Here is a 143,647-nt window from a genome sequence, read left to right on the forward strand (position 1 = left end):
TGAAAAGCTGGTTCTGCGTTCTTTTTTGGCATACGTTTGCTCCTGCTGGGTCAGCCGAGCGGCGAATTTCTACTTACCCTCCTCCTATCATGAGAGACCTCAGGGCTGCATGTTTTGAGCTCAGTACTGAGCCTAGAAAAGCGTTTCCAACCCCACTTACAAGTAAAATTTGCTAGAATGTGCCTGGCTGCTCTTCACTGAAAAGCTAGTTCTGCGTACATTTTTGAGATATGTTTGCTCCTGCTGGGTCAGCCGAGCGGCGAATTTCTACTTAACCACCTGCTATCTTGAGAGACCTCAGGGCTGCATCTTTTGAGCCCAGTACTGAGCCTGAAAAGCGTTTCCAACCTCACTTACAGGTAAAACTTGCTAGAATGTCCCTGGCTTCTATTCATGAAAAGCTCATTCTGCGTTCATTTTTGGCATACGTTTGCTCCTGCCGGGACAGCCGAGCGGCGAATTTCTACTTACCCACCTCCTATCGTGAGAGACCTCAGGGCTGCATGTTTTGAGTGCTGTACTCAGCCTGAAAAGCATTTCCAACCCCACTTACAAGTAAAACTTGCCAGAATGTGCCAGGCTGCTCTTCACTGAAAAGCTGATTCTGCGTTCATTTTTTGTCATACTTTTGCTCCTGCTGGGTCAGCCGATCGGCGAATTTCAACTTAACCACCTGCTATCATGAGAGACCTCAGGGCTGCATGTTTTGAGCCCAGTACTGAGCCTGAAAAGCAGTTCCAACCCCACTTACAAGTAAAACTTGCTAGAATCTGCCTGGCTGCTCTTCACTGAAAAGCTGGTTCTGCGTACATTTTCGGCATACGTTTGCTCCTGCTGGGTCAGCCGAGCAGCGAATTTCTACTTAACCACCTGCTATCATGAGAGACGTCAGGGTTGCATGTTTTAAGACAAGTACTGAGCCTGAAAAGCCTTTCCAACCCCACTTACAAGTAAAACTTGCTAAAATATGCCTTGCTGCTCTTCATTGAAAAGCTGGTTTTGTGTAAATTTTTGGCATACGTTTGCTCCTGCTGGGTCAGCGGAGCGGCGAAATTCTATTTAACCACCTGCTATCTTGAGAGACCTCAGGGCTGCATCTATTGAGCCCTGTACTGAGCCTGAAAAGTGTTTCCAACCCCACTTACAAGTAAAACTTGCTAGAATGTGCCTGGCTGCTCTTCACTGAAAATCTCATTCTGCGTAATTTTTTTTGCATAGGTTTGCTCCTGCCGGATCCCACCTGCTATCTTGAGAGATCTCAGGGCTGCATCTTTTGAGCCCAGTACTGAGCCTGAAAAGTGTTCCCACTTACAAGTAAAACTTGCTAAAATGTGCCTCGCTGCTCTTCACTGAAAAGCTGTTTCTGCATTCATTTTTGGCATACGTTTGCTCCTGCCGGGTCAGCCAAGCGGCGAATGTCTACTTACCCACCTCCTATAATGAGAGACCTCAGGGCTGCATGTTTTGAGCCCAGTACTGAGCCTGAAAAGTGTTTCTAACCCCACGTACAAGTAAAACTTGCTAAAATGTGCCTGGCTGCTTTTCCCTGAAAAGCTGGTTCTGCGTTCTTTTTTGGCATACGTTTGCTCCTGCTGGGTCAGCCGAGCGGCGAATTTCTACTTACCCTCCTCCTATCATGAGAGACCTCAGGGCTGCATGTTTTGAGCTCAGTACTGAGCCTAGAAAAGCGTTTCCAACCCCACTTACAAGTAAAATTTGCTAGAATGTGCCTGGCTGCTCTTCACTGAAAAGCTAGTTCTGCGTACATTTTTGAGATACGTTTGCTCCTGCTGGGTCAGCCGAGCGGCGAATTTCTACTTAACCACCTGCTATCTTGAGAGACCTCAGGGCTGCATCTTTTGAGCCCAGTACTGAGCCTGAAAAGCGTTTTCAACCTCACTTACAGGTAAAACTTGCTAGAATGTCCCTGGCTTCTATTCATGAAAAGCTCATTCTGCGTTCATTTTTGGCATACGTTTGCTCCTGCCGGGACAGCCGAGCGGCGAATTTCTACTTACCCACCTCTTGTCATGAGAGACCTCAGGGGTGCATGTTTTGAGCCCAGTACTGAGCCTGAAATGCTTTTGCAACCCCACATACAAATAAAACTTGCTAGAATGTGCCTGGCTGCTCTTCACTGAAAAGCTGGTTCTGCGTACATTTTTGTCATACGTTTGCTCCTGCTGGGTCAGCCGAGCGACGAATTTCCACTTAACCACCTTCTATCTTGAGAGACCTCAGGGCTGCATCTTTTGAGCCTAGTACTGAGCCTGAAAAGCGTTTCCATTCCCACTTACAAGTAAAACTTGCTAGAATGTCCCTGGCTGCTATTCATGAAAAGCTCATTCTGCGTACATTTTTGGCATACGTTCGCTCCTGCCGGGTCAGCCAAGCGGCGAATTTCTACTTACCCACCTCCTATCGTGAGAGAATTCAGGACTGCATGTTTTGTGCCCAGTACTGAGCCTGAAAAGCGTTTCCAACCCCACTTACAAGTAAAACTTGCTAGAATGTGCCTGGCTGCTCTTCACTGAAAAGCTGGTTCTGCGTACATTTTTGGCATACGTTTCCTCCTGCTGGGTCAGCCGAGCGTCGAATTTTTACTTACCCACCGGCTATCATGAGAGACCTCAGGGCTGCATGTTTTGAGCCCAGTTCTGAGCCTGAAAAGCGTTTCCAACCCCACTTACAAGTAAAACTTGCTAGAATGTCCCTGGCTGCTATTCATGAAAAGCTCATTCTGCGTACATTTTTGGCACACGTTTGCTCCTGCCGGGTCAGCCAAGCGGCGAATTTCTACTTACCCACCTCCTATCGTGAGAGACCTCAGGGCTGCATGTTTTGAGCGCTGTACTGAGCCTGAAAAGCATTTCCAACCCCACTTACAAGTAAAACTTGCTAGAATGTGCCAGGCTGCTCTTCACTGAAAAGCTGATTCTGCGTTCATTTTTTGTCATACTTTTGCTCCTGCTGGGTCAGCCAATCGGCGAATTTCTACTTAACCACCTGCTATCATGAGAGACCTCAGGGCTGCATGTTTTGAGCCCAGTACTGAGCCTGAAAAGCGTTTCCAACCCCACTTACAAGTAAAACTTGCTAGAATGTGCCTGGCTGCTCTTAACTGAAAAGCTGGCTCCGCGTACAATTTTGGCATACGTTTGCTCTTGCTGGGTCAGCCGAGAGGGGTATTTCTACTTAACTACCTCCTATCAGGAGAGACCTCAGGGCTGCATCTTTTGAGCCCAGTACTGATCCTGAAAAGCGTTTCCAACCCCACTTACAAGTAAAACTTGCTAGTATGTCCCTGACTGCTCTTCATGAAAAGCTGGTTCTGCGTCGATTTTTGGCATACGTTTGCTCCTGCCGTGTCAGCCGAGCGGCGAATTTCTACATACCCACCTGCTATCATGAGAGACCTCAGGGCTGCATCTTTTGAGCCCAGTACTTAGCCTAAAAAGCGTTTCCAACCCCACTTACAAGTAAAACTTTCTAAAATGTGCCTGGCTGCTCTTCACTGAAAAGCTGGTTCTGCGTACATTTTTGGCATACGTTTGCTCCTACTGGGTCAGCCGAGCGGCGAATTTCTACTAAACCACCTGCTATCATGAGAGACCTCAGGGCTACATGTTTTAAGCCCAGTACTGAGCCTGAAAAGCGTTTCCAACCTCACTTACAAGTAGAACTTGCTAAAATATACCTGGCTGCTCTTCACTGAAAAGCTGGTTCTGCGTACATTTTTGGCATACGTTTGCTCCTGCTGGGTCAGTCGAGCGGCGAATTTCTACTTAACCACCGGCTATCTTGAGAGACCTCAGGGCTGCATCTTTTGAGCCCAGTACTAAGCCTGAAAAGTGTTTCCAACCCCATTTACAAGTAAAACTTGCTAGAATGTGCCTGGCTGCTCTTCACTGAAAAGCTGGTTCTGCGTCAATTTTTGGCATACGTTTGCTCCTGCTGGGACCTCCTATTATGAGAGACCTCAGGGCTGCATCTTTTGAGCCCAGTACTGAGCCTGAAAAGCGTTTCCAACCCCACTTACAAGTAAAACTTGCTAAAATATGCCTGGCTGCTCTTCACTGAAAAGCTGGTTCTGTGTACATTTTTGGCATACGTTTGCTCCTGCTGGGTCAGCCGAGCGTCGAATTTCTACTTACCCACCTCCTATCATGAGAGACCTCAGGGCAGCATGTTTTGAGAGCAGTACTGAGCCTGAAAAGCGTTTCCAACCCTACTTACAAGTAAAACTTGCTAAAATGTCCCTGGCTGCTCTTCACTGAAAAGCTGGTTCTGCGTACATTTTTGGCATACGTTTGCTCCTGCCGGGTAAGCCGAACAGCGAATTTCTACTTACCCACCTCCTATCATTAGAGACCTCAGGGCTGCATGTTTTGAGCCCAGTACTGAGCCTGAAAAGCGTTTCCAACCCCACTTACAAGTAAAACTTGCTAGAATCTGCCTGGCTGCTCTTCACTGAAAAGCTGGTTCTGGGTACATTTTTGGCATACGTTTGCTCCTGCTCGGTCAGCCGAGTGGCGAATTTCTTCTTAACCACCTTCTATCATGAGAGACGTCAGGGCTGCATGTTTTAAGCCCAGTACTGAGCCTGAAAAGCGTTTCTAACCCCACTTACAAGTAAAACTTGCTAAAATGTGCCTGGCTGATCTTCACTGAAAAGCTGGTTCTGCCTAGATTTTTGGCATACGTTTACTCCTGCTGGGTCAGCCGAGCGGCAAATTTCTACTTAACCACCTGCTATCTTGAGACCTCAGGGCTGCATCTTTTGAGCCCAGTACTGAGCCTTAAAAGCATTTCCAACCCCACTTACAAGTAAAACTTGCTAGAATGTGCCTGGCTGCTCTTCACTGAAAAGCTCATTCTGCGTACATTTTTGGCATACGTTTGCTCCTGCCGGGTCAGCCGAGCGGCGAATTTCTACTTAACCACCTGCTATCTTGAGAGACCTCAGGGCTGCATCTTCTGAGCCCAGTACTGTGCCTGAAAAGCGTTTCCAACCCCATTTACAAGTAAAACTTGCTAAAATGTGCCTGGCTGCTCTTCACTGAAAAGCTGGTTCTGTGTTCATTTTTGGCATACATTTGCTCCTGCTGGGTCAGCCAAGCATCGAATTTCTACTTACCCACCTCCTATCATCAGAGAATTCAGGACTGCATGTTTTGAGCCCAGTACTGAGCCTGAAAAGCATTTCCAACCCCACTTACAAGTAAAACTTCTTAGAATGTCCCTGGCTGCTATTCATGAAAAGTTCATTCTGCATACATTTTTGGCATACGTTTGCTCCTGCCGGGTCAGCCAAGCGGCGAATGTCTACTTACCCACCTCCTATAATGAGAGACCTCAGGGCTGCATGTTTTGAGCCCAGTACTGAGCCTGAAAAGTGTTTCTAACCCCACTTACAAGTAAAACTTGCTAAAATGTGCCTGGCTGCTTTTCCCTGAAAAGCTGGTTCTGCGTTCTTTTTTGGCATACGTTTGCTCCTGCTGGGTCAGCCGAGCGGCGAATTTCTACTTACCCTCCTCCTATCATGAGAGACCTCAGGGCTGCATGTTTTGAGCTCAGTACTGAGCCTAGAAAAGCGTTTCCAACCCCACTTACAAGTAAAATTTGCTAGAATGTGCCTGGCTGCTCTTCACTGAAAAGCTAGTTCTGCGTACATTTTTGAGATATGTTTGCTCCTGCTGGGTCAGCCGAGCGGCGAATTTCTACTTAACCACCTGCTATCTTGAGAGACCTCAGGGCTGCATCTTTTGAGCCCAGTACTGAGCCTGAAAAGCGTTTCCAACCTCACTTACAGGTAAAACTTGCTAGAATGTCCCTGGCTTCTATTCATGAAAAGTTCATTCTGCGTTCATTTTTGGCATACGTTTGCTCCTGCCGGGACAGCCGAGCGGCGAATTTCTACTTACCCACCTCCTATCGTGAGAGACCTCAGGGCTGCATGTTTTGAGTGCTGTACTCAGCCTGAAAAGCATTTCCAACCCCACTTACAAGTAAAACTTGCCAGAATGTGCCAGGCTGCTCTTCACTGAAAAGCTGATTCTGCGTTCATTTTTTGTCATACTTTTGCTCCTGCTGGGTCAGCCGATCGGCGAATTTCTACTTAACCACCTGCTATCATGAGAGACCTCAGGGCTGCATGTTTTGAGCCCAGTACTGAGCCTGAAAAGCGTTTCCAACCCCACTTACAAGTAAAACTTGCTAGAATGTGCCTGGCTGCTCTTAACTGAAAAGCTGGCTCTGCGTACAATTTTGGCATACGTTTGCTCTTGCTGGGTCAGCCGAGAGGGGTATTTCTACTTAACTACTTCCTATCAGGAGAGACCTCAGGGCTGCATCTTTTGAGCCCAGTACTGATCCTGAAAAGCGTTTCCAACCCCACTTACAAGTAAAACTTGCTAGTATGTCCCTGACTGCTCTTCATGAAAAGCTGGTTCTGCGTCGATTTTTGGCATACGTTTGCTCCTGCCGTGTCAGCCGAGCGGCGAATTTCTACATACCCACCTGCTATCATGAGAGACCTCAGGGCTGCATCTTTTGAGCCCAGTACTCAGCCTAAAAAGCGTTTCCACCCCACTTACAAGTAAAACTTTCTAAAATGTGCCTGGCTGCTCTTCACTGAAAAGCTGGTTCTGCGTACATTTTTGGCATACGTTTGCTCCTGCCGTGTCAGCCGAGCGGCGAATTTCTACATACCCACCTGCTATCATGAGAGACCTCAGGGCTGCATCTTTTGAGCCCAGTACTCAGCCTAAAAAGCGTTTCCAACCCCACTTACAAGTAAAACTTGCTAAAATATACCTGGCTGCTCTTCACTGAAAAGCTGGTTCTGCGTACATTTTTGGCATACGTTTGCTCCTGCTGGGTGAGTCGAGCGGCGAATTTCTACTTAACCACCGGCTATCTTGAGAGACCTCAGGGCTGCATCTTTTGAGCCCAGTAATAAGCCTGAAAAGTGTTTCCAACCCCATTTACAAGTAAAACTTGCTAGAATGTGCCTGGCTGCTCTTCACTGAAAAGCTGGTTCTGCATCAATTTTTGTCATACGTTTGCTCCTGCTGGGTCAGCCGAGAGGGGAATTTCTACCTACCCACCTCCTATCATGAGAGACCTCAGGGCTGCATGTTTTGAGCCGAGTACTGAGCCTGAAAAGCTTTTCCGACCCCAATTACAAGTAAAACTTGCTAGAATGTGCCTGGCTGCTCTTCACTGAAAAGCTAATTCTGCGTACATTTTTGGCATACGTTTGCTCCTGCTGGGTCAGCCGAGCGTCGAATTTCTACTTAACCACCTGCTATCTTGAGAGACCTCAGGGCTGCATCTTTTGAGCCCAGTACTGAGCCTGAAAAGCGTTTCCAACCCCACTTACAAGTAAAACTTGCTAGAATGTCCCTGGCTGCTATTCATGAAAAGCTTATTCTGCGTATATTTTTGGCATACGTTTGCTCCTGCCGGGTCAGCCAAGCGGCGAATTTCTACTTACCCACCTCCTATCGTGAGAGACCTCAGGGCTGCATGTTTTGAGCGCTGTACTGAGCCTAAAAAGCATTTCCAACCCCACTTACAAGTAAAACTTGCTAGAATGTGCCAGGCTGCTCTTCAATGAAAAGCTGATTCTGCGTTCATTTTTGTCATACTTTTGCTCCTGCTGGGTCAGCCGATCGGCGAATTTCTACTTAACCACCTGCTATCATGAGAGACCTCAGGGCTGCATGTTTTGAACCCAGTACTGAGCCTGAAAAGCGTTTCCAACCCCACTTACAAGTAAAACTTGCTGGAATGTGCTTGGCTGCTCTTCACTGAAAAGCTGGTTCTGCGTATATTTTTGGCATACGCTTGCTCCTGCTGGGTCAGCCGAGCGGCAAATTTCTACTTAAACACCTGCTATCTTGAGAGACCTCAGGGCTGCATCTTTTGAGCCCAGTACTGAGCCTGAAAAGCATTTCCAACCCCACTTACAAGTAAAACTTGCTAGAATGTCCCTGGCTGCTATTCATGAAAAGCTTATTCTGCGTACATTTCTGGCATAGGTTTGCTCCTGCCGGGCAGCAGAACAGCGAATTTCTACTTACCCACCTCCTATCATGAGAGACCTTAGGGCTGCATGTTTTGAGCTCAGTACTGAGCCTGAAAAGCAGTTCCAACCCCACTTACAAGTAAAACTTGATAGAATCTGCCTGGCTGCTCTTCACTGAAAAGCTGGTTCTGCGTACATTTTTGGCATACGTTTGCTCCTGCTGGGTCAGCCGAGCAGCGAATTATTACTTAACCACCTGCTATCATGAGAGACGTCAGGGTTGCATGTTTTAAGACAAGTACTGAGCCTGAAAAGCATTTCCAACCCCACTTACAAGTAAAACTTGCTAAAATATGCCTGGCTGCTCTTCACTGAAAAGCTGGTTCTGTGTTCATTTTAGGCATACGTTTGCTCCTGCTGGGTCAGCCGAGCGTCCAATTTCTACTTAACCACCTGCTATCTTGAGAGACCTCAGGGCTGCATCTTTGGAGCCCAGTACTGAGCCTGAAAAGCTTTTCCAACCCCACTTACAAGTAAAACTTGCTAGAATGTCCCTGGCTGCTATTCATGAAAAGCTCATTCTGCGTACATTTTTGTCATACGTTTGCTCCTGCCGGGTCAGCCAAGCGGCGAATTTCTACTTACCCACCTCCTATCGTGAGAGACCTCAGGGCTGCATGTTTTGAGCGCTGTACTGAGCCTGAAAAGCATTTCCAACCCCACTTACAAGTAAAACTTGCTAGAATGTGCCAGGCTGCTCTTCACTGAAAAGCTGGTTCTGCGTATATTTTTGGCATACGTTTGCTCCTGCTGGGTCAGCCGAGCGGCAAATTTCTACTTAACCACCTGCTATCTTGAGAGACCTCAGGGCTGCATCTTTTGAGCCCAGTACTGAGCCTGAAAAGCGTTTCTAAACCCACTTACAAGTAAAACTTGCTAGAATGTCCCTGGCTGCAATTCACTGAAAAGCTCATTCTGCTTACAATTTTGGCATACATTTGATCCTGCCGGTTCAGCCGAGTGGTGAATTTCTACTTACCCACCTCCTATCATGAGAGAATTCAGAGCTGCATCTTTTGAGCCCAGTACTGAGCCTGAAAAGCGTTTCCAACCCCACTTACAAGTAAAACTTGCTAAAATGTCCCTGGCTGCTCTTCACAGAAAAGCTGGTTCTGCGTACATTTTTGGCATACGTTTGCTCCTGCCGGGTCAGCCAAGCAGCGAATTTCTACTTAACCACCTGCTATCTTGAGAGACCTCAGGGCTGGATGTTTTGAGCCCAGTACTGAGCCTGAAAAGCAGTTCCAACCCCACTTACAAGTAAAACTTGATAGAATCTGCCTGGCTGCTCTTCACTGAAAAGCTGGTTCTGCGTACATTTTTGGCATACATTTGCTCCTGCTGGGTCAGCCGAGCAGCAAATTATTACTTAACCACCTGCTATCATGAGAGACGTCGGGGTTGCATGTTTTAAGACAAGTACTGAGCCTGAAAAGCATTTCGAACCCCACTTACAAGTAAAACTTGCTAAAATATGCCTGGCTGCTCTTCACTGAAAAGCTGGTTCTGTGTTTATTTTTGGCATACGTTTGCTCCTGCTGGGTCAGCCGAGCGTCGAATTTCTACTTAACCACCTGCTATCTTGAGAGACCTCAGGGCTGCATCTTTTGAGCCCAGTACTGAGCCTGAAAAGCATTTCCAACCCCACTTACAAGTAAAACTTGCTAGAATGTCCCTGGCTGCTATTCATGAAAAGCTCATTCTGCGTACATTTCTGGCATACGTTTGCTCCTGCCGGGCAGCCGAACAGCGAATTTCTACTTACCCACCTCCTATCATGAGAGACCTCAGGGCTGCATTTTTTTAGCCCAGTACTGAGCCTGAAAAGCAGTTCCAACCCCACTTACAAGTAAAACTTGCTAGAATCTGCCTGGCTGCTCTTCACTGAAAAGCTGGTTCTGCGTACGTTTTTGACATACGTTTGCTCCTGCTGGGTCAGCCGAGCAGCGAATTTCTACTTAACCACCTGCTATCATGAGAGACATCAGGGTTGCATGTTTTAAGACAAGTACTGAGCCTGAAAAGCCTTTCCAACCCCACTTACAAGTAAAACTTGCTAAAATATGCCTTGCTGCTCTTCATTGAAAAGCTGGTTTTGTGTAAATTTTTGGCATACGTTTGCTCCTGCTGGGTCAGCGGAGCGGCGAAATTCTATTTAACCACCTGCTATCTTGAGAGACCTCAGGGCTGCATCTTTTGAGCCCAGTACTGAGCCTGAAAAGCGTTCCCACTTACAAGTAAAACTTGCTAAAATGTGCCTCGCTGCTCTTCACTGAAAAGCTGTTTCTGCATTAATTTTTGGCATACGTTTGCTCCTGCCGGGTCAGCCGAACAGCGAATTTCTACTTACCCACCTCCTATCATGCGAGACCTCAGGGCTGCATGTTTTGAGCCCAGTACTGAGCCTGAAAAGCAGTTCCAACCCCACTTACAAGTAAAACTTGCTAGAATCTGCCTGGCTGCTCTTCACTGAAAAGCTGGTTCTGCGTACATTTTTCGCATACGTTTGCTCCTGCTGGGTCAGCCGAGCAGCGAATTTCTACTTAACCACCTGCTATCATGAGAGACGTCAGGGTTGCATGTTTTAAGACAAGTACTGAGCCTGAAAAGCATTTCCAACCCCACTTACAAGTAAAACTTGCTAAAATATGCCTGGCTGCCCTTCACTGAAAAGCTGGTTCTGTGTAAATTTTTGGCATACGTTTGCTCCTGCTGGGTCAGCCGAGCGGCGAAATTCTACTTAACCACCTGCTATCTTGAGAGACCTCAGGGCTGCATCTTTTGAGCCCAGTACTGAGCCTGAAAAGTGTTTCCAACCCCACTTACAAGTAAAACTTGCTAGAATGTGCCTGGCTGCTCTTCACTGAAAATCTCATTCTGTGTACATTTTTGGCATAGGTTTGCTCCTGCCGGGTCAGCCGAGCTGTGAATTTCTACTTAACCACCTGCTATCTTGAGAGATCTCAGGGCTGCATCTTTTGAGCCCAGTACTGAGCCTGAAAAGCGTTTCCAACCCCACTTACAAGTAAAACTTGCTAAAATGTGCCTGGCGGCTCTTCACTGAAAAGTTGGTTCTGCATTCATTTTTGGCATACGTTTGCTCCTGCTGGGTCAGCCGAGCGTCGAATTTCTACTTACCCACCTCCTATCATGAGAGACCTCAGGGCAGCATGTTTTGAGCGCAGTACTGAGCCTGAAAAGTGTTTCCGACCCCATTTACAAGTAAAACTTGCTAGTATGTTCCTGGCTGCTCTTCACTGAAAAGTTGGTTCTGCGTCGATTTTTGGCATACGTTTGCTCCTGCTGGGTCAGCCGAGCGTAGAATTTCTACCTAACCACCTCCTATCATGAGAGACCTCAGGGCTGCATCTTTTGAGCCCAGTACAGAGCCTGAAAAGCGTTTCCAACCCCACTTACAAGTAAAACTTTCTAAAATGTGCCTGGCTGCTCTTCACTGAAAAGCTGGTTCTGCGTTCATTTTTGGCATAAGTTTGCTCCTGCTGGGTCAGCCGAGCGGCAAATTTCTACTTACCCTCCTCCTATCATGAGAGACCTCAGGGCTGCATGTTTTGAGCCCAGTACTGAGCCTAGAAAAGTTTTTCCAACCCCACTTACAAGTAAAATTTGCTAGAATGTGTCTGGCTGCTCTTCACTGAAAAGGTAGTTCTGCGTACATTTTTTAGATACGTTTGCTCCTGCTGGGTCAGCCGAGCGGCGAATTTCTACTTAACCACCTGCTATCTTGAGAGACCTCAGGGCTGCATCTTTTGAGCCCAGTACTGAGCCTGAAAAGCATTTCCAACCCCACTTACAAGTAAAACTTGCTAGAATGTCCCTGGCTGCTATTCGTGAAAAGCTCATTCTGCGTACATTTCTGGCATACGTTTGCTCCTGCCGGGCAGCAGAACAGCGAATTTCTACTTACCCACCTCCTATCATGAGAGACCTCAGGGCTGCATGTTTTGAGCCCAGTACTGAGCCTGAAAAGCAGTTCCAACCCCACTTACAAGTAAAACTTGATAGAATCTGCCTGGCTGCTCTTCACTGAAAAGCTGGTTCTGCGTACATTTTTGGCATACGTTTGCTCCTGCTGGGTCAGCCGAGCAGCGAATTATTACTTAACCACCTGCTATCATGAGAGACGTCAGGGTTGCATGTTTTAAGACAAGTACTGAGCCTGAAAAGCATTTCCAACCCCACTTACAAGTAAAACTTGCTAAAATATGCCTGGCTGCTCTTCACTGAAAAGCTGGTTCTGTGTTCATTTTAGGCATACGTTTGCTCCTGCTGGGTCAGCCGAGCGTCCAATTTCTACTTAACCACCTGCTATCTTGAGAGACCTCAGGGCTGCATCTTTGGAGCCCAGTACTGAGCCTGAAAAGCGTTTCCAACCCCACTTACAAGTAAAACTTGCTAGAATGTCCCTGGCTGCTATTCATGAAAAGTTCATTCTGCGTACATTTTTGGCATACGTTTGCTCCTGCCGGGTCAGCCAAGCGGCGAATTTCTACTTACCCACCTCCTATCGTGAGAGACCTCAGGGCTGCATGTTTTGAGCGCTGTACTGAGCCTGAAAAGCATTTCCAACCCCACTTACAAGTAAAACTTGCTAGAATGTGCCAGGCTGCTCTTCACTGAAAAGCTGGTTCTGCGTATATTTTTGGCATACGTTTGCTCCTGCTGGGTCAGCCGAGCGGCAAATTTCTACTTAACCACCTGCTATCTTGAGAGACCTCAGGGCTGCATCTTTTGAGCCCAGTACTGAGCCTGAAAAGCGTTTCTAAACCCACTTACAAGTAAAACTTGCTAGAATGTCCCTGGCTGCAATTCACTGAAAAGCTCATTCTGCGTACATTTTTGGCATACATTTGATCCTGCCGGGTCAGCCGAGTGGTGAATTTCTACTTACCCACCTCCTATCATGAGAGAATTCAGAGCTGCATCTTTTGAGCCCAGTACTGAGCCTGAAAAGCGTTTCCAACCCCACTTACAAGTAAAACTTGCTAAAATGTCCCTCGCTGCTCTTCACAGAAAAGCTGGTTCTGCGTACATTTTTGGCATACGTTTGCTCCTGCCGGGTCAGCCAAGCAGCGAATTTCTACTTAACCACCTGCTATCTTGAGAGACCTCAGGGCTGCATGTTTTGAGCCCAGTACTGAGCCTGAAAAGCAGTTCCAACCCCACTTACAAGTAAAACTTGATAGAATCTGCCTGGCTGCTCTTCACTGAAAAGCTGGTTCTGCGTACATTTTTGGCATACATTTGCTCCTGCTGGGTCAGCCGAGCAGCGAATTATTACTTAACCACCTGCTATCATGAGAGACGTCGGGGTTGCATGTTTTAAGACAAGTACTGAGCCTGAAAAGCATTTCGAACCCCACTTACAAGTAAAACTTGCTAAAATATGCCTGGCTGCTCTTCACTGAAAAGCTGGTTCTGTGTTTATTTTTGGCATACGTTTGCTCCTGCTGGGTCAGCCGAGCGTCGAATTTCTACTTAACCACCTGCTATCTTGAGAGACCTCAGGGCTGCATCTTTTGAGCCCAGTACTGAGCCTGAAAAGCATTTCCAACCCCACTTACAAGTAAAACTTGCTAGAATGTCCCTGGCTGCTATTCATGAAAAGCTCATTCTGCGTACATTTCTGGCATACGTTTGCTCCTGCCGGGCAGCCGAACAGCGAATTTCTACTTACCCACCTCCTATCATGAGAGACCTCAGGGCTGCATTTTTTTAGCCCAGTACTGAGCCTGAAAAGCAGTTCCAACCCCACTTACAAGTAAAACTTGCTAGAATCTGCCTGGCTGCTCTTCACTGAAAAGCTCATTCTGCGTACATTTTTGGCATACGTTTGCTCCTGCCGGGTCAGCCGAGTGGCGAAATTCTACTTAACCGCCTGCTATCTTGAGAGACCTCAGGGCTGCATCTTTTGAGCCCAGTACTGAGCCTTAAAAGCATTTCCAACCCCACTTACAAGTAAAACTTGCTAGAATGTGCCTGGCTGCTCTTCACTGAAAAGCTCATTCTGCGTACATTTTTGGCATACGTTTGCTCCTGCCGGGTCAGCCGAGTGGCGAAATTCTACTTAACCGCCTGCTATCTTGAGAGACCTCAGGGCTGCATCTTTTGAGCCCAGTACTGAGCCTGAAAAGTGTTTCCAACCCCACTTACAAGTAAAACTTGTTAGAATGTGCCTGGCTGCTCTTCACTGAAAATCTCATTCTGCGTACATTTTTGGCATAGGTTTGCTCCTGCCGGGTCAGCCGAGCTGTGAATTTCTACTTAACCACCTGCTATCTTGAGAGATCTCAGGGCTGCATCTTTTGAGCCCAGTACTGAGCCTGAAAAGCATTTCCAACCCCACTTACAAGTAAAACTTGCTAAAATATGCCTGGCTGCTCTTCACTGAAAAGCTGGTTCTGTGTAAATTTTTGGCATACGTTTGCTCCTGCTGGGTCAGCCGAGCGGCGAAATTCTACTTAACCACCTGCTATCTTGAGAGACCTCAGGGCTGCATCTTTTGAGCCCAGTACTGAGCCTGAAAAGTGTTTCCAACCCCACTTACAAGTAAAACTTGCTAGAATGTGCCTGGCTGCTCTTCACTGAAAATCTCATTCTGTGTACATTTTTGGCATAGGTTTGCTCCTGCCGGGTCAGCCGAGCTGTGAATTTCTACTTAACCACCTGCTATCTTGAGAGATCTCAGGGCTGCATCTTTTGAGCCCAGTACTGAGCCTGAAAAGCGTTTCCAACCCCACTTACAAGTAAAACTTGCTAAAATGTGCCTGGCTGCTCTTCACTGAAAAGCTGGTTCTGCATTCATTTTTGGCATACGTTTGCTCCTGCTGGGTCAGCCGAGCGTCGAATTTCTACTTACCCACCTCCTATTATGAGAGACCTCAGGGCAGCATGTTTTGAGCGCAGTACTGAGCCTGAAAAGTGTTTCCGACCCCATTTACAAGTAAAACTTGCTAGAATGTTCCTGGCTGCTCTTCACTGAAAAGTTGGTTCTGCGTCGATTTTTGGCATACGTTTGCTCCTGCTGGGTCAGCCGAGCGTAGAATTTCTACCTAACCACCTCCTATCATGAGAGACCTCAGGGCTGCATCTTTTGAGCCCAGTACAGAGCCTGAAAAGCGTTTCCAACCCCACTTACCAGTAAAACTTGCTAAAATGTGCCTGGCTGCTCTTCACTGAAAAGCTGGTTCTGCGTTCATTTTTGGCATAAGTTTGCTCCTGCTGGGTCAGCCGAGCGGCAAATTTCTACTTACCCTCCTCCTATCATGAGAGACCTCAGGGCTGCATGTTTTGAGCCCAGTACTGAGCCTAGAAAAGTGTTTCCAACCCCACTTACAAGTAAAATTTGCTAGAATGTGTCTGGCTGCTCTTCACTGAAAAGCTAGTTCTGCGTACATTTTTTAGATACGTTTGCTCCTGCTGGGTCAGCCGAGCGGCGAATTTCTACTTAACCACCTGCTATCTTGAGAGACCTCAGGGCTGCATGTTTTAAGACAAGTACTGAGCCTGAAAAGCATTTCCAACCCCACTTACAAGTAAAACTTGCTAAAATATGCCTGGCTGCTCTTCACTGAAAAGCTGGTTCTGTGTAAATTTTTGGCATACGTTTGCTCCTGCTGGGTCAGCCGAGTGGCGAAATTCTACTTAACCGCCTGCTATCTTGAGAGACCTCAGGGCTGCATCTTTTGAGCCCAGTACTGAGCCTGAAAAGTGTTTCCAACCCCACTTACAAGTAAAACTTGTTAGAATGTGCCTGGCTGCTCTTCACTGAAAATCTCATTCTGCGTACATTTTTGGCATAGGTTTGCTCCTGCCGGGTCAGCCGAGCTGTGAATTTCTACTTAACCACCTGCTATCTTGAGAGATCTCAGGGCTGCATCTTTTGAGCCCAGTACTGAGCCTGAAAAGCGTTTCCAACCCCACTTACAAGTAAAACTTGCTAAAATGTGCCTGGCTGCTCTTCACTGAAAAGCTGGTTCTGCATTCATTTTTGGCATACGTTTGCTCCTGCTGGGTCAGCCGAGCGTCGAATTTCTACTTAACCACCTCCTATCATGAGAGACCTCAGGGCAGCATGTTTTGAGCGCAGTACTGAGCCTGAAAAGTGTTTCCGACCCCATTTACAAGTAAAACTTGCTAGAATGTTCCTGGCTGCTCTTCACTGAAAAGTTGGTTCTGCGTCGATTTTTGGCATACGTTTGCTCCTGCTGGGTCAGCCGAGCGTAGAATTTCTACCTAACCACCTCCTATCATGAGAGACCTCAGGGCTGCATCTTTTGAGCCCAGTACTGAGCCTGAAAAGCGTTTCCAACCCCACTTACAAGTAAAACTTGCTAAAATGTGCCTGGCTGCTCTTCACTGAAAAGCTGGTTCTGCGTTCATTTTTGGCATACGTTTGCTCCTGCTGGGTCAGCCAAACGGCGAATTTCTACTTACCCTCCTCCTATCATGAGAGACCTCAGGGCTGCATGTTTTGAGCTCAGTACTGAGCCTAGAAAAGTGTTTCCAACCCCACTTACAAGTAAAATTTGCTAGAATGTGTCTGGCTGCTCTTCACTGAAAAGCTAGTTCTGCGTACATTTTTGAGATACGTTTGCTCCTGCTGGGTCAGCCAAGCGGCAAATTTCTACTTAACCACCTGCTATCTTGAGAAACCTCAGGGCTGCATGTTTTAAGACAAGTACTGAGCCTGAAAAGCATTTCCAACCCCACTTACAAGTAAAACTTGCTAAAATATGCCTGGCTGCTCTTCACTGAAAAGCTGGTTCTGTGTAAATTCTTGGCATACGTTTGCTCCTGCTGGGTCAGCCGAGTGGCGAAACATCTACTTAACCACCTGCTATCTTGAGAGACCTCAGGGCTGCATCTTTTGAGCCCAGTACTGAGTCTGAAAAGCGTTTCCAACCCCACTTACAAGTAAAACTTGCTAGAATGTCCCTGGCTGCTATTCATGAAAAGCTCATTCTGCGTACATTTTTGGCATACGTTTGCTCCTGCCGGGTCAGCCAAGCGGCAAATTTCTACTTACCCACCTCCTATCGTGAGAGACCTCAGGGCTGCATGTTTTGAGCCCAGTACTGAGCCTGAAAAGCGTTTCCAACCCCACTTACAAGTAAAACTTTCTGGAATGTGCTTGGCTGCTCTTCACTGAAAAGCTGGCTCTGCGTTCATTTTTGTCATACTTTTGCTCCTGCTGGGTCAGCCGAGCGGCGAATTTCTACTTAACCAGCTGCTATCATGAGAGACCTCAGGGCTGCATGTTTTTAGCCCAGTACTGAGCCTGAAAAGCGTTTCCAACCCCACTTACAAGTAAAACTTTCTGGAATGTGCTTGGCTGCTCTTCACTGAAAAGCTGGTTCTGCATATATTTTTGGCATACGTTTGCTCCTGCTGGGTCAGCCGAGCAGCGAATTTCTACTTAACCACCTGCTATCTTGAGCGACCTCAGGGCTGCATCTTTTGAGCCCAGTACTGAGCCTGAAAAGCGTTTCCAACCCCACTTACAAGTAAAACTTGCTAGAATGTCCCTGGCTGCTATTCACTGAAAAGCTCATTCTGCGTAAATTTTTGGCATACATTTGCTCCTGCCGGGTCAGCCGAGTGGTGAATTTCTACTTACCCACCTCCTATCATGAGAGAATTCAGGGCTGCATCTTTTGAGCCCAGTACTGAGCCTGAAAAGTGTTTCCAACCCCACTTACAAGTAAAACTTGCTAAAATGTCCCTGACTGCTCATCACTGAAAAGCTGGTTCTGCGTACATTTTTGGCATACGTTTGCTCCTGCCGGGTCAGCCAAGCGGCAAATTTCTACTTAACCACCTGCTATCTTGAGAGACCTCAGGGCTGCATCTTTTGAGCCCAGTACTGAGCCTGAAAAGCGTTCCCACTTACAAGTAAAACTTGCTAAAATGTGCCTCGCTGCTCTTCACTGAAAAGCTGTTTCTGCATTCATTTTTGCCATACGTTTGCTCCTGCCGGGTCAGCCGAACAGCGAATTTCTACTTACCCACCTCCTATCATGCGAGACCTCAGGGCTGCATGTTTTGAGCCCAGTACTGAGCCTGAAAAGCAGTTCCAACCCCACTTACAAGTAAAACTTGCTAGAATCTGCCTGGCTGCTCTTCACTGAAAAGCTGGTTCTGCGTACATTTTTCGCATAGTTTGCTCCTGCTGGGTCAGCCGAGCAGCGAATTTCTACTTAACCACCTGCTATCATGAGAGACGTCAGGGTTGCATGTTTTAAGACAAGTACTGAGCCTGAAAAGCATTTCCAACCCCACTTACAAGTAAAACTTGCTAAAATATGCCTGGCTGCTCTTCACTGAAAAGCTGGTTCTGTGTACATTTTTGGCATACATTTGCTCCTGCTGGGTCAGCCGAGCGGCGAAATTCTACTTAACCACCTGCTATCTTGAGAGACCTCAGGGCTGCATCTTTTGAGCCCAGTACTGAGCCTGAAAAGTGTTTCCAACCCCACCTACAAGTAAAACTTGCTAGAATGTGCCTGGCTGCTCTTCACTGAAAATCTCATTCTGTGTACATTTTTGGCATAGGTTTGCTCCTGCCGGGTCAGCCGAGCTGTGAATTTCTACTTAACCACCTGCTATCTTGAGAGATCTCAGGGCTGCATCTTTTGAGCCCAGTACTGAGCCTGAAAAGCGTTTCCAACCCCACTTACAAGCAAAACTTGCTAAAATGTGCCTGGCTGCTCTTCACTGAAAAGCTGGTTCTGCATTCATTTTTGGCATACGTTTGCTCCTGCTCGGTCAGCCGAGCGTCTAATTTCTACTTACCCACCTCCTATCATGAGAGACCTGGGGCAGCATGTTTTGAGCGCAGTACTGAGCTTGAAAAGTGTTTCCGACCCCATTTACAAGTAAAACTTGCTAGAATGTTCCTGGCTGCTCTTCACTGAAAAGTTGGTTCTGCGTTGATTTTTGGCATACGTTTGCTCCTGCTGGGTCAGCCGAGCGTAGAATTTCTACCTAACCACCTCCTATCATGAGAGACCTCAGGGCTGCATCTTTTGAGCCCAGTACAGAGCCTGAAAAGCGTTTCCAACCCCACTTACAAGTAAAACTTGCTAAAATGTGCCTGGCTGCTCTTCACTGAAAAGCTGGTTCTGCGTTCATTTTTGGCATAAGTTTGCTCCTGCTGGGTCAGCCGAGCGGCAAATTTCTACTTACCCTCCTCCTATCATGAGAGACCTCAGGGCTGCATGTTTTGAGCCCAGTACTGAGCCTAGAAAAGTATTTCCAACCCCACTTACAAGTAAAATTTGCTAGAATGTGTCTGGCTGCTCTTCACTGAAAAGCTAGTTCTGCGTACATTTTTTAGATACGTTTGCTCCTGCTGGGTCAGCCGAGCGGCGAATTTCTACTTAACCACCTGCTATCTTGAGAGACCTCAGGGCTGCATGTTTTAAGACAAGTACTGAGCCTGAAAAGCATTTCCAACCCCACTTACAAGTAAAACTTGCTAAAATATGCCTGGCTGCTCTTCACTGAAAAGCTGGTTCTGTGTAAATTTTTGGCATACGTTTGCTCCTGCTGGGTCAGCCGAGTGGCGAAATTCTACTTAACCGCCTGCTATCTTGAGAGACCTCAGGGCTGCATCTTTTGAGCCCAGTACTGAGCCTGAAAAGTGTTTCCAACCCCACTTACAAGTAAAACTTGCTAGAATGTGCCTGGCTGCTCTTCACTGAAAATCTCATTCTGCGTACATTTTTGGCATAGGTTTGCTCCTGCCGGGTCGGCCGAGCTGTGAATTTCTACTTAACCACCTGCTATCTTGAGAGATCTCAGGGCTGCATCTTTTGAGCCCAGTACTGAGCCTGAAAAGCGTTTCCAACCCCACTTACAAGTAAAACTTGCTAAAATGTGCCTGGCTGCTCTTCACTGAAAAGCTGGTTCTGCATTCATTTTTGGCATACGTTTGCTCCTGCTCGGTCAGCCGAGCGTCTAATTTCTACTTACCCACCTCCTATCATGAGAGACCTGGGGCAGCATGTTTTGAGCGCAGTACTGAGCTTGAAAAGTGTTTCCGACCCCATTTACAAGTAAAACTTGCTAGAATGTTCCTGGCTGCTCTTCACTGAAAAGTTGGTTCTGCATCGATTTTTGGCATACGTTTGCTCCTGCTGGGTCAGCCGAGCGTAGAATTTCTACCTAACCACCTCCTATCATGAGAGACCTCAGGGCTGCATCTTTTGAGCCCAGTACAGAGCCTGAAAAGCGTTTCCAACCCCACTTACAAGTAAAACTTGCTAAAATGTGCCTGGCTGCTCTTCACTGAAAAGCTGGTTCTGCGTTCATTTTTGGCATAAGTTTGCTCCTGCTGGGTCAGCCGAGCGGCAAATTTCTACTTACCCTCCTCCTATCATGAGAGACCTCAGGGCTGCATGTTTTGAGCCCAGTACTGAGCCTAGAAAAGTATTTCCAACCCCACTTACAAGTAAAATTTGCTAGAATGTGTCTGGCTGCTCTTCACTGAAAAGCTAGTTCTGCGTACATTTTTTAGATACGTTTGCTCCTGCTGGGTCAGCCGAGCGGCGAATTTCTACTTAACCACCTGCTATCTTGAGAGACCTCAGGGCTGCATGTTTTAAGACAAGTACTGAGCCTGAAAAGCATTTCCAACCCCACTTACAAGTAAAACTTGCTAAAATATGCCTGGCTGCTCTTCACTGAAAAGCTGGTTCTGTGTAAATTTTTGGCATACGTTTGCTCCTGCTGGGTCAGCCGAGTGGCGAAATTCTACTTAACCGCCTGCTATCTTGAGAGACCTCAGGGCTGCATCTTTTGAGCCCAGTACTGAGCCTGAAAAGTGTTTCCAACCCCACTTACAAGTAAAACTTGCTAGAATGTGCCTGGCTGCTCTTCACTGAAAATCTCATTCTGCGTACATTTTTGGCATAGGTTTGCTCCTGCCGGGTCGGCCGAGCTGTGAATTTCTACTTAACCACCTGCTATCTTGAGAGATCTCAGGGCTGCATCTTTTGAGCCCAGTACTGAGCCTGAAAAGCGTTTCCAACCCCACTTACAAGTAAAACTTGCTAAAATGTGCCTGGCTGCTCTTCACTGAAAAGCTGGTTCTGCATTCATTTTTGGCATACGTTTGCTCCTGCTGGGTCAGCCGAGCATCGAATTTCTACTTACCCACCTCCTATCATGAGAGACCTCAGGGCAGCATGTTTTGAGCGCAGTACTGAGCCTGAAAAGTGTTTCCGACCCCATTTACAAGTAAAACTTGCTAGAATGTTCCTGGCTGCTCTTCACTGAAAAGTTGGTTCTGCGTCGATTTTTGGCATACGTTTGCTCCTGCTGGGTCAGCGAGCGTAGAATTTCTACTTAACCACCTGCTATCATGAGAGATGTCAGGGTTGCATGTTTTAAGACAAGTACTGAGCCTGAAAAGCCTTTCCAACCCCACTTACAAGTAAAACTTGCTAAAATATGCCTTGCTGCTCTTCATTGAAAAGCTGGTTTTGTGTAAATTTTTGGCATACGTTTGCTCCTGCTGGGTCAGCGGAGCGGCAAAATTCTATTTAACCACCTGCTATCTTGAGAGACCTCAGGGCTGCATCTATTGAGCCCTGTACTGAGCCTGAAAAGTGTTTCCAACCCCACTTACAAGTAAAACTTGCTAGAATGTGCCTGGCTGCTCTTCACTGAAAATCTCATTCTGCGTACATTTTTGGCATAGGTTTGCTCCTGCCGGGTCCCACCTGCTATCTTGAGAGATCTCAGGGCTGCATCTTTTGAGCCCAGTACTGAGCCTGAAAAGCGTTCCCACTTACAAGTAAAACTTGCTAAAATGTGCCTCGCTGCTCTTCACTGAAAAGCTGTTTCTGCATTCATTTTTGGCATACGTTTGCTCCTGCCGGGTCAGCCGAACAGCGAATTTCTACTTACCCACCTCCTATCATGCGAGACCTCAGGGCTGCATGTTTTGAGCCCAGTACTGAGCCTGAAAAGCAGTTCCAACCCCACTTACAAGTAAAACTTGCTAGAATCTGCCTGGCTGCTCTTCACTGAAAAGCTGGTTCTGCGTACATTTTTCGCATACGTTTGCTCCTGCTGGGTCAGCAGAGCAGCGAATTTCTACTTAACCACCTGCTATCATGAGAGACGTCAGGGTTGCATGTTTTAAGACAAGTACTGAGCCTGAAAAGCATTTCCAACCCCACTTACAAGTAAAACTTGCTAAAATATGCCTGGCTGCTCTTCACTGAAAAGCTGGTTCTGTGTAAATTTTTGGCATACGTTTGCTCCTGCTGGGTCAGCCGAGCGGCGAAATTCTACTTAACCACCTGCTATCTTGAGAGACCTCAGGGCTGCATCTTTTGAGCCCAGTACTGAGCCTGAAAAGTGTTTCCAACCCCACTTACAAGTAAAACTTGCTAGAATGTGCCTGGCTGCTCTTCACTGAAAATCTCATTCTGTGTACATTTTTGGCATAGGTTTGCTCTTGCCGGGTCAGCCGAGCTGTGAATTTCTACTTAACCACCTGCTATCTTGAGAGATCTCAGGGCTGCATCTTTTGAGCCCAGTACTGAGCCTGAAAAGCGTTTCCAACCCCACTTACAAGTAAAACTTGCTAAAATGTGCCTGGCTGCTCTTCACTGAAAAGCTGGTTCTGCATTCATTTTTGGCATACGTTTGCTCCTGCTGGGTCAGCCGAGCGTCGAATTTCTACTTACCCACCTCCTATTATGAGAGACCTCAGGGCAGCATGTTTTGAGCGCAGTACTGAGCCTGAAAAGTGTTTCCGACCCCATTTACAAGTAAAACTTGCTAGAATGTTCCTGGCTGCTCTTCACTGAAAAGTTGGTTCTGCGTCGATTTTTGGCATACGTTTGCTCCTGCTGGGTCAGCCGAGCGTAGAATTTCTACCTAACCACCTCCTATCATGAGAGACCTCAGGGCTGCATCTTTTGAGCCCAGTACAGAGCCTGAAAAGCGTTTCCAACCCCACTTACAAGTAAAACTTGCTAAAATGTGCCTGGCTGCTCTTCACTGAAAAGCTGGTTCTGCGTTCATTTTTGGCATAAGTTTGCTCCTGCTGGGTCAGCCGAGCGGCAAATTTCTACTTACCCTCCTCCTATCATGAGAGACCTCAGGGCTGCATGTTTTGAGCCCAGTACTGAGCCTAGAAAAGTGTTTCCAACCCCACTTACAAGTAAAATTTGCTAGAATGTGTCTGGCTGCTCTTCACTGAAAAGCTAGTTCTGCGTACATTTTTTAGATACGTTTGCTCCTACTGGGTCAGCCGAGCGGCGAATTTCTACTTAACCACCTGCTATCTTGAGAGACCTCAGGGCTGCATGTTTTAAGACAAGTACTGAGCCTGAAAAGCATTTCCAACCCCACTTACAAGTAAAACTTGCTAAAATATGCCTGGCTGCTCTTCACTGAAAAGCTGGTTCTGTGTAAATTTTTGGCATACGTTTGCTCCTGCTGGGTCAGCCGAGTGGCGAAATTCTACTTAACCGCCTGCTATCTTGAGAGACCTCAGGGCTGCATCTTTTGAGCCCAGTACTGAGCCTGAAAAGTGTTTCCAACCCCACTTACAAGTAAAACTTGTTAGAATGTGCCTGGCTGCTCTTCACTGAAAATCTCATTCTGCGTACATTTTTGGCATAGGTTTGCTCCTGCCGGGTCAGCCGAGCTGTGAATTTCTACTTAACCACCTGCTATCTTGAGAGATCTCAGGGCTGCATCTTTTGAGCCCAGTACTGAGCCTGAAAAGAATTTCCAACCCCACTTACAAGTAAAACTTGCTAAAATATGCCTGGCTGCTCTTCACTGAAAAGCTGGTTCTGTGTAAATTTTTGGCATACGTTTGCTCCTGCTGGGTCAGCCGAGCGGCGAAATTCTACTTAACCACCTGCTATCTTGAGAGACCTCAGGGCTGCATCTTTTGAGCCCAGTACTGAGCCTGAAAAGTGTTTCCAACCCCACTTACAAGTAAAACTTGCTAGAATGTGCCTGGCTGCTCTTCACTGAAAATCTCATTCTGTGTACATTTTTGGCATAGGTTTGCTCCTGCCGGGTCAGCCGAGCTGTGAATTTCTACTTAACCACCTGCTATCTTGAGAGATCTCAGGGCTGCATCTTTTGAGCCCAGTACTGAGCCTGAAAAGCGTTTCCAACCCCACTTACAAGTAAAACTTGCTAAAATGTGCCTGGCTGATCTTCACTGAAAAGCTGGTTCTGCATTCATTTTTGGCATACGTTTGCTCCTGCTGGGTCAGCCGAGCGTCGAATTTCTACTTACCCACCTCCTATTATGAGAGACCTCAGGGCAGCATGTTTTGAGCGCAGTACTGAGCCTGAAAAGTGTTTCCGACCCCATTTACAAGTAAAACTTGCTAGAATGTTCCTGGCTGCTCTTCACTGAAAAGTTGGTTCTGCGTCGATTTTTGGCATACGTTTGCTCCTGCTGGGTCAGCCGAGCGTAGAATTTCTACCTAACCACCTCCTATCATGAGAGACCTCAGGGCTGCATCTTTTGAGCCCAGTACAGAGCCTGAAAAGCGTTTCCAACCCCACTTACAAGTAAAACTTGCTAAAATGTGCCTGGCTGCTCTTCACTGAAAAGCTGGTTCTGCGTTCATTTTTGGCATAAGTTTGCTCCTGCTGGGTCAGCCGAGCGGCAAATTTCTACTTACCCTCCTCCTATCATGAGAGACCTCAGGGCTGCATGTTTTGAGCCCAGTACTGAGCCTAGAAAAGTGTTTCCAACCCCACTTACAAGTAAAATTTGCTAGAATGTGTCTGGCTGCTCTTCACTGAAAAGCTAGTTCTGCGTACATTTTTTAGATACGTTTGCTCCTGCTGGGTCAGCCGAGCGGCGAATTTCTACTTAACCACCTGCTATCTTGAGAGACCTCAGGGCTGCATGTTTTAAGACAAGTACTGAGCCTGAAAAGCATTTCCAACCCCACTTACAAGTAAAACTTGCTAAAATATGCCTGGCTGCTCTTCACTGAAAAGCTGGTTCTGTGTAAATTTTTGGCATACGTTTGCTCCTGCTGGGTCAGCCGAGTGGCGAAATTCTACTTAACCGCCTGCTATCTTGAGAGACCTCAGGGCTGCATCTTTTGAGCCCAGTACTGAGCCTGAAAAGTGTTTCCAACCCCACTTACAAGTAAAACTTGTTAGAATGTGCCTGGCTGCTCTTCACTGAAAATCTCATTCTGCGTACATTTTTGGCATAGGTTTGCTCCTGCCGGGTCAGCCGAGCTGTGAATTTCTACTTAACCACCTGCTATCTTGAGAGATCTCAGGGCTGCATCTTTTGAGCCCAGTACTGAGCCTGAAAAGCATTTCCAACCCCACTTACAAGTAAAACTTGCTAAAATATGCCTGGCTGCTCTTCACTGAAAAGCTGGTTCTGTGTAAATTTTTGGCATACGTTTGCTCCTGCTGGGTCAGCCGAGCGGCGAAATTCTACTTAACCACCTGCTATCTTGAGAGACCTCAGGGCTGCATCTTTTGAGCCCAGTACTGAGCCTGAAAAGTGTTTCCAACCCCACTTACAAGTAAAACTTGCTAGAATGTGCCTGGCTGCTCTTCACTGAAAATCTCATTCTGTGTACATTTTTGGCATAGGTTTGCTCCTGCCGGGTCAGCCGAGCTGTGAATTTCTACTTAACCACCTGCTATCTTGAGAGATCTCAGGGCTGCATCTTTTGAGCCCAGTACTGAGCCTGAAAAGCGTTTCCAACCCCACTTACAAGTAAAACTTGCTAAAATGTGCCTGGCTGCTCTTCACTGAAAAGCTGGTTCTGCATTCATTTTTGGCATACGTTTGCTCCTGCTGGGTCAGCCGAGCGTCGAATTTCTACTTACCCACCTCCTATTATGAGAGACCTCAGGGCAGCATGTTTTGAGCGCAGTACTGAGCCTGAAAAGTGTTTCCGACCCCATTTACAAGTAAAACTTGCTAGAATGTTCCTGGCTGCTCTTCACTGAAAAGTTGGTTCTGCGTCGATTTTTGGCATACGTTTGCTCCTGCTGGGTCAGCCGAGCGTAGAATTTCTACCTAACCACCTCCTATCATGAGAGACCTCAGGGCTGCATCTTTTGAGCCCAGTACAGAGCCTGAAAAGCGTTTCCAACCCCACTTACAAGTAAAACTTGCTAAAATGTGCCTGGCTGCTCTTCACTGAAAAGCTGGTTCTGCGTTCATTTTTGGCATAAGTTTGCTCCTGCTGGGTCAGCCGAGCGGCAAATTTCTACTTACCCTCCTCCTATCATGAGAGACCTCAGGGCTGCATGTTTTGAGCCCAGTACTGAGCCTAGAAAAGTGTTTCCAACCCCACTTACAAGTAAAATTTGCTAGAATGTGTCTGGCTGCTCTTCACTGAAAAGCTAGTTCTGCGTACATTTTTTAGATACGTTTGCTCCTGCTGGGTCAGCCGAGCGGCGAATTTCTACTTAACCACCTGCTATCTTGAGAGACCTCAGGGCTGCATGTTTTAAGACAAGTACTGAGCCTGAAAAGCATTTCCAACCCCACTTACAAGTAAAACTTGCTAAAATATGCCTGGCTGCTCTTCACTGAAAAGCTGGTTCTGTGTAAATTTTTGGCATACGTTTGCTCCTGCTGGGTCAGCCGAGTGGCGAAATTCTACTTAACCGCCTGCTATCTTGAGAGACCTCAGGGCTGCATCTTTTGAGCCCAGTACTGAGCCTGAAAAGTGTTTCCAACCCCACTTACAAGTAAAACTTGTTAGAATGTGCCTGGCTGCTCTTCACTGAAAATCTCATTCTGCGTACATTTTTGGCATAGGTTTGCTCCTGCCGGGTCAGCCGAGCTGTGAATTTCTACTTAACCACCTGCTATCTTGAGAGATCTCAGGGCTGCATCTTTTGAGCCCAGTACTGAGCCTGAAAAGCGTTTCCAACCCCACTTACAAGTAAAACTTGCTAAAATGTGCCTGGCTGCTCTTCACTGAAAAGCTGGTTCTGCATTCATTTTTGGCATACGTTTGCTCCTGCTGGGTCAGCCGAGCGTCGAATTTCTACTTAACCACCTCCTATCATGAGAGACCTCAGGGCAGCATGTTTTGAGCGCAGTACTGAGCCTGAAAAGTGTTTCCGACCCCATTTACAAGTAAAACTTGCTAGAATGTTCCTGGCTGCTCTTCACTGAAAAGTTGGTTCTGCGTCGATTTTTGGCATACGTTTGCTCCTGCTGGGTCAGCCGAGCGTAGAATTTCTACCTAACCACCTCCTATCATGAGAGACCTCAGGGCTGCATCTTTTGAGCCCAGTACTGAGCCTGAAAAGCGTTTCCAACCCCACTTACAAGTAAAACTTGCTAAAATGTGCCTGGCTGCTCTTCACTGAAAAGCTGGTTCTGCGTTCATTTTTGGCATACGTTTGCTCCTGCTGGGTCAGCCAAACGGCGAATTTCTACTTACCCTCCTCCTATCATGAGAGACCTCAGGGCTGCATGTTTTGAGCTCAGTACTGAGCCTAGAAAAGTGTTTCCAACCCCACTTACAAGTAAAATTTGCTAGAATGTGTCTGGCTGCTCTTCACTGAAAAGCTAGTTCTGCGTACATTTTTGAGATACGTTTGCTCCTGCTGGGTCAGCCAAGCGGCAAATTTCTACTTAACCACCTGCTATCTTGAGAAACCTCAGGGCTGCATGTTTTAAGACAAGTACTGAGCCTGAAAAGCATTTCCAACCCCACTTACAAGTAAAACTTGCTAAAATATGCCTGGCTGCTCTTCACTGAAAAGCTGGTTCTGTGTAAATTCTTGGCATACGTTTGCTCCTGCTGGGTCAGCCGAGTGGCGAAACATCTACTTAACCACCTGCTATCTTGAGAGACCTCAGGGCTGCATCTTTTGAGCCCAGTACTGAGTCTGAAAAGCGTTTCCAACCCCACTTACAAGTAAAACTTGCTAGAATGTCCCTGGCTGCTATTCATGAAAAGCTCATTCTGCGTACATTTTTGGCATACGTTTGCTCCTGCCGGGTCAGCCAAGCGGCAAATTTCTACTTACCCACCTCCTATCGTGAGAGACCTCAGGGCTGCATGTTTTGAGCCCAGTACTGAGCCTGAAAAGCGTTTCCAACCCCACTTACAAGTAAAACTTTCTGGAATGTGCTTGGCTGCTCTTCACTGAAAAGCTGGCTCTGCGTTCATTTTTGTCATACTTTTGCTCCTGCTGGGTCAGCCGAGCGGCGAATTTCTACTTAACCAGCTGCTATCATGAGAGACCTCAGGGCTGCATGTTTTTAGCCCAGTACTGAGCCTGAAAAGCGTTTCCAACCCCACTTACAAGTAAAACTTTCTGGAATGTGCTTGGCTGCTCTTCACTGAAAAGCTGGTTCTGCATATATTTTTGGCATACGTTTGCTCCTGCTGGGTCAGCCGAGCAGCGAATTTCTACTTAACCACCTGCTATCTTGAGCGACCTCAGGGCTGCATCTTTTGAGCCCAGTACTGAGCCTGAAAAGCGTTTCCAACCCCACTTACAAGTAAAACTTGCTAGAATGTCCCTGGCTGCTATTCACTGAAAAGCTCATTCTGCGTAAATTTTTGGCATACATTTGCTCCTGCCGGGTCAGCCGAGTGGTGAATTTCTACTTACCCACCTCCTATCATGAGAGAATTCAGGGCTGCATCTTTTGAGCCCAGTACTGAGCCTGAAAAGTGTTTCCAACCCCACTTACAAGTAAAACTTGCTAAAATGTCCCTGACTGCTCATCACTGAAAAGCTGGTTCTGCGTACATTTTTGGCATACGTTTGCTCCTGCCGGGTCAGCCAAGCGGCAAATTTCTACTTAACCACCTGCTATCTTGAGAGACCTCAGGGCTGCATCTTTTGAGCCCAGTACTGAGCCTGAAAAGCGTTCCCACTTACAAGTAAAACTTGCTAAAATGTGCCTCGCTGCTCTTCACTGAAAAGCTGTTTCTGCATTCATTTTTGCCATACGTTTGCTCCTGCCGGGTCAGCCGAACAGCGAATTTCTACTTACCCACCTCCTATCATGCGAGACCTCAGGGCTGCATGTTTTGAGCCCAGTACTGAGCCTGAAAAGCAGTTCCAACCCCACTTACAAGTAAAACTTGCTAGAATCTGCCTGGCTGCTCTTCACTGAAAAGCTGGTTCTGCGTACATTTTTCGCATAGTTTGCTCCTGCTGGGTCAGCCGAGCAGCGAATTTCTACTTAACCACCTGCTATCATGAGAGACGTCAGGGTTGCATGTTTTAAGACAAGTACTGAGCCTGAAAAGCATTTCCAACCCCACTTACAAGTAAAACTTGCTAAAATATGCCTGGCTGCTCTTCACTGAAAAGCTGGTTCTGTGTACATTTTTGGCATACATTTGCTCCTGCTGGGTCAGCCGAGCGGCGAAATTCTACTTAACCACCTGCTATCTTGAGAGACCTCAGGGCTGCATCTTTTGAGCCCAGTACTGAGCCTGAAAAGTGTTTCCAACCCCACCTACAAGTAAAACTTGCTAGAATGTGCCTGGCTGCTCTTCACTGAAAATCTCATTCTGTGTACATTTTTGGCATAGGTTTGCTCCTGCCGGGTCAGCCGAGCTGTGAATTTCTACTTAACCACCTGCTATCTTGAGAGATCTCAGGGCTGCATCTTTTGAGCCCAGTACTGAGCCTGAAAAGCGTTTCCAACCCCACTTACAAGTAAAACTTGCTAAAATGTGCCTGGCTGCTCTTCACTGAAAAGCTGGTTCTGCATTCATTTTTGGCATACGTTTGCTCCTGCTCGGTCAGCCGAGCGTCTAATTTCTACTTACCCACCTCCTATCATGAGAGACCTGGGGCAGCATGTTTTGAGCGCAGTACTGAGCTTGAAAAGTGTTTCCGACCCCATTTACAAGTAAAACTTGCTAGAATGTTCCTGGCTGCTCTTCACTGAAAAGTTGGTTCTGCGTCGATTTTTGGCATACGTTTGCTCCTGCTGGGTCAGCCGAGCGTAGAATTTCTACCTAACCACCTCCTATCATGAGAGACCTCAGGGCTGCATCTTTTGAGCCCAGTACAGAGCCTGAAAAGCGTTTCCAACCCCACTTACAAGTAAAACTTGCTAAAATGTGCCTGGCTGCTCTTCACTGAAAAGCTGGTTCTGCGTTCATTTTTGGCATAAGTTTGCTCCTGCTGGGTCAGCCGAGCGGCAAATTTCTACTTACCCTCCTCCTATCATGAGAGACCTCAGGGCTGCATGTTTTGAGCCCAGTACTGAGCCTAGAAAAGTATTTCCAACCCCACTTACAAGTAAAATTTGCTAGAATGTGTCTGGCTGCTCTTCACTGAAAAGCTAGTTCTGCGTACATTTTTTAGATACGTTTGCTCCTGCTGGGTCAGCCGAGCGGCGAATTTCTACTTAACCACCTGCTATCTTGAGAGACCTCAGGGCTGCATGTTTTAAGACAAGTACTGAGCCTGAAAAGCATTTCCAACCCCACTTACAAGTAAAACTTGCTAAAATATGCCTGGCTGCTCTTCACTGAAAAGCTGGTTCTGTGTAAATTTTTGGCATACGTTTGCTCCTGCTGGGTCAGCCGAGTGGCGAAATTCTACTTAACCGCCTGCTATCTTGAGAGACCTCAGGGCTGCATCTTTTGAGCCCAGTACTGAGCCTGAAAAGTGTTTCCAACCCCACTTACAAGTAAAACTTGCTAGAATGTGCCTGGCTGCTCTTCACTGAAAATCTCATTCTGCGTACATTTTTGGCATAGGTTTGCTCCTGCCGGGTCGGCCGAGCTGTGAATTTCTACTTAACCACCTGCTATCTTGAGAGATCTCAGGGCTGCATCTTTTGAGCCCAGTACTGAGCCTGAAAAGCGTTTCCAACCCCACTTACAAGTAAAACTTGCTAAAATGTGCCTGGCTGCTCTTCACTGAAAAGCTGGTTCTGCATTCATTTTTGGCATACGTTTGCTCCTGCTCGGTCAGCCGAGCGTCTAATTTCTACTTACCCACCTCCTATCATGAGAGACCTGGGGCAGCATGTTTTGAGCGCAGTACTGAGCTTGAAAAGTGTTTCCGACCCCATTTACAAGTAAAACTTGCTAGAATGTTCCTGGCTGCTCTTCACTGAAAAGTTGGTTCTGCATCGATTTTTGGCATACGTTTGCTCCTGCTGGGTCAGCCGAGCGTAGAATTTCTACCTAACCACCTCCTATCATGAGAGACCTCAGGGCTGCATCTTTTGAGCCCAGTACAGAGCCTGAAAAGCGTTTCCAACCCCACTTACAAGTAAAACTTGCTAAAATGTGCCTGGCTGCTCTTCACTGAAAAGCTGGTTCTGCGTTCATTTTTGGCATAAGTTTGCTCCTGCTGGGTCAGCCGAGCGGCAAATTTCTACTTACCCTCCTCCTATCATGAGAGACCTCAGGGCTGCATGTTTTGAGCCCAGTACTGAGCCTAGAAAAGTATTTCCAACCCCACTTACAAGTAAAATTTGCTAGAATGTGTCTGGCTGCTCTTCACTGAAAAGCTAGTTCTGCGTACATTTTTTAGATACGTTTGCTCCTGCTGGGTCAGCCGAGCGGCGAATTTCTACTTAACCACCTGCTATCTTGAGAGACCTCAGGGCTGCATGTTTTAAGACAAGTACTGAGCCTGAAAAGCATTTCCAACCCCACTTACAAGTAAAACTTGCTAAAATATGCCTGGCTGCTCTTCACTGAAAAGCTGGTTCTGTGTAAATTTTTGGCATACGTTTGCTCCTGCTGGGTCAGCCGAGTGGCGAAATTCTACTTAACCGCCTGCTATCTTGAGAGACCTCAGGGCTGCATCTTTTGAGCCCAGTACTGAGCCTGAAAAGTGTTTCCAACCCCACTTACAAGTAAAACTTGCTAGAATGTGCCTGGCTGCTCTTCACTGAAAATCTCATTCTGCGTACATTTTTGGCATAGGTTTGCTCCTGCCGGGTCGGCCGAGCTGTGAATTTCTACTTAACCACCTGCTATCTTGAGAGATCTCAGGGCTGCATCTTTTGAGCCCAGTACTGAGCCTGAAAAGCGTTTCCAACCCCACTTACAAGTAAAACTTGCTAAAATGTGCCTGGCTGCTCTTCACTGAAAAGCTGGTTCTGCATTCATTTTTGGCATACGTTTGCTCCTGCTGGGTCAGCCGAGCATCGAATTTCTACTTACCCACCTCCTATCATGAGAGACCTCAGGGCAGCATGTTTTGAGCGCAGTACTGAGCCTGAAAAGTGTTTCCGACCCCATTTACAAGTAAAACTTGCTAGAATGTTCCTGGCTGCTCTTCACTGAAAAGTTGGTTCTGCGTCGATTTTTGGCATACGTTTGCTCCTGCTGGGTCAGCGAGCGTAGAATTTCTACTTAACCACCTGCTATCATGAGAGATGTCAGGGTTGCATGTTTTAAGACAAGTACTGAGCCTGAAAAGCCTTTCCAACCCCACTTACAAGTAAAACTTGCTAAAATATGCCTTGCTGCTCTTCATTGAAAAGCTGGTTTTGTGTAAATTTTTGGCATACGTTTGCTCCTGCTGGGTCAGCGGAGCGGCAAAATTCTATTTAACCACCTGCTATCTTGAGAGACCTCAGGGCTGCATCTATTGAGCCCTGTACTGAGCCTGAAAAGTGTTTCCAACCCCACTTACAAGTAAAACTTGCTAGAATGTGCCTGGCTGCTCTTCACTGAAAATCTCATTCTGCGTACATTTTTGGCATAGGTTTGCTCCTGCCGGGTCCCACCTGCTATCTTGAGAGATCTCAGGGCTGCATCTTTTGAGCCCAGTACTGAGCCTGAAAAGCGTTCCCACTTACAAGTAAAACTTGCTAAAATGTGCCTCGCTGCTCTTCACTGAAAAGCTGTTTCTGCATTCATTTTTGGCATACGTTTGCTCCTTCCGGGTCAGCCGAACAGCGAATTTCTACTTACCCACCTCCTATCATGCGAGACCTCAGGGCTGCATGTTTTGAGCCCAGTACTGAGCCTGAAAAGCAGTTCCAACCCCACTTACAAGTAAAACTTGCTAGAATCTGCCTGGCTGCTCTTCACTGAAAAGCTGGTTCTGCGTACATTTTTCGCATACGTTTGCTCCTGCTGGGTCAGCAGAGCAGCGAATTTCTACTTAACCACCTGCTATCATGAGAGACGTCAGGGTTGCATGTTTTAAGACAAGTACTGAGCCTGAAAAGCATTTCCAACCCCACTTACAAGTAAAACTTGCTAAAATATGCCTGGCTGCTCTTCACTGAAAAGCTGGTTCTGTGTAAATTTTTGGCATACGTTTGCTCCTGCTGGGTCAGCCGAGCGGCGAAATTCTACTTAACCACCTGCTATCTTGAGAGACCTCAGGGCTGCATCTTTTGAGCCCAGTACTGAGCCTGAAAAGTGTTTCCAACCCCACTTACAAGTAAAACTTGCTAGAATGTGCCTGGCTGCTCTTCACTGAAAATCTCATTCTGTGTACATTTTTGGCATAGGTTTGCTCTTGCCGGGTCAGCCGAGCTGTGAATTTCTACTTAACCACCTGCTATCTTGAGAGATCTCAGGGCTGCATCTTTTGAGCCCAGTACTGAGCCTGAAAAGCGTTTCCAACCCCACTTACAAGTAAAACTTGCTAAAATGTGCCTGGCTGCTCTTCACTGAAAAGCTGGTTCTGCATTCATTTTTGGCATACGTTTGCTCCTGCTGGGTCAGCCGAGCGTCGAATTTCTACTTACCCACCTCCTATTATGAGAGACCTCAGGGCAGCATGTTTTGAGCGCAGTACTGAGCCTGAAAAGTGTTTCCGACCCCATTTACAAGTAAAACTTGCTAGAATGTTCCTGGCTGCTCTTCACTGAAAAGTTGGTTCTGCGTCGATTTTTGGCATACGTTTGCTCCTGCTGGGTCAGCCGAGCGTAGAATTTCTACCTAACCACCTCCTATCATGAGAGACCTCAGGGCTGCATCTTTTGAGCCCAGTACAGAGCCTGAAAAGCGTTTCCAACCCCACTTACAAGTAAAACTTGCTAAAATGTGCCTGGCTGCTCTTCACTGAAAAGCTGGTTCTGCGTTCATTTTTGGCATAAGTTTGCTCCTGCTGGGTCAGCCGAGCGGCAAATTTCTACTTACCCTCCTCCTATCATGAGAGACCTCAGGGCTGCATGTTTTGAGCCCAGTACTGAGCCTAGAAAAGTGTTTCCAACCCCACTTACAAGTAAAATTTGCTAGAATGTGTCTGGCTGCTCTTCACTGAAAAGCTAGTTCTGCGTACATTTTTTAGATACGTTTGCTCCTGCTGGGTCAGCCGAGCGGCGAATTTCTACTTAACCACCTGCTATCTTGAGAGACCTCAGGGCTGCATGTTTTAAGACAAGTACTGAGCCTGAAAAGCATTTCCAACCCCACTTACAAGTAAAACTTGCTAAAATATGCCTGGCTGCTCTTCACTGAAAAGCTGGTTCTGTGTAAATTTTTGGCATACGTTTGCTCCTGCTGGGTCAGCCGAGTGGCGAAATTCTACTTAACCGCCTGCTATCTTGAGAGACCTCAGGGCTGCATCTTTTGAGCCCAGTACTGAGCCTGAAAAGTGTTTCCAACCCCACTTACAAGTAAAACTTGTTAGAATGTGCCTGGCTGCTCTTCACTGAAAATCTCATTCTGCGTACATTTTTGGCATAGGTTTGCTCCTGCCGGGTCAGCCGAGCTGTGAATTTCTACTTAACCACCTGCTATCTTGAGAGATCTCAGGGCTGCATCTTTTGAGCCCAGTACTGAGCCTGAAAAGCATTTCCAACCCCACTTACAAGTAAAACTTGCTAAAATATGCCTGGCTGCTCTTCACTGAAAAGCTGGTTCTGTGTAAATTTTTGGCATACGTTTGCTCCTGCTGGGTCAGCCGAGCGGCGAAATTCTACTTAACCACCTGCTATCTTGAGAGACCTCAGGGCTGCATCTTTTGAGCCCAGTACTGAGCCTGAAAAGTGTTTCCAACCCCACTTACAAGTAAAACTTGCTAGAATGTGCCTGGCTGCTCTTCACTGAAAATCTCATTCTGTGTACATTTTTGGCATAGGTTTGCTCCTGCCGGGTCAGCCGAGCTGTGAATTTCTACTTAACCACCTGCTATCTTGAGAGATCTCAGGGCTGCATCTTTTGAGCCCAGTACTGAGCCTGAAAAGCGTTTCCAACCCCACTTACAAGTAAAACTTGCTAAAATGTGCCTGGCTGATCTTCACTGAAAAGCTGGTTCTGCATTCATTTTTGGCATACGTTTGCTCCTGCTGGGTCAGCCGAGCGTCGAATTTCTACTTACCCACCTCCTATTATGAGAGACCTCAGGGCAGCATGTTTTGAGCGCAGTACTGAGCCTGAAAAGTGTTTCCGACCCCATTTACAAGTAAAACTTGCTAGAATGTTCCTGGCTGCTCTTCACTGAAAAGTTGGTTCTGCGTCGATTTTTGGCATACGTTTGCTCCTGCTGGGTCAGCCGAGCATAGAATTTCTACCTAACCACCTCCTATCATGAGAGACCTCAGGGCTGCATCTTTTGAGCCCAGTACAGAGCCTGAAAAGCGTTTCCAACCCCACTTACAAGTAAAACTTGCTAAAATGTGCCTGGCTGCTCTTCACTGAAAAGCTGGTTCTGCGTTCATTTTTGGCATAAGTTTGCTCCTGCTGGGTCAGCCGAGCGGCAAATTTCTACTTACCCTCCTCCTATCATGAGAGACCTCAGGGCTGCATGTTTTGAGCCCAGTACTGAGCCTAGAAAAGTGTTTCCAACCCCACTTACAAGTAAAATTTGCTAGAATGTGTCTGGCTGCTCTTCACTGAAAAGCTAGTTCTGCGTACATTTTTTAGATACGTTTGCTCCTGCTGGGTCAGCCGAGCGGCGAATTTCTACTTAACCACCTGCTATCTTGAGAGACCTCAGGGCTGCATGTTTTAAGACAAGTACTGAGCCTGAAAAGCATTTCCAACCCCACTTACAAGTAAAACTTGCTAAAATATGCCTGGCTGCTCTTCACTGAAAAGCTGGTTCTGTGTAAATTTTTGGCATACGTTTGCTCCTGCTGGGTCAGCCGAGTGGCGAAATTCTACTTAACCGCCTGCTATCTTGAGAGACCTCAGGGCTGCATCTTTTGAGCCCAGTACTGAGCCTGAAAAGTGTTTCCAACCCCACTTACAAGTAAAACTTGTTAGAATGTGCCTGGCTGCTCTTCACTGAAAATCTCATTCTGCGTACATTTTTGGCATAGGTTTGCTCCTGCCGGGTCAGCCGAGCTGTGAATTTCTACTTAACCACCTGCTATCTTGAGAGATCTCAGGGCTGCATCTTTTGAGCCCAGTACTGAGCCTGAAAAGCATTTCCAACCCCACTTACAAGTAAAACTTGCTAAAATATGCCTGGCTGCTCTTCACTGAAAAGCTGGTTCTGTGTAAATTTTTGGCATACGTTTGCTCCTGCTGGGTCAGCCGAGCGGCGAAATTCTACTTAACCACCTGCTATCTTGAGAGACCTCAGGGCTGCATCTTTTGAGCCCAGTACTGAGCCTGAAAAGTGTTTCCAACCCCACTTACAAGTAAAACTTGCTAGAATGTGCCTGGCTGCTCTTCACTGAAAATCTCATTCTGTGTACATTTTTGGCATAGGTTTGCTCCTGCCGGGTCAGCCGAGCTGTGAATTTCTACTTAACCACCTGCTATCTTGAGAGATCTCAGGGCTGCATCTTTTGAGCCCAGTACTGAGCCTGAAAAGCGTTTCCAACCCCACTTACAAGTAAAACTTGCTAAAATGTGCCTGGCTGCTCTTCACTGAAAAGCTGGTTCTGCATTCATTTTTGGCATACGTTTGCTCCTGCTGGGTCAGCCGAGCGTCGAATTTCTACTTACCCACCTCCTATTATGAGAGACCTCAGGGCAGCATGTTTTGAGCGCAGTACTGAGCCTGAAAAGTGTTTCCGACCCCATTTACAAGTAAAACTTGCTAGAATGTTCCTGGCTGCTCTTCACTGAAAAGTTGGTTCTGCGTCGATTTTTGGCATACGTTTGCTCCTGCTGGGTCAGCCGAGCGTAGAATTTCTACCTAACCACCTCCTATCATGAGAGACCTCAGGGCTGCATCTTTTGAGCCCAGTACAGAGCCTGAAAAGCGTTTCCAACCCCACTTACAAGTAAAACTTGCTAAAATGTGCCTGGCTGCTCTTCACTGAAAAGCTGGTTCTGCGTTCATTTTTGGCATAAGTTTGCTCCTGCTGGGTCAGCCGAGCGGCAAATTTCTACTTACCCTCCTCCTATCATGAGAGACCTCAGGGCTGCATGTTTTGAGCCCAGTACTGAGCCTAGAAAAGTGTTTCCAACCCCACTTACAAGTAAAATTTGCTAGAATGTGTCTGGCTGCTCTTCACTGAAAAGCTAGTTCTGCGTACATTTTTTAGATACGTTTGCTCCTGCTGGGTCAGCCGAGCGGCGAATTTCTACTTAACCACCTGCTATCTTGAGAGACCTCAGGGCTGCATGTTTTAAGACAAGTACTGAGCCTGAAAAGCATTTCCAACCCCACTTACAAGTAAAACTTGCTAAAATATGCCTGGCTGCTCTTCACTGAAAAGCTGGTTCTGTGTAAATTTTTGGCATACGTTTGCTCCTGCTGGGTCAGCCGAGTGGCGAAATTCTACTTAACCGCCTGCTATCTTGAGAGACCTCAGGGCTGCATCTTTTGAGCCCAGTACTGAGCCTGAAAAGTGTTTCCAACCCCACTTACAAGTAAAACTTGTTAGAATGTGCCTGGCTGCTCTTCACTGAAAATCTCATTCTGCGTACATTTTTGGCATAGGTTTGCTCCTGCCGGGTCAGCCGAGCTGTGAATTTCTACTTAACCACCTGCTATCTTGAGAGATCTCAGGGCTGCATCTTTTGAGCCCAGTACTGAGCCTGAAAAGCGTTTCCAACCCCACTTACAAGTAAAACTTGCTAAAATGTGCCTGGCTGCTCTTCACTGAAAAGCTGGTTCTGCATTCATTTTTGGCATACGTTTGCTCCTGCTGGGTCAGCCGAGCGTCGAATTTCTACTTAACCACCTCCTATCATGAGAGACCTCAGGGCAGCATGTTTTGAGCGCAGTACTGAGCCTGAAAAGTGTTTCCGACCCCATTTACAAGTAAAACTTGCTAGAATGTTCCTGGCTGCTCTTCACTGAAAAGTTGGTTCTGCGTCGATTTTTGGCATACGTTTGCTCCTGCTGGGTCAGCCGAGCGTAGAATTTCTACCTAACCACCTCCTATCATGAGAGACCTCAGGGCTGCATCTTTTGAGCCCAGTACTGAGCCTGAAAAGCGTTTCCAACCCCACTTACAAGTAAAACTTGCTAAAATGTGCCTGGCTGCTCTTCACTGAAAAGCTGGTTCTGCGTTCATTTTTGGCATACGTTTGCTCCTGCTGGGTCAGCCAAACGGCGAATTTCTACTTACCCTCCTCCTATCATGAGAGACCTCAGGGCTGCATGTTTTGAGCTCAGTACTGAGCCTAGAAAAGTGTTTCCAACCCCACTTACAAGTAAAATTTGCTAGAATGTGTCTGGCTGCTCTTCACTGAAAAGCTAGTTCTGCGTACATTTTTGAGATACGTTTGCTCCTGCTGGGTCAGCCAAGCGGCAAATTTCTACTTAACCACCTGCTATCTTGAGAAACCTCAGGGCTGCATGTTTTAAGACAAGTACTGAGCCTGAAAAGCATTTCCAACCCCACTTACAAGTAAAACTTGCTAAAATATGCCTGGCTGCTCTTCACTGAAAAGCTGGTTCTGTGTAAATTCTTGGCATACGTTTGCTCCTGCTGGGTCAGCCGAGTGGCGAAACATCTACTTAACCACCTGCTATCTTGAGAGACCTCAGGGCTGCATCTTTTGAGCCCAGTACTGAGTCTGAAAAGCGTTTCCAACCCCACTTACAAGTAAAACTTGCTAGAATGTCCCTGGCTGCTATTCATGAAAAGCTCATTCTGCGTACATTTTTGGCATACGTTTGCTCCTGCCGGGTCAGCCAAGCGGCAAATTTCTACTTACCCACCTCCTATCGTGAGAGACCTCAGGGCTGCATGTTTTGAGCCCAGTACTGAGCCTGAAAAGCGTTTCCAACCCCACTTACAAGTAAAACTTTCTGGAATGTGCTTGGCTGCTCTTCACTGAAAAGCTGGCTCTGCGTTCATTTTTGTCATACTTTTGCTCCTGCTGGGTCAGCCGAGCGGCGAATTTCTACTTAACCAGCTGCTATCATGAGAGACCTCAGGGCTGCATGTTTTTAGCCCAGTACTGAGCCTGAAAAGCGTTTCCAACCCCACTTACAAGTAAAACTTTCTGGAATGTGCTTGGCTGCTCTTCACTGAAAAGCTGGTTCTGCATATATTTTTGGCATACGTTTGCTCCTGCTGGGTCAGCCGAGCAGCGAATTTCTACTTAACCACCTGCTATCTTGAGCGACCTCAGGGCTGCATCTTTTGAGCCCAGTACTGAGCCTGAAAAGCGTTTCCAACCCCACTTACAAGTAAAACTTGCTAGAATGTCCCTGGCTGCTATTCACTGAAAAGCTCATTCTGCGTAAATTTTTGGCATACATTTGCTCCTGCCGGGTCAGCCGAGTGGTGAATTTCTACTTACCCACCTCCTATCATGAGAGAATTCAGGGCTGCATCTTTTGAGCCCAGTACTGAGCCTGAAAAGTGTTTCCAACCCCACTTACAAGTAAAACTTGCTAAAATGTCCCTGACTGCTCATCACTGAAAAGCTGGTTCTGCGTACATTTTTGGCAAACGTTTGCTCCTGCCGGGTCAGCCAAGCGGCAAATTTCTACTTAACCACCTGCTATCTTGAGAGACCTCAGGGCTGCATCTTTTGAGCCCAGTACTGAGCCTGAAAAGCGTTTCCAACCCCACTTACAAATAAAACTTGCTAGAATGTCCCTGGTTGCTATTCATGAAAAGCTCATTCTGCGTACATTTTTGGCATACGTTTGCTCCTGCCGGGTCAGCCGAACAGCGAATTTCTACTTACCCACCTCCTATCATGAGAGACCTCAGGGCTGCATGTTTTGAGCCCAGTACTGAGCCTGAAAAGCAGTTCCAACCCCACTTACAAGTAAAACTTGCTAGAATCTGCCTGGCTGCTCTTCACTGAAAAGCTGTTCTGCGTACGTTTTTGAAATACATTTGCTCCTGCTGGGTCAGCCGAGCAGCGAAATTCTACTTAACCACCTGCTATCTTGAGAGACCTCAGGGCTGCATCTTTTGAGCCCAGTACTGAGCCTGAAAAGTGTTTCCAACCCCACTTACAAGTAAAACTTGCTAGAATGTGCCTGGCTGCTCTTCACTGAAAATCTCATTCTGCGTACATTTTTGGCATAGGTTTGCTCCTGCTGGGTCAGCCGACCGTCGAATTTCTACTTACCCACCTCCTATCATGAGAGACCTCAGGGCAGCATGTTTTGAGCGCAGTACTGAGCCTAGAAAAGTGTTTCCAACCCCACTTACAAGTAAAACTTGCTAGAATGTTCCTGGCTGCTCTTCACTGAAAAGTTGGTTCTGTGTCGATTTTTGGCATACGTTTGCTCCTGCTGGGTCAGCCGAGCGTAGAATTTCTACCTAACCACCTCCTATCATGAGAGACCTCAGGGCTGCATCTGTTGAGCCCAGTACTGAGCCTGAAAAGCGTTTCCAACCCCACTTACAAGTAAAACTTGCTAAAATGTGCCTGGCTAGTCTTCACTGAAAAGCTGGTTCTGCGTACATTTTTGGCATACGTTTGCTCCTGCTGGGTCAGCCGAGCGGCGAATTTCTACTTACCCTCCTCCTATCATGAGAGACCTCAGGGCTGCATGTTTTGAGCTCAGTACTGAGCCTAGAAAAGTGTTTCCAACCCCACTTACAAGTAAAATTTGCTAGAATGTGTCTGGCTGCTCTTCACTGAAAAGCTAGTTCTGCGTACATTTTTGAGATACGTTTGCTCCTGCTGGTTCAGCCGAGCGGCGAATTTCTACTTAACCACCTGCTATCTTGAGAGACCTCAGGGCTGCATGTTTTAAGACAAGTACTGAGCCTGAAAAGCATTTCCAAACCCACTTACAAGTAAAACTTGCTAAAATATGCCTGGCTGCTCTTCACTGAAAAGCTGGTTCTGTGTAAATTTTTGGCATACGTTTGCTCCTGCTGGGTCAGCCGAGTGGCGAAATTCTACTTAACCACCTGCTATCTTGAGAGACCTCAGGGCTGCATCTTTTGAGCCCAGTACGGAGCCTGAAAAGCGTTTCCAACCCCACTTACAAGTAAAACTTGCTAGAATGTCCCTGGCTGCTATTCACTGAAAAGCTCATTCTGCGTACATTTTTGGCATACGTTTGCTCCTGCCGGGACAGCCGAGCGGCGAATTTCTACTTACCCACCTCCTGTCATGAGAGACCTCAGGGGTGCATGTTTTGAGCCCAGTACTGAGCCTGAAAAGCTTTTCCAACCCCACTTACAAGTTAAACTTCCTAGAATGTGCCCGGCTGCTCTTCACTGAAAAGCTGGTTCTGCATAACTTTTTCGGCATACGTTTGCTCCTGCTGGGTCAGCCGAGCGTAGAATTTCTACTTACCCACCTCCTGTCATGAGAGACCTCAGGGCTGCATCTTTTGAGCCCAGTACTGAGCCTGAAAAGCGTTTCCAACCCCACTTACAAGTAAAACTTGCTAAAATGTGCCTGGCTGCTCTTCACTGAAAAGCTGGTTCTGCGTTCATTTTTGGCATACGTTTGCTCCTGCTGGGTCAGCCGAGCGGCGAATTTCTACTTACCCTCCTCCTATCATGAGAGACCTCAGGGCTGCATGTTTTGAGCTCAGTACTGAGCCTAGAAAAGTGTTTCCAACCCGACTTATAAGTAAAATTTGCTAGAATGTGCCTGGCTGCTCTTCACTGAAAAGCTAGTTCTGCGTACATTTTTGAGATACGTTTGCTCCTGCTGGGTCAGCCGAGCGGCGAATTTCTACTTAACCTACTGCTATCTTGAGAGACCTCAGGGCTGCATCTTTTGAGCCCAGTACTGAGCCTGAAAAGCGTTTCCAACCCCACTTACAAGTAAAACTTGCTAGAATGTGCATGGCTGCTCTTCACTGAAAAGCTGGTTCGGCGTTCATTTTTGGCATACGTTTGCTCCTGCTGCGTCAGCCGAGCGGCGAATTTCTACTTAACCACCTGCTATCTTGAGAGACCTCAGGGCTGCATCTTTTGAGCCCAGTACTGAGCCTGAAAAGCGTTTCCAACCCCACTTACAAGTAAAACTTGCTAGAATGTGCCTGGCTGCTCTTTACTGAAAAGCTCATTCTGCGTACATTTTTGGCATACGTTTGCTCCTGCCGGGAGAGCCGAGCGGCTAATTTCTACTTACCCACCTCCTATCATGAGAGACCTCAGGGCTGCATGTTTTGTGCCCAGTACTGAGCCTGAAAAGCTTTTCCAACCCCACTTACAAGTAAAACTTGCTAGAATGTGCCTGGCTGCTCTTGACTGAAAAGCTGGTTCTGCGTACATTTTTGGCATACGTTTGCTCCTGCTGGGTCAGCCCAGCGTCGAATTTCTACTTAACCACCTGCTATCTTGAGAGACCTCAGGGCTGCATCTTTTGAGCCAGTACTGAGCCTGAAAAGTGTTTCCAACCCCACTTACAAGTAAAACTTGCTAGAATGTTCCTGGCTGCTATTCATGAAAAGCTCATTGTGCGTACATTTTTGGCATACGTTTGCTCCTGCTGGGTCAGCCGAGCAGCAAATTTCTACTTAACCACCTGCTATCATGAGAGACGTCAGGGTTGCATGTTTTAAGACAAGTACTGAGCCTGAAAAGCGTTTCCAACCCCACTTACAAGTAAAACTTGCTAGAATGTGCCTGGCTGCTCTTCACTGAAAAGCTGGTTCTGCGTTCATTTTTGTCATACGTTTGCTCCTGTTGGGTCAGCCGAGCGGCAAATTTCTACTTAACCACCTGCTATCTTGAGAGACCTCAGGGCTGCACCTTTTGAGCCCAGTACTGAGCCTGAAAAGCGTTTCCAACCCCACTTACAAGTAAAACTTGATAGAATGTGCCTGGCTGCCCTTCACTGAAAAGCTCATTCTGCGTACATTTTTGGCATACGTTTTCTCCTGCCGGGTCAGCCGAGCGGCGAATTTCTACTTAACCACCTGCTATCTTGAGAGACCTCAGGGCTGCATCTTTTGAGCCCAGTACAGAGCCTGAAAAGCGTTTCCAACCCCACTTAACAGTAAAATTTGCGAAAATGTGCCTGGCTGCTCTTCACTGAAAAGCTGGTTCTGCGTTCATTTTTGGCATACGTTTGCTCCTGCTGGGTCAGCCGAGCGTCGAATTTCTACTTACCCACCTCCTATCATGAGAGAATTCAGGACTGCATGTTTTGAGCCCAGTACTGAGCCTGAAAAGCGTTTCCAACCCCACTCACAAGTAAAACTTGCTATAATGTGCCTGGCTGCTCTTCACTGAAAAGGTGGTTCTGCGTACATTTTTGGCATACATTTCCTCCTGCTGGGTCAGCCGAGCGTCGAATTTCTACGTACCCACCGGCTATCATGAGAGACCTCAGGGCTGCATGTTTTGAGCCCAGTACTGAGCCTGAAAAGCGTTTGCAACCCCACTTACAAGTAAAACTTGCTAGAATGTGCCTGGCTGCCCTTCACTGAAAAGCTGGTTCTGCGTACATTTTTGGCATACGTTTGCTCCTGCTGGGTCAGCCAAGCGGCACATTTCTACTTACCCACCTCTTGTCATGAGAGACCTCAGGGGTGCATGTTTTGAGCCCAGTACTGAGCCTAAAAAGCTTTTCCAACCCCACTTACAAATAAAACTTCCTAGAATGTGGCTGGCTGCTCTTCACTGAAAAGCTGGTTCTGTGTACATTTTTGACATAGGTTTGCTCCTGCTGGGTCAGCCGAGCAGTGAATTTCTACTTAACCACCTGCTATCATGAGAGACGTCAGGGTTGCATGTTTTAAGACAAGTACTGAGCCTGAAAAGCATTTCCAACCCCACTTACAAGTAAAACTTGCTAAAATATGCCGGCTGCTCTTCACTGAAAAGCTGGTTCTGTGTACATTTTTGGCATACGTTTGCTCCTGCTGGGTCAGCCGAGTGGCGAAATTCTACTTAACCGCCTGCTATCTTGAGAGACCTCAGGGCTGCATCTTTTGAGCCCAGTACTGAGCCTGAAAAGTGTTTCCAACCCCACTTACAAGTAAAACTTGCTAGAATGTGCCTGGCTGCTCTTCAATGAAAATCTCATTCTGCGTACATTTTTGGCATAGGTTTGCTCCTGCCGGGTCAGCCGAGCTGTGAATTTCTACTTAACCACCTGCTATCTTGAGAGATCTCAGGGCTGCATCTTTTGAGCCCAGTACTGAGCCTGAAAAGCGTTTCCAACCCCACTTACAAGTAAAACTTGCTAAAATGTGCCTCGCTGCTCTTCACTGAAAAGCTGTTTCTGCATTCATTTTTGGCATACGTTTGCTCCTGCCGGGTCAGCCGAACAGCGAATTTCTACTTAACCACCTGCTATCATGAGAGACGTCAGGGTTGCATGTTTTAAGACAAGTACTGAGCCTGAAAAGCATTTCCAACCCCACTTACAAGTAAAACTTGCTAAAATATGCCTGGCTGCTCTTCACTGAAAAGCTGGTTCTGTGTAAATTTTTGGCATACGTTTGCTCCTGCTGGGTCAGCCGAGCGGCGAAATTCTACTTAACCACCTGCTATCTTGAGAGACCTCAGGGCTGCATCTTTTGAGCCCAGTACTGAGCCTGAAAAGTGTTTCCAACCCCACTTACAAGTAAAACTTGCTAGAATGTGCCTGGCTGCTCTTCACTGAAAATCTCATTCTGCGTACATTTTTGGCATAGGTTTGCTCCTGCTGGGTCAGCCGAGCGTCGAATTTCTACTTACCCACCTCCTATCATGAGAGACCTCAGGGCAGCATGTTTTGAGCGCAGTACTGAGCCTAGAAAAGTGTTTCCAACCCCACTTACAAGTAAAACTTGCTAGAATGTTCCTGGCTGCTCTTCACTGAAAAGTTGGTTCTGTGTCGATTTTTGGCATACGTTTGCTCCTGCTGGGTCAGCCGAGCGTAGAATTTCTACCTAACCACCTCCTATCATGAGAGACCTCAGGGCTGCATCTTTTGAGCCCAGTACTGAGCCTGAAAAGCGTTTCCAACCCCACTTACAAGTAAAACTTGCTAAAATGTGCCTGGCTAGTCTTCACTGAAAAGCTGGTTCTGCGTACATTTTTGGCATACGTTTTCTCCTGCAGGGTCAGCCGAGCGGCGTATTTCTACTTACCCTCCTCCTATCATGAGAGACCTCAGGGCTGCATGTTTTGAGCTCAGTACTGAGCCTAGAAAAGTGTTTCCAACCCCACTTACAAGTAAAATTTGCTAGAATGTGTCTGGCTGCTCTTCACTGAAAAGCTAGTTCTGCGTAAATTTTTGAGATACGTTTGCTCCTGCTGGGTCAGCCGAGCGGCGAATTTCTACTTAACCACCTGCTATCTTGAGAGACCTCAGGGCTGCATCTTTTGGGCCCAGTACTGAGCCTGAAAAGCGTTTCCAACCCCACTTACAAGTAAAACTTGCTAGAATGTGCCTGGCTGCTCTTTACTGAAAAGCTCATTCTGCGTACATTTTTGGCATACGTTTGCTCCTGCCGGGAGAGCCGAGCGGCGAATTTCTACTTACCCACCTCCTATCATGAGAGACCTCAGGGCTGCATGTTTTGAGCCCAGTACTGAGCCTGAAAAGCTTTTCCAACCCCACTTACAAGTAAAACTTGCTAGAATGTGCCTGGCTGCTCTTGACTGAAAAGCTGGTTCTGCGTACATTTTTGGCATACGTTTGCTCCTGCTGGGTCAGCCCAGCGTCGAATTTCTACTTAACCACCTGCTATCTTGAGAGACCTCAGGGCTGCATCTTTTGAGCCAGTACTGAGCCTGAAAAGCGTTTCCAACCCCACTTACAAGTAAAACTTGCTAGAATGTACCTGGCTGCTATTCATGAAAAGCTCATTGTGCGTACATTTTTGGCATACGTTTGCTCCTGCTGGGTCAGCCGAGCAGCAAATTTCTACTTAACCACCTGCTATCATGAGAGACGTCAGGGTTGCATGTTTTAAGACAAGTACTGAGCCTGAAAAGTGTTTCCAACCCCACTTACAAGTAAAACTTGCTAGAATGTGCCTGGCTGCTCTTCACTGAAAAGCTGGTTCTGCGTTCATTTTTGTCATACGTTTGCTCCTGCTGGGTCAGCCGAGCGGCAAATTTCTACTTAACCACCTGCTATCTTGAGAGACCTCAGGGCTGCACCTTTTGAGCCCAGTACTGAGCCTGAAAAGCGTTTCCAACCCCACTTACAAGTAAAACTTGATAGAATGTGCCTGGCTGCTCTTCACTGAAAAGCTCATTCTGCGTACATTTTTGGCATACGTTTTCTCCTGCCGGGTCAGCCGAGCGGCGAATTTCTACTTAACCACCTGCTATCTTGAGAGACCTCAGGGCTGCATCTTTTGAGCCCAGTACAGAGCCTGAAAAGCGTTTCCAACCCCACTTAACAGTAAAATTTGCTAAAATGTGCCTGGCTGCTCTTCACTGAAAAGCTGGTTCTGCGTTCATTTTTGGCATACGTTTGCTCCTGCTGGGTCAGCCGAGCGTCGAATTTCTACTTACCCCCCTCCTATCATGAGAGAATTCAGGACTGCATGTTTTGAGCCCAGTACTGAGCCTGAAAAGCGTTTCCAACCCCACTCACAAGTAAAACTTGCTAGAATGTGACTGGCTGCTCTTCACTGAAAAGCTGGTTCTGCGTACATTTTTGGCATACATTTCCTCCTGCTGGGTCAGCCGAGCGTCGAATTTCTACGTACCCACCGGCTATCATGAGAGACCTCAAGGCTGCATGTTTTGAGCCCAGTACTGAGCCTGAAAAGCGTTTCCAACCCCACTTACAAGTAAAACTTGCTAGAATGTGCCTGGCTGCCCTTCACTGAAAAGCTGGTTCTGCGTACATTTTTGGCATACGTTTGCTCCTGCTGGGTCAGCCAAACGGCGAATTTCTACTTACCCTCCTCCTATCATGAGAGACCTCAGGGCTGCATGTTTTGAGCTCAGTACTGAGCCTAGAAAAGTGTTTCCAACCCCACTTACAAGTAAAATTTGCTAGAATGTGTCTGGCTGCTCTTCACTGAAAAGCTAGTTCTGCGTACATTTTTGAGATACGTTTGCTCCTGCTGGGTCAGCCAAGCGGCAAATTTCTACTTAACCACCTGCTATCTTGAGAAACCTCAGGGCTGCATGTTTTAAGACAAGTACTGAGCCTGAAAAGCATTTCCAACCCCACTTACAAGTAAAACTTGCTAAAATATGCCTGGCTGCTCTTCACTGAAAAGCTGGTTCTGTGTAAATTCTTGGCATACGTTTGCTCCTGCTGGGTCAGCCGAGTGGCGAAACATCTACTTAACCACCTGCTATCTTGAGAGACCTCAGGGCTGCATCTTTTGAGCCCAGTACTGAGTCTGAAAAGCGTTTCCAACCCCACTTACAAGTAAAACTTGCTAGAATGTCCCTGGCTGCTATTCATGAAAAGCTCATTCTGCGTACATTTTTGGCATACGTTTGCTCCTGCCGGGTCAGCCAAGCGGCAAATTTCTACTTACCCACCTCCTATCGTGAGAGACCTCAGGGCTGCATGTTTTGAGCCCAGTACTGAGCCTGAAAAGCGTTTCCAACCCCACTTACAAGTAAAACTTTCTGGAATGTGCTTGGCTGCTCTTCACTGAAAAGCTGGCTCTGCGTTCATTTTTGTCATACTTTTGCTCCTGCTGGGTCAGCCGAGCGGCAAATTTCTACTTAACCAGCTGCTATCATGAGAGACCTCAGGGCTGCATGTTTTTAGCCCAGTACTGAGCCTGAAAAGCGTTTCCAACCCCACTTACAAGTAAAACTTTCTGGAATGTGCTTGGCTGCTCTTCACTGAAAAGCTGGTTCTGCATATATTTTTGGCATACGTTTGCTCCTGCTGGGTCAGCCGAGCAGCGAATTTCTACTTAACCACCTGCTATCTTGAGCGACCTCAGGGCTGCATCTTTTGAGCCCAGTACTGAGCCTGAAAAGCGTTTCCAACCCCACTTACAAGTAAAACTTGCTAGAATGTCCCTGGCTGCTATTCACTGAAAAGCTCATTCTGCGTAAATTTTTGGCATACATTTGCTCCTGCCGGGTCAGCCGAGTGGTGAATTTCTACTTACCCACCTCCTATCATGAGAGAATTCAGGGCTGCATCTTTTGAGCCCAGTACTGAGCCTGAAAAGTGTTTCCAACCCCACTTACAAGTAAAACTTGCTAAAATGTCCCTGACTGCTCATCACTGAAAAGCTGGTTCTGCGTACATTTTTGGCATACGTTTGCTCCTGCCGGGTCAGCCAAGCGGCAAATTTCTACTTAACCACCTGCTATCTTGAGAGACCTCAGGGCTGCATCTTTTGAGCCCAGTACTGAGCCTGAAAGGCGTTTCCAACCCCACTTACAAATAAAACTTGCTAGAATGTCCCTGGTTGCTATTCATGAAAAGCTCATTCTGCGTACATTTTTGGCATACGTTTGCTCCTGCCGGGTCAGCCGAACAGCGAATTTCTACTTACCCACCTCCTATCATGAGAGACCTCAGGGCTGCATGTTTTGAGCCCAGTACTGAGCCTGAAAAGCAGTTCCAACCCCACTTACAAGTAAAACTTGCTAGAATCTGCCTGGCTGCTCTTCACTGAAAAGCTGTTCTGCGTACGTTTTTGAAATACATTTGCTCCTGCTGGGTCAGCCGAGCAGCGAAATTCTACTTAACCACCTGCTATCTTGAGAGACCTCAGGGCTGCATCTTTTGAGCCCAGTACTGAGCCTGAAAAGTGTTTCCAACCCCACTTACAAGTAAAACTTGCTAGAATGTGCCTGGCTGCTCTTCACTGAAAATCTCATTCTGCGTACATTTTTGGCATAGGTTTGCTCCTGCTGGGTCAGCCGACCGTCGAATTTCTACTTACCCACCTCCTATCATGAGAGACCTCAGGGCAGCATGTTTTGAGCGCAGTACTGAGCCTAGAAAAGTGTTTCCAACCCCACTTACAAGTAAAACTTGCTAGAATGTTCCTGGCTGCTCTTCACTGAAAAGTTGGTTCTGTGTCGATTTTTGGCATACGTTTGCTCCTGCTGGGTCAGCCGAGCGTAGAATTTCTACCTAACCACCTCCTATCATGAGAGACCTCAGGGCTGCATCTGTTGAGCCCAGTACTGAGCCTGAAAAGCGTTTCCAACCCCACTTACAAGTAAAACTTGCTAAAATGTGCCTGGCTAGTCTTCACTGAAAAGCTGGTTCTGCGTACATTTTTGGCATACGTTTGCTCCTGCTGGGTCAGCCGAGCGGCGAATTTCTACTTACCCTCCTCCTATCATGAGAGACCTCAGGGCTGCATGTTTTGAGCTCAGTACTGAGCCTAGAAAAGTGTTTCCAACCCCACTTACAAGTAAAATTTGCTAGAATGTGTCTGGCTGCTCTTCACTGAAAAGCTAGTTCTGCGTACATTTTTGAGATACGTTTGCTCCTGCTGGTTCAGCCGAGCGGCGAATTTCTACTTAACCACCTGCTATCTTGAGAGACCTCAGGGCTGCATGTTTTAAGACAAGTACTGAGCCTGAAAAGCATTTCCAAACCCACTTACAAGTAAAACTTGCTAAAATATGCCTGGCTGCTCTTCACTGAAAAGCTGGTTCTGTGTAAATTTTTGGCATACGTTTGCTCCTGCTGGGTCAGCCGAGTGGCGAAATTCTACTTAACCACCTGCTATCTTGAGAGACCTCAGGGCTGCATCTTTTGAGCCCAGTACGGAGCCTGAAAAGCGTTTCCAACCCCACTTACAAGTAAAACTTGCTAGAATGTCCCTGGCTGCTATTCACTGAAAAGCTCATTCTGCGTACATTTTTGGCATACGTTTGCTCCTGCCGGGACAGCCGAGCGGCGAATTTCTACTTACCCACCTCCTGTCATGAGAGACCTCAGGGGTGCATGTTTTGAGCCCAGTACTGAGCCTGAAAAGCTTTTCCAACCCCACTTACAAGTAAAACTTCCTAGAATGTGCCTGGCTGCTCTTCACTGAAAAGCTGGTTCTGCATAACTTTTTCGGCATACGTTTGCTCCTGCTGGGTCAGCCGAGCGTAGAATTTCTACTTACCCACCTCCTGTCATGAGAGACCTCAGGGCTGCATCTTTTGAGCCCAGTACTGAGCCTGAAAAGCGTTTCCAACCCCACTTACAAGTAAAACTTGCTAAAATGTGCCTGGCTGCTCTTCACTGAAAAGCTGGTTCTGCGTTCATTTTTGGCATACGTTTGCTCCTGCTGGGTCAGCCGAGCGGCGAATTTCTACTTACCCTCCTCCTATCATGAGAGACCTCAGGGCTGCATGTTTTGAGCTCAGTACTGAGCCTAGAAAAGTGTTTCCAACCCGACTTATAAGTAAAATTTGCTAGAATGTGCCTGGCTGCTCTTCACTGAAAAGCTAGTTCTGCGTACATTTTTGAGATACGTTTGCTCCTGCTGGGTCAGCCGAGCGGCGAATTTCTACTTAACCTACTGCTATCTTGAGAGACCTCAGGGCTGCATCTTTTGAGCCCAGTACTGAGCCTGAAAAGCGTTTCCAACCCCACTTACAAGTAAAACTTGCTAGAATGTGCATGGCTGCTCTTCACTGAAAAGCTGGTTCGGCGTTCATTTTTGGCATACGTTTGCTCCTGCTGCGTCAGCCGAGCGGCGAATTTCTACTTAACCACCTGCTATCTTGAGAGACCTCAGGGCTGCATCTTTTGAGCCCAGTACTGAGCCTGAAAAGCGTTTCCAACCCCACTTACAAGTAAAACTTGCTAGAATGTGCCTGGCTGCTCTTTACTGAAAAGCTCATTCTGCGTACATTTTTGGCATACGTTTGCTCCTGCCGGGAGAGCCGAGCGGCTAATTTCTACTTACCCACCTCCTATCATGAGAGACCTCAGGGCTGCATGTTTTGAGCCCAGTACTGAGCCTGAAAAGCTTTTCCAACCCCACTTACAAGTAAAACTTGCTAGAATGTGCCTGGCTGCTCTTGACTGAAAAGCTGGTTCTGCGTACATTTTTGGCATACGTTTGCTCCTGCTGGGTCAGCCCAGCGTCGAATTTCTACTTAACCACCTGCTATCTTGAGAGACCTCAGGGCTGCATCTTTTGAGCCAGTACTGAGCCTGAAAAGTGTTTCCAACCCCACTTACAAGTAAAACTTGCTAGAATGTTCCTGGCTGCTATTCATGAAAAGCTCATTGTGCGTACATTTTTGGCATACGTTTGCTCCTGCTGGGTCAGCCGAGCAGCAAATTTCTACTTAACCACCTGCTATCATGAGAGACGTCAGGGTTGCATGTTTTAAGACAAGTACTGAGCCTGAAAAGCGTTTCCAACCCCACTTACAAGTAAAACTTGCTAGAATGTGCCTGGCTGCTCTTCACTGAAAAGCTGGTTCTGCGTTCATTTTTGTCATACGTTTGCTCCTGTTGGGTCAGCCGAGCGGCAAATTTCTACTTAACCACCTGCTATCTTGAGAGACCTCAGGGCTGCACCTTTTGAGCCCAGTACTGAGCCTGAAAAGCGTTTCCAACCCCACTTACAAGTAAAACTTGATAGAATGTGCCTGGCTGCCCTTCACTGAAAAGCTCATTCTGCGTACATTTTTGGCATACGTTTTCTCCTGCCGGGTCAGCCGAGCGGCGAATTTCTACTTAACCACCTGCTATCTTGAGAGACCTCAGGGCTGCATCTTTTGAGCCCAGTACAGAGCCTGAAAAGCGTTTCCAACCCCACTTAACAGTAAAATTTGCGAAAATGTGCCTGGCTGCTCTTCACTGAAAAGCTGGTTCTGCGTTCATTTTTGGCATACGTTTGCTCCTGCTGGGTCAGCCGAGCGTCGAATTTCTACTTACCCACCTCCTATCATGAGAGAATTCAGGACTGCATGTTTTGAGCCCAGTACTGAGCCTGAAAAGCGTTTCCAACCCCACTCACAAGTAAAACTTGCTATAATGTGCCTGGCTGCTCTTCACTGAAAAGGTGGTTCTGCGTACATTTTTGGCATACATTTCCTCCTGCTGGGTCAGCCGAGCGTCGAATTTCTACGTACCCACCGGCTATCATGAGAGACCTCAGGGCTGCATGTTTTGAGCCCAGTACTGAGCCTGAAAAGCGTTTGCAACCCCACTTACAAGTAAAACTTGCTAGAATGTGCCTGGCTGCCCTTCACTGAAAAGCTGGTTCTGCGTACATTTTTGGCATACGTTTGCTCCTGCTGGGTCAGCCAAGCGGCACATTTCTACTTACCCACCTCTTGTCATGAGAGACCTCAGGGGTGCATGTTTTGAGCCCAGTACTGAGCCTAAAAAGCTTTTCCAACCCCACTTACAAATAAAACTTCCTAGAATGTGGCTGGCTGCTCTTCACTGAAAAGCTGGTTCTGTGTACATTTTTGACATAGGTTTGCTCCTGCTGGGTCAGCCGAGCAGTGAATTTCTACTTAACCACCTGCTATCATGAGAGACGTCAGGGTTGCATGTTTTAAGACAAGTACTGAGCCTGAAAAGCATTTCCAACCCCACTTACAAGTAAAACTTGCTAAAATATGCCGGCTGCTCTTCACTGAAAAGCTGGTTCTGTGTACATTTTTGGCATACGTTTGCTCCTGCTGGGTCAGCCGAGTGGCGAAATTCTACTTAACCGCCTGCTATCTTGAGAGACCTCAGGGCTGCATCTTTTGAGCCCAGTACTGAGCCTGAAAAGTGTTTCCAACCCCACTTACAAGTAAAACTTGCTAGAATGTGCCTGGCTGCTCTTCAATGAAAATCTCATTCTGCGTACATTTTTGGCATAGGTTTGCTCCTGCCGGGTCAGCCGAGCTGTGAATTTCTACTTAACCACCTGCTATCTTGAGAGATCTCAGGGCTGCATCTTTTGAGCCCAGTACTGAGCCTGAAAAGCGTTTCCAACCCCACTTACAAGTAAATCATTGCTAAAATGTGCCTCGCTGCTCTTCACTGAAAAGCTGTTTCTGCATTCATTTTTGGCATACGTTTGCTCCTGCCGGGTCAGCCGAACAGCGAATTTCTACTTAACCACCTGCTATCATGAGAGACGTCAGGGTTGCATGTTTTAAGACAAGTACTGAGCCTGAAAAGCATTTCCAACCCCACTTACAAGTAAAACTTGCTAAAATATGCCTGGCTGCTCTTCACTGAAAAGCTGGTTCTGTGTAAATTTTTGGCATACGTTTGCTCCTGCTGGGTCAGCCGAGCGGCGAAATTCTACTTAACCACCTGCTATCTTGAGAGACCTCAGGGCTGCATCTTTTGAGCCCAGTACTGAGCCTGAAAAGTGTTTCCAACCCCACTTACAAGTAAAACTTGCTAGAATGTGCCTGGCTGCTCTTCACTGAAAATCTCATTCTGCGTACATTTTTGGCATAGGTTTGCTCCTGCTGGGTCAGCCGAGCGTCGAATTTCTACTTACCCACCTCCTATCATGAGAGACCTCAGGGCAGCATGTTTTGAGCGCAGTACTGAGCCTAGAAAAGTGTTTCCAACCCCACTTACAAGTAAAACTTGCTAGAATGTTCCTGGCTGCTCTTCACTGAAAAGTTGGTTCTGTGTCGATTTTTGGCATACGTTTGCTCCTGCTGGGTCAGCCGAGCGTAGAATTTCTACCTAACCACCTCCTATCATGAGAGACCTCAGGGCTGCATCTTTTGAGCCCAGTACTGAGCCTGAAAAGCGTTTCCAACCCCACTTACAAGTAAAACTTGCTAAAATGTGCCTGGCTAGTCTTCACTGAAAAGCTGGTTCTGCGTACATTTTTGGCATACGTTTTCTCCTGCAGGGTCAGCCGAGCGGCGTATTTCTACTTACCCTCCTCCTATCATGAGAGACCTCAGGGCTGCATGTTTTGAGCTCAGTACTGAGCCTAGAAAAGTGTTTCCAACCCCACTTACAAGTAAAATTTGCTAGAATGTGTCTGGCTGCTCTTCACTGAAAAGCTAGTTCTGCGTAAATTTTTGAGATACGTTTGCTCCTGCTGGGTCAGCCGAGCGGCGAATTTCTACTTAACCACCTGCTATCTTGAGAGACCTCAGGGCTGCATCTTTTGGGCCCAGTACTGAGCCTGAAAAGCGTTTCCAACCCCACTTACAAGTAAAACTTGCTAGAATGTGCCTGGCTGCTCTTTACTGAAAAGCTCATTCTGCGTACATTTTTGGCATACGTTTGCTCCTGCCGGGAGAGCCGAGCGGCGAATTTCTACTTACCCACCTCCTATCATGAGAGACCTCAGGGCTGCATGTTTTGAGCCCAGTACTGAGCCTGAAAAGCTTTTCCAACCCCACTTACAAGTAAAACTTGCTAGAATGTGCCTGGCTGCTCTTGACTGAAAAGCTGGTTCTGCGTACATTTTTGGCATACGTTTGCTCCTGCTGGGTCAGCCCAGCGTCGAATTTCTACTTAACCACCTGCTATCTTGAGAGACCTCAGGGCTGCATCTTTTGAGCCAGTACTGAGCCTGAAAAGCGTTTCCAACCCCACTTACAAGTAAAACTTGCTAGAATGTACCTGGCTGCTATTCATGAAAAGCTCATTGTGCGTACATTTTTGGCATACGTTTGCTCCTGCTGGGTCAGCCGAGCAGCAAATTTCTACTTAACCACCTGCTATCATGAGAGACGTCAGGGTTGCATGTTTTAAGACAAGTACTGAGCCTGAAAAGTGTTTCCAACCCCACTTACAAGTAAAACTTGCTAGAATGTGCCTGGCTGCTCTTCACTGAAAAGCTGGTTCTGCGTTCATTTTTGTCATACGTTTGCTCCTGCTGGGTCAGCCGAGCGGCAAATTTCTACTTAACCACCTGCTATCTTGAGAGACCTCAGGGCTGCACCTTTTGAGCCCAGTACTGAGCCTGAAAAGCGTTTCCAACCCCACTTACAAGTAAAACTTGATAGAATGTGCCTGGCTGCTCTTCACTGAAAAGCTCATTCTGCGTACATTTTTGGCATACGTTTTCTCCTGCCGGGTCAGCCGAGCGGCGAATTTCTACTTAACCACCTGCTATCTTGAGAGACCTCAGGGCTGCATCTTTTGAGCCCAGTACAGAGCCTGAAAAGCGTTTCCAACCCCACTTAACAGTAAAATTTGCTAAAATGTGCCTGGCTGCTCTTCACTGAAAAGCTGGTTCTGCGTTCATTTTTGGCATACGTTTGCTCCTGCTGGGTCAGCCGAGCGTCGAATTTCTACTTACCCCCCTCCTATCATGAGAGAATTCAGGACTGCATGTTTTGAGCCCAGTACTGAGCCTGAAAAGCGTTTCCAACCCCACTCACAAGTAAAACTTGCTAGAATGTGCCTGGCTGCTCTTCACTGAAAAGCTGGTTCTGCGTACATTTTTGGCATACATTTCCTCCTGCTGGGTCAGCCGAGCGTCGAATTTCTACGTACCCACCGGCTATCATGAGAGACCTCAGGGCTGCATGTTTTGAGCCCAGTACTGAGCCTGAAAAGCGTTTCCAACCCCACTTACAAGTAAAACTTGCTAGAATGTGCCTGGCTGCCCTTCACTGAAAAGCTGGTTCTGCGTACATTTTTGGCATACGTTTGCTCCTGCTGGGTCAGCCAAGCGGCACATTTCTACTTACCCACCTCCTGTCATGAGAGACCTCAGGGGGGCATGTTTTGAGCCCAGTACTGAGCCTGAAAAGCTTTTCCAACCCCACTTACAAGTAAAACTTCCTAGAATGTGCATGGCTGCTCTTCACTGAAAAGCTGGTTCTGCGTACATTTTTGACATAGGTTTGCTCCTGCTGGGTCAGCCGAGCAGCGAATTTCTACTTAACCACCTGCTATCATGAGAGACGTCAGGGTTGCATGTTTTAAGACAAGTACTGAGCCTGAAAAGCATTTCCAACCCCACTTACAAGTAAAACTTGCTAAAATATGCCTGGCTGCTCTTCACTGAAAAGCTGGTTCTGTGTACATTTTTGGCATACGTTTGCTCCTGCTGGGTCAGCCGAGTGGCGAAATTCTACTTAACCGCCTGCTATCTTGAGAGACCTCAGGGCTGCATCTTTTGAGCCCAGTACTGAGCCTGAAAAGTGTTTCCAACCCCACTTACAAGTAAAACTTGCTAGAATGTGCCTGGCTGCTCTTCACTGAAAATCTCATTCTGCGTACATTTTTGGCATAGGTTTGCTCCTGCCGGGTCAGCCGAGCTGTGAATTTCTACTTAACCACCTGCTATCTTGAGAGATCCCAGGGCTGCATCTTTTGAGCCCAGTACTGAGCCTGAAAAGCGTTTCCAACCCCACTTACAAGTAAAACTTGCCAAAATGTGCCTCGCTGCTCTTCACTGAAAAGCTGTTTCTGCATTCATTTTTGGCATACGTTTGCTCCTGCCGGGTCAGCCGAACAGCGAATTTCTATTTAACCACCTGCTATCATGAGAGACGTCAGGGTTGCATGTTTTAAGACAAGTACTGAGCCTGAAAAGCATTTCCAACCCCACTTACAAGTAAAACTTGCTAGAATGTTCCTGGCTGCTCTTCACTGAAAAGTTGGTTCTGTGTCGATTTTTGGCATACGTTTGCTCCTGCTGGGTCAGCCGAGCGTAGAATTTCTACCTAACCACCTCCTATCATGAGAGACCTCAGGGCTGCATCTTTTGAGCCCAGTACTGAGCCTGAAAAGCGTTTCCAACCCCACTTACAAGTAAAACTTGCTAAAATGTGCCTGGCTAGTCTTCACTGAAAAGCTGGTTCTGCGTACATTTTTGGCATACGTTTGCTCCTGCTGGGTCAGCCGAGCGGCGAAATTCTACTTAACCACCTGCTATCTTGAGAGACCTCAGGGCTGCATCTTTTGAGCCCAGTACTGAGCCTGAAAAGTGTTTCCAACCCCACTTACAAGTAAAACTTGCTAGAATGTGCCTGGCTGCTCTTCACTGAATATCTCATTCTGCGTACATTTTTGGCATAGGTTTACTCCTGCTGGGTCAGCCGAGCGTCGAATTTCTACTTACCCACCTCCTATCATGAGAGACCTCAGGGCAGCATGTTTTGAGCACAGTACTGAGCCTAGAAAAGTGTTTCCAACCCCACTTACAAGTAAAACTTGCTAGAATGTTCCTGGCTGCTCTTCACTGAAAAGTTGGTTCTGTGTCGATTTTTGGCATACGTTTGCTCCTGCTGGGTCAGCCGAGCGTAGAATTTCTACCTAACCACCTCCTATCATGAGAGACCTCAGGGCTGCATCTTTTGAGCCCAGTACTGAGCCTGAAAAGCGTTTCCAACCCCACTTACAAGTAAAACTTGCTAAAATGTGCCTGGCTAGTCTTCACTGAAAAGCTGGTTCTGCGTACATTTTTGGCATACGTTTTCTCCTGCAGGGTCAGCCGAGCGGCGAATTTCTACTTACCCTCCTCCTATCATGAGAGACCTCAGGGCTGCATGTTTTGAGCTCAGTACTGAGCCTAGAAAAGTGTTTCCAACCCCACTTACAAGTAAAACTTGCTAGAATGTGCCTGGCTGCTCTTCACTGAAAAGCTAGTTCTGCGTACATTTTTGAGATACGTTTGCTCCTGCTGGGTCAGCCGAGCGGCGAATTTCTACTTAACCTACTGCTATCTTGAGAGACCTCAGGGCTGCATCTTTTGAGACCAGTACTGAGCCTGAAAAGCGTTTCCAACCCCACTTACAAGTAAAACTTGCTAGAATGTGCCTGGCTGCTCTTCACTGAAAAGCTGGTTCGGCGTTCATTTTTGGCATACGTTTGCTCCTGCTGCGTCAGCCGAGCGGCGAATTTCTACTTAACCACCTGCTATCTTGAGAGACCTCAGGGCTGCATCTTTTGAGCCCAGTACTGAGCCTGAAAAGCGTTTCCAACCCCACTTACAAGTAAAACTTGCTAGAATGTGCCTGGCTGCTCTTTACTGAAAAGCTCATTCTGCGTACATTTTTGGCATACGTTTGCTCCTGCCGGGAGAGCCGAGCGGCGAAATTCTACTTACCCACCTCCTATCATGAGAGACCTCAGGGCTGCATGTTTTGAGCCCAGTACTGAGCCTGAAAAGCTTTTCCAACCCCACTTAAAAGTAAAACTTGCTAGAATGTGCCTGGCTGCTCTTGACTGAAAAGCTGGTTCTGCATACATTTTTGGCATACGTTTGCTTCTGCTGGGTCAGCCCAGCGTCGAATTTCTACTTAACCACCTGCTATCTTGAGAGACCTCAGGGCTGCATCTTTTGAGCCAGTACTGAGCCTGAAAAGCGTTTCCAACCCCACTTACAAGTAAAACTTGCTAGAATGTCCCTGGCTGGTATTCATGAAAAGCTCATTGTGCGTACATTTTTGGCATACGTTTGCTCCTGCTGTGTCAGCCGAGCAGCAAATTTCTACTTAACCACCTGCTATCATGAGAGACGTCAGGGTTGCATGTCTTAAGACAAGTACTGAGCCTGAAAAGCGTTTCCAACCCCACTTACAAGTAAAACTTGCTAGAATGTGCCTGGCTGCTCTTCACTGAAAAGCTGGTTCTGCGTTCATTTTTGTCATACGTTTGCTCCTGCTGGGTCAGCCGAGCGGCAAATTTCTACTTAACCACCTGCTATCCTGAGAGACCTCAGGGCTGCACCTTTTGAGCCCAGTACTGAGCCTGAAAAGCGTTTCCAACCCCACTTACAAGTAAAACTTGATAGAATGTGCCTGGCTGCTCTTCACTGAAAAGCTCATTCTGCGTACATTTTTGGCATACGTTTTCTCCTGCCGGGTCAGCCGAGCGGCGAATTTCTACTTAATCACCTCCTATCATGAGAGAATTCAGGACTGCATGTTTTGAGCCCAGTACTGAGCCTGAAAAGCGTTTCCAACCCCACTTAACAGTAAAATTTGCTAAAATGTGCCTGGCTGCTCTTCACTGAAAAGCTGGTTCTGCGTTCATTTTTGACATAGGTTTGCTCCTGCTGGGTCAGCCGAGCAGCGAATTTCTACTTAACCACCTGCTATCATGAGAGACGTCAGGGTTGCATGTTTTAAGACAAGTACTGAGCCTGAAAAGCATTTCCAACCCCACTTACAAGTAAAACTTGCTAAAATATGCCTGGCTGCTCTTCACTGAAAAGCTGGTTCTGTGTAAATTTTTGGCATACGTTTGCTCCTGCTGGGTCAGCCGAGCGGCGAAATTCTACTTAACCACCTGCTATCTTGAGAGACCTCAGGGCTGCATCTTTTGAGCCCAGTACTGAGCCTGAAAAGTGTTTCCAACCCCACTTACAAGTAAAACTTGCTAGAATGTGCCTGGCTGCTCTTCACTGAAAATCTCATTCTGCGTACATTTTTGGCATAGGTTTGCTCCTGCCGGGTCCCACCTGCTATCTTGAGAGATCTCAGGGCTGCATCTTTTGAGCCCAGTACTGATCTGAAAAGCGTTTCCAACCCCACTTAGAAGTAAAACTTGCTAGAATGTCCCTGGCTGCTATTCACTGCAAAGCTCATTCTGCGTACATTTTTGGCATACGTTTGCTCCTGCCGGGACAGCCGAGCGGCGAATTTCTACTTACCCACCTCCTGTCATGAGAGACCTCAGGGGTGCATGTTTTGAGCCCAGTACTGAGCCTGAAAAGCTTTTCCAACCCCACTTACAAGTAAAACTTCCTAGAATGTGCCTGGCTGCTCTTCACTGAAAAGCTGGTTCTGCGTACATTTTTGGCATACGTTTGCTCCTGCTGGGTCAGCCGAGCGTAGAATTTCTACTTAACCACCTCCTATCATGAGAGACCTCACGGCTGCATCTTTTGAGCCCAGTACTGAGCCTGAAAAGCGTTTCCAACCCCACTTACAAGTAAAACTTGCTAAAATGTGCTTGGCTGCTCTTCACTGAAAAGCTGGTTCTGCGTTCATTTTTGGCATACGTTTGCTCCTGCTGGGTCAGCCGGGCGGCGAATTTCTACTTACCCTCCTCCTATCATGAGAGACCTCAGGGCTGCATGTTTTGAGCTCAGTACTGAGCCTAGAAAAGTGTTTCCAACCCCACTTACAAGTAAAACTTGCTAGAATGTCCCTGGCTGCTATTCATGAAAAGCTCATTGTGCGTACATTTTTGGCATACGTTTGCTCCTGCTGGGTCAGCCGAGCAGCAAATTTCTACTTAACCACCTGCTATCATGAGAGACGTCAGGGTTGCATGTTTTAAGACAAGTACTGAGCCTGAAAAGCGTTTCCAACCCCACTTACAAGTAAAACTTGCTAGAATGTGCCTGGCTGCTCTTCACTGAAAAGCTGGTTCTGCGTTCATTTTTGTCATATGTTTGCTCCTGCTGGGTCAGCCGAGCGGCAAATTTCTACTTAACCACCTGCTATCTTGAGAGACCTCAGGGCTGCACCTTTTGAGCCCAGTACTGAGCCTGAAAAGCGTTTCCAACCCCACTTACAAGTAAAACTTGATAGAATGTGCCTGGCTGCTCTTCACTGAAAAGCTCATTCTGCGTACATTTTTGGCATACGTTTTCTCCTGCCGGGTCAGCCGAGCGGCGAATTTCTACTTAACCACTTGCTATCTTGAGAGACCTCAGGGCTGCATCTTTTAAGCCCAGTACAGAGCCTGAAAAGCGTTTCCAACCCCACTTAACAGTAAAATTTGCTAAAATGTGCCTGGCTTCTCTTCACTGAAAAGCTGGTTCTGCGTTCATTTTTGGCATACGTTTGCTCCTGCTGGGTCAGCCGAGCGTCGAATTTCTACTTACCCACCTCCTAAAATGAGAGAATTCAGGACTGAATGTTTTGAGCCCAGTACTGAGCCTGAAAAGCGTTTCCAACCCCACTCACAAGTAAAACTTGCTAGAATGTGCCTGGCTGCTCTTCACTGAAAAGCTGGTTCTGCGTACATTTTTGGCATACATTTCCTCCTGCTGGGTCAGCCGAGCGTCGAATTTCTACGTACCCACCGGCTATCATGAGAGACCTCAGGGCTGCATGTTTTGAGCCCAGTACTGAGCCTGAAAAGCGTTTCCAACCCCACTTACAAGTAAAACTTGCTAGAATGTGCCTGGCTGCCCTTCACTGAAAAGCTGGTTCTGCGTACATTTTTGGCATACGTTTGCTCCTGCTGGGTCAGCCAAGCGGCACATTTCTACTTACCCACCTCCTGTCATGAGATACCTCAGGGGTGCATGTTTTGAGCCCAGTACTGAGCCTGAAAAGCTTTTCCAACCCCACTTACAAGTAAAACTTCCTAGAATGTGCCTGGCTGCTCTTCACTGAAAAGCTGGTTCTACGTACATTTTTGACATAGGTTTGCTCCTGCTGGGTCAGCCGAGCAGCGAATTTCTACTTAACCACCTGCTATCATGAGAGACGTCAGGGTTGCATGTTTTAAGACAAGTACTGAGCCTGAAAAGCATTTCCAACCCCACTTACAAGTAAAACTTGCTAAAATATTCCTGGCTGCTCTTCACTGAAAAGCTGGTTCTGTGTAAATTTTTGGCATACATTTGCTCCTGCTGGGTCAGCCGAGCGGCGAAATTCTACTTAACCACCTGCTATCTTGAGAGACCTCAGGGCTGCATCTTTTGAGCCCAGTACTGAGCCTGAAAAGTGTTTCCAACCCCACTTACAAGTAAAACTTGCTAGAATGTGCCTGGCTGCTCTTCACTGAAAATCTCATTCTGCGTACATTTTTGGCATAGGTTTGCTCCTGTCGGGTCCCACCTGCTATCTTGAGAGATCTCAGGGCTGCATCTTTTGAGCCCAGTACTGATCTGAAAAGCGTTTCCAACCCCACTTAGAAGTAAAACTTGCTAGAATGTCCCTGGCTGCTATTCACTGAAAAGCTCATTCTGCGTACATTTTTGGCATACGTTTGCTCCTGCCGGGACAGCCGAGCGGCGAATTTCTACTTACCCACCTCCTGTCATGAGAGACCTCAGGGGTGCATGTTTTGAGCCCAGTACTGAGCCTGAAAAGCTTTTCCAACCCCACTTACAAGTAAAACTTCCTAGAATGTGCCTGGCTGCTCTTCACTGAAAAGCTGGTTCTGCGTACATTTTTGGCATACGTTTGCTCCTGCTGGGTCAGCCGAGCGTAGAATTTCTACTTAACCACCTCCTATCATGAGAGACCTCAGGGCTGCATCTTTTGAGCCCAGTACTGAGCCTGAAAAGCGTTTCAACCCCACTTACAAGTAAAACTTGCTAAAATGTGCCTGGCTGCTCTTCACTGAAAAGCTGGTTCTGCGTTCATTTTTGGCATACGTTTGCTCCTGCTGGGTCAGCCGAGCGGCGAATTTCTACTTACCCTCCTCCTATCATGAGAGACCTCAGGGCTGCATGTTTTGAGCTCAGTACTGAGCCTAGAAAAGTGTTTCCAACCCCACTTACAAGTAAAATGTGCTAGAATGTGCCTGGCTGCTCTTCACTGAAAAGCTAGTTCTGCGTATATTTTTGGCATACGTTTGCTCCTGCCGGGACAGCCGAGCGGCGAATTTCTACTTACCCACCTCCTGTCATGAGAGACCTCAGGGGTGCATGTTTTGAGCCCAGTACTGAGCCTGAAAAGCTTTTCCAACCCCACTTACAAGTAAAACTTGCTAGAAAGTGCCTGGCTGCTCTTCACTGAAAGCTGGTTCTGCGTACATTTTTGGCATACGTTTGCTCCTGCTGGGTCAGCCGAGCATCGAATTTCCACTTAACCACCTTCTATCTTGAGAGACCTCAGGGCTGCATCTTTTGAGCCCAGTACTGAGCCTGAAAATCGTTTCCATTCCCACTTACAAGTAAAACTTTCTAGAATGTCCCTGGCTGCTATTCATGAAAAGCTCATTCTGCGTACATTTTTGGCATACGTTTGCTCCTGCTGGGACAGCCGAGCGGCAAATTTCTACTTACCCACCTCCTGTCATGAGAGACTTTAGGGGTGCATGTTTTGAGCCCAGTACTGAGCCTGAAAAGCTTTTCCAACCCCACTTACAAGTAAAACTTGCTAGAAAGTGCCTGGCTGCTCTTCACTGAAAGCTGGTTCTGCGTACATTTTTGGCATACGTTTGCTCCTGCTGGGACAGCCGAGCATCGAATTTCCACTTAACCACCTTCTATCTTGAGAGACCTCAGGGCTGCATCTTTTGAGCCCAGTACTGAGCCTGAAAATCGTTTCCATTCCCACTTACAAGTAAAACTTTCTAGAATGTCCCTGGCTCCTATTCATGAAAAGCTCATTCTGCGTAAATTTTTGGCATAAGTTTGCTCCTGCCGGGTCAGCCAAGCGGCGAATTTCTACTTACCCACCTCCTATCGTGAGAGATCTCAGGGCTGCATGTTTTGAGCCCAGTACTGAGCCTGAAAAGCGTTTCCAACCCCACTTACAAGTAAAACTTGCTAGAATGTGCCCGGCTGCTCTTCACTGAAAAGCTGGTTCTGCGTTCATTTTTGTCATACGTTTGCTCCTGCTGGGTCAGCCGAGCGGCAAATTTCTCCTTAACCACCTGCTATCTTGAGAGACCTCAGGGCTGCATCTTTCGAGCCCAGTACTGAGCCTGAAAAGCGTTTCCAACCCCACTTACAAGTAAAACTTGATAGAATGTGCCTGGCTACTCTTCACTGAAAAGCTCATTCTGCGTACATTTTTGGCATACGTTTTCTCCTGCCGGGTCAGCCGAGCGGCGAATTTCTACTTAACCACCTGCTATCTTGAGAGACCTCAGGGCTGCATCTTTTGAGCCTAGTACTGAGCCTGAAAAGCGTTTCCAACCCCACTTACAAGTAAAACTGGCTAGAATGTGCCTGGCTGCTCTTCACTGAAAAGCTCATTCTGCGTACATTTTTGGCATACGTTTGCTCCTGCTGGGTCAGCCGAGCGGCGAATTTCACCTAACCACCTGCTATCATGAGAGACCACAGGGCTGCATGTTTTGAGCCCGGTCCTGAGCCTGAAAAGCATTTCCAACCCCACTTACAAGTAAAACTTGCTAGAATGTGCCTGGCTGATCTTCACTAAAAAGCTGGTTCTACATACATTTTTGGCATACGTTTGCTCCTGCTGGGTCAGCCGAGCGGCAAATTTCTACTTACCCACCTCCTATCATGAGAGACCTCAGGGCTGCATGTTTTGAGCCCAGTACTGAGCCTGAGAAGCGTTTCCAACCCCACTTACAAGTAAAACATGCAAGAATGTGCCTGGCTGCTCTTCACTGAAAAGCTGGTTCTGCGTACATTTTTGGCATACATTTGCTCCTGCTGGGTCAGCCGAGTGGCGAATTTCTACTTAACCACCTATTATCTTGAGAGACCTCAGGGCTGAATCTTTTGAGCCCAGTACTGAGCCTGAAAAGCATTTCCAACCCCACTTACAAGTAAAACTTCTTAGAATGTCCCTGGCTGCTATTCATGAAAAGTTCATTCTGCATACATTTTTGGCATATGTTTGCTCCTGCCGGGTCAGCCAAGCAGCGAATTTCTACTTACCCACCTCCTATCATGAGAGACCTCAGGGCTGCATGTTTTGAGCCCAGTACTGAGCCTGAAAAGCGTTTCTAAACCCACTTACAAGTAAAACTTGCTAAAATATGCCTGGCTGCTTTTCCCTGAAAAGCTGGTTCTGCGTTCATTTTTGGCATACGTTTGCTCCTGCTGGGTCAGCCAAGCGGCAAATTTCTACTTACCCACCTCCTATCATGAGAGACCTCAGGGCTGCATGTTTTGAGCCCAGTACTGAGCCTGAAAACCGTTTCCAACCCCACTTACAAGTAAAACTTCCTAGAATGTGCCTGGCTGCTCTTCACTGAAAAGCTGGTTCTGCGTACATTTTTGGCATACGTTTGCTCCTGCTGGGTCTGCCGAGCATCGAATTTCCACTTAACCACCTTCTATCTTGAGAGACCTCAGGGCTGCATCTTTTGAGCCAAGTACTGAGCCTGAAAATCGTTTCCATTCCCACTTACAAGTAAAACTTTCTAGAATGTCCCTGGCTGCCATTCATGAAAAGCTCATTCTGCGTTCATTTTTGTCATACCTTTGCTCCTGCTGGGTCAGCCGAGCGGCAAATTTCTACTTAACCACCTGCTATCTTGAGAGACCTCAGGGCTGCACCTTTTGAGCCCAGTACTGAGCCTGAAAAGCGTTTCCAACCCCACTTACAAGTAAAACTTGATAGAATGTGCCTGGCTGCTCTTCACTGAAAAGCTCATTCTGCGTACATTTTTGGCATACGTTTTCTCCTGCCCGGTCAGCCGAGCGGCGAATTTCTACTTAACCACCTCCTATCTTGAGAGACCTCAGGGCTGCATCTTTTGAGCCCAGTACAGAGCCTGAAAAGCGTTTCCAACCCCACTTAACAGTAAAATTTGCTAAAATGTGCCTGGCTGCTATTCACTGAAAAGCTGGTTCTGCGTTCATTTTTGGCATACGTTTGCTCCTGCTGGGTCAGCCGAGCGTCGAATTTCTACTTACCCACCTCCTATCATGAGAGAATTCAGGACTGCATGTTTTGAGCCCAGTACTGAGCCTGAAAAGCGTTTCCAACCCCACTCACAAGTAAAACTTGCTAGAATGTGCCTGGCTGCTCTTCACTGAAAAGCTGGTTCTGCGTACATTTTTGGCATACGTTTCCTCCTGCTGGGTCAGCCGAGCGTCGAATTTCTACTTACCCACCGGCTATCATGAGAGACCTCAGGGCTGCATGTTTTGAGCCAGTACTGAGCCTGAAAAGCGTTTCCAACCCCACTTACAAGTAAAACTTGCTAGAATGTGCCTGGCTGCCCTTCACTGAAAAGCTGGTTCTGCGTACATTTTTGGCATATGTTTGCTCCTGCTGGGTCAGCCAAGCGGCAAATTTCTACTTACCCACCTCCTGTCATGAGAGACCTCAGGGGTGCATGTTTTGAGCCCAGTACTGAGCCTGAAAAGCTTTTCCAACCCCACTTACAAGTAAAACTTCCTAGAATGTGCCTGGCTGCTCTTCACTGAAAAGCTGGTTCTGCGTACATTTTTGACATAGGTTTGCTCCTGCTGGGTCAGCCGAGCAGCGAATTTCTACTTAACCACCTGCTATCATGAGAGACGTCAGGGTTGCATGTTTTAAGACAAGTACTGAGCCTGAAAAGCATTTCCAACCCCACTTACAAGTAAAACTTGCTAGAATGTGCCTGGCTGCTCTTCACTGAAAATCTCATTCTGCGTATATTTTTGGCATAGGTTTGCTCCTGCCGGGTCCCACCTGCTATCTTGAGAGATCTCAGGGCTGCATCTTTTGAGCCCAGTACTGACCTGAAAAGCGTTTCCAACCCCACTTACAAGTAAAACTTGCTAGAATGTCCCTGGCTGCTATTCACTGAAAAGCTCATTCTGCGTACATTTTTGGCATACGTTTGCTCCTGCCGGGGCAGCCGAGCGGCGAATTTCTACTTACCCACCTCCTGTCATGAGAGACCTCAGGGGTGCATGTTTTGAGCCCAGTACTGATCCTGAAAAGCTTTTCCAACCCCACTTACAAGTAAAACTTCCTAGAATGTGCCTGGCTGCTCTTCACTGAAAGGCTGGTTCTGCGTACATTTTTGGCATACATTTGCTCCTGCTGGGTCAGCCGAGCGTAGAATTTCTACTTAACCACCTCCTATCATGAGAGACCTCAGGGCTGCATCTTTTGAGCCCAGTACTGAGCCTGAAAAGCGTTTCCAATCCCACTTACAAGTAAAACTTGCTAAAATGTGCCTGGCTGCTCTTCACTGAAAAGCTGGTTCTGCGTTCATTTTTGGCATACGTTTGCTCCTGCTGGGTCAGCCGAGCGGCGAATTTCTACTTACCCTCCTCCTATCATGAGAGACCTCACGGCTGCATGTTTTGAGCTCAGTACTGAGCCTAGAAAAGTGTTTCCAACCCCACTTACAAGTAAAATTTGGTAGAATGTGCCTGGCTGCTCTTCACTGAAAAGCTATTTCTGCGTACATTTTTGAGATACGTTTGCTCTTGCTGGGTCAGCCGAGCGGCGAATTTCTACTTAACCACCTGCTATCTTGAGAGACCTCAGGGCTGCATCTTTTGAGCCCAGTACTGAGCCTGAAAAGCGTTTCCAACCTCACTTACAGGTAAAACTTGCGAAAATGTCCCTGGCTGCTATTCATGAAAAACTCATTCTGCGTACATTTTTGGCATACGTTTGCTCCTGCCGGGACAGCCGAGCGGCGAATTTCTACTTACCCACCTCCTGTCATGAGAGACCTCAGGGGTGCATGTTTTGAGCCCAGTACTGAGCCTGAAAAGCTTTTCCAACCCCACTTACAAGTAAAACTTGCTAGAAAGTGCCTGGCTGCTCTTCACTGAAAGCTGGTTCTGCGTACATTTTTGGCATACGTTTGCTCCTGCTGGGTCAGCCGAGCATCGAATTTCCACTTAAACACCTTCTATCTTGAGAGACCTCAGAGCTGCATCTTTTGAGCCCAGTACTGAGCCTGAAAATCGTTTCCATTCCCACTTACAAGTAAAACTTTCTAGAATGTCCCTGGCTGCTGTTCATGAAAAGCTCATTCTGCGTACATTTTTGGCATACGTTTGCTCCTGCCGGGTCAGCCAAGCTCCGAATTTCTACTTACCCACCTCCTATCGTGAGAGACCTCAGGGCTGCATGTTTTGAGCCCAGTACTGAGCCTGAAAAGCGTTTCCAACCCCACTTACAAGTAAAACTTGCTAGAATGTGCCTGGCTGCTCTTCACTGAAAAGCTGGTTCTGCGTTCATTTTTGTCATACGTTTGCTCCTGCTGGGTCAGCCGAGCGGCAAATTTCTCCTTAACCACCTGCTATCTTGAGAGACCTCAGGGCTGCATCTTTCGAGCCCAGTACTGAGCCTGAAAAGCGTTTCCAACCCCACTTACAAGTAAAACTTAATAGAATGTGCCTGGCTGCTCTTCACTGAAAAGCTCATTCTGCGTACATTTTTGGCATACGTTTGCTCCTGCTGGGTCAGCCGAGCATCAAATTTCCACTTAACCACCTTCTATCATGAGAGACCACAGGGCTGCATGTTTTGAGCACGGTACTGAGCCTGAAAAGCATTTCCAACCCCACTTACAAGTAAAACTTGCTAGAATGTGCCTGGCTGATCTTCACTAAAAAGCTGGTTCTGCATACATTTTTGGCATACGTTTGCTCCTGCTGGGTCAGCCGAGCGGCAAATTTCTACTTACCCAACTCCTAAAATGAGAGACCTCAGGGCTGCATGTTTTGAGCCCAGTACTGAGCCTGAGAAGCGTTTCCAACCCCACTTACAAGTAAAACATGCAAGAATGTGCCTGGCTGCTCTTCACTGAAAAGCTGGTTCTGCGTACATTTTTGGCATACGTTTGCTCCTGCTGGGTCAGCCGAGTGGCGAATTTCTACTTAACCACCTATTATCTTGAGAGACCTCAGGGCTGAATCTTTTGAGCCCAGTACTGAGCCTGAAAAGCATTTCCAACCCCACTTACAAGTAAAACTTCTTAGAATGTCCGCTGGCTGCTATTCATGAAAAGTTCATTCTGCATACATTTTTGGCATACGTTTGTTCCTGCCGGGTCAGCCAAGCGGCGAATTTCTACTTACCCACCTCCTATCATGAGAGACCTCAGGGCTGCATGTTTTGAGCCCAGTACTGCGCCTAAAAAGCGTTTCTAACCCCACTTACAAGTAAAACTTGCTAAAATGTGCCTGGCTGCTTTTCCCTGAAAAGCTGGCTCTGCGTTCATTTTTGGCATACGTTTGCTCCTGCTGGGTCAGCCAAGCGGCGAATTTCTACTTACCCACCTCCTATCATGAGAGACCTCAGGGCTGCATGTTTTGAGCCAAGTACTGAGCCTGAAAACCGTTTCCAACCCCACTTACAAGTAAAACTTCCTAGAATGTGCCTGGCTGCTCTTCACTGAAAAGCTGGTTCTGCGTACATTTTTGGCATACGTTTGCTCCTGCTGGGTCAGCCGAGCATCGAATTTCCACTTAACCACCTTCTATCGTGAGAGACCTCAGGGCTGCATCTTTTGAGCCAAGTACTGAGCCTGAAAATCGTTTCCATTCCCACTTACAAGTAAAACTTTCTAGAATGTTCCTGGCTGCTATTCATGAAAAGCTCATTCTGCGTTCATTTTTGTCATACGTTTGCTCCTGCTGGGTCAGCCGAGTGGCAAATTTCTACTTAACCACCTGCTATCTTGAGAGACCTCAGGGCTGCATCTTTTGAGCCCAGTACTGAGCCTGAATAGCGTTTCCAACCCCACTTACAAGTAAAGCTTGATAGAATGTGCCTGGCTGCTCTTCACTGAAAAGCTCATTCTGCGTACATTTTTGGCATACGTTTTCTCCTGCCGGGTCAGCCGAGCGGCGAATTTCTACTTAACCACCTGCTATCTTGAGAGACCTCAGGGCTGCATCTTTTGAGCCCAGTACAGAGCCTGAAAAGCGTTTCCAACCCCACTTAACAGTAACATTTGCTAAAATGTGCCTGGCTGCTCTTCACTGAAAAGCTGGTTCTGCGTTCATTTTTGGCATACGTTTGCTCCTGCTGGGTCAGCCGCGCGTCGAATTTCTACTTACCCACCTCCTATCATGAGAGAATTCAGGACTGCATGTTTTGAGCCCAGTACTGAGACTGAAAAGCATTTCCAACCCCACTCACAAGTAAAACTTGCTAGAATGTGCCTGGCTGCTCTTCACTGAAAAGCTGGTTCTGCGTACATTTTTGGCATACGTTTCCTCCTGCTGGGTCAGCCGAGCGTCGAATTTCTACTTACCCACCGGCTATCATGAGAGACCTCAGGGCTGCATGTTTTGAGCCCAGTACTGAGCCTGAAAAGCGTTTCCAACCCCACTTACAAGTAAAACTTCCTAGAATGTGCCTGGCTGCTCTTCACTGAAAAGCTGCTTCTGCGTACATTTTTGACATAGGTTTGCTCCTGCTGGGTCAGCCGAGCAGCGAATTTCTACTTAACCACCTGCTATCATGAGAGACGTCAGGGTTGCATGTTTTAAGACAAGTACTGAGCCCGAAAAGCATTTCCAACCCCACTTACAAGTAAAACTTGCTAAAATATGCCTGGCTGCTCTTCACTGAAAAGCTGGTTCTGTGTAAATTTTTGGCATATGTTTGCTCCTGCTGGGTCAGCCGAGCGGCGAAATTCTACTTAACCACCTGCTATCTTGAGAGACCTCAGGGCTGCATCTTTTGAGCCCAGTACTGAGCCTGAAAAGTGTTTCCAACCCCACTTACAAGTAAAACTTGCTAGAATGTGCCTGGCTGCTCTTCACTGAAAATCTCATTCTGCGTACATTTTTGGCATAGGTTTGCTTTTGCCGGGTCCCACCTGCTATCTTGAGAGATCTCAGGGCTGCATCTTTTGAGCCCAGTACTGACCTGAAAAGCGTTTCCAACCCCACTTACAAGTAAAACTTGCTAGAATGTCCCTGGCTGCTATTCACTGAAAAACTCATTCTGCGTACATTTTTGGCATACGTTTGCTCTTGCCGGGACAGCCGAGCGGCGAATTTCTACTTACCCACCTCCTATCATGAGAGACCTCAGGGGTGCATGTTTTGAGCCCAGTACTGAGCCTGAAAAGCTTTTCCAACCCCACTTACAAGTAAAACTTCCTAGAATGTGCCTGGCTGCTCTTCACTGAAAAGCTGGTTCTGCGTACATTTTTGGCATACGTTTGCTCCTGCTGGGTCAGCCGAGCGTAGAATTTCTACTTAACCACCTCCTATCATGAGAGACCTCAGGGCTGCATCTTTTGAGCCCAGTACTGAGCCTGAAAAGCATTTCCAACCCCACTTACAAGTAAAACTTGCTAAAATGTGCCTGGCTGCTCTTCACTGAAAAGCTGGTTCTGCGTTCATTTTTGGCATACGTTTGCTCCTGCTGGGTCAGCCGAGCGGCGAATTTCTACTTACCCTCCTCCTATCATGAGAGACCTCAGGGCTGCATGTTTTGAGCTCAGTACTGAGCCTAGAAAAGTGTTTCCAACCCCACTTACAAGTAAAATTTGCTAGAATGTGCCTGGCTGCTCTTCACTGAAAAGCTAGTTCTGCGTAAATTTTTGAGATACGTTTGCTCCTGCTGGGTCAGCCGAGCGGCGAATTTCTACTTAACCACCTGCTATCTTGAGAGACCTCAGGGCTGCATCTTTTGAGCCCAGTACTGAGCCTGAAAAGCATTTCCAACCCCACTTACAAGTAAAACTTCTTAGAATGTCCGCTGGCTGCTATTCATGAAAAGTTCATTCTGCATACATTTTTGGCATACGTTTGTTCCTGCCGGGTCAGCCAAGCGGCGAATTTCTACTTACCCACCTCCTATCATGAGAGACCTCAGGGCTGCATGTTTTGAGCCCAGTACTGCGCCTAAAAAGCGTTTCTAACCCCACTTACAAGTAAAACTTGCTAAAATGTGCCTGGCTGCTTTTCCCTGAAAAGCTGGCTCTGCGTTCATTTTTGGCATACGTTTGCTCCTGCTGGGTCAGCCAAGCGGCGAATTTCTACTTACCCACCTCCTATCATGAGAGACCTCAGGGCTGCATGTTTTGAGCCAAGTACTGAGCCTGAAAACCGTTTCCAACCCCACTTACAAGTAAAACTTCCTAGAATGTGCCTGGCTGCTCTTCACTGAAAAGCTGGTTCTGCGTACATTTTTGGCATACGTTTGCTCCTGCTGGGTCAGCCGAGCATCGAATTTCCACTTAACCACCTTCTATCTTGAGAGACCTCAGGGCTGCATCTTTTGAGCCAAGTACTGAGCCTGAAAATCGTTTCCATTCCCACTTACAAGTAAAACTTTCTAGAATGTCCCTGGCTGCTATTCATGAAAAGCTCATTCTGCGTTCATTTTTGTCATACGTTTGCTCCTGCTGGGTCAGCCGAGTGGCAAATTTCTACTTAACCACCTGCTATCTTGAGAGACCTCAGGGCTGCATCTTTTGAGCCCAGTACTGAGCCTGAAAAGCGTTTCCAACCCCACTTACAAGTAAAACTTGATAGAATGTGCCTGGCTGCTCTTCACTGAAAAGCTCATTCTGCGTACATTTTTGGCATACGTTTTCTCCTGCCGGGTCAGCCGAGCGGCGAATTTCTACTTAACCACCTGCTATCTTGAGAGACCTCAGGGCTGCATCTTTTGAGCCCAGTACAGAGCCTGAAAAGCGTTTCCAACCCCACTTAACAGTAACATTTGCTAAAATGTGCCTGGCTGCACTTCACTGAAAAGCTGGTTCTGCGTTCATTTTTGGCATACGTTTGCTCCTGCTGGGTCAGCCGAGCGTCGAATTTCTACTTACCCACCTCCTATCATGAGAGAATTCAGGACTGCATGTTTTGAGCCCAGTACTGAGACTGAAAAGCATTTCCAACCCCACTCACAAGTAAAACTTGCTAGAATGTGCCTGGCTGCTCTTCACTGAAAAGCTGGTTCTGCGTACATTTTTGGCATACGTTTCCTCCTGCTGGGTCAGCCGAGCGTCGAATTTCTACTTACCCACCGGCTATCATGAGAGACCTCAGGGCTGCATGTTTTGAGCCCAGTACTGAGCCTGAAAAGCGTTTCCAACCCCACTTACAAGTAAAACTTCCTAGAATGTGCCTGGCTGCTCTTCACTGAAAAGCTGGTTCTGCGTACATTTTTGACATAGGTTTGCTCCTGCTGGGTCAGCCGAGCAGCGAATTTCTACTTAACCACCTGCTATCATGAGAGACGTCAGGGTTGCATGTTTTAAGACAAGTACTGAGCCTGAAAAGCATTTCCAACCCCACTTACAAGTAAAACTTGCTAAAATATGCCTGGCTGCTCTTCACTGAAAAGCTGGTTCTGTGTAAATTTTTGGCATATGTTTGCTCCTGCTGGGTCAGCCGAGCGGCGAAATTCTACTTAACCACCTGCTATCTTGAGAGACCTCAGGGCTGCATCTTTTGAGCCCAGTACTGAGCCTGAAAAGTGTTTCCAACCCCACTTACAAGTAAAACTTGCTAGAATGTGCCTGGCTGCTCTTCACTGAAAATCTCATTCTGCGTACATTTTTGGCATAGGTTTGCTTTTGCCGGGTCCCACCTGCTATCTTGAGAGATCTCAGGGCTGCATCTTTTGAGCCCAGTACTGACCTGAAAAGCGTTTCCAACCCCACTTACGAGTAAAACTTGCTAGAATGTCCCTGGCTGCTATTCACTGAAAAGCTCATTCTGCGTACATTTTTGGCATACGTTTGCTCTTGCCGGGACAGCCGAGCGGCGAATTTCTACTTACCCACCTCCTATCATGAGAGACCTCAGGGGTGCATGTTTTGAGCCCAGTACTGAGCCTGAAAAGCTTTTCCAACCCCACTTACAAGTAAAACTTCCTAGAATGTGCCTGGCTGCTCTTCACTGAAAAGCTGGTTCTGCGTACATTTTTGGCATACGTTTGCTCCTGCTGGGTCAGCCGAGCGTAGAATTTCTACTTAACCACCTCCTATCATGAGAGACCTCAGGGCTGCATCTTTTGAGCCCAGTACTGAGCCTGAAAAGCATTTCCAACCCCACTTACAAGTAAAACTTGCTAAAATGTGCCTGGCTGCTCTTCACTGAAAAGCTGGTTCTGCGTTCATTTTTGGCATACGTTTGCTCCTGCTGGGTCAGCTGAGCGGCGAATTTCTACTTACCCTCCTCCTATCATGAGAGACCTCAGGGCTGCATGTTTTGAGCTCAGTACTGAGCCTAGAAAAGTGTTTCCAACCCCACTTACAAGTAAAATTTGCTAGAATGTGCCTGGCTGCTCTTCACTGAAAAGCTAGTTCTGCGTAAATTTTTGAGATACGTTTGCTCCTGCTGGGTCAGCCGAGCGGCGAATTTCTACTTAACCACCTGCTATCTTGAGAGACCTCAGGGCTGCATCTTTTGAGCCCAGTACTGAGCCTGAAAAGCGTTTCCAACCTCACTTACAGGTAAAACTTGCTAGAATGTCCCTGGCTGCTATTCATGAAAAGCTCATTCTGCGTACATTTTTGGCATACGTTTGCTCCTGCCGGGACGGTCGAGCGGCGAATTTCTACTTACCCACCTCCTGTCATGAGAGACCTCAGGGGTGCATGTTTTGAGCCCAGTACTGAGCCTGAAAAACTTTTCCAACCCCACTTACAAGTAAAACTTGCTAGAAAGTGCCTGGCTGCTCTTCACTGAAAGCTGGTTCTGCGTACATTTTTGGCATACGTTTTCTCCTGCTGGGTCAGCCGAGCATCGAATTTCCACTTAACCACCTTCTATCTTGAGAGACCTCAGGGCTGCATCTTTTGAGCCCAGTACTGAGCCTGAAAATCGTTTCCATTCCCACTTACAAGTAAAACTTTCTAGAATGTCCCTGGCTGCTGTTCATGAAAAGCTCATTCTGCGTACATTTTTGGCATACGTTTGCTCCTGCCGGGTCAGCCAAGCGGTGAATTTCTACTTACCCACCTCCTATCGTGAGAGACCTCAGGGCTGCATGTTTTGAGCCCGGTACTGAGCCTGAAAAGCGTTTCCAACCCCACTTACAAGTAAAACTTGCTAGAATGTGCCTGGCTGCTCTTCACTGAAAAGCTGGTTCTGCGTTCATTATTGTCATACGTTTGCTCCTGCTGGGTCAGCCGAGCGGCAAATTTCTCCTTAACCACCTGCTATCTTGAGAGACCTCAGGGCTGCATCTTTCGAGCCCAGTACTGAGCTTGAAAAGCGTTTCCAATCCCACTTACAAGTAAAACTTGATAGAATGTGCCTGGCTGCTCTTCACTGAAAAGCTCATTCTGCGTACATTTTTGGCATACGTTTTCTCCTGACGGGTCAGCCGAGCGGCGAATTTCTACTTAACCACCTGCTATCTTGAGAGACCTCAGGGCTGCATATTTTGAGCCCAGTACAGTGCCTGAAAAGCGTTTCCAACCCCACTTAACAGTAAAATTTGCTAAAATGTGCCTGGCTGCTCTTCACTGAAAAGCTGGTTCTGCGTTCATTTTTGGCATACGTTTGCTCCTGCTGGGTCAGCCGAGCGTCGAATTTCTACTTACCCACCTCCTATCATGAGAGAATTCAGGACTGCATGTTTTGAGCCCAGTACTGAGCCTGAAAAGCGTTTCCAACCCCACTTACAAGTAAAACTTGCTAGAATGTGCCTGGCTGCCCTTCACTGAAAAGCTGGTTCTGCGTACATTTTTGGCATATGTTTGCTCCTGCTGAGTCAGCCAAGCCGCAAATTTCTACTTAACCACCTGCTATCTTGAGAGACCTCAGGGCTGCATCTTTTGAGCCCAGTACTGAGCCTGAAAAGCGTTTCCAACCCCACTTACAAGTAAAACTTGCTAGAATGTGCCTGGCTGATCTTCACTAAAAAGCTGGTTCTACATACATTTTTGGCATACGTTTGCTCCTGCTGGGTCAGCCGAGCGGCAAATTTCTACTTACCCACCTCCTATCATGAGAGACCTCAGGGCTGCATGTTTTGAGCCCAGTACTGAGCCTGAAAAGCGTTTCCAACCCCACTTACAAGTAAAACATGCAAGAATGTGCCTGGCTGCTCTTCACTGAAAAGCTGGTTCTGCGTACATTTTTGGCATACGTTTGCTCCTGCTGGGTCAGCCGAGTGGCGAATTTCTACTTAACCACCTATTATCTTGAGAGACCTCAGGGCTGAATCTTTTGAGCCCAGTACTGAGCCTGAAAAGCATTTCCAACCCCACTTACAAGTAAAACTTCTTAGAATTTCCCTGGCTGCTATTCATGAAAAGTTCATTCTGCATACATTTTTGGCATACGTTTGCTCCTGCTGGGTCAGCCGAGCGGCGAATTTCTACTTAACCACCTCCTATCATGAGAGACCTTAGGGCTGCATGTTTTGAGCCCAGTACTGAGCCTGAAAAGCGTTTCTAACCCCACTTACAAGTAAAACTTGCTAAAATGTGCCTGGCTGCTTTTCCCTGAAAAGCTGGTTCTGCGTTCATTTTTGGCATACGTTTGCTCCTGCTGGGTCAGCCGAGCGGCGAATTTCTACTTACCCTCCTCCTATCATGAGAGACCTCAGGGCTGCATGTTTTGAGCTCAGTACTGAGCCTAGAAATGCGTTTCCAACCCCACTCACAAGTAAAACTTGCTAGAATGTGCCTGGCTGCTCTTCACTGAAAAGCTGGTTCTGCGTACATTTTTGGCATACGTTTCCTCCTGCTGGGTCAGCCGAGCGTTGAATTTCTACTTACCCACCGGCTATCATGAGAGACCTCAAGGCTGCATGTTTTGAGCCCAGTACTGAGCCTGAAAAGCATTTCCAACCCCACTTACAAGTAAAACTTGCTAGAATGTGCCTGGCTGCCCTTCACTGAAAAGCTGGTTCTGCGTACATTTTTGGCATGCGTTTGCTCCTGCTGGGTCAGCCAAGCGGCAAATTTCTACTTACCCACCTCCTGTCATGAGAGACCTCAGGGGTGCATGTTTTGAGCCCAGTACTGAGCCTGAAAAGCTTTTCCAACCCCACTTACAAGTAAAACTTCCTAGAATGTGCCTGGCTGCTCTTCACTGAAAAGCTGGTTCTGCGTACATTTTTGACATAGGTTTGCTCCTGCTGGGTCAGCCGAGCAGCGAATTTCTACTTAACCACCTGCTATCATGAGAGACGTCAGGGTTGCATGTTTTAAGACAAGTACTGAGCCTGAAAAGTGTTTCCAACCCTACTTACAAGTAAAACTTGCTAGAATGTGCCTGGCTGCTCTTCACTGAAAATCTCATTCTGCGTACATTTTTGGCATAGGTTTGCTCCTGCCGGGTCCCACCTGCTATCTTGAGAGATCTCAGGGCTGCATCTTTGGAGCCCAGTACTGACCTGAAAAGCGTTTCCAACAACACTTACAAGTAAAACTTGCTAGAATGTCCCTGGCTGCTATTCACTGAAAAGCTCATTCTGCGTACATTTTTGGCATATGTTTGCTCCTGCCGGGACAGCCGAGCGGCGAATTTCTACTTATCCACCTCCTGCCATGAGAGACCTCAGGGGTGCATGTTTTGAGCCCAGTACTGAGCCTGAAAAGCTTTTCCAACCCCACTTACAAGTAAAACTTCATAGAATGTGCCTGGCTGCTCTTCACTGAAAAGCTGGTTCTGCGTACATTTTTGGCATACGTTTGCTCCTGCTGGGTCAGCCGAGCGGCGAATTTCTACTTAACCACCTGCTATCTTGAGAGACCTCTGGGCTGCATCTTTTGAGCCCAGTACTGAGCCTGAAAAGCGTTTCCAACCTCACTTACAGGTAAAACTTGCTAGAATGTCCCTGGCTGCTATTCATGAAAAGCTCATTCTGCGTACATTTTTGGCATATGTTTGCTCCTGCCGGGACAGCCGAGCGGCGAATTTCTACTTACCCACCTCCTGTCATGAGAGACCTCAGGGGTGCATGTTTTGAGCCCAGTACTGAGCCTGAAAACCTTTTCCAACCCCACTTACAAGTAAAACTTGCTAGAAAGTGACTGGCTGCTCTCCACTGAAAGCTGGTTCTGCGTACATTTTTGGCATACATTTGCTCCTGCTGGGTCAGCCGAGCATCGAATTTCCACTTAACCACCTTCTATCTTGAGAGACCTGAGGGCTGCATCTTTTGAGCCCAGTACTGAGCCTGAAAATCGTTTCCATTCCCACTTACAAGTAAAACTTTCTAGAATGTCCCTGGCTGCTGTTCATGAAAAGCTCATTCTGCGTACATTTTTGGCATACGTTTGCTCCTGCCGGGTCAGCCAAGCGGCGAATTTCTACTTACCCACCTCCTATCGTGAGAGACCTCAGGGCTGCATGTTTTGAGCCCAGTACTGAGCCTGAAAACCGTTTCCAACCCCACTTACAAGTAAAACTTGCTAGAATGTGCCTGGCTGCTCTTCACTGAAAAGCTGGTTCTGCGTTCATTTTTGTCATACGTTTGCTCCTGCTGGGTCAGCCGAGCAGCAAATTTCTCCTTAACCACCTGCTATCTTGAGAGACCTCAGGGCTGCATCTTTCGAGCCCAGTACTGAGCCTGAAAAGCGTTTCCAACCCCACGTACAAGTAAAACTTGATAGAATGTGCCTGGCTGCTCTTCACTGAAAAGCTCATTCTGCGTACATTTTTGGCATACGTTTTCTCCTGCCGGGTCAGCCGAGCGGCGAATTTCTACTTAACCACCTGCTATCTTGAGAGACCTCAGGGCTGCATATTTTGAGCCCAGTACAGTGCCTGAAAAGCGTTTCCAACCCCACTTAACAGTAAAATTTGCTAAAATGTGCCTGGCTGCTCTTCACTGAAAAACTGGTTCTGCGTTCATTTTTGGCATACGTTTGCTCCTGCTGGGTCAGCCGAGCGTCGAATTTCTACTTACCCACCTCCTATCATGAGAGAATTCAGGACTGCATGTTTTGAGCTCTGTACTGAGCCTGAAAAGCGTTTCCAACCCCACTTACAAGTAAAACTTGCTAGAATGTGCCTGGCTGCCCTTCACTGAAAAGCTGGTTCTGCGTACATTTTTGGCATACGTTTGCTCCTGCTGGGTCAGCCAAGCAGCAAATTTCTACTTACCCACCTCCTATCATGAGAGACCTCAGGGCTGCATGTTTTGAGCCCAGTACTGAGCCTGAAAAGCGTTTCCAACCCCACTTACAAGTAAAACATGCAAGAATGTGCCTGGCTGCTCTTCACTGAAAAGCTGGTTCTGCGTACATTTTTGGCATACGTTTGCTCCTGCTGGGTCAGCCGAGTGGCGAATTTCTACTTAACCACCTATTATCTTGAGAGACCTCAGGGCTGAATCTTTTGAGCCCAGTACTGAGCCTGAAAAGCATTTCCAACCCCACTTACAAGTAAAACTTCTTAGAATTTCCCTGGCTGCTATTCATGAAAAGTTCATTCTGCATACATTTTTGGCATACGTTTGCTCCTGCCGGGTCAGCCAAGCGGCGAATTTCTACTTACCCACCTCCTATCATGAGAGACCTCAGGGCTAAATGTTTTGAGCCCAGTACTGAGCCTGAAAAGCGTTTCTAACCCCACTTACAAGTAAAACTTGCTAAAATGTGCCTGACTGCTTTTCCCTGAAAAGCTGGTTCTGCGTTCATTTTTGGCATACATTTGCTCCTGCTGGGTCAGCCGAGCGGCGAATTTCTACTTACCCTCCTCCTATCATGAGAGACCTCAGGGCTGCATGTTTTGAGCTCAGTACTGAGCCTAGAAAAGCGTTTCCAACCCCACTCACAAGTAAAACTTGCTAGAATGTGCCTGGCTGCTCTTCACTGAAAAGCTGATTCTGCGTACATTTTTGACATAGGTTTGCTCCTGCTGGGTCAGCCGAGCAGCGAATTTCTACGTAACCACCTGCTATCATGAGAGACGTCAGGGTTGCATGTTTTAAGACAAGTACTGAGCCTGAAAAGCATTTCCAACCCCACTTACAAGTAAAACTTGCTAAAATATGCCTGGCTGCTCTTCACTGAAAAGCTGGTTCTGTGTAAATTTTTGGCATACGTTTGCTCCTGCTGGGTCAGCCGAGCGGCGAAATTCTACTTAACCACCTGCTATCTTGGGAGACCTCAGGGCTGCATCTTTTGAGCCCAGTACTGAGCCTGAAAAGTGTTTCCAACCCCACTTACAAGTAAAACTTGCTAGAATGTGCCTGGCTGCTCTTCACTGAAAATCTCATTCTGCGTACATTTTTGGCATAGGTTTGCTCCTGCCGGGTTCCACCTGCTATCTTGAGAGATCTCAGGGCTGCATCTTTTGAGCCCAGTACTGACCTGAAAAGCGTTTCCAACCCCCACTTACAAGTAAAACTTGCTAGAATGTCCCTGGCTGCTATTCACTGAAAAGCTCATTCTGCGTACATTTTTGGCATACGTTTGCTCCTGCCGGGACAGCCGAGCGGCGAATTTCTACTTACCCACCTCCTGTCATGAGAGACCTCAGGGGTGCATGTTTTGAGCCCAGTACTGAGCCTGAAAAGCTTTTCCAACCCCACTTACAAGTAAAACTTCCTAGAATGTGCCTGGCTGCTCTTCACTGAAAAGCTGGTTCTGCGTACATTTTTGGCATACGTTTGCTCCTGCTGGGTCAGCCGAGCGTAGAATTTCTACTTAACCACCTCCTATCATGAGAGACCTCAGGGCTGCATCTTTTGAGCCCAGTACTGAGCCTGAAAAGCGTTTCCAACCCCACTTACAAGTAAAACTTGCTAAAATGTGCCTGGCTGCTCTTCACTGAAAAGCTGGTTCTGCGTTCATTTTTGGCATACGTTTGCTCCTGCTGGGTCAGCCGAGCGGCGAATTTCTACTTACCCTCCTCCTATCATGAGAGACCTCAGGGCTGCATGTTTTGAGCTCAGTACTGAGCCTAGAAAAGTGTTTCCAACCCCACTTACAAGTAAAATTTGCTAGAATGTGCCTGGCTGCTCTTCACTGAAAAGCTAGTTCTGCGTACATTTTTGAGATACGTTTGCTCCTGCTGGGTCAGCCGAGCGGCGAATTTCTACTTAACCACCTCCTGTCATGAGAGACCTCAGGGGTGCATGTTTTGAGCCCAGTACTGAGCCTGAAAAGATTTTCCAACCCCACTTACAAGTAAAACTTGCTAGAAAGTGCCTGGCTGCTCTTCACTGAAAGCTGGTTCTGCGTACCTTTTTGGCATACGTTTGCTCCTGCTGGGTCAGCCGAGCATCGAATTTCCACTTAACCACCTTCTATCTTGAGAGACCTCAGGGCTGCATCTTTTGAGCCCAGTACTGAGCCTGAAAATCGTTTCCATTTCCACTTACAAGTAAAACTTTCTAGAATGTCCCTGGCTGCTATTCATGAAAAGCTCATTCTGCGTACATTTTTGGCATACGTTTGCTCCTGCCGGGTCAGCCAAGCGGCGAATTTCTACTTACCCACCTCCTATCGTGAGAGACCTCAGGGCTGCATGTTTTGAGCCCAGTAGTGAGCCTGAAAAGCGTTTCCAACCCCACTTACAAGTAAAACTTGCTAGAATGTGCCTGGCTGCTCTTCACTGAAAAGCTGGTTCTGCGTTCATTTTTGAGATACGTTAGCTCCTGCTGGGTCAGCCGAGCGGCAAATTTCTCCTTAACCACCTGCTATCTTGAGAGACCTCAGGGCTGCATCTTTCGAGCCCAGTACTGAGCCTGAAAAGCGTTTCCAACCCCACTTACAAGTAAAACTTGATAGAATGTGCCTGGCTGCTCTTCACTGAAAAGCTCATTCTGCGTACATTTTTGGCATACGTTTTCTCCTGCCGGGTCAGCCGAGCGGCAAATTTCTACTTAACCACCTGCTATCTTGAGAGACCTCAGGGCTGCATATTTTGAGCCCAGTACAGTGCCTGAAAAGCGTTTCCAACCCCACTTAACAGTAAAATTTGCTAAAATGGCCTGGCTGCTCTTCACTGAAAAGCTGGTTCTGCGTTCATTTTTGGCATACGTTTGCTCCTGCTGGGTCAGCCGAGCGTCGAATTTCTACTTACCCACCTCCTATCATGAGAGAATTCAGGACTGCATGTTTTGAGCCCAGTACTGAGCCTGAAAAGCGTTTCCAACCCCACTTACAAGTAAAACTTGCTAGAATGTGCCTGGCTGCCCTTCACTGAAAAGCTGGTTCTGCGTACATTTTTGGCATACGTTTGCTCCTGCTGGGTCAGCCAAGCGGCAAATTTCTACTTAACCACCTGCTATCTTGAGAGACCTCAGGGCTGCATCTTTTGAGCCCAGTACTGAGCCTAAAAAGCATTTCCAACCCCACTTACAAGTAATACTTGCTAGAATGTGCCCGGCTGATCTTCACTAAAAAGCTGGTTCTACATACATTTTTGGCATACGTTTGCTCCTGCTGGGTCAGCCGAGCGGCAAATTTCTACTTACCCACCTCCTATCATGAGAGACCTCAGGGCTGCATGTTTTGAGCCCAGTACTGAGCCTGAAAAGCGTTTCCAACCCCACTTACAAGTAAAACATGCAAGAATGTGCCTGGCTGCTCTTCACTGAAAAGCTGGTTCTGCGTACATTTTTGGCATACGTTTGCTCCTGCTGGGTCAGCCGAGTGGCGAATTTCTACTTAACCACCTATTATCTTGGGAGACCTCAGGGCTGAATCTTTTGAGCCCAGTACTGAGCCTGAAAAGCATTTCCAACCCCACTTACAAGTAAAACTTCTTAGAATTTCCCTGGCTGCTATTCATGAAAAGTTCATTCTGCGTACATTTTTGGCATACGTTTGCTCCTGCCGGGACAGCCGAGCAGCGAATTTCTACTTACCCACCTCCTGTCATGAGAGACCTCAGGGGTGCATGTTTTGAGCCCAGTACTGAGCCTGAAAAGCTTTTCCAACCCCACTTACAAGTAAAACTTGCTAGAAAGTGCCTGGCTGCTCTTCACTGAAAGCTGGTTCTGCGTACATTTTTGGCATACGTTTGCTCCTGCTGGGTCAGCCGAGCATCGAATTTCCACTTAACCACCTTCTATCTTGAGAGACCTCAGGGCTGCATCTTTTGAGCCCAGTACTGAGCCTGAAAAGCGTTTCCAACCCCACTTACAAGTAAAACTTGCTAGAATGTGCCTGGCTGCTCTTCACTGAAAAGCTCATTCTGCATACATTTTTGGCATACTTTTGCTCCTGCTGGGTCAGCCGAGCGGCGAATTTCACCTAACCACCTGCTATCATGAGAGACCACAGGGCTGCATGTTTTGAGCCCGGTACTGAGCCTGAAAAGCTTTTCCAACCCCACTTACAAGTAAAACTTGCTAGAAAGTGCCTGGCTGCTCTTCACTGAAAAGGTGGTTCTGCGTACATTTTTGGCATACTTTTGCTCCTGCTGGGTCAGCCGAGCGGCGAATTTCACCTAACCACCTGCTATCATGAGAGACCTCAGGGGTGCATGTTTTGAGCCCAGTACTGAGCCTGAAAAGCTTTTCCAACCCCACTTACAAGTAAAACTTGCTAGAAAGTGCCTGGCTGCTCTTCACTGAAAAGGTGGTTCTGCGTACATTTTTGGCATACATTTCCTCCTGCTGGGTCAGCCGAGCGTCGAATTTCTACGTACCCACCGGCTATCATGAGAGACCTCAGGGCTGCATGTTTTGAGCCCAGTACTGAGCCTGAAAAGCGTTTGCAACCCCACTTACAAGTAAAACTTGCTAGAATGTGCCTGGCTGCCCTTCACTGAAAAGCTGGTTCTGCGTACATTTTTGGCATACGTTTGCTCCTGCTGGGTCAGCCAAGCGGCAAATTTCTACTTACCCACCTCCTGTCATGAGAGACCTCAGGGGTGCATGTTTTGAGCCCAGTACTGAGCCTGAAAAGCTTTTCCAACCCCACTTACAAGTAAAACTTGCTAGAAAGTGCCTGGCTGCTCTTCACTGAAAGCTGGTTCTGCGTTCATTTTTGGCATACGTTTGCTCCTGCTGGGTCAGCCGAGCGTCGAATTTCTACTTACCCACCTCCTATCATGAGAGAATTCAGGACTGAATGTTTTGAGCCCAGTACTGAGCCTGAAAAGCGTTTCCAACCCCACTTACAAGTAAAACTTGCTAGAATGTGCCCGGCTGATCTTCACTAAAAATCTGGTTCTACATACATTTTTGGCATACGTTTGCTCCTGCTGGGTCAGCCGAGCGGCAAATTTCTACTTACCCACCTCCTATCATGAGAGACCTCAGGGCTGCATGTTTTGAGCCCAGTACAGTGCCTGAAAAGCGTTTCCAACCCCACTTAACAGTAAAATTTGCTAACTGGCCTGGCTGCTCTTCACTGAAAAGCTGGTTCTGCGTTCATTTTTGGCATACGTTTGCTCCTGCTGGGTCAGCCGAGCGTCGAATTTCTACTTACCCACCTCCTATCATGAGAGAATTCAGGACTGCATGTTTTGGGCCCAGTACTGAGCCTGAAAAACGTTTCCAACCCCACTTACAAGTAAAACTTGCTAGAATGTGCCTGGCTGCCCTTCACTGAAAAGCTGGTTCTGCGTACATTTTTGGCATACGTTTGCTCCTGCTGGGTCAGCCAAGCGGCAAATTTCTACTTAACCACCTGCTATCTTGAGAGACCTCAGGGCTGCATCTTTTGAGCCCAGTACTGAGCCTGAAAAGCGTTTCCAACCACACTTACAAGTAAAACTTGCTAGAATGTGCCTGGCTGCTCTTCACTGAAAAGCTCATTCTGCGTACATTTTTGGCATACTTTTGCTCCTGCTGGGTCAGCCGAGCGGTGAAATTCACCTAACCACCTGCTATCATGAGAGACCACAGGGCTGCATGTTTTGAGCCCGGTACTGAGCCTAAAAAGCATTTCCAACCCCACTTACAAGTAAAACTTGCTAGAATGTGCCCGGCTGATCTTCACTAAAAAGCTGGTTCTACATACATTTTTGGCATACGTTTGCTCCTGCTGGGTCAGCCGAGCGGCAAATTTCTACTTACCCACCTCCTATCATGAGAGACCTCAGGGCTGCATGTTTTGAGCCCAGTACTGAGCCTGAAAAGCATTTCCAACCCCACTTACAAGTAAAACATGCAAGAATGTGCTTGGCTGCTCTTCACTGAAAAGCTGGTTCTGCGTACATTTTTGGCATACGTTTGCTCCTGCTGGGTCAGCCGAGTGGCGAATTTCTACTTAACCACCTATTATCTTGAGAGGCCTCAGGGCTGAATCTTTTGAACCCAGTACTGAGCCTGAAAAGCATTTCCAACCCCACTTACAAGTAAAACTTCTTAGAATTTCCCTGGCTGCTATTCATGAAAAGTTCATTCTGCGTACATTTTTGGCATACGTTTGCTCCTGCCGGGACAGCCGAGCGGCGAATTTCTACTTACCCACCTCCTGTCATTAGAGACCTCAGGGGTGCATGTTTTGAGCCCAGTACTGAGCCTGAAAAGCTTTTCCAACCCCACTTACAAGTAAAACTTGCTAGAAAGTGCCTGGCTGCTCTTCACTGAAAGCTGGTTCTGCGTACATTTTTGGCATACGTTTGCTCCTGCTGGGTCAGCCGAGCATCGAATTTCCACTTAACCACCTTCTATCTTGAGAGACCTCAGGGCTGCATCTTTTGAGCCCAGTACTGAGCCTGAAAATCGTTTCCATTCCCACTTACAAGTAAAACTTTCTAGAATGTCCCTGGCTGCTGTTCATGAAAAGCTCATTCTGCGTACATTTTTGGCATACGTTTGCTCCTGCCGGGTCAGCCAAGCGGTGAATTTCTACTTACCCACCTCCTATCGTGAGAGACCTCAGGGCTGCATGTTTTGAACCCGGTACTGAGCCTGAAAAGCGTTTCCAACCCCACTTACAAGTAAAACTTGCTAAAATGTGCCTGGCTGCTCTTCACTGAAAAGCTGGTTCTGCGTTCATTTTTGTCATACGTTTGCTCCTGCTGGGTCTGCCGAGCGGCAAATTTCTCCTTAACCACCTGCTATCTTGAGAGACCTCAGGGCTGCATCTTTCGAGCCCAGTACTGAGCCTGAAAAGTGTTTCCAATCCCACTTACAAGTAAAACTTGATAGAATGTGCCTGGCTGCTCTTCACTGAAAAGCTCATTCTGCGTACATTTTTGGCATACGTTTTCTCCTGCCGGGTCAGCCGAGCAGCGAATTTCTACTTAACCACCTGCTATCTTGAGAGACCTCAGGGCTGCATATTTTGAGCCCAGTACAGTGCCTGAAAAGCGTTTCCAACCCCACTTAACAGTAAAATTTGCTAAAATGGCCTGGCTGCTCTTCACTGAAAAGCTGGTTCTGCGTTCATTTTTGGCATACGTTTGCTCCTGCTGGGTCAGCCGAGCGTCGAATTTCTACATACCCACCTCCTGTCATGAGAGACCTCAGGGGTGCATGTTTTGAGCCCAGTACTGAGCCTGAAAAGCTTTTCCAACCCCACTTACAAGTAAAACTTGCTAGAAAGTGCCTGGCTGCTCTTCACTGAAAGCTGGTTCTGCGTACATTTTTGGCATACGTTTGCTCCTGCTGGGTCAGCCGAGCATCGAATTTCCACTTAACCACCTTCTATCTTGAGAGACCTCAGGGCTGCATCTTTTGAGCCCAGTACTGAGCCTGAAAAGCGTTTCCAACCCCACTTACAAGTAAAACTTGCTAGAAAGTGCCTGGCTGCTCTTCACTGAAAGCTGGTTCTGCGTACATTTTTGGCATACGTTTGCTCCTGCTGGGTCAGCCGAGCATCGAATTTCCACTTAACCACCTTCTATCTTGAGAGACCTCAGGGCTGCATCTTTTGAGCCCGGTACTGAGCCTGAAAAGCTTTTCCAACCCCACTTACAAGTAAAACTTGCTAGAAAGTGCCTGGCTGCTCTTCACTGAAAAGGTGGTTCTGCGTACATTTTTGGCATACTTTTGCTCCTGCTGGGTCAGCCGAGCGGCGAATTTCACCTAACCACCTGCTATCATGAGAGACCTCAGGGGTGCATGTTTTGAGCCCAGTACTGAGCCTGAAAAGCTTTTCCAACCCCACTTACAAGTAAAACTTGCTAGAAAGTGCCTGGCTGCTCTTCACTGAAAAGGTGGTTCTGCGTACATTTTTGGCATACATTTCCTCCTGCTGGGTCAGCCGAGCGTCGAATTTCTACGTACCCACCGGCTATCATGAGAGACCTCAGGGCTGCATGTTTTGAGCCCAGTACTGAGCCTGAAAAGCGTTTGCAACCCCACTTACAAGTAAAACTTGCTAGAATGTGCCTGGCTGCCCTTCACTGAAAAGCTGGTTCTGCGTACATTTTTGGCATACGTTTGCTCCTGCTGGGTCAGCCAAGCGGCAAATTTCTACTTACCCACCTCCTGTCATGAGAGACCTCAGGGGTGCATGTTTTGAGCCCAGTACTGAGCCTGAAAAGCTTTTCCAACCCCACTTACAAGTAAAACTTGCTAGAAAGTGCCTGGCTGCTCTTCACTGAAAGCTGGTTCTGCGTTCATTTTTGGCATACGTTTGCTCCTGCTGGGTCAGCCGAGCGTCGAATTTCTACTTACCCACCTCCTATCATGAGAGAATTCAGGACTGCATGTTTTGAGCCCAGTACTGAGCCTGAAAAGCGTTTCCAACCCCACTTACAAGTAAAACTTGCTAGAATGTGCCCGGCTGATCTTCACTAAAAATCTGGTTCTACATACATTTTTGGCATACGTTTGCTCCTGCTGGGTCAGCCGAGCGGCAAATTTCTACTTACCCACCTCCTATCATGAGAGACCTCAGGGCTGCATGTTTTGAGCCCAGTACAGTGCCTGAAAAGCGTTTCCAACCCCACTTAACAGTAAAATTTGCTAAAATGGCCTGGCTGCTCTTCACTGAAAAGCTGGTTCTGCGTTCATTTTTGGCATACGTTTGCTCCTGCTGGGTCAGCCGAGCGTCGAATTTCTACTTACCCACCTCCTATCATGAGAGAATTCAGGACTGCATGTTTTGAGCCCAGTACTGAGCCTGAAAAGCGTTTCCAACCCCACTTACAAGTAAAACTTGCTAGAATGTGCCTGGCTGCCCTTCACTGAAAAGCTGGTTCTGCGTACATTTTTGGCATACGTTTGCTCCTGCTGGGTCAGCCAAGCGGCAAATTTCTACTTAACCACCTGCTATCTTGAGAGACCTCAGGGCTGCATCTTTTGAGCCCAGTACTGAGCCTGAAAAGCGTTTCCAACCACACTTACAAGTAAAACTTGCTAGAATGTGCCTGGCTGCTCTTCACTGAAAAGCTCATTCTGCGTACATTTTTGGCATACTTTTGCTCCTGCTGGGTCAGCCGAGCGGTGAAATTCACCTAACCACCTGCTATCATGAGAGACCACAGGGCTGCATGTTTTGAGCCCGGTACTGAGCCTAAAAAGCATTTCCAACCCCACTTACAAGTAAAACTTGCTAGAATGTGCCCGGCTGATCTTCACTAAAAAGCTGGTTCTACATACATTTTTGGCATACGTTTGCTCCTGCTGGGTCAGCCGAGCGGCAAATTTCTACTTACCCACCTCCTATCATGAGAGACCTCAGGGCTGCATGTTTTGAGCCCAGTACTGAGCCTGAAAAGCATTTCCAACCCCACTTACAAGTAAAACATGCAAGAATGTGCTTGGCTGCTCTTCACTGAAAAGCTGGTTCTGCGTACATTTTTGGCATACGTTTGCTCCTGCTGGGTCAGCCGAGTGGCGAATTTCTACTTAACCACCTATTATCTTGAGAGGCCTCAGGGCTGAATCTTTTGAGCCCAGTACTGAGCCTGAAAAGCATTTCCAACCCCACTTACAAGTAAAACTTCTTAGAATTTCCCTGGCTGCTATTCATGAAAAGTTCATTCTGCGTACATTTTTGGCATACGTTTGCTCCTGCCGGGACAGCCGAGCGGCGAATTTCTACTTACCCACCTCCTGTCATGAGAGACCTCAGGGGTGCATGTTTTGAGCCCAGTACTGAGCCTGAAAAGCTTTTCCAACCCCACTTACAAGTAAAACTTGCTAGAAAGTGCCTGGCTGCTCTTCACTGAAAGCTGGTTCTGCGTACATTTTTGGCATACGTTTGCTCCTGCTGGGTCAGCCGAGCATCGAATTTCCACTTAACCACCTTCTATCTTGAGAGACCTCAGGGCTGCATCTTTTGAGCCCAGTACTGAGCCTGAAAATCGTTTCCATTCCCACTTACAAGTAAAACTTTCTAGAATGTCCCTGGCTGCTGTTCATGAAAAGCTCATTCTGCGTACATTTTTGGCATACGTTTGCTCCTGCCGGGTCAGCCAAGCGGTGAATTTCTACTTACCCACCTCTTATCGTGAGAGACCTCAGGGCTGCATGTTTTGAACCCGGTACTGAGCCTGAAAAGCGTTTCCAACCCCACTTACAAGTAAAACTTGCTAAAATGTGCCTGGCTGCTCTTCACTGAAAAGCTGGTTCTGCGTTCATTTTTGTCATACGTTTGCTCCTGCTGGGTCTGCCGAGCGGCAAATTTCTCCTTAACCACCTGCTATCTTGAGAGACCTCAGGGCTGCATCTTTCGAGCCCAGTACTGAGCCTGAAAAGTGTTTCCAATCCCACTTACAAGTAAAACTTGATAGAATGTGCCTGGCTGCTCTTCACTGAAAAGCTCATTCTGCGTACATTTTTGGCATACGTTTTCTCCTGCCGGGTCAGCCGAGCAGCGAATTTCTACTTAACCACCTGCTATCTTGAGAGACCTCAGGGCTGCATATTTTGAGCCCAGTACAGTGCCTGAAAAGCGTTTCCAACCCCACTTAACAGTAAAATTTGCTAAAATGGCCTGGCTGCTCTTCACTGAAAAGCTGGTTCTGCGTTCATTTTTGGCATACGTTTGCTCCTGCTGGGTCAGCCGAGCGTCGAATTTCTACTTACCCACCTCCTATCATGAGAGAATTCAGGACTGCATGTTTTGAGCCCAGTACTGAGCCTGAAAAGCGTTTCCAACCCCACTTACAAGTAAAACTTGCTAGAATGTGCCCGGCTGATCTTCACTAAAAATCTGGTTCTACATACATTTTTGGCATACGTTTGCTCCTGCTGGGTCAGCCGAGCGGCAAATTTCTACTTACCCACCTCCTATCATGAGAGACCTCAGGGCTGCATGTTTTGAGCCCCATACTGAGCCTGAAAAGCGTTTCCAACCCCACTTACAAGTAAAACATGCAAGAATGTGCCTGGCTGCTCTTCACTGAAAAGCTGGTTCTGCGTACATTTTTGGCATACGTTTGCTCCTGCTGGGTCAGCCGAGTGGCGAATTTCTACTTAACCACCTATTATCTTGAGAGACCTCAGGGCTGAATCTTTTGAGCCCAGTACTGAGCCTGAAAAGCATTTCCAACCCCACTTACAAGTAAAACTTCTTAGAATTTCCCTGGCTGCTATTCATGAAAAGTTCATTCTGCGTACATTTTTGGCATACGTTTGCTCCTGCCGGGACAGCCGAGCGGCGAATTTCTACTTACCCACCTCCTGTCATGAGAGACCTCAGGGGTGCATGTTTTGAGCCCAGTACTGAGCCTGAAAAGCTTTTCCAACCCCACTTACAAGTAAAACTTGCTAGAAAGTGCCTGGCTGCTCTTCACTGAAAGCTGGTTCTGCGTACATTTTTGGCATACGTTTGCTCCTGCTGGGTCAGCCGAGCATCGAATTTCCACTTAACCACCTTCTATCTTGAGAGACCTCAGGGCTGCATCTTTTGAGCCCAGTACTGAGCCTGAAAATCGTTTCCATTCCCACTTACAAGTAAAACTTTCTAGAATGTCCCTGGCTGCTGTTCATGAAAAGCTCATTCTGCGTACATTTTTGGCATACGTTTGCTCCTGCCGGGTCAGCCAAGCGGTGAATTTCTACTTACCCACCTCCTATCGTGAGAGACCTCAGGGCTGCATGTTTTGAGCCCGGTACTGAGCCTGAAAAGCGTTTCCAACCCCACTTACAAGTAAAACTTGCTAGAATGTGCCTGGCTGCTCTTCACTGAAAAGCTGGTTCTGCGTTCATTTTTGTCATACGTTTGCTCCTGCTGGGTCAGCCGAGCGGCAAATTTCTCCTTAACCACCTGCTATCTTGAGAGACCTCAGGGCTGCATCTTTCGAGCCCAGTACTGAGCCTGAAAAGCGTTTCCAACCCCACTTACAAGTAAAACTTGCTAGAATGTGCCTGGCTGCCCTTCACTGAAAAGCTGGTTCTGCGTACATTTTTGGCATATGTTTGCTCCTGCTGGGTCAGCCAAGCCGCAAATTTCTACTTAACCTCCTGCTATCTTGAGAGACCTCAGGGCTGCATCTTTTGAGCCCAGTACTGAGCCTGAAAAGCGTTTCCAACCCCACTTACAAGTAAAACTTGCTAGAATGTGCCTGGCTGATCTTCACTAAAAAGCTGGTTCTACATACATTTTTGGCATACGTTTGCTCCTGCTGGGTCAGCCGAGCGGCAAATTTCTACTTACCCACCTCCTATCATGAGAGACCTCAGGGCTGAATCTTTTGAGCCCAGTACTGAGCCTGAAAAGCATTTCCAACCCCACTTACAAGTAAAACTTCTTAGAATTTCCCTGGCTGCTATTCATGAAAAGTTCATTCTGCACACATTTTTGGCATACGTTTGCTCCTGCCGGGTCAGCCAAGCGGCGAATTTCTACTTACCCACCTCCTATCATGAGAGACCTCAGGGCTGCATGTTTTGAGCCCAGTACTGAGCCTGAAAAGCGTTTCTAACGCCACTTACAAGTAAAACTTGCTAAAATGTGCCTGGCTGCTTTTCCCTGAAAAGCTGGTTCTGCGTTCATTTTTGGCATACGTTTGCTCCTGCTGGGTCAGCCGAGCGGCAAATTTCTACTTACCCTCCTCCTATCATGAGAGACCTCAGGGCTGCATGTTTTGAGCTCAGTACTGAGCCTAGAAATGCGTTTCCAACCCCACTCACAAGTAAAACTTGCTAGAATGTGCCTGGCTGCTCTTCACTGAAAAGCTGGTTCTGCGTACATTTTTGGCATACGTTTCCTCCTGCTGGGTCAGCCGAGCGTCGAATTTCTACTTACCCACCGGCTATCATGAGAGACCTCAGGGCTGCATGTTTTGAGCCCAGTACTGAGCCTGAAAAGCATTCCAACCCCACTTACAAGTAAAACTTGCTAGAATGTGCCTGGCTGCCCTTCACTGAAAAGCTGGTTCTGCGTACATTTTTGGCATACGTTTGCTCCTGCTGGGTCAGCCGAGCGGCGAAATTCTACTTAACCACCTGCTATCTTGAGAGACCTCAGGGCTGCATCTTTTGAGCCCAGTACTGAGCCTGAAAAGTGTTTCCAACCCTACTTACAAGTAAAACTTGCTAGAATGTGCCTGGCTGCTCTTCACTGAAAATCTCATTCTGGTACATTTTTGGCATAGGTTTGCTCCTGCCGGGTCCCACCTGCTATCTTGAGAGATCTCAGGGCTGCATCTTTTGAGCCCAGTACTGACCTGAAAAGCGTTTCCAACCCCACTTACAAGTAAAACTTGCTAGAATGTCCCTGGCTGCTATTCACTGAAAAGCTCATTCTGCGTACATTTTTGGCATACGTTTGCTCCTGCCGGGACAGCTGAGCGGCGAATTTCTACTTACCCACCTCCTGTCATGAGAGACCTCAGGGGTGCATGTTTTGAGCCCAGTACTGAGCCTGAAAAGCTTTTCCAACCCCACTTACAAGTAAAACTTCCTAGAATGTGCCTGGCTGCTCTTCACTGAAAAGCTGGTTCTGCGTACATTTTTGGCATACGTTTGCTCCTGCTGGGTCAGCCGAGCGTAGAATTTCTACTTAACCACCTCCTATCATGAGAGACCTCAGGGCTGCATCTTTTGAGCCCAGTACTGAGCCTGAAAAGCATTTCCAACCCCACTTACAAGTAAAACTTGCTAAAATGTGCCTGGCTGCTCTTCACTGAAAAGCTGGTTCTGCGTTAATTTTTGGCATACGTTTGCTCCTGCTGGGTCAGCCGAGCAGCGAATTTCTACTTACCCTCCTCCTATCATGAGAGACCTCAGGGCTGCATGTTATGAGCTCAGTACTGAGCCTAGAAAAGTGGTTCCAACCCCACTTACAAGTAAAATTTGCTAGAATGTGCCTGGCTGCTCTTCACTGAAAAGCTAGTTCTGCGTACATTTTTGAGATACGTTTGCTCCTGCTGGGTCAGCCGAGTGGCAAATTTCTACTTAACCACCTGCTATCTTGAGAGACCTCTGGGCTGCATCTTTTGAGCCCAGTACTGAGCCTGAAAAGCGTTTCCAACCTCACTTACAGGTAAAACTTGCTAGAATTTCCCTGGCTGCTATTCATGAAAAGCTCATTCTGCGTACATTTTTGGCATACGTTTGCTCCTGCCGGGACAGCCGAGCGGCGAATTTCTACTTACCCACCTCCTGTCATGAGAGACCTCAGGGGTGCATGTTTTGAGCCCAGTACTGAGCCTGAAAAGCTTTTCCAACCCCACTTACAAGTAAAACTTGCTAGAAAGTGACTGGCTGCTCTTCACTGAAAGCTGGTTCTGCGTACATTTTTGGCATACGTTTGCTCCTGCTGGGTCAGCCGAGCATCGAATTTCCACTTAACCACCTTCTATCTTGAGAGACCTGAGGGCTGCATCTTTTGAGCCCAGTACTGAGCCTGAAAATCGTTTCCATTCCCACTTACAAGTAAAACTTTCTAGAATGTCCCTGGCTGCTGTTCATGAAAAGCTCATTCTGCGTACATTTTTGGCATACGTTTGCTCCTGCCGGGTCAGCCAAGCGGCGCATTTCTACTTACCCACCTCCTATCGTGAGAGACCTCAGGGCTGCATGTTTTGAGCCCAGTACTGAGCCTGAAAAGCGTTTCCAACCCCACTTACAAGTAAAACTTGCTAGAATGTGCCTGGCTGCCCTTCACTGAAAAGCTGGTTCTGCGTACATTTTTGGCATACGTTTGCTCCTGCTGGGTCAGCCGAGCGGCGAATTTCACCTAACCACCTGCTATCATGAGAGACCACAGGGCTGCATGTTTTGAGCCCGGTACTGAGCCTGAAAAGCATTTCCAACCCCACTTACAAGTAAAACTTGCTAGAATGTGCCCGGCTGATCTTCACTAAAAAGCTGGTTCTACATACATTTTTGGCATACGTTTGCTCCTGCTGGGTCAGCCGATCGGCAAATTTCTACTTACCCACCTCCTATCATGAGAGACCTCAGGGCTGCATGTTTTGAGCCCAGTACTGAGCCTGAAAAGCGTTTCCAACCCCACTTACAAGTAAAACATGCAAGAATGTGCCTGGCTGCTCTTCACTGAAAAGCTGGTTCTGCGTACATTTTTGGCATACGTTTGCTCCTGCTGGGTCAGCCGAGTGGCGAATTTCTACTTAACCACCTATTATCTTGAGAGACCTCAGGGCTGAATCTTTGGAGCCCAGTACTGAGCCTGAAAAGCATTTCCAACCCCACTTACAAGTAAAACTTCTTAGAATTTCCCTGGCTGCTATTCATGAAAAGTTCATTCTGCATACATTTTTGGCATACGTTTGCTCCTGCCGGGTCAGCCAAGCGGCGAATTTCTACTTACCCACCTCCTATCATGAGAGACCTCAGGGCTGCATGTTTTGAGCCCAGTACTGAGCCTGAAAAGCGTTTCTAACCCCACTTACAAGTAAAACTTGCTAAAATGTGCCTGGCTGCTTTTCCCTGAAAAGCTGGTTCTGCGTTCATTTTTGGCATACGTTTGCTCCTGCTGGGTCAGCCGAGCGGCGAATTTCTACTTACCCTCCTCCTATCATGAGAGACCTCAGGGCTGCATGTTTTGAGCTCAGTACTGAGCCTAGAAAATCGTTTCCAACCCCACTTACAAGTAAAATTTGCTAGAATGTGCCTGGCTGCTCTTCACTGAAAAGCTAGTTCTGCGTACATTTTTGAGATACGTTTGCTCCTGCTCCGGCGCTGTATAACTCTGGGGAACCCGTCCTGGCTTTCCCTGTGGGATGGTCCCTGCTGGGAGTCCCCAAGGTGGAGCCAGGCATCCCTGGAATTGGTGGGGCCGTTGTGGAGATGAGGCAAGCTAATGCCCAGAGTTGCCGAGTGTGATCCCTGATTAGAGTAAGCACCGAAGCGAGAATTATCGAGTCCGCTGACCAAGGTCCATGACCCTGCCGCGTCGGGAATCGAACCCTGGTCCCGGGCCGACTTCTGCTCTCGGGTCTGCCGCCTCTAACCAGTGAGCCACACTACTCCACTGAAAAGCTCATTCTGCGTACATTTTTGGCATACGTTTGCTCCTGCCGGGTCAGCCAAGCGGCGTATTTCTACTTACCCACCTCCTATCGTGAGAGACCTCAAGGCTGCATGTTTTGAGCCCAGGACTGAGCCTGAAAAGCATTTCCAACCCCACTTACAAGTAAAACTTGCTAGAATGTGCCTGGCTGCTATTCATGAAAAGCTCATTCTGCGTACATTTTTGGCATACGTTTGCTCCTGCCGGGTCAGCCGAGCGTCGAATTTCTACTTACCCACCTCCTATCATGAGAGAATTCAGGACTGCATGTTTTGAGCCCAGTACTGAGCCTGAAAAGCGTTTCCAACCCCACTTACAAGTAAAACTTGCTAGAATGTGCCTGGCTGCTCTTCACTGAAATGCTGGTTCTGCCTACATTTTTGGCATACGTTTCCTCCTGCTGGGTCAGCCGAGCGTCAAATTTTTACTTACCCACCGGCTATCATGAGAGACCTCAGGGCTGCATGTTTTGAGCCCAGTACTGAGCCTGAAAAGCGTTTCCAACCCCACTTACAAGTAAAACTTGCTAGAATGTGCCTGGTTGCCCTTCACTGAAAAGCTGGTTCTGCATGCATTTTTGCCATACGTTTGCTCCAGCTGGGTCAGCCAAGCGGCAAATTTCTACTTAACCACCTTCTATCTTGAGAGACCTCAGGGCTGGCTCTTTTGAGCCCAGTACTGAGCCTGAAAAGCGTTTCCAACCCCACTTACAAGTAAAACTTGCTAGAATGTGCCTGGCTGGTCTTCACTGAAAAGCTCATTCTGCGTAAATTTTTAGCATACGTTTGCTCCTGCTGGGTCAGCCGAGCGGCGAATTTCTACCTAACCACCTGCTATCATGAGAGACCACAGGGCTGCATGTTTTGATCCCGGTACTGAGCCTGAAAAGCGTTTCCAACCCCACTTACAAGTAAAACTTGCTAGAATGTGCCTGGAAGATCTTCACTAAAAAGCTGGTTCTGCATACATTTTTGGCATATGTTTGCTCCTGCTGGGTCAGCCGAGCGGCACATTTCTACTTACCCACCTCCTATCATGAGAGACCTCGGGGCTGCATGTTTTGAGCCCAGTACTGAGCCTGAAAAGCGTTTCCAACCCCACTTACAAGTAAAACATGCTAGAATGTGCCTGGCTGCTCTTCACTGAAAAGCTGGTTCTGCGTACATTTTTGGCATATGTTTGCTTCTGCTGGGTCAGCCGAGTGGCAAATTTCTACTTAACCACCTATTATCTTGAGAGACCTCAGTGCTGAATCTTTTGAGCCCAGTACTGAGCCTGAAAAGCGTTTCCATTCCCACATACAAGTAAAACTTGCTAGAATGTCCCTGGCTGCTATTCATGAAAAGCTCATTCTGCGTACATTTTTGGCATACGTTTGCTCCTGCCGGGTCAGCCAAGCGGCGTATTTCTACTTACCCACCTCCTATCATGGAGACCTCAAGGCTGCATGTTTTGAGCCCAGGACTGAGCCTGAAAAGCATTTCCAACCCCACTTACAAGTAAAACTTGCTAGAATGTGCCTGGCTGCTCTTCACTGAAAAGCTGGTTCTGTGTTCATTTTTGTCATACGGTTGCTCCTGCTGGGTCAACCGAGCGGCGAATTTCTACTTAACCACCTGCTATCTTGAGAGACCTCAGGGCTGCATCTTTTGAGCCCGGTACTGAGCCTAAAAAGCGTTTCCAACCCCACTTACAAGTAAAACTTGCTAGAATGTCCCTGGCTGCTAATCATGAAATGCTCATTCTGCGTACATTTTTGGCATACGTTTGCTCCTGCCGGGTCAGCCGAGCGTCGAATTTCTACTTACCCACCTCCTATCATGAGAGAATTCAGGACTGCATGTTTTGAGCCCAGTACTGAGCCTGAAAAGCGTTTCCAACCCCACTTACAAGTAAAACTTGCTAGAATGTGCCTGGCTACTCTTCACTGAAATGCTGGTTCTGCGTACATTTTTGGCATACGTTTCCTCCTGCTGAGTCAGCCGAGCGTCAAATTTTTACTTACCCACCGGCTATCATGAGAGACCTCAGGGCTGCATGTTTTGAGCCCAGTACTGAGCCTGAAAAGCGTTTCCAACCCCACTTACAAGTAAAACTTGCTAGAATGTGCCTGGTTGCCCTTCACTGAAAAGCTGGTTCTGTGTACATTTTTGGCATACGTTTGCTCCTGCTGGGTCAGCCAAGCGGCAAATTTCTACTTAACCACCTGCTATCTTGAGAGACCTCAGGGCTGCATTTTTTGAGCCCAGTACTGAGCCTGAAAAGCGTTTCCAACCCCACTTACAAGTAAAACTTGCGAGAATGTGCCTGGCTGCTGTTCATGAAAAGCTCATTCTGCGTACATTTTTGGCATACGTTTGCTCCTGCCGGGTCAGCCAAGCGGTGAATTTCTACTTACCCACCTCCTATCGTGAGAGACCTCAGGGCTGCATGTTTTGAGCCCGGTACTGAGCCTGAAAAGCGTTTCCAACCCCACTTACAAGTAAAACTTGCTAAAATATGCCTGGCTGCTCTTCACTGAAAAGCTGGTTCTGCGTATATTTTTGGCATACGTTTGCTCCTGCTGGGTCAGTCGAGCGGCGAATTTCTACTTAACCACCGGCTATCTTGAGAGACCTCAGGGCTGCATCTTTTGAGCCCAGTACTAAGCCTGAAAAGTGTTTCCAACCCCATTTACAAGTAAAACTTGCTAGAATGTGCCTGGCTGCTCTTCACTGAAAAGCTGGTTCTGCCTCAATTTTTGGCATACGTTTGCTCCTGCTGGGTCCTCCTATCATGAGAGACCTCAGGGCTGCATCTGTGAGCCCAGTACTAAGCCTGAAAAGCGTTTCCAACCCCACTTACAAGTAAAACTTGCTAAAATGTGCCTGGCTGCTCTTCACTGAAAAGCTGGTTCTGCGTTCATTTTTGTCATACGTTTGCTCCTGCTGGGTCAGCCGAGCGGGGAATTTCTACTTACCCACCTCCTATCATGAGAGACCTCAGGGCTGCAGGTTTTGAGCCGAGTACTGAGCCTGAAAAGCTTTTCCAACCCCAATTACAAGTAAAACTTGCTAGAATGTGCCAGGCTGCTCTTCACTGAAAAGCTGATTCTGCGTACATTTTTGGCATACGTTTGCTCCTGCTGGGTCAGCCGAGCGTCGAATTTCTACTTAACCACCTGCTATCTTGAGAGACCTCAGGGCTGCATCTTTTGAGCCCAGTACTGAGCCTGAAAAGCGTTTCCAACCCCACTTACAAGTAAAACTTGCTAGAATGTGCCAGGCTGCTCTTCACTGAAAAGCTGATTCTGCGTTCATTTTTGTCATACTTTTGCTCCTGCTGGGTCAGCCGATCGGCGAATTTCTACTTAACCACCTGCTATCATGAGAGACCTCAGGGCTGCATCTTTTGAGCCCAGTACTGAGCCTGAAAAGCGTTTCCAACCCCACTTACAAGTAAAACTTGCTGGAATGTGCTTGGCTGCTCTTCACTGAAAAACTGGTTCTGCGTATATTTTTGGCATACGTTTGCTCCTGCTGGGTCAGCAGAGCGGCAAATTTCTACTTAACCACCTGCTATCTTGAGAGACCTCAGGGCTGCATCTTTTGAGCCCAGTACTGAGCCTGAAAAGCGTTTCCAAACCCACTTACAAGTAAAACTTGCTAGAATGGCTCTGGGTGCTATTCACTGAAAAGCTCATTCTGCGTACATTTTTGGCATACATTTGATCCTGCCGGGTCAGGCGAGTGGCGAATTTCTACTTACCCACCTCCTATCATGAGAGAATTAAGGGCTGCATCTTTTGAGCCCAGTACTGAGCCTGAAAAGCGTTTCCAACCCCACTTACAAGTAAAACTTGCTAAAATGTCCCTGGCTGCTCTTCACTAAAAAGCTGGTTCTGCGTACATTTTTGGCATACGTTTGCTCCTGCCGGGTCAGCCAAGCGGCGAATTTCTACTTAACCACCTATTATCTTGAGAGACCTCAGGGCTGAATCTTTTGAGCCCAGTACTGAGCCTGAAAAGCATTTCCAACCCCACTTACAAGTAAAACTTCTTAGAATGTCCCTGGCTGCTATTCATGAAAAGTTAATTCTGCATACATTTTTGGCATACGTTTGCTCCTGCCGGGTCAGCCAAGAGGCGAATTTCTACTTACCCACCTCCTATCATGAGAGACCTCAGGGCTGCATGTTTTGAGCCCAGTACTGAGCCTGAAAAGCGTTTCCAACCTCACTTACAAGTAAAACTTGCTAGAATGTGCCTGGCTGCTCTTCACTGAAAAGCTGGTTCTGCGTACAATTTTGGCATACGTTTGCTCTTGCTGGGTCAGCCGAGCGGGGTATTTCTACTTAACTACCTCCTATCAGGAGAGACCTCAGGGCTGCATCTTTTGAGCCCAGTACTGATCCTGAAAAGCGTTTCCAACCCCACTTACAAGTAAAACTTGCTAGAATGTCCCTGGCTGCTCTTCATGAAAAGCTGGTCCTGCGTCGATTTTTGGCATACGTTTGCTCCTGCCGTGTCAGCCGAGCAGCGAATTTCTACATACCCACCTGCTATCATGAGGGACCTCAGGGCTGCATCTTTTGAGCCCAGTACTCAGCCTGAAAAGCATTTCCAACCCCACTTACAAGTAAAACTTTCTAAAATGTGCCTGGCTGCTCTTCACTGAAAAGCTGGTTCTGCGTACATTTTTGGCATACGTTTGCTCCTACTGGGTCAGCCGAGCGGCGAATTTCTACTTAACCACCTGCTATCATGAGAGACCTCAGGGCTACATGTTTTAAGCCCAGTACGGAGCCTGAAAAGCGTTTCCAACCCCACTTACAAGTAAAACTTGCTAAAATATGCCTGGCTGCTCTTCACTGAAAAGCTGGTTCTGCGTATATTTTTGGCATACGTTTGCTCCTGCTGGGTCAGTCGAGCGGCGAATTTCTACTTAACCACCGGCTATCTTGAGAGACCTCAGGGCTGCATCTTTTGAGCCCAGTACTAAGCCTGAAAAGTGTTTCCAACCCCATTTACAAGTAAAACTTGCTAGAATGTGCCTGGCTGCTCTTCACTGAAAAGCTGGTTCTGCCTCAATTTTTGGCATACGTTTGCTCCTGCTGGGTCCTCCTATCATGAGAGACCTCAGGGCTGCATCTGTGAGCCCAGTACTGAGCCTGAAAAGCGTTTCCAACCCCACTTACAAGTAAAACTTGCTAAAATGTGCCTGGCTGCTCTTCACTGAAAAGCTGGTTCTGCGTTCATTTTTGTCATACGTTTGCTCCTGCTGGGTCAGCCGAGCGGGGAATTTCTACTTACCCACCTCCTATCATGAGAGACCTCAGGGCTGCAGGTTTTGAGCCGAGTACTGAGCCTGAACAGCTTTTCCAACCCCAATTACAAGTAAAACTTGCTAGAATGTGCCAGGCTGCTCTTCACTGAAAAGCTGATTCTGCGTACATTTTTGGCATACGTTTGCTCCTGCTGGGTCAGCCGAGCGTCGAATTTCTACTTAACCACCTGCTATCTTGAGAGACCTCAGGGCTGCATCTTTTGAGCCCAGTACTGAGCCTGAAAAGCCTTTCCAACCCCACTTACAAGTAAAACTTGCTAGAATGTCCCTGGCTGCTCTTCACTGAAAAGCTGATTCTGCGTTCATTTTTGTCATACTTTTGCTCCTGCTGGGTCAGCCGATCGGCGAATTTCTACTTAACCACCTGCTATCATGAGAGACCTCAGGGGTGCATCTTTTGAGCCCAGTACTGAGCCTGAAAAGCGTTTCCAACCCCACTTGCAAGTAAAACTTGCTGGAATGTGCTTGGCTGCTCTTCACTGAAAAGCTGGTTCTGCGTATATTTTTGGCATACGTTTGCTCCTGCTGGGTCAGCAGAGCGGCAAATTTCTACTTAACCACCTGCTATCTTGAGAGACCTCAGGGCTGCATCTTTTGAGCCCAGTACTGAGCCTGAAAAGCGTTTCCAAACCCACTTACAAGTAAAACTTGCTAGAATGGCTCTGGGTGCTATTCACTGAAAAGCTCATTCTGCGTACATTTTTGGCATACATTTGATCCTGCCGGGTCAGCCGAGTGGCGAATTTCTACTTACCCACCTCCTATCATGAGAGAATTAAGGGCTGCATCTTTTGAGCCCAGTACTGAGCCTGAAAAGCGTTTCCAACCCCACTTACAAGTAAAACTTGCTAAAATGTCCCTGGCTGCTCTTCACTGAAAAGCTGGTTCTGCGTACATTTTTGGCATACGTTTGCTCCTGCCGGGTCAGCCAAGCGGCGAATTTCTACTTAACCACCTATTATCTTGAGGGACCTCAGGGCTGAATCTTTTGAGCCCAGTACTGAGCCTGAAAAGCATTTCCAACCCCACTTACAAGTAAAACTTCTTAGAATGTCCCTGGCTGCTATTCATGAAAAGTTCATTCTGCATACATTTTTGGCATACGTTTGCTCCTGCCGGGTCAGCCAAGCGGTGAATTTCTACTTACCCACCTCCTGTCATGAGAGACCTCAGGGGTGCATGTTTTGAGCCCAGTACTGAGCCTGAAAAGCTTTTCCAACCCCACATACAAGTAAAACTTGCTAGAATGTGCCTGGCTGCTCTTCACTAAAAAGCTGGTTCTGCGTACATTTTTGGCATACGTTTGCTCCTGCTGGGTCAGCCGAGCGTCGAATTTCCACTTAACCACCTTCTATCTTGAGAGACCTCAGGGCTGCATCTTGTAGGAAGGTGGCTACCTGACTATGGTTACCCCAAATTTTTTGCCTTGTGTTTAGCTGGTTTTTGAATTAGTTGGCCTGGTTCCCTGCTAATCAGGGCCCCAGACCATCTGCTCTCTCTGTAAAATGGATTCCATGTACCCTAGGTACATACCATAATGGGAAATGGACTCCTTGTCAGCCCCTGTACCATGCACTATAGGTGCTCAGGGCATAGGTGCCACCAAGGCCTACCAGGGGCTGCAGCATATCTTTTGCCACCCCTGGCTGGTTCTTAAATTGACACAACTGGCTGATCACTCAGCTGGGGCAAGGTGGTGTAAACACCCCTTGCTTAGATATAGTATACCTATATCTAAACCTATATCTGGACACATATAAACCTGTGAGCCACTCCTATGGCAGGCCTTAGCAATCCTGGAGGCAGAGTGCGTGGTTTAATGTGAGATGGAGCTCTAGCATGAGCTGAGCCTGTCTGCAGCCGTCGGGAACAAATCCCTAAGCTGTTTCAGGATAATGCCATACCATATACTCTTAAGTGCATTATAATCCTCGCGGTTATATAGCAACTCTGGTTTGGCTTTATCAAAACATGTCGTGTAAGGTGTCATACGATTTGGAATACTATCCCCTCGCCAGTTCTGGCGACGGGGATAGCATTCCACCCCTCTAGAGGGGTAAGACATGTTACTTTACTTAAATGCGGTTAATTTCTAAAAGGGCCTCAGATCCACAAAATGGATGCTTCTGCCACAGACACGAGTCTGACCCCCTGAAGCTGACCGAAACTCAGCCCAAGGGGCCTGGGCAAAGGGTTTCCTATCGCAGGGCGGTGTTACAACCCCCCAGACAGGAGATAGTGGATTGTAGCAGGGAGGTTTGAAAGAAACCAGACAGTGCCTGGGGAGCACCAGGCTGCCCCTTGCATAATCCGGCCAAACCGGTTCTGGGGCACTCCAGCCCTCGACCCAGCGTGGCCAGGATCAAAGGAAGGGGGTGTATCCACCCACTTCCTGGGTCTCACCCATAGGAGGGGACCTAGCAGGTAATCCAACCCCCCAGATTCGAATAAGAGTGGGAGCAGTGCCAATGCACTGCAGATTATCCTGATGAAACATAAGAAACAAAACTCTGGACCCTTCGACATCCTACTCAACGTAGAAGACTGAAGAATCTCCCTTGTGGTCAAGGAGTGACCACCCTGTGCAAACAGGCACCATCCAGCCATCGACGTCTGCTTTGTTGCAGTTCCCGCCGGAACTCGAGCGATAGAGATCAACGAGATCAAGCTTGCCTGCCTTCCAACAGCCCGATCCACAGTCCCTGCAGAGCTGAGACCCGTGGAGGCGACCAGAAGCGTGGGGCATGCTATCTTGAATTGACCACGAGACGCTGACCGTGCAGCCCACGAGTGACCCTCGAAGCTGTACACCAGGGTTTGAGAAGCCCCCACCCTGAGCCACTCTTGCACCGAAGTTCAGCCCTTCACACTCGACGAGTGCTGCGTGGGGCCCTTCTGCTTCTTTTGGCTCAACGCGTTGGCCTGGTCCCTTGCCAGCTGGCTTGTGGCCTCTGTGCCAACGAAACTTGAAATATGACTTGTGATTCTGGTTGCTCCAGATTTGCACCAGCTCCCCTGAAAAGGAGCCCCCACTCTGACCCTCCTGGGTCGAGTGAGAAGCAATATCCCGGTTTCGCGTGGATTGCTTTTGCCAAGTGTTGTTTGCTCCAATCTTGAAGCCAACAGCGCCAACGGCGAGAGCCTACGTGGGACAGAATGTGACCCGCTCCTGGACATCGTAGATGCCCCAGAACTCACGTGACAGCGGAGAGAAGCTCCTCGACAACCACCTGATTGCGCCCAACATTGCCTGGTTCCATCTTGGTTCCACCCTGGTCACTGCTGAGTGACCCAGACTCTGTCCCCTCTGCTTTCAGGTACTTTTCGACTTGAGTCCACCCTTGGACTCCACCGGACACTTCTCTTTCACCCTGCCTGCAGCCCTTTCAGCTCCAAGCACCAAGAGCCTGCGTGACGAAACCCGACTCAACTTCGACCCTGTGCACCCACTTCCTGTGGGTGAGGTAACATTGCAACGCCGGTGTTCCCACACTGGTACACACCTCTAGGGTCTATGTCTTAAGTTTTGTTCCTCTAGGTTCAGCGGAAGTGTCCTTAAACTCTAACTTTGTAACTTTTACGCACCATTGGTTAACATTGATGCATGCGTGCACTTTCTGCACTGCACCCGAATCCCGCGGGCTTTTCCCGACTTCAGCATTGCTTGTCCCGACTGCTCCCAGCGATTCCCTAGGCCTTAGGCCTAACTACTGATCGATTGGTATCTCTTATACCATTTTTTTAGTATATGGTTTGAGTGGCCCCTAGGCCTCATCCAAAATTGTGCAACTTTGTATGTTATACTGTGCTTTTGATTTAATGCTTGTGCCCCTTTATTCATAAAGAATACTGGGGATTGTTTTTAGTAATAAATACATATATTTTTATAATATATACTTGTGTGGTGTCCTTTCATTTGATATTACCGGATTGTATGTGGTAAAACAGCTCGCTTAACACGACCTCTTAAGTTAAGCCTTTAAGGCTGCTTAGTCCATGCTACCCCTAGGATAGCTTGTCTAATAAGGTTGACTTACAACCAGACACCATAAGGGTTGTTTGGACTGATACAAGGTGGTTCCAGAATTGGAAACATCATATATCAGGCCAACTTCTCACATTGGTGAGCTGCGGTGCGGATTTGAGCTTGCTGTTTGTTTTACCATTGCAATCTTTTTATCAAATTGAAAGATCACATCAAGTACCTCTAGGTAGATATAAATCAAAAGCTTAGCATATTTAAGTTCTACTGAACTTAGTAGTTGTAGATTAAAGGGATTAGCACACCCTGACTACAACTCACTAGCAAGGTACAGTAGAGAAACACTTAGTGTAGGTAGGTGCATCACTTACACCACACTAGAGTCATGTCTGACACAGGAAAAGCCTCAGGGTCTGTTCCTGTGACAGTTGACCTTACCCAGGCAACTTCCAGCTATGACAAACTAACCCACAAAGACTTGGTTGCCTTGTGCATCTCAAGAGGGTTAAAAAGGGGCAGAAGTCCCACCAGTCCTTCCCTGATAGCCATTCTAGAACAGGATGACTTGGAAAAGGCAAATGCAGTTCCCTTAGAATCAGGAGATGGAGTGGACCCCACAGCCACTGAGACCACCCCAGAGGAGGAAGAAGAGGAGGTAGAAGAGGAGGAGGACTCAGAGGTAGATGACCCTGAAGATCAGGATCAAGGGGTTAGCCAGGTTGTAGTTGCCAGGCTTAACCAGGCCAACTTAAACCTACTGGGAAATGGAGAGGGCCAGCACCTCCCCAGATCCCACCAGAGCATTCTCCCAGGCAACAGAAGAGTGAGATCTCCATCAGGGGACTCTCATATTTCTAGTGCCTCAAGAGAATCTCAGAGAGGTATGCCTGCCTCTCAGAAGATTGAGCATAAGGCCAGGATGAGAGCTGTCAAACTCCAAATAGAGAGGGAGGAGGTAGCCCTGGCTCAAGCTAGACTTGCCTTGGCAAGAGAACAGAAAATGTGTGGCTTAGATTCCACTGGTGGCAGCAATATTCCTAAAGAGAAACCCAGGTCCTATGATAGTAGAAACCTGACAAAGATTGTGCCCCCCTACAAGGAAGGGGATGACATCCACAAATGGATAACTGCTCTTGAGAGAGCCTGCATGGTACAGCAGGTTCCTGAGGAACAGTGGGCAGCAATCTTATGGTACTCCTTTTCAGAGAAAGGGAGAGATAAGCTCCTCACTGTTAGACATGAGGATGCAAACAATTACAAAGTCCTGAGAAGTGTCCTAATAGATGGGTTTGGCTTAACCACTAAACAGTACAGGTTGAAGTTCAGAGACACCCAGAAGACACAGACACAGGACTGGACTGATTTTGTAGATTGTGCTACTAAGGCTCTGGAGGGTTGGCTACATGGCAGCAAAGTACATGACTTTACAGGATTGTATAATTTGATTATGAGGGAGCAGATCCTAAGTAATTGTCAGAACCAGCTCTTACACCAGCACCTGGTGGACTCAGATTTGACCTCTCCCCAAGAATTGGGAAAGAGGGCAGATAAATGGGTCAGAACCAGGATTAGGCATAAGAATCAGGACAGTAACCAGAAGAAGGAGTCTACCAAGCCTCAAGATAAGGGTGGGGATAAAAGTAAAGAAAAGACTTCCCCAGGGCCCCAAAACTCCAAGAATGGGGGTGGGTCCCAAGACACTTCTTCAACTGAGAAAAAGCCTTATTGTTATGCCTGTAAACAGGTTGGGCATTACAAAACAGACAACTGTTGTCCCAAGAATAACAATAAAGAAAATATACCTCCAAAGCCAGCTCCAGCACCTCCTGTTACTGTCAGCAGTAATCCCCCAGGAAGTGGGAGCACACCCAGGAATCTGGGTGGGTTTACTCTTGGAGCACAGGTGGACCCTGGCCTATCCAGGTCCCCATCACCCAATAATCTTGTTTATGAGACTGGCATGGGGTTTGCCAACTTCTCTGATTGCCCAAATACTTTGAGCAAATATAGACAAGAACCCATCATCAATGGTTTGAAAGTTGAAGCTTTTAGAGACACAGGGGCTAGCATCACCATGGTGGCTGATGGTATAGTCCCCTCTAAGCAACTTTTACCAGGTGCCACATACCAGGTAACAAACATTGATGGAATCCAGACAAATCATCCCATGGCAGTAGTAAGTCTCAGCTGGGGAGGTGTCACTGGCCCAAAGAGAGTGGCAGTGTCATCAAACTTGCCTGTGGACTGTCTACTGGGTAATGATTTAGAAATCTCAGCCTGGGCTGAGGTTGAACAGGAAACCCATTCTAGAATGGTAAATTCCAATGGAAAGGTTAGTGGGGCTGTAATGGCTACGGCCCCAATTCAAGATGTCCTTCCTGAAAAGGTTGGTAGGGCTGAGCAACTCTCTGCCCCATCTTTAGCAGAAGCTCTTCCTGAAAAGAATAGCAAAGCTGTTATGATAACAGCAGAAACCCAAACTGAGTCTCCTCCTGAAAAGGTTGGTGGGGCTGTGATGGCCACAGCCCAAACTCAAACTGATATGTGTGTTGTGAAGCCTGAAATGATGGATAACTCCACACAAACTGAGAGCATGGAGGAGGAGGAGAAATCTTCCCCTCACCAGACATTAGGACAGGATCAGCCTCCTCAGGGAACTGATCTTACCCCTGATGAAGGAACTGCCCCAGAGGTGGTTGGGCCTAGCCTGACAGAACCTCTGATGTCAGTGGACCCTTCTCAGGTGGGACCCAGTCTGGAGCAGGTAACCTGCCCCTCTCTCCCTTGCCTTAGCCAGCCCAGGGCTGCAGAGGACAAGAAGGACAGTGTGACCCAGAGGGCCCCCTGTCAAATAAAGCACCCCCATCAACAGATTAGGGGCACCAAAACTAGTAGCCCTAGTGAGGTGAAAACTTTAAAAACTCCTGAGGGAGCCCCCTTAAAAACAGTTAGGGACCTCCCACAGATGGATTCTGTTGGGCACAGCCAAACCTGGGACCCATAGGGCCCAAACCTAAACTGTCCCTCCAGCAAGCCAAACAGAGGGACCCAGCCTCCAGCTTTAGGTAGCCAGAGGTTGACCCTGAGAGCACAGTGCAACTCAGTTAAAGAAAGAAAGGCACACATGGTGGAAGATAATTGGAGGAAGCTGAGCCCTAAATTAGTGGAGCCTCACTTCAATACTCCATATCCAAACCAGCCTTTACCTTTGCATAAACACACCCAAGGTAGTGATTCCCTATGGTGGAGACCCTCTAATACCCCAAGGGTGAGGAACTGCTTAGTGGACCATGAGACAGGGGGTACCCATGCTAGTGCAGGTACTTCCTTATATGGCCACTCAGGCAATATAGGCTTACCTGGCCAAGGATAGCCTTATCTCCTTTCGTTTGGGGGGGGGGGTTATGTAGGAAGGTGGCTACCTGACTATGGTTACCCCACATTTTTTGCCTTGTGTTTAGCTGGTTTTTGACTTAGTTGGCCTGGTTCACTGCTAATCAGGGCCCCAGACCATCTTCTCTCTCTGTAAAATGGATTCCATGTACCCTAGGTACATACCATAATGGGAAATGGACTCCTTGTCAGCCCCTGTACCATGCACTATAGGAACTCAGGGCATAGGTGCCACCAAGGCCTACCAGGGGCTGCAGCATATCTTTTGCCACCCCTGGCTGGCTCTTAAATTGACACAACTGGCTGATCACTCAGCTGGGGCAAGGTGGTGTAAACACCCCTTGCTTAGATATAGTATACCTATATCTAAACCTATATCTGGACACATATAAACCTGTGAGCCACTCCTATGGCAGGCCTTAGCAATCCTGGAGGCAGAGTGCGTGGTTTAATGTGAGATGGAGCTCTAGCATGAGCTGAGCCTGTCTGCAGCCGTCGGGAACAAATCCCTAAGCTGTTTCAGGATAATGCCATACCATATACTCTTAAGTGCATTATAATCCTCGCGGTTATATAGCAACTCTGGTTTGGCTTTATCAAAACATGTCGTGTAAGGTGTCATACGATTTGGAATACTATCCCCTCTCCAGTTCTGGCAACGGGGATAGCATTCCACCCCTCTAGAGGGGTAAGACATGTTACTTTACTTAAATGCGGTTAATTTCTAAAAGGGCCTCAGATCCACAAAATGGATGCTTCTGCCACAGACACGAGCCTGACCCCCTGAAGCTGACCGAAACTCAGCCCAAGGGGCCTGGACAAAGGGTTTCCTGTCGCAGGGCGGTGTTACAACCCCCCAGACAGGAGATAGTGGATTGTAGCAGGGAGGTTTGAAAGAAACCAGACAGTGCCTGGGGAGCACCAGGCTGCTCCTTGCATAATCCGGCCAAACCGGTTCTGGGGCACTCCAGCCCCCGTCCCAGCGCGGCCAGGATCAAAGGAAGGGGGAGTATCCACCCACTTCCTGGGTCCCACCCATAGGAGGGGACCTAGCAGGTAATCCAGCCCCCCAGATTCGAATAAGAGTGGGAGCAGTGCCAAAGCACTGCAGATTATCCTGATGAAACATAAGAAACGAAACTCTGGACCCTTCGACATCCTACTCGACGTAGAAGACTGAAGAATCTCCCTTGTGGTCAAGGAGTGACCACCCTGTGCAAACAGGCACCATCCAGCCATTGACGTCTGCTTTGTTGCAGTTCCCGCCGGAACTCGAGCGACAGAGATCGACGAGATTAAGCTTGCCTGCCTTGCAACAGCCCGATCCACAGTCCCTGCAGAGCTGAGACCTGTGGAGGTGACCGGAAGCATGGAGCACGCCATCTTGAATTGACCACGAGACGCTGACGGTGCAGCCCACGAGTGACCCTTGAAGCTGTACACCGGGGTTTGAGAAGCCCCCACCCTGAGCCACTCTTGCACCGAAGTTCAGCCCTCCACACTCAACGAGTGCTGCGTGGGGCCCTTCTGCTTCTTTTGGCTCAACGTGTTGGCCCGGTCCCTTGCCAGCTGGCTTGTGGCATCTGTGCCGACGAAACTTGAAATACGACTTGTGATTCTGGTTGCTCCAGATTTGCACCAGCTCCCCTGAAAAGGAGCCCTCACTCTGACCCTCCTGATTCGAGTGAGAAGCAATCTCCCGGTTTCGCATGGATTGCTTTTGCCAAGTGTTGTTTGCTCCAATCTTAAAGCCGACAGCGCCGACGGCGAGAGCCTACGTGGGACAGATCGTGACCGGCTCCTGGACGTCGTAGATGCCCCAGAGCCCACGTGACAGCAGAGAGAAGCTCCTCAACAACCACCTGATTGCGCCCGACATTGCCTGGTTCCATCTTGGTTCCACCCTGGTCACTGCTGAGTGACCCAGACTCTGTCCCCTCTGCTTTCAGGTACTTTTCGACTTGAGTCCACCCTTGGACTCCACCGGACACTTCTCTTTCACCCTGCCTGCAGCCCTTTCAGCTCCAAGCACCAAGAGCCTGCGTGACGAAACCCGACTCAACTTCGACCCTGTGCACCCACTTCCTGTGGGTGAGGTAACATTGCAACGCCGGTGTTCCCACACTGGTACACACCTCTAGGGTCTATGTCTTAGGTTTTGTTCTTCTAGGTTCAGCGGAAGTGTCCTTAAACTCTAACTTTGTAACTTTTACGCACCATTGGTTAACATTGATGCATGCGTGCACTTTCTGCACTGCACCCGAATCCCGCGGGCTTTTCCCGACTTCAGCATTGCTTGTCCCGACTGCTCCCAGCGATTCCCTAGGCCCTAGGCCTAACCACTGATCGATTGGTATCTCTTATACCATTTTTTTAGTATATGGTTTGAGTGGCCCCTAGGCCTCATCCAAAATTGTGCAACTTTGTATGTTATACTGTGCTTTTGATTTAACGCTTGTGCCCCTTTATTCATAAAGAATACTGGGGATTGTTTTTAGTAATAAATACATATATTTTTATAATATATACTTGTGTGGTGTCCTTTCATTTGATATTACCGGATTGTATGTGGTAAAACAGCTCGCTTAACACGACCTCTTAAGTTAAGCCTTTAAGGCTGCTTAGTCCATGCTACCCCTAGGATAGCTTGTCTAATAAGGTTGACTTACAACCAGACACCATAAGGGTTGTTTGGACTGATACAAGGTGGTTCCAGAATTGGAAACATCATATATCAGGCCAACTTCTCACACATCTTTTGAGCCCAGTACTGAGCCTGAAAAGCGTTTCCATTCCCACTTACAAGTAAAACTTGCTAGAATGTCCCTGGCTGCTATTCATGAAAAGCTCATTCTGCGTACATTTTTGAAATACGTTTGCTCCTGCCGGGTCAGCCAAGCGGCGTATTTCTACTTACCCACCTCCTATCGTGAGAGACCTCAAGGCTGCATGTTTTGAGCCCAGGACTGAGCCTGAAAAGCATTTCCAACCCCACTTACAAGTAAAACTTGCTAGAATGTGCCTGGCTGCTCTTCACTGAAAAGCTGGTTCTGCGTTCATTTTTGTCATACGTTTGCTCCTGCTGGGTCAGCCGAGCGGTGAATTTCTACTTAACCACCTGCTATCTTGAGAGACCTCAGGGATGCATCTTTTGAGCCCAGTACTGAGCCTAAAAAAGCGTTTCCAACCCCACTTACAAGTAAAACTTGCTGGAATGTCCCTGGCTACTATTCATGAAAAGCTCATTCTGCGTACATTTTTGGCATACATTTGCTCCTGCCGGGTCAGCCGAGCGTCGAATTTCTACTTACCCACCTCCTATCATGAGAGAATTCAGGACTGCATGTTTTGAGCCCAGTACTGAGCCTGAAAAGCGTTTCCAACCCCACTTACAAGTAAAACTTGCTAGAATGTGCCTGGCTGCTCTTCACTGAAATGCTGGTTCTGCGTACATTTTTGGCATACGTTTCCTCCTGCTGGGTCAGCCGAGCGTCGAATTTTTACTTACCCACCGGCTATCATGAGAGACCTCAGGGCTGCATGTTTTGAGCCCAGTACTGAGCCTGATAAGCGTTTCCAACCCCACTTACAAGTAAAACTTGCTGGAATGTGCCTGGTTGCCCTTCACTGAAAAGCTGGTTCTGCGTACATTTTTGGCATACGTTTGCTCCTGCTGGGTCAGCCAAGCGGCAAATTTCTACTTAACCACCTGCTATCTTGAGAGACCTCAGGGCTGCATCTTTTGAGCCCAGTACTGAGCCTGAAAAGCGTTTCCAACCCCACTTACAAGTAAAACTTGCTAGAATGTGCCTGGCTGCTCTTCACTGAAAAGCTCATTCTGCGTACATTTTTAGCATACGTTTGCTCCTGCTGGGTCAGCTGAGCGGCGAATTTCTACCTAACCACCTGCTATCATGAGAGACCACAGGGCTGCATGTTTTGATCCCGGTACTGAGCCTGAAAAACTTTTCCAACCCCACTTACAAGTAAAACTTGCTAGAATGTGCCTGGAAGATCTTCACTAAAAAGCTGGTTCTGCATACATTTTTGGCATACGTTTGCTCCTGCTGGGTCAGCCGAGCGGCAAATTTCTGCTTACCCACCTCCTATCATGAGAGACCTCAGGGCTGCATGTTTTGAGCCCAGTACTGAGCCTGAAAAGCATTTCCAACCCCACTTACAAGTAAAACTTGCTATAATGTGCCTGGCTGCTCTTCACTGAAAAGCTGGTTCTGCGTACATTTTTGGCAAACGTTTGCTCCTGCTGGGTCAGCCGAGTGGCGAATTTCTACTTAACCACCTATTATCTTGAGAGACCTCAGGGCTGAATCTTTTGAGCCCAGTACTGAGCCTGAAAAGCATTTCCAACCCCACTTACAAGTAAAACTTCTTAGAATGTCCCTGGCTGCTATTCATGAAAAGTTCATTCTGCATACATTTTTGGCATACGTTTGCTCCTGCCGGGTCAGCCAAGAGGCGAATTTCTACTTACCCACCTCCTATCATGAGAGACCTCAGGGCTGCATGTTTTGAGCCCAGTACTGAGCCTGAAAAGCGTTTCCAACCACACTTACAAGTAAAACTTGCTAGAATGTGCCTGGCTGCTCTTCACTGAAAAGCTGGTTCTGCGTACAATTTTGGCATACGTTTGCTCTTGCTGGGTCAGCCGAGCGGGGTATTTCTACTTAACTACCTCCTATCAGGAGAGACCTCAGGGCTGCATCTTTTGAGCCCAATACTGATCCTGAAAAGCGTTTCCAACCCCACTTACAAGTAAAACTTGCTAGAATGTTCCTGGCTGCTCTTCATGAAAAGCTGGTTCTGTGTCGATTTTTGGCATACGTTTGCTCCTGCCGTGTCAGCCGAGCGGCGAATTTCTACATACCCACCTGCTATCATGAGAGACCTCAGGGCTGCATCTTTTGAGCCCAGTACTCAGCCTGAAAAGCGTTTCCAACCCCACTTACAAGTAAAACTTTCTAAAATGTGCCTGGCTGCTCTTCACTGAAAAGCTGGTTCTGCGTACATTTTTGGCATAAGTTTGCTCCTACTGGGTCAGCCGAGCGGCGAATTTCTACTTAACCACCTGCTGTCATGAGAGACCTCAGGGCTACATGTTTTAAGCCCAGTACTGAGCCTGAAAAGCGTTTCCAACCCCACTTACAAGTAAAACTTGCTAAAATATGCCTGGCTGCTCTTCACTGAAAAGCTGGTTCTGCGTACATTTTTGGCATACGTTTGCTCCTGCTGGGTCAGTCGAGCGGCGAATTTCTACTTAACCACCGGCTATCTTGAGAGACCTCAGGGCTGCATCTTTTGAGCGCAGTACTAAGCCTGAAAAGTGTTTCCAACCCCATTTACAAGTAAAACTTGCTAGAATGTGCCTGGCTGCTCTTCACTGAAAAGCTGGTTCTGCGTCAATTTTTGGCATACGTTTGCTCCTGCTGGGTCCTCCTATCATGAGAGACCTCAGGGCTGCATCTTTTGAGCCCAGTACTGAGCCTGAAAAGCATTTCCAACCCCACTTACAAGTAAAACTTGCTAAAATGTGCCTGGCTGCTCTTCACTGAAAAGCTGGTTCTGCGTTCATTTTTGTCATACGTTTGCTCCTGCTGTGTCAGCCGAGCGGGGAACTTCTACTTACCCACCTCCTATCATGAGAGACCTCAGGGCTGCATGTTTTGAGCCGAGTACTGAGCCTGAAAAGCTTTTCCAACCCCAATTACAAGTAAAACTTGCTAGAATGTGCCAGGCTGCTCTTCACTGAAAAGCTGATTCTGCGTACATTTTTGGCATACGTTTGCTCCTGCTGGGTCAGCCGAGCGTCGAATTTCTACTTAACCACCTGCTATCTTGAGAGACCTCAGGGCTGCATCATTTGAGCCCAGTACTGAGCCTGAAAAGCGTTTCCAACCACACTTACAAGTAAAACTTGCTAGAATGTCCCTGGCTGCTATTCATGAAAAGCTCATTCTGCGTAAATTTTTGGCATACGTTTGCTCCTGCCGGGTCAGCCAAGCGGCGAATTTCTACTTACCCACCTCCTATCGTGAGAGACTTCAGAGCTGCATGTTTTGAGCCCTGTACTGAGCCTGAAAAGCATTTCCAACCCCACTTACAAGTAAAACTTGCTAGAATGTGCCAGGCTGCTCTTCACTGAAAAGCTGATTCTGCGTTCATTTTTGTCATACTTTTGCTCCAGCTGGGTCAGCCGATCGGCGATTTTCTACTTAACAACCTGCTATCATGAGAGACCTCAGGGCTGCATGTTTTGAGCCCAGTACTGAGCCTGAAAAGCGTTTCCAAACCCACTTACATGTAAAACTTGCTAGAATGTCCCTGGCTGCTATTCACTGAAAAGCTCATTCTGCGTACATTTTTGGCATACATTTGATCCTGCCGGGTCAGCTGAGTGGTGAATTTCGACTTACCCACCTCCTATCATGAGAGAATTCAGGACTGCATCTTTTGAGCCCAGTACTGAGCGTGAAAAGCGTTTCCAACCCCACTTACAAGTAAAACTTGCTAAAATGTCCCTGGCCGCTCTTCACTGAAAAGCTGGTTCTGCGTACATTTTTGGCATACGTTTGCTCCTGCCGGGTCAGCCAAGCGGCGAATTTCTACTTAACCACCTGCTATCTTGAGAGACCTCAGGGCTGCATCTTTTGGGCCCAGTACAGAGCCTGAAAAGCATTTCCAACCCCACTTACAAGTAAAACTTGCTAGAATGTCCCTGGCTGCTATTCATGAAAAGCTCATTCTGCGTACATTTCTGGCATACGTTTGCTCCTGCCGGGCAGCAGAACAGCGAATTTCTACTTACCCACCTCCTATCATGAGAGACCTCAGGGCTGCATGTTTTGAGCCCAGTACTGAGCCTGAAAAGCATTTCCAACCCCACTTACAAGTAAAACTTGATCGAATCTGCCTGGCTGCTCTTCACTGAAAAGCTGGTTCTGCGTACATTTTTGGCATACGTTTGCTCCTGCTGGGTCAGCGAGCAGCGAATTATTACTTAACCACCTGCTATCATGAGAGACGTCAGGGTTGCATGTTTTAAGACAAGTACTGAGCCTGAAAAGCATTTCCAACCCCACTTACATGTAAAACTTGCTAAAATGTCCCTGGCTGCTCTTCACTGAAAAGCTGGTTCTGCGTACATTTTTGGCATACGTTTGCTCCTGCTGGGTCAGCCGAGCAGCGAATTTCTACTTAACCAACTGCTATCTTGAGAGAACTCGGGGCTGCATCTTTTGAGCCCAGTACTGAGCCTGAAAAGCGTTTCCAACCCCACTTACAAGTAAACTTGCTAGAATGTCCCTGGCTGCTATTCACTGAAAAGCTCATTCTGTGTATTTATTTATTTATTTTATTTTATTTTAACGATTTATAAAGTGCCTGGTGACCCGAGGGCATCCCCGCGCTATGAGGAATGTTATCCAGATGAAGGGAAGAAAAGAGGGGGAAGACGTTATTTAGGGAATAGAAGGGTTTTCAATTTTTTTCTGAAGGCCAAATAATTGGATTCCAATCTGAGGGTACGTGGGAGGGAGTTCCATCCAGTGGAGGCTTTCACGGAGAAGCGTCGACCTCCCGTACGTGTCTTTTTAAATTTGGGAATGTTGGCTAGGTGCTCATTCTCGGACCGCAGGGATCTAGGTGCTTTATAGGGAGTGACCAGGTCGCTGAGGATCGAAGGGCCAACTCCATTGATCAATTTGTATGCCGTGCACATGGCTTTGAATTCCACCCTTTGGCGCACAGGGAGCCAGTGCAAGGCCCTGATGGCAGGTTTCGCTGACACTCTAGATGGAAGGTTCATGAGTAAACGGGCTGCTGCATTCTGGGTTCTTTGAAGTTTCGTCAGTGTGGCCTCAGGGGCTCCCAGATAGACCATGTTACTGTAGTCTAATCTTGACAGTATGAGCCCTTGGACTAGTAGTTTCCTGGAGGCAGGGGGGAGTAGGGGGAGAATCTTGCGGGTGGTGCGCATCAGCCCAAAACAGGTCCCTGCAATTTTGGCCGCTTGAAAGTTCGGGTTCTAGCCATACTCCTAGGGTCTTTATTTCATGTTTCGGGGTAGGAATTTCCCGAACACGTCTGGCCAGACCGCTGGGGGGATGGTCACCCATTGCTTTCCCATGAGCATCACTTCGGTTTTTGACCCGTTTAGTTTTAAAGATGAGTCACACATCCAACCGTGGATTTCCGTAAGGCAATTTGCCAGGTTGTCTGGGTGGTCGTCTAGTTGGGACAGGGAGACGACAAGCTGTGTGTCATCGGCATAGCTCACTATTTTTATACCGAATGGTGTCACCACGTCTTCAAGGGGGGCCATGTAGGCATTAAAAAGCGTCGGGCTCAGGGACGATCCCTGTGGAACCCCGTATGTGAGGGGGAGGATGGACGAGTGGTAATTGCCGTCCCAAACCTGAAACGTACGCCCGGTAAGGAAGGACTCTATCCATCTGAGTGCCGTCCCGGTGAGCCCTGCTGCCGCCAACCGATGGAGGAGGACACGATGGTTAACTGTGTCGAAAGCTGCACTAAGATCCAGGAGGATCACTGCCACTGACCCTCCTGAATCTAAAATGTGCCTTGCCTCCTCGATGACGGCAAGAAGGGCAGTATCTGTGCCGTGGCCCGGGCGGAACCCAGTTTGGGATTGCCGCAAGATGTTATTTGCCTCGAGAAACTGGGACAGTTGACGGTTGACCAATTTCTCGGCTACCTTGCTAATGCCAGGGAGTAGTGAAATTGGCCGGTAGTTTGCCATTTCTGCTGGGTCTAGCTGGGGTTTTTTAAGGAGTGCTTTCACCACTGCACTCTTCCAGCTAGCGGGGACAGATCCCTGGGCAAGTGAGCTATTAATGAGCTCTGTGATCGTGGGAGTGACGACGGGGGCTACGGTTTTAAGGAATCTGAAGGGAACAGGGTCTAAGGGAGATCCGCTTTTCATTTTGGTCATGATGGCTTCTACCTCGTTGCCGCTTACTGGCCTAAATGTCGCAAGTTGGGGGGGTAGGCTGTTTCCAGTCTGGCTGGGGGGTGAATTATTGTCCATGTGGCTAGAGGGACACGAAGGGGGAAGGGATGCTAGGATGCGAGCAATTTTGTCATGGAAATAGGTGGCTAGTTCATTGCTTCGGTCCACCGGGGGTATGTTGGAGGAGGGAGTGGTAGGTACTTTCAGAAGCTCCTTTACGATTTGGAAAGATTCCCTGGCTGAGTTAGTGGATTCTTTTATCCGAGTATCGTAGTGGGAAGCTTTAGAGTGCCTAATAGCAGTTTTGTATAGTCTAACCGAGTTTTGGTAGGCTTCCTTGCTGGCGTGCTGCCAGTCTTTCCTCCAAAGTCGTTCGGCTCTCTTACAGTTTTTGCGCAGTAGTCGGAGTTCCGGGGTGTACCACGGGGCGGAACCTGGTTTTCCGTTTTTGTCCTCCCGAGTTCTAAATGGGAGCACGGAGTCCAGGGAGGTAGTAATCCACTCTCTAAATTTACTATCGGCGATAGCCGGGTCTTCTGCATAGGCAGGGGTGGTTGATTTAAGGGTCCTGGTCCATTCTTCGGTAGGAAGCTTGGACCAGGCCCTGTCCCTAGTGTAAGTGGGTGGTTTTTGAGGTTTCCTAAAAGTTCCTGGTAGTTGGAAGGAGACTAAAAAGTGGTCCGTCCAGGGGAGTGGAAGGGACTTATTGGCTTGCATAGTGGAAGTGCTCGTGAACACGGGGTCCAGCAGGTGACCTTTGTTATGAGTAGCCCCAGTGTTTAGGAGGCGGATGTCGAGAGCCGCCAGATCAGTGATCAGGTCGACAGCCCCAGAATCTAAAGGGTCATCGAAGTGAATATTCAGTACATTTTTGGCATATGTTTGCTCCTGCCAGGTCAGCCGAGTGGCGAATTTCTAATTACTCACCTCCTATCATGAGAGAATTCAGGGCTGCATCTTTTGAGTCCAGTACTGAGCCTGAAAAGCGTTTCCAACTCCACTTACAAGTAAAACTTGCTAAAATGTCCCTGGCTGCTCATCACTGAAAAGCTGGTTCTGCATACATTTTTGGCATACGTTTTCTCCTGCCGGGTCAGCCGAGCGGCGAATTTTTATTTACCCACAGGCTACCATGAGAGACCTCAGGGCTGCATGTTTTGAGCCCAGTACTGAGCCTGAAAAGCATTTCCAACCCCACTTACAAGTAAAACTTGCTGGAATGTGCTTGGCTGCTCTTCACTGAAAAGCTGGTTCTGCGTATATTTTTGGCATACGTTTGCTCCTGCTGGGTCAGCCGAGCGGCAAATTTCTACTTAACCACCTGCTATCTTGAGAGACCTCAGGGCTGCATCTTTTGAGCCCTGTACTGAGCCTGAAAAGCGTTTCCAAACCCACTTACAAGTAAAACTTGCTAGAATGTCCCTGGCTGCTATTCACTGAAAAGCTCATTCTGCGTACATTTTTGGCATACATTTGATCCTGCCGGGTCAGCTGAGTGGTGAATTTCGACTTTCCCACCTCCTATCATGAGAGAATTCAGGGCTGCATCTTTTGAGCCCAGTACTGAGCCTGAAAAGCGTTTCCAACCCCACTTACAAGTAAAACTTGCTAAAATGTCCCTGGCTGCTCTTCACTGAAAAGCTGGTTCTGCGTACATTTTTGGCATACGTTTGCTCCTGCCGGGTCAGCCAAGCGGCGAATTTCTACTTAACCACCTGCTATCTTGAGAGACCTCAGGGCTGCATCTTTTGAGCCCAGTACTGAGCCTGAAAAGCATTTCCAACCCCACTTACAAGTAAAACTTGCTAGAATGTCCCTGGCTGCTATTCATGAAAAGCTCATTCTGCGTACATTTCTGGCATACGTTTGCTCCTGCCGGGCAGCAGAACAGCGAATTTCTACTTACCCACCTCCTATCATGAGAGACCTCAGGGCTGCATGTTTTGAGCCCAGTACTGAGCCTGAAAAGCAGTTCCAACCCCACTTACAAGTAAAACTTGATAGAATCTGCCTGGCTGCTCTTCACTGAAAAGCTGGTTCTGCGTACATTTTTGGCATACGTTTGCTCCTGCTGGGTCAGCCGAGCAGCGAATTATTACTTAACCACCTGCTATCATGAGAGACGTCAGGGTTGCATGTTTTAAGACAAGTACTGAGCCTGAAAAGCCTTTCCAACCCCACTTACAAGTAAAACTTGCTAGAATGTCCCTGGCTGCTGTTCACTGAAAAGCTCATTCTGCGTAAATTTTTGGCATACATTTGCTCCTGCAGGGTCAGCCGAGTGGCGAATTTCTACTTACCCACCTCCTATCATGAGAGAATTCAGGGCTGCATCTTTTGAGCCCAGTACTGAGCCTGAAAAGTGTTTCCAACCCCACTTACAAGTAAAACTTGCTAAAATGTCCCTGGCTGCTCATCACTGAAAAGCTGGTTCTGCATACATTTTTGGCATACGTTTGCTCCTGCCGGGTCAGCCAAGCGGCGAATTTCTACTTAACCACCTGCTACCATGAGAGACCTCAGGGCTGCATGTTTTGAGCCCAGTACTGAGCCTGAAAAGCATTTCCAACCCCACTTACAAGTAAAACTTGCTAGAATGTGCCAGGCTGCTCTTCACTGAAAAGCTGATTCTGCGTTCATTTTTGTCATACTTTTGCTCCAGCTGGGTCAGCCGATCGGCGAATTTCTACTTAACAACCTGCTATCATGAGAGACCTCAGGGCTGCATGTTTTGAGCCCAGTACTGAGCCTGAAAAGCGTTTCCAACCCCACTTACAAGTAAAACTTGCTGGAATGTGCTTGGCTGCTCTTCACTGAAAAGCTGGTTCTGCGTATATTTTTGGCATACGTTTGCTCCTGCTGGGTCAGCCGAGCGGCAAATTTCTACTTAACCACCTGCTATCTTGAGAGACCTCAGGGCTGCATCTTTTCAGCCCAGTACTGAGCCTGAAAAGCGTTTCCAAACCCACTTACAAGTAAAACTTGCTAGAATGTCCCTGGCTGCTATTCACTGAAAAGCTCATTCTGCGTACATTTTTGGCATACATTTGATCCTGCCGGGTCAGCTGAGTGGTGAATTTCGACTTTCCCACCTCCTATCATGAGAGAATTCAGGGCTGCATCTTTTGTACTGAGCCTGAAAAGCGTTTCAAACCCCACTTACAAGTAAAACTTGCTAAAATGTCCCTGGCTGCTCTTCACTGAAAAGCTGGTTCTGCATACATTTTTGGCATACGTTTGCTCCTGCCGGGTCAGCCAAGCGGCGAATTTCTACTTAACCACCTGCTATCTTGAGAGACCTCAGAGCTGCATCTTTTGAGCCCAGTACTGAGCCTGAAAAGCATTTCCAACCCCACTTACAAGTAAAACTTGCTAGAATGTCCCTGGCTGCTATTCATGAAAAGCTCATTCTGCGTACATTTCCGGCATACGTTTGCTCCTGCCGGGCAGCAGAACAGCGAATTTCTACTTACCCACCTCCTATCATGAGAGACCTCAGGGCTGCATGTTTTGAGCCCAGTACTGAGCCTGAAAAGCAGTTCCAACCCCACTTACAAGTAAAACTTGATAGAATCTGCCTGGCTTCTCTTCACTGAAAAGCTGGTTCTGCGTACATTTTTGGCATACGTTTGCTCCTGCTGGGTCAGCCGAGCAGCGAATTATTACTTAACCACCTGCTATCATGAGAGACGTCAGGGTTGCATGTTTTAAGACAAGTACTGAGCCTGAAAAGCATTTCCAACCCCACTTACAAGTAAAACTTGCTAAAATATGCCTGGCTGCTCTTCACTGAAAAGCTGGTTCTGTGTACATTTTTGGCATACGTTTGCTCCTGCTGGGTCAGCCGAGCGTCGAATTTCTACTTACCCACCTCCTATCATGAGAGACCTCAGGGCAGCATGTTTTGAGCGCAGTACTGAGCCTGAAAAGCATTTCCAACCCTACTTACAAGTAAAACTTGCTAAAATGTCCCTGGCTGCTCTTCACTGAAAAGCTGGTTCTGAGTACATTTTTGGCATACGTTTGCTCCTGCTGGGTCAGCCGAGCAGCGAATTTCTACTTAACCAACTGCTATCTTGAGAGAACTCGGGGCTGCATCTTTTGAGCCCAGTACTGAGCCTGAAAAGCGTTTCCAACCCCACTTACAAGTAAACTTGCTAGAATGTCCCTGGCTGCTATTCACTGAAAAGCTCATTCTGCGTACATTTTTGGCATATGTTTGCTCCTGCCAGGTCAGCCGCGTGGCGAATTTCTAATTACCCACCTCCTATCATGAGAGAATTCAGGGCTGCATCTTTTGAGTCCAGTACTGAGCCTGAAAAGCGTTTCCAACTCCACTTACAAGTAAAACTTGCTAAAATGTCCCTGGCTGCTCATCACTAAAAAGCTGGTTCTGCATACATTTTTGGCATACATTTGCTCCTGCAGGGTCAGCTGAGTGGCGAATTTCTACTTACCCTCCTCCTATCATGAGAGAATTCAGGGCTGCATCTTTTGAGCCCAGTACTGAGCCTGAAAAGTGTTTCCAACCCCACTTACAAGTAAAACTTGCTAAAATGTCCCTGGCTGCTCATCACTGAAAAGCGGGTTCTGCATACATTTTTGGCATACGTTTGCTCCTGCCGGGTCAGCCAAGCGGCGAATTTCTACTTAACCACCTGCTACCATGAGAGACCTCAGGGCTGCATGTTTTGAGCCCAGTACTGAGCCTGAAAAGCATTTCCAACCCCACTTACAAGTAAAACTTGCTAGAATGTGCCAGGCTGCTCTTCACTGAAAAGCTGATTCTGCGTTCATTTTTGTCATACTTTTGCTCCAGCTGGGTCAGCCGATCGGCGAATTTCTACTTAACAACCTGCTATCATGAGAGACCTCAGGGCTGCATGTTTTGAGCCCAGTACTGAGCCTGAAAAGCGTTTCCAACCCCACTTACAAGTAAAACTTGCTGGAATGTGCTTGGCTGCTCTTCACTGAAAAGCTGGTTCTGCGTATATTTTTGGCATACGTTTGCTCCTGCTGGGTCAGCCGAGCGGCAAATTTCTACTTAACCACCTGCTATCTTGAGAGACCTCAGGGCTGCATCTTTTCAGCCCAGTACTGAGCCTGAAAAGCGTTTCCAAACCCACTTACAAGTAAAACTTGCTAGAATGTCCCTGGCTGCTATTCACTGAAAAGCTCATTCTGCGTACATTTTTGGCATACATTTGATCCTGCCGGGTCAGCTGAGTGGTGAATTTCGACTTTCCCACCTCCTATCATGAGAGAATTCAGGGCTGCATCTTTTGAGCCCAGTACTGAGCCTGAAAAGCGTTTCAAACCCCACTTACAAGTAAAACTTGCTAAAATGTCCCTGGCTGCTCTTCACTGAAAAGCTGGTTCTGCGTACATTTTTGGCATACGTTTGCTCCTGCCGGGTCAGCCAAGCGGCGAATTTCTACTTAACCACCTGCTATCTTGAGAGACCTCAGGGCTGCATCTTTTGAGCCCAGTACTGAGCCTGAAAAGCATTTCCAACCCCACTTACAAGTAAAACTTGCTAGAATGTCCCTGGCTGCTATTCATGAAAATCTCATTCTGCGTACATTTCCGGCATACGTTTGCTCCTGCCGGGCAGCAGAACAGCGAATTTCTACTTACCCACCTCCTATCATGAGAGACCTCAGGGCTGCATGTTTTGAGCCCAGTACTGAGCCTGAAAAGCAGTTCCAACCCCACTTACAAGTAAAACTTGATAGAATCTGCCTGGCTTCTCTTCACTGAAAAGCTGGTTCTGCGTACATTTTTGGCATACGTTTGCTCCTGCTGGGTCAGCCGAGCAGCGAATTATTACTTAACCACCTGCTATCATGAGAGACGTCAGGGTTGCATGTTTTAAGACAAGTACTGAGCCTGAAAAGCATTTCCAACCCCACTTACAAGTAAAACTTGCTAAAATATGCCTGGCTGCTCTTCACTGAAAAGCTGGTTCTGTGTACATTTTTGGCATACGTTTGCTCCTGCTGGGTCAGCCGAGCGTCGAATTTCTACTTACCCACCTCCTATCATGAGAGACCTCAGGGCAGCATGTTTTGAGCGCAGTACTGAGCCTGAAAAGCGTTTCCAACCCTACTTACAAGTAAAACTTGCTAAAATGTCCCTGGCTGCTCTTCACTGAAAAGCTGGTTCTGAGTACATTTTTGGCATACGTTTGCTCCTGCTGGGTCAGCCGAGCAGCGAATTTCTACTTAACCAACTGCTATCTTGAGAGAACTCGGGGCTGCATCTTTTGAGCCCAGTACTGAGCCTGAAAAGCGTTTCCAACCCCACTTACAAGTAAACTTGCTAGAATGTCCCTGGCTGCTATTCACTGAAAAGCTCATTCTGCGTACATTTTTGGCATATGTTTGCTCCTGCCAGGTCAGCCGAGTGGCGAATTTCTAATTACCCACCTCCTATCATGAGAGAATTCAGGGCTGCATCTTTTGAGTCCAGTACTGAGCCTGAAAAGCGTTTCCAACTCCACTTACAAGTAAAACTTGCTAAAATGTCCCTGGCTGCTCATCACTAAAAAGCTGGTTCTGCATACATTTTTGGCATACATTTGCTCCTGCAGGGACAGCTGAGTGGCGAATTTCTACTTACCCACCTCCTATCATGAGAGAATTCAGGGCTGCATCTTTTGAGCCCAGTACTGAGCCTGAAAAGTGTTTCCAACCCCACTTACAAGTAAAACTTGCTAAAATGTCCCTGGCTGCTCATCACTGAAAAGCTGGTTCTGCATACATTTTTGGCATACGTTTGCTCCTGCCGGGTCAACCAAGTGGCGAATTTCTACTTAACCACCTGCTACCATGAGAGACCTCAGGGCTGCATGTTTTGAGCCCAGTACTGAGCCTGAAAAGCATTTCCAACCCCACTTACAAGTAAAACTTGCTAGAATGTGCCAGGCTGCTCTTCACTGAAAAGCTGATTCTGCGTTCATTTTTGTCATACTTTTGCTCCAGCTGGGTCAGCCGATCGGCGAATTTCTACTTAACAACCTGCTATCATGAGAGACCTCAGGGCTGCATGTTTTGAGCCCAGTACTGAGCCTGAAAAGCGTTTCCAACCCCACTTACAAGTAAAACTTGCTGGAATGTGCTTGGCTGCTCTTCACTGAAAAGCTGGTTCTGCGTATATTTTTGGCATACGTTTGCTCCTGCTGGGTCAGCCGAGCGGCAAATTTCTACTTAACCACCTGCTATCTTGAGAGACCTCAGGGCTGCATCTTTTCAGCCCAGTACTGAGCCTGAAAAGCGTTTCCAAACCCACTTACAAGTAAAACTTGCTAGAATGTCCCTGGCTGCTATTCACTGAAAAGCTCATTCTGCGTACATTTTTGGCATACATTTGATCCTGCCGGGTCAGCTGAGTGGTGAATTTCGACTTTCCCACCTCCTATCATGAGAGAATTCAGGGCTGCATCTTTTGAGCCCAGTACTGAGCCTGAAAAGCGTTTCAAACCCCACTTACAAGTAAAACTTGCTAAAATGTCCCTGGCTGCTCTTCACTGAAAAGCTGGTTCTGCGTACATTTTTGGCATACGTTTGCTCCTGCCGGGTCAGCCAAGCGGCGAATTTCTACTTAACCACCTGCTATCTTCAGAGACCTCAGGGCTGCATCTTTTGAGCCCAGTACTGAGCCTGAAAAGCATTTCCAACCCCACTTACAAGTAAAACTTGCTAGAATGTCCCTGGCTGCTATTCATGAAAAGCTCATTCTGCGTACATTTCCGGCATACGTTTGCTCCTGCCGGGCAGCAGAACAGCGAATTTCTACTTACCCACCTCCTATCATGAGAGACCTCAGGGCTGCATGTTTTGAGCCCAGTACTGAGCCTGAAAAGCAGTTCCAACCCCACTTACAAGTAAAACTTGATAGAATCTGCCTGGCTTCTCTTCACTGAAAAGCTGGTTCTGCATACATTTTTGGCATACGTTTGCTCCTGCTGGGTCAGCCGAGCAGCGAATTATTACTTAACCACCTGCTATCATGAGAGACATCAGGGTTGCATGTTTTAAGACAAGTACTGAGCCTGAAAAGCATTTCCAACCCCACTTACAAGTAAAACTTGCTAAAATATGCCTGGCTGCTCTTCACTGAAAAGCTGGTTCTGTGTACATTTTTGGCATACGTTTGCTCCTGCTGGGTCAGCCGCGCGTCGAATTTCTACTTACCCACCTCCTATCATGAGAGACCTCAGGGCAGCATGTTTTGAGCGCAGTACTGAGCCTGAAAAGCGTTTCCAACCCTACTTACAAGTAAAACTTGCTAAAATGTCCCTGGCTGCTCTTCACTGAAAAGCTGGTTCTGAGTACATTTTTGGCATACGTTTGCTCCTGCTGGGTCAGCCGAGCAGCGAATTTCTACTTAACCAACTGCTATCTTGAGAGAACTCGGGGCTGCATCTTTTGAGCCCAGTACTGAGCCTGAAAAGCGTTTCCAACCCCACTTACAAGTAAACTTGCTAGAATGTCCCTGGCTGCTATTCACTGAAAAGCTCATTCTGCGTACATTTTTGGCATATGTTTGCTCCTGCCAGGTCAGCCGAGTGGCGAATTTCTAATTACCCACCTCCTATCATGAGAGAATTCAGGGCTGCATCTTTTGAGTCCAGTACTGAGCCTGAAAAGCGTTTCCAACTCCACTTACAAGTAAAACTTGCTAAAATGTCCCTGGCTGCTCATCACTGAAAAGCTGGTTCTGCATACATTTTTGGCATACGTTTTCTCCTGCCGGGTCAGCCGAGCGACGAATTTTTATTTACCCACCGGCTACCATGAGAGACCTCAGGGCTGCATGTTTTGAGCCCAGTACTGAGCCTGAAAAGCGTTTCCAGTCCCACTTACATGTAAAACTTGCTAGAATGTGCCTGGCTGCTCTTCACTGAAAAGCTGGTTCTGCGTACATTTTTGGCATACATTTGCTCCTGCTGGGTCAGCCAAGAGGCAAATTTCTATTTAACCACCTGCTATCTTGAGAGACCTCAGGGCTGCATCTTTTGAGCCCAGTACTGAGCCTGAAAAGCGTTTCCAACCCAATTACAAGTAAAACTTGCTAAAATGTCCCTGGTTGCTCATCACTGAAAAGCTGGTTTGGGGTACATTTTTGGCATACGTTTGCTCCTGCCGGGTCAGCCGAGCGTTGAATTTCTACTTACCCACCGGCTATCATGTGAAACCTCAAGGCTGCATCTATTGAACCCAGTACTGAGCCTGAAAAGCGTTTCTAATCCCACTTACAAGTAAAACTTGCTATAATGTGCCTGGCTGCTCTTCACTGAAAAGCTGGTGCTGCGTACATTTTTGGCATACGTTTGCTCCTGCTGGGTCAGCCGAGTGTCGAATTTCTACTTAACCACCTGCTATCTTGATAGCCCTCGGGGCTGCATCTTTTGAGCCCAGTACTGAGTCTGAAAAGCGTTTCCAACCCCACTTACAAGTAAAACTTGCTAGAATGTCCCTGGCTGCTGTTCAAGAAAAGCTCATTCTGCGTACATTTTTGGCATACGTTTGCTCCTGCCGGGTCAGCCAAGCGGCAAATTTCTACTTACCCACCTCCTATCGTGAGAGACCTCAGGGCTGCATGTTTTGAGCCCAGTACTGAGCCTGAAAAGCGTTTCCAACCCCACTTACATGTAAAACTTGCTAGAATGTGCCAGGCAGCTCTTCACTGAAAAGCTGGTTCTGCTTCATTTTTATCATACTTTTGCTCCTGCTGGGTCAGCCGAGCGGCGAATTTCTACTTAACCACCTGCTATCTTGAGCGACCTCAGGGCTGCATCTTTTTAGCCCAGTACTGAGCCTGAAAAGCCTTTCCAACCCCACTTACAAGTAAAACTTGCTAGAATGTCCCTGGCTGCTGTTCACTGAAAAGCTCATTCTGCGTAAATTTTTGGCATACATTTGCTCCTGCAGGGTCAGCCGAGTGGCGAATTTCTACTTACCCACCTCCTATCATGAGAGAATTCAGGGCTGCATCTTTTGAGCCCAGTACTGAGCCTGAAAAGTGTTTCTAACCCCACTTACAAGTAAAACTTGCTAAAATGTCCCTGGCTGCTCATCACTGAAAAGCTGGTTCTGCGTACATTTTTGGCATACGTTTGCTCCTGCCGGGTCAGCCAAGCGGCGAATTTCTACTTAACCACCTGCTATCTTGAGAGACCTCAGGGCTGCATCTTTTGAGCCAAGTACTGAGCCTGAAAAGCGTTTCCAACCCCACTTACAAGTAAAACTTGCTAGAATGTCCCTGGCTGCTATTCATGAAAAGCTCATTCTGCGTACATTTTTGGCATACGTTTGCTCCTGCCGGGTCAGCCGAACAGCGAATTTCTACTTACCCACCTCCTATCATGAGAGACCTCAGGGCTGCATGTTTTGAGCCCAGTACTGAGCCTGAAAAGCAGTTCCAACCCCACTTACAAGTAAAACTTGCTAGAATCTGCCTGGCTGCTCTTCACTGAAAAGCTGGTTCTGCGTACATTTTTTACATACGTTTGCTCCTGCTGGGTCAGCCGAGCAGCGAATTTCTACTTAACCACCTGCTATCATGAGAGACGTCAGGGTTGCATGTTTTAAGACAAGTACTAAGCCTGAAAAGCATTTCCAACCCCACTTACAAGTAAAACTTGCTAAAATATGCCTGGCTGCTCTTCACTGAAAAGCTGGTTCTGTGTAAATTTTTGGCATACGTTTGCTCCTGCTGGGTCAGCGGAGAGGCAAAATTCTATTTAACCACCTGCTATCTTGAGAGACCTCAGGGCTGCAACTTTTGAGCCCAGTACTGAGCCTGAAAAGTGTTTCCAACCCCACTTACAATTAAAACTTGCTAGAATGTGCCTGGCTGCTCTTCACTGAAAATCTCATCCTGCGTAAATTTTTGGCATAGGTTTGCACCTGCTGGGTCCCACCTGCTATCTTGAGAGATCTCAGGGCTGCATCTTTTGAGCCCAGTACTGAGCCTGAAAAGCGTTTCCAACCCCACGTACAAGTAAAACTTGCTAAAATGTGCCTGGCTGCTCTTCACTGAAAAGCTGTTTCTGCATTCATTTTTGGCATACGTTTGCTCCTGCCGGGTCAGCCGAACAGCGAATTTCTACTTACCCACCTCCTATCATGAGAGACGTCAGGGTTGCATGTTTTAAGACAAGTACTGAGCCTGAAAAGCATTTCCAACCCCACTTACAAGTAAAACTTGCTAGAATGTCCCTGGCTGCTATTCATGAAAAGCTCATTCTGCGTACATTTTTGGCATACGTTTGCTCCGGCCGGGTCAGCCAAGCGGCGAATTTCTACTTACCCACCTCCTATCGTGAGAGACCTCAGAGCTGCATGTTTTGAGCCCTGTACTGAGCCTGAAAAGCATTTCCAACCCCACTTACAAGTAAAACTTGCTAGAATGTGCCAGGCTGCTCTTCACTGAAAAGCTGGTTCTGTGTAAATTTTTGGCATACGTTTGCTCCTGCTGGGTCAGCCGAGCGGCGAAATTCTACTTAACCACCTGCTATCTTGAGAGACCTCAGGGCTGCATCTTTTGAGCCCAGTACTGAGCCTGAAAAGCGTTTCCAACCACACTTACAAGTAAAACTTGCTAGAATGTCCCTGGCTGCTATTCATGAAAAGCTCATTCTGCGTACATTTTTGGCATACGTTTGCTCCGGCCGGGTCAGCCAAGCGGCGAATTTCTACTTACCCACCTCCTATCGTGAGAGACCTCAGAGCTGCATGTTTTGAGCCCTGTACTGAGCCTGAAAAGCATTTCCAACCCCACTTACAAGTAAAACTTGCTAGAATGTGCCAGGCTGCTCTTCACTGAAAAGCTGATTCTGCGTTCATTTTTGTCATACTTTTGCTCCAGCTGGGTCAGCCGATCGGCGAATTTCTACTTAACAACCTGCTATAATGAGAGACCTCAGGGCTGCATGTTTTGAGCCCAGTACTGAGCCAGAAAAGCGTTTCCAACCCCACTTACAAGTAAAACTTGCTGGAATGTGCTTGGCTGCTCTTCACTGAAAAGCTGGTTCTGCGTATATTTTTGGCATACGTTTGCTCCTGCTGGGTCAGCCGAGCGGCAAATTTCTACTTAACCACCTGCTATCTTGAGAGACCTCAGGGCTGCATCTTTTGAGCCCAGTACTGAGCCTGAAAAGCGTTTCCAAACCCACTTACAAGTAAAACTTGCTAGAATGTCCCTGGCTGCTATTCACTGAAAAGCTCATTCTGCGTACATTTTTGGCATACATTTGATCCTGCCGGGTCAGCTGAGTGGTGAATTTCGACTTACCCACCTCCTATCATGAGAGAATTCAGGGCTGCATCTTTTGAGCCCAGTACTGAGCCTGAAAAGCGTTTCCAACCCCACTTACAAGTAAAACTTGCTAAAATGTCCCTGGCCGCTCTTCACTGAAAAGCTGGTTCTGCGTACATTTTTGGCATACGTTTGCTCCTGCCGGGTCAGCCAAGCGGCGAATTTCTACTTAACCACCTGCTATCTTGAGAGACCTCAGGGCTGCATCTTTTGAGCCCAGTACTGAGCCTGAAAAGCATTTCCAACCCCACTTACAAGTAAAACTTGCTAGAATGTCCCTGGCTGCTATTCATGAAAAGCTCATTCTGCGTACATTTCTGGCATACGTTTGCTCCTGCCGGGCAGCAGAACAGCGAATTTCTACTTACCCACCTCCTATCATGAGAGACCTCAGGGCTGCATGTTTTGAGCCCAGTACTGAGCCTGAAAAGCAGTTCCAACCCCACTTACAAGTAAAACTTGATCGAATCTGCCTGGCTGCTCTTCACTGAAAAGCTGGTTCTGCGTACATTTTTGGCATACGTTTGCTCCTGCTGGGTCAGCCGAGCAGCGAATTATTACTTAACCACCTGCTATCATGATAGACGTCAGGGTTGCATGTTTTAAGACAAGTACTGAGCCTGAAAAGCGTTTCCAACCCCACTTACAAGTAAAACTTGCTAAAATATGCCTGGCTGCTCTTCACTGAAAAGCTGGTTCTGTGTAAATTTTTGGCATACGTTTGCTCCTGCTGGGTCAGCCGAGCGGCGAAATTCTACTTAACCACCTGCTATCTTGAGAGACCTCAGGGCTACATCTTTTGAGCCCAGTACTGTGCCTGAAAAGTGTTTCCAACCCCACTTACAAGTAAAACTTGCTAGAATGTGCCTGGCTGCTCTTCACTGAAAATCTCATTCTGCGTACATTTTTGGCATAGGTTTGCTCCTGCCGGGTCCCACCTGCTATCTTGAGAGATCTCAGGGCTGCATCTTTTGAGCCCAGTACTGAGCCTGAAAAGCGTTTCCAACCCCACTTACAAGTAAAACTTGCTAAAATGTGCCTGGCTGCTCTTCACTGAAAAGCTGTTTCTGCATTCATTTTTGGCATACGTTTGCTCCTGCCGGGTCAGCCGAACAGCGAATTTCTACTTACCCACCTCCTATCATGAGCGACATCAGGGCTGCATGTTTTGAGACCAGTACTGAGCCTGAAAAGCAGTTCCAACCCCACTTACAAGTAAAACTTGCTAGAATCTGCCTGGCTGCTCTTCACTGAAAAGCTGGTTCTGCGTACATTTTTGGCATACGTTTGCTCCTGCTGGGTCAGCCGAGCAGCGAATTTCTACTTAACCACCTGCTATCATGAGAGACGTCAGGGTTGCATGTTTTGAGCCCAGTACTGAGCCTGAAAAGCAGTTCCAACCCCACTTACAAGTAAAACTTGCTAGAATCTGCCTGGCTGCTCTTCACTGAAAAGCTGGTTCTGCGTACATTTTTTACATACGTTTGCTCCTGCTGGGTCAGCGGAGAGGCAAAATTCTATTTAACCACCTGCTATCTTGAGAGACCTCAGGGCTGCAACTTTTGAGCCCAGTACTGAGCCTGAAAAGTGTTTCCAACCCCACTTACAATTAAAACTTGCTAGAATGTGCCTGGCTGCTCTTCACTGAAAATCTCATCCTGCGTACATTTTTGGCAATGGTTTGCACCTGCTGGGTCCCACCTGCTATCTTGAGAGATCTCAGGGCTGCATCTTTTGAGCCCAGTACTGAGCCTGAAAAGCGTTTCCAACCCCACGTACAAGTAAAACTTGCTAAAATGTGCCTGGCTGCTCTTCACTGAAAAGCTGTTTCTGCATTCATTTTTGGCATACGTTTGCTCCTGCCGGGTCAGCCGAACAGCGAATTTCTACTTACCCACCTCCTATCATGAGAGACGTCAGGGTTGCATGTTTTAAGACAAGTACTGAGCCTGAAAAGCATTTCCAACCCCACTTACAAGTAAAACTTGCTAGAATGTCCCTGGCTGCTATTCATGAAAAGCTCATTCTGCGTACATTTTTGGCATACGTTTGCTCCGGCCGGGTCAGCCAAGCGGCGAATTTCTACTTACCCACCTCCTATCGTGAGAGACCTCAGAGCTGCATGTTTTGAGCCCTGTACTGAGCCTGAAAAGCATTTCCAACCCCACTTACAAGTAAAACTTGCTAGAATGTGCCAGGCTGCTCTTCACTGAAAAGCTGGTTCTGTGTAAATTTTTGGCATACGTTTGCTCCTGCTGGGTCAGCCGAGCGGCGAAATTCTACTTAACCACCTGCTATCTTGAGAGACCTCAGGGCTGCATCTTTTGAGCCCAGTACTGAGCCTGAAAAGCGTTTCCAACCACACTTACAAGTAAAACTTGCTAGAATGTCCCTGGCTGCTATTCATGAAAAGCTCATTCTGCGTACATTTTTGGCATACGTTTGCTCCGGCCGGGTCAGCCAAGCGGCGAATTTCTACTTACCCACCTCCTATCGTGAGAGACCTCAGAGCTGCATGTTTTGAGCCCTGTACTGAGCCTGAAAAGCATTTCCAACCCCTCTTACAAGTAAAACTTGCTAGAATGGGCCAGGCTGCTCTTCACTGAAAAGCTGATTCTGCGTTCATTTTTGTCATACTTTTGCTCCAGCTGGGTCAGCCGATCGGCGAATTTCTACTTAACAACCTGCTATCATGAGAGACCTCAGGGCTGCATGTTTTGAGCCCAGTACTGAGCCTGAAAAGCGTTTCCAACCCCACTTACAAGTAAAACTTGCTGGAATGTGCTTGGCTGCTCTTCACTGAAAAGCTGGTTCTGCGTATATTTTTGGCATACGTTTGCTCCTGCTGGGTCAGTCGAGCGGCAAATTTCTACTTAACCACCTGCTATCTTGAGAGACCTCAGGGCTGCATCTTTTGAGCCCAGTACTGAGCCTGAAAAGCGTTTCCAAACCCACTTACAAGTAAAACTTGCTAGAGAGTCCCTGGCTGCTATTCACTGAAAAGCTCATTCTGCGTACATTTTTGGCATACATTTGATCCTGCCGGGTCAGCTGAGTGGTGAATTTCGACTTACCCACCTCCTATCATGAGAGAATTCAGGGCTGCATCTTTTGAGCCCAGTACTGAGCCTGAAAAGCGTTTCCAACCCCACTTACAAGTAAAACTTGCTAAAATGTCCCTGGCCGCTCTTCACTGAAAAGCTGGTTCTGCGTACATTTTTGGCATACGTTTGCTCCTGCCGGGTCAGCCAAGCGGCGAATTTCTACTTAACCACCTGCTATCTTGAGAGACCTCAGGGCTGCATCTTTTCAGCCCAGTACTGAGCCTGAAAAGCATTTCCAACCCCACTTACAAGTAAAACTTGCTAGAATGTCCCTGGCTGCTATTCATGAAAAGCTCATTCTGCGTACATTTCTGGCATACGTTTGCTCCTGCCGGGCAGCAGAACAGCGAATTTCTACTTACCCACCTCCTATCATGAGAGACCTCAGGGCTGCATGTTTTGAGCCCAGTACTGAGCCTGAAAAGCAGTTCCAACCCCACTTACAAGTAAAACTTGATCGAATCTGCCTGGCTGCTCTTCACTGAAAAGCTGGTTCTGCGTACATTTTTGGCATACGTTTGCTCCTGCTGGGTCAGCCGAGCAGCGAATTATTACTTAACCACCTGCTATCATGAGAGACGTCAGGGTTGCATGTTTTAAGACAAGTACTGAGCCTGAAAAGCGTTTCCAACCCCACTTACAAGTAAAACTTGCTAAAATATGCCTGGCTGCTCTTCACTGAAAAGCTGGTTCTGTGTAAATTTTTGGCATACGTTTGCTCCTGCTGGGTCAGCCGAGCGGCGAAATTCTACTTAACCACCTGCTATCTTGAGAGACCTCAGGGCTACATCTTTTGAGCCCAGTACTGTGCCTGAAAAGTGTTTCCAACCCCACTTACAAGTAAAACTTGCTAGAATCTGCCTGGCTGCTCTTCACTGAAAAGCTGGTTCTGCGTACATTTTTGGCATACGTTTGCTCCTGCTGGGTCAGCCGAGCAGCGAATTTCTACTTAACCACCTGCTATCATGAGAGACGTCAGGGTTGCATGTTTTGAGCCCAGTACTGAGCCTGAAAAGCAGTTCCAACCCCACTTACAAGTAAAACTTGCTAGAATCTGCCTGGCTGCTCTTCACTGAAAAGCTGGTTCTGCGTACATTTTTTACATACGTTTGCTCCTGCTGGGTCAGCGGAGAGGCAAAATTCTATTTAACCACCTGCTATCTTGAGAGACCTCAGGGCTGCAACTTTTGAGCCCAGTACTGAGCCTGAAAAGTGTTTCCAACCCCACTTACAATTAAAACTTGCTAGAATGTGCCTGGCTGCTCTTCACTGAAAATCTCATCCTGCGTACATTTTTGGCAATGGTTTGCACCTGCTGGGTCCCACCTGCTATCTTGAGAGATCTCAGGGCTGCATCTTTTGAGCCCAGTACTGAGCCTGAAAAGCGTTTCCAACCCCACGTACAAGTAAAACTTGCTAAAATGTGCCTGGCTGCTCTTCACTGAAAAGCTGTTTCTGCATTCATTTTTGGCATACGTTTGCTCCTGCCGGGTCAGCCGAACAGCGAATTTCTACTTACCCACCTCCTATCATGAGAGACGTCAGGGTTGCATGTTTTAAGACAAGTACTGAGCCTGAAAAGCATTTCCAACCCCACTTACAAGTAAAACTTGCTAGAATGTCCCTGGCTGCTATTCATGAAAAGCTCATTCTGCGTACATTTTTGGCATACGTTTGCTCCGGCCGGGTCAGCCAAGCGGCGAATTTCTACTTACCCACCTCCTATCGTGAGAGACCTCAGAGCTGCATGTTTTGAGCCCTGTACTGAGCCTGAAAAGCATTTCCAACCCCACTTACAAGTAAAACTTGCTAGAATGTGCCAGGCTGCTCTTCACTGAAAAGCTGGTTCTGTGTAAATTTTTGGCATACGTTTGCTCCTGCTGGGTCAGCCGAGCGGCGAAATTCTACTTAACCACCTGCTATCTTGAGAGACCTCAGGGCTGCATCTTTTGAGCCCAGTACTGAGCCTGAAAAGCGTTTCCAACCACACTTACAAGTAAAACTTGCTAGAATGTCCCTGGCTGCTATTCATGAAAAGCTCATTCTGCGTACATTTTTGGCATACGTTTGCTCCGGCCGGGTCAGCCAAGCGGCGAATTTCTACTTACCCACCTCCTATCGTGAGAGACCTCAGAGCTGCATGTTTTGAGCCCTGTACTGAGCCTGAAAAGCATTTCCAACCCCTCTTACAAGTAAAACTTGCTAGAATGGGCCAGGCTGCTCTTCACTGAAAAGCTGATTCTGCGTTCATTTTTGTCATACTTTTGCTCCAGCTGGGTCAGCCGATCGGCGAATTTCTACTTAACAACCTGCTATCATGAGAGACCTCAGGGCTGCATGTTTTGAGCCCAGTACTGAGCCTGAAAAGCGTTTCCAACCCCACTTACAAGTAAAACTTGCTGGAATGTGCTTGGCTGCTCTTCACTGAAAAGCTGGTTCTGCGTATATTTTTGGCATACGTTTGCTCCTGCTGGGTCAGTCGAGCGGCAAATTTCTACTTAACCACCTGCTATCTTGAGAGACCTCAGGGCTGCATCTTTTGAGCCCAGTACTGAGCCTGAAAAGCGTTTCCAAACCCACTTACAAGTAAAACTTGCTAGAGAGTCCCTGGCTGCTATTCACTGAAAAGCTCATTCTGCGTACATTTTTGGCATACATTTGATCCTGCCGGGTCAGCTGAGTGGTGAATTTCGACTTACCCACCTCCTATCATGAGAGAATTCAGGGCTGCATCTTTTGAGCCCAGTACTGAGCCTGAAAAGCGTTTCCAACCCCACTTACAAGTAAAACTTGCTAAAATGTCCCTGGCCGCTCTTCACTGAAAAGCTGGTTCTGCGTACATTTTTGGCATACGTTTGCTCCTGCCGGGTCAGCCAAGCGGCGAATTTCTACTTAACCACCTGCTATCTTGAGAGACCTCAGGGCTGCATCTTTTCAGCCCAGTACTGAGCCTGAAAAGCATTTCCAACCCCACTTACAAGTAAAACTTGCTAGAATGTCCCTGGCTGCTATTCATGAAAAGCTCATTCTGCGTACATTTCTGGCATACGTTTGCTCCTGCCGGGCAGCAGAACAGCGAATTTCTACTTACCCACCTCCTATCATGAGAGACCTCAGGGCTGCATGTTTTGAGCCCAGTACTGAGCCTGAAAAGCAGTTCCAACCCCACTTACAAGTAAAACTTGATCGAATCTGCCTGGCTGCTCTTCACTGAAAAGCTGGTTCTGCGTACATTTTTGGCATACGTTTGCTCCTGCTGGGTCAGCCGAGCAGCGAATTATTACTTAACCACCTGCTATCATGAGAGACGTCAGGGTTGCATGTTTTAAGACAAGTACTGAGCCTGAAAAGCGTTTCCAACCCCACTTACAAGTAAAACTTGCTAAAATATGCCTGGCTGCTCTTCACTGAAAAGCTGGTTCTGTGTAAATTTTTGGCATACGTTTGCTCCTGCTGGGTCAGCCGAGCGGCGAAATTCTACTTAACCACCTGCTATCTTGAGAGACCTCAGGGCTGCATCTTTTGAGCCCAGTACTGTGCCTGAAAAGTGTTTCCAACCCCACTTACAAGTAAAACTTGCTAGAATGTGCCTGGCTGCTCTTCACTGAAAATCTCATTCTGCGTACATTTTTGGCATAGGTTTGCTCCTGCCGGGTCCCACCTGCTATCTTGAGAGATCTCAGGGCTGCATCTTTTGAGCCCAGTACTGAGCCTGAAAAGCGTTTCCAACCCCACTTACAAGTAAAACTTGCTAAAATGTGCCTGGCTGCTCTTCACTGAAAAGCTGTTTCTGCATTCATTTTTGGCATACGTTTGCTCCTCCCGGGTCAGCCGAACAGCGAATTTCTACTTACCCACCTCCTATCATGAGAGACATCAGGGCTGCATGTTTTGAGACCAGTACTGAGCCTGAAAAGCAGTTCCAACCCCACTTACAAGTAAAACTTGCTAGAATCTGCCTGGCTGCTCTTCACTGAAAAGCTGGTTCTGCGTACATTTTTGGCATACGTTTGCTCCTGCTGGGTCAGCCGAGCAGCGAATTTCTACTTAACCACCTGCTATCATGAGAGACGTCAGGGTTGCATGTTTTAAGACAAGTACTGAGCCTGAAAAGCATTTCCAACCCCACTTACAAGTAAAACTTGCTAAAATATGCCTGGCTGCTCTTCACTTAAAAGCTGGTTCTGTGTAAATTTTTGGCATACGTTTGCTCCTGCTGGGTCAGCCGAGCAGCGAAATTCTACTTAACCACCTGCTATCTTGAGAGACCTCAGGGCTGCATCTTTTGAGCCCAGTACTGAGCCTGAAAAGCGTTTCCAACCCCACTTACAAGTAAAACTTGCTAAAATGTGCCTGGCTGCTCTTCACTGAAAAGCTGTTTCTGCATTCATTTTTGGCATACGTTTGCTCCTGCCGCGTCAGCCGAACAGCGAATTTCTACTTACCCACCTCCTATCATGAGAGACATCAGGGCTGCATGTTTTGAGACCAGTACTGAGCCTGAAAAGCAGTTCCAACCCCACTTACAAGTAAAACTTGCTAGAATCTGCCTGGCTGCTCTTCACTGAAAAGCTGGTTCTGCGTACATTTTTGGCATACGTTTGCTCCTGCTGGGTCAGCCGAGCAGCGAATTTCTACTTAACCACCTGCTATCATGAGAGACGTCAGGGTTGCATGTTTTAAGACAAGTACTGAGCCTGAAAAGCATTTCCAACCCCACTTACAAGTAAAACTTGCTAAAATATGCCTGGCTGCTCTTCACTTAAAAGCTGGTTCTGTGTAAATTTTTGGCATACGTTTGCTCCTGCTGGGTCAGCCGAGCGGCGAAATTCTACTTAACCACCTGCTATCTTGAGAGACCTCAGGGCTGCATCTTTTGAGCCCAGTACTGAGCCTGAAAAGTGTTTCCAACCCCACTTACAAGTAAAACTTGCTAGAATGTGCCTGGCTGCTCTTCACTGAAAATCTCATTCTGTGTACATTTTTGGCATAGGTTTGCTCCTGCCGGGTCAGCCGAGCTGTGAATTTCTACTTAACCACCTGCTATCTTGAGAGATCTCAGGGCTGCATCTTTTGAGCCCAGTACTGAGCCTGAAAAGCGTTTCCAACCCCACTTACAAGTAAAACTTGCTAAAATGTGCCTGGCTGCTCTTCACTGAAAAGCTGGTTCTGCATTCATTTTTGGCATACGTTTGCTCCTGCTGGGTCAGCCGAGCGTCGAATTTCTACTTACCACCCTCCTATCATGCGAGACCTCAGGGCAGCATGTTTTGAGCGCAGTACTGAGCCTGAAAAGTGTTTCCGACCCCATTCACAAGTAAAACTTGCTAGAATGTGCCTGGCTGCTCTTCACTGAAAAGCTCATTCTGCGTACATTTTTAGCATACGTTTGCTCCTGCTGGGTCAGCTGAGCGGCGAATTTCTACCTAACCACCTGCTATCATGAGAGACCACAGGGCTGCATGTTTTGATCCCGGTACTGAGCCTGAAAAACTTTTCCAACCCCACTTACAAGTAAAACTTGCTAGAATGTGCCTGGAAGATCTTCACTAAAAAGCTGGTTCTGCGTACATTTTTGGCAAACGTTTGCTCCTGCTGGGTCAGCCGAGTGGCGAATTTCTACTTAACCACCTATTATCTTGAGAGACCTCAGGGCTGAATCTTTTGAGCCCAGTACTGAGCCTGAAAAGCAGTTCCAACCCCACTTACAAGTAAAACTTCTTAGAATGTCCCTGGCTGCTATTCATGAAAAGTTCATTCTGCATACATTTTTGGCATACGTTTGCTCCTGCCGGGTCAGCCAAGAGGCGAATTTCTACTTACCCACCTCCTATCATGAGAGACCTCAGGGCTGCATGTTTTGAGCCCAGTACTGAGCCTGAAAAGCGTTTCCAACCACACTTACAAGTAAAACTTGCTAGAATGTGCCTGGCTGCTCTTCACTGAAAAGCTGGTTCTGCGTACAATTTTGGCATACGTTTGCTCTTGCTGGGTCAGCCGAGCGGGGTATTTCTACTTAACTACCTCCTATCAGGAGAGACCTCAGGGCTGCATCTTTTGAGCCCAATACTGATCTTGAAAAGCGTTTCCAACCCCACTTACAAGTAAAACTTGCTAGAATGTTCCTGGCTGCTCTTCATGAAAAGCTGGTTCTGTGTCGATTTTTGGCATACGTTTGCTCCTGCTGTGTCAGCCGAGCGGCGAATTTCTACATACCCACCTGCTATCATGAGAGACCTCAGGGCTGCATCTTTTGAGCCCAGTACTCAGCCTGAAAAGCGTTTCCAACCCCACTTACAAGTAAAACTTTCTAAAATGTGCCTGGCTGCTCTTCACTGAAAAGCTGGTTCTGCGTACATTTTTGGCATAAGTTTGCTCCTACTGGGTCAGCCGAGCGGCGAATTTCTACTTAACCACCTGCTATCATGAGAGACCTCAGGGCTACATGTTTTAAGCCCAGTACTGAGCCTGAAAAGCGTTTCCAACCCCACTTACAAGTAAAACTTGCTAAAATATGCCTGGCTGCTCTTCACTGAAAAGCTGGTTCTGCGTACATTTTTGGCATACGTTTGCTCCTGCTGGGTCAGTCGAGCGGCGAATTTCTACTTAACCACCGGCTATCTTGAGAGACCTCAGGGCTGCATCTTTTGAGCCCAGTACTAAGCCTGAAAAGTGTTTCCAACCCCATTTACAAGTAAAACTTGCTAGAATGTGCCTGGCTGCTCTTCACTGACAAGCTGGTTCTGCGTCAATTTTTGGCATACATTTGCTCCTGCTGGGTCCTCCTATCATGAGAGACCTCAGGGCTGCATCTTTTGAGCCCAGTACTGAGCCTGAAAAGCGTTTCCAACCCCACTTACAAGTAAAACTTGCTAAAATGTGCCTGGCTGCTCTTCACTGAAAAGCTGGTTCTGCGTTCATTTTTGTCATACGTTTGCTCCTGCTGTGTCAGCCGAGCGGGGAACTTCTACTTACCCACCTCCTATCATGAGAGACCTCAGGGCTGCATGTTTTGAGCCGAGTACTGAGCCTGAAAAGCTTTTCCAACCCCAATTACAAGTAAAACTTGCTAGAATGTGCCAGGCTGCTCTTCACTGAAAAGCTGATTCTGCGTACATTTTTGGCATACGTTTGCTCCTGCTGGGTCAGCCGAGCGTCGAATTTCTACTTAACCACCTGCTATCTTGAGAGACCTCAGGGCTGCATCATTTGAGCCCAGTACTGAGCCTGAAAAGCGTTTCCAACCACACTTACAAGTAAAACTTGCTAGAATGTCCCTGGCTGCTATTCTTGAAAAGCTCATTCTGCGTAAATTTTTGGCATACGTTTGCTCCTGCCGGGTCAGCCAAGCGGCGAATTTCTACTTACCCACCTCCTATCGTGAGAGACTTCAGATCTGCATGTTTTGAGCCCTGTACTGAGCCTGAAAAGCATTTCCAACCCCACTTACAAGTAAAACTTGCTAGAATGTGCCAGGCTGCTCTTCACTGAAAAGCTGATTCTGCGTTCATTTTTGTCATACTTTTGCTCCAGCTGGGTCAGCCGATCGGCGATTTTCTACTTAACAACCTGCTATCATGAGAGACCTCAGGGCTGCATGTTTTGAGCCCAGTACTGAGCCTGAAAAGCGTTTCCAACCCCACTTACAAGTAAAACTTGCTGGAATGTGCTTGGCTGCTCTTCACTGAAAAGCTGGTTCTGCGTATATTTTTGGCATACGTTTGCTCCTGCTGGGTCAGCCGAGCGGCAAATTTCTACTTAACCACCTGCTATCTTGAGAGACCTCAGGGCTGCATCTTTTGAGCCCAGTACTGAGCCTGAAAAGCGTTTCCAAACCCACTTACATGTAAAACTTGCTAGAATGTCCCTGGCTGCTATTCACTGAAAAGCTCATTCTGCGTACATTTTTGGCATACATTTGATCCTGCCGGGTCAGCTGAGTGGTGAATTTCGACTTACCCACCTCCTATCATGAGAGAATTCAGGACTGCATCTTTTGAGCCCAGTACTGAGCGTGAAAAGCGTTTCCAACCCCACTTACAAGTAAAACTTGCTGGAATGTGCTTGGCTGCTCTTCACTGAAAAGCTGGTTCTGCGTACATTTTTGGCATACGTTTGCTCCTGCCGGGTCAGCCAAGCGGCGAATTTCTACTTAACCACCTGCTATCTTTAGAGACCTCAGGGCTGCATCTTTTGGGCCCAGTACAGAGCCTGAAAAGCATTTCCAACCCCACTTACAAGTAAAACTTGCTAGAATGTCCCTGGCTGCTATTCATGAAAAGCTCATTCTGCGTACATTTCTGGCATACGTTTGCTCCTGCCGGGCAGCAGAACAGCGAATTTCTACTTACCCACCTCCTATCATGAGAGACCTCAGGGCTGCATGTTTTGAGCCCAGTACTGAGCCTGAAAAGCATTTCCAACCCCACTTACAAGTAAAACTTGATCGAATCTGCCTGGCTGCTCTTCACTGAAAAGCTGGTTCTGCGTACATTTTTGGCATACGTTTGCTCCTGCTGGGTCAGCGAGCAGCGAATTATTACTTAACCACCTGCTATCATGAGAGACGTCAGGGTTGCATGTTTTAAGACAAGTACAGAGCCTGAAAAGCATTTCCAACCCCACTTACATGTAAAACTTGCTAAAATATGCCTGGCTGCTCTTCACTGAAAAGCTGGTTCTGTGTACATTTTTGGCATACGTTTGCTCCTGCTGGGTCAGCCGAGCGTCGAATTTCTACTTACCCACCTCCTATCATGAGAGACCTCAGGGCAGCATGTTTTGAGCGCAGTACTGAGCCTGAAAAGCGTTTCCAACCCTACTTACAAGTAAAACTTGCTAAAATGTCCCTGGCTGCTCTTCACTGAAAAGCTGGTTCTGCGTACATTTTTGGCATACGTTTGCTCCTGCTGGGTCAGCCGAGCAGCGAATTTCTACTTAACCAACTGCTATCTTGAGAGAACTCGGGGCTGCATCTTTTGAGCCCAGTACTGAGCCTGAAAAGCGTTTCCAACCCCACTTACAAGTAAACTTGCTAGAATGTCCCTGGCTGCTATTCACTGAAAAGCTCATTCTGCGTATTTATTTATTTATTTTATTTTATTTTAACGATTTATAAAGTGCCTGGTGACCCGAGGGCATCCCCGCGCTATGAGGAATGTTATCCAGATGAAGGGAAGAAAAGAGGGGGAAGACGTTATTTAGGGAATAGAAGGGTTTTCAATTTTTTTCTGAAGGCCAAATAATTGGATTCCAATCTGAGGGTACGTGGGAGGAAGTTCCATCCAGTGGAGGCTTTCACGGAGAAGCGACGACCTCCCGTACGTGTCTTTTTAAATTTGGGAATGTTGGCTAGGTGCTCATTCTCGGACCGCAGGGATCTAGGTGCTTTATAGGGAGTGACCAGGTCGCTGAGGATCGAAGGGCCAACTCCATTGATCAATTTGTATGCCGTGCACATGGCTTTGAATTCCACCCTTTGGCGCACAGGGAGCCAGTGCAAGGCCCTGATGGCAGGTTTCGCTGACACTCTAGATGGAAGGTTCATGAGTAAACGGGCTGCTGCATTCTGGGTTCGTTGAAGTTTCGTCAGTGTGGCCTCAGGGGCTCCCAGATAGACCATGTTACTGTAGTCTAATCTTGACAGTATGAGCCCTTGGACTAGTAGTTTCCTGGAGGCAGGGGGGAGTAGGGGGAGAATCTTGCGGGTGGTGCGCATCAGCCCAAAACAGGTCCCTGCAATTTTGGCCGCTTGCGTCTTCATTGAAAGTTCGGGTTCTAGCCATACTCCTAGGGTCTTTATTTCATGTTTCGGGGTAGGAATTTCCCGAACACGTCTGGCCAGACCGCTGGGGGGATGGTCACCCATTGCTTTCCCATGAGCATCACTTCGGTTTTTGACCCGTTTAGTTTTAAAGATGAGTCACACATCCAACCGTGGATTTCCGTAAGGCAATTTGCCAGGTTGTCTGGGTGGTCGTCTAGTTGGGACAGGGAGACGACAAGCTGTGTGTCATCGGCATAGCTCACTATTTTTATACCGAATGGTGTCACCACGTCTTCAAGGGGGGCCATGTAGGCATTAAAAAGCGTCGGGCTCAGGGACGATCCCTGTGGAACCCCGTATGTGAGGGGGAGGATGGACGAGTGGTAATTGCCGTCCCAAACCTGAAACGTACGCCCGGTAAGGAAGGACTCTATCCATCTGAGTGCCGTCCCGGTGAGCCCTGCTGCCGCCAACCGATGGAGGAGGACACGATGGTTAACTGTGTCGAAAGCTGCACTAAGATCCAGGAGGATCACTGCCACTGACCCTCCTGAATCTAAAATGCGCCTTGCCTCCTCGATGACGGCAAGAAGGGCAGTATCTGTGCCGTGGCCCGGGCGGAACCCAGTTTGGGATTGCCGCAAGATGTTATTTGCCTCGAGAAACTGGGACAGTTGACGGTTGACCAATTTCTCGGCTACCTTGCTAATGCCAGGGAGTAGTGAAATTGGCCGGTAGTTTGCCATTTCTGCTGGGTCTAGCTGGGGTTTTTTAAGGAGTGCTTTCACCACTGCACTCTTCCAGCTAGCGGGGACAGATCCCTGGGCAAGTGAGCTATTAATGAGCTCTGTGATCGTGGGAGTGACGACGGGGGCTACGGTTTTAAGGAATCTGAAGGGAACAGGGTCTAAGGGAGATCCGCTTTTCATTTTGGTCATGATGGCTTCTACCTCGTTGCCGCTTACTGGCCTAAATGTCGCAAGTTGGGGGGGTAGGCTGTTTCCAGTCTGGCTGGGGGGTGAATTATTGTCCATGTGGCTAGAGGGACACGAAGGGGGAAGGGATGCTAGGATGCGAGCAATTTTGTCATGGAAATAGGTGGCTAGTTCATTGCTTCGGTCCACCGGGGGTATGTTGGAGGAGGGAGTGGTAGGTACTTTCAGAAGCTCCTTTACGATTTGGAAAGATTCCCTGGCTGAGTTAGTGGATTCTTTTATCCGAGTATCGTAGTGGGAAGCTTTAGAGTGCCTAATAGCAGTTTTGTATAGTCTAACCGAGTTTTGGTAGGCTTCCTTGCTGGCGTGCTGCCAGTCTTTCCTCCAAAGTCGTTCGGCTCTCTTACAGTTTTTGCGCAGTAGTCGGAGTTCCGGGGTGTACCACGGGGCGGAACCTGGTTTTCCGTTTTTGTCCTCCCGAGTTCTAAATGGGAGCACGGAGTCCAGGGAGGTAGTAATCCACTCTCTAAATTTACTATCGGCGATAGCCGGGTCTTCTGCATAGGCAGGGGTGGTTGATTTAAGGGTCCTGGTCCATTCTTCGGAAGAAAGCTTGGACCAGGCCCTGTCCCTAGTGTAAGTGGGTGGTTTTTGAGGTTTCCTAAAAGTTCCTGGTAGTTGGAAGGAGACTAAAAAGTGGTCCGTCCAGGGGAGTGGAAGGGACTTATTGGCTTGCATAGTGGAAGTGCTCGTGAACACGGGGTCCAGCAGGTGACCTTTGTTATGAGTAGCCCCAGTGTTTAGGAGGCGGATGTCGAGAGCCGCCAGATCAGTGATCAGGTCGACAGCCCCAGAATCTAAAGGGTCATCGAAGTGAATATTCAGTACATTTTTGGC

The sequence above is a fragment of the Lissotriton helveticus genome, chromosome 8, assembly GCF_964261635.1.
Source record: "Lissotriton helveticus chromosome 8, aLisHel1.1, whole genome shotgun sequence".
Lineage (NCBI taxonomy): Eukaryota > Metazoa > Chordata > Amphibia > Caudata > Salamandridae > Lissotriton > Lissotriton helveticus.